This window comes from Cnephaeus nilssonii (genome assembly GCF_951640355.1).
Source record: "Cnephaeus nilssonii genome assembly, chromosome: 4".
In the NCBI taxonomy this organism is placed as follows: domain Eukaryota; kingdom Metazoa; phylum Chordata; class Mammalia; order Chiroptera; family Vespertilionidae; genus Cnephaeus; species Cnephaeus nilssonii.
This window is the reverse complement of record NC_137075.1, coordinates 3,032,280-3,174,994: the sequence shown is the minus strand read 5'-3', so window position 1 is coordinate 3,174,994 and position 142,715 is coordinate 3,032,280. Positions and strand designations below refer to the sequence as shown.

The 142,715-nt window shown below is 51.4% G+C and overlaps 2 protein-coding genes across 3 annotated transcripts; one reads left to right on the top strand and one right to left on the bottom strand.

The window, feature by feature from the left end:
• Positions 1-24,566: 24,566 nt before the first annotated feature.
• On the top strand, positions 24,567-38,327 carry CYP11A1 (cytochrome P450 family 11 subfamily A member 1). Of its 2 annotated transcripts, none has more exons than XM_079768570.1 (9): positions 24,567-24,887; positions 29,581-29,736; positions 31,268-31,467; positions 32,568-32,639; positions 33,411-33,568; positions 36,449-36,615; positions 36,879-36,957; positions 37,410-37,607; positions 38,014-38,327. In XM_079768570.1, exons 1-9 carry the CDS (start codon positions 24,619-24,621, stop codon positions 38,143-38,145), a joined length of 1,431 nt encoding a protein of 476 aa, XP_079624696.1. In that variant the 5' UTR covers positions 24,567-24,618; the 3' UTR covers positions 38,146-38,327. The 2 variants fall into 2 exon arrangements, with proteins under 2 accessions (XP_079624696.1, XP_079624695.1); XM_079768569.1 differs by having other exon boundaries at positions 32,436-32,639.
• Positions 38,328-39,899: 1,572 nt separating this feature from the next.
• On the bottom strand, positions 39,900-140,082 carry CCDC33 (coiled-coil domain containing 33; the record flags this gene model as incomplete). Its single annotated transcript, XM_079767689.1, has 19 exons — positions 39,900-40,022; positions 40,841-40,954; positions 41,322-41,408; positions 42,599-42,765; positions 43,703-43,793; positions 43,926-44,054; positions 44,247-44,335; positions 44,614-44,779; positions 81,883-82,077; positions 102,742-102,813; positions 103,726-103,859; positions 104,435-104,564; positions 110,755-110,875; positions 112,054-112,145; positions 114,760-114,876; positions 116,638-116,747; positions 121,539-121,672; positions 133,988-134,151; positions 140,062-140,082. 19 exons carry the CDS (start codon positions 140,080-140,082, stop codon positions 39,900-39,902), a joined length of 2,256 nt encoding a protein of 751 aa, XP_079623815.1.
• Positions 140,083-142,715: the final 2,633 nt, after the last annotated feature.

Sequence of the window (142,715 nt, the reverse complement as noted above, 5' to 3'; positions counted from 1 at the left end):
CTATGCCTCTGGTTCTATTTTATTCATCAGTTTATTTTGTTCATTAGATTTCTTATTCATTTATTTTGATTTTTAGAGTCAATTGTTGATAGATATGTATTTATTGCCATTTTATTGTTCATATTTTCTTCTTCTTCTTCTTCTCCTTCTTCTTCTCCTTCTTCTTCTTCTTCTTCTTCTTCTTCTTCTTCTTCTTCTTCTTCTTCTTCTTCTTCTTCTTCTTCTTCTTCTTCAAAAAGACTCTTTAACATGTCATATAATACTGGTTTGGTGGTGATGAACTCCTTTAACTTTTTCTTGTCTGTGAAGCTCTTTATCTTTATCTGACCTTCAATTCTAAATGAGAGCTTTGCTGGATAGAGTAATCTTGGTTGTAGGTCCTTACTATTCATTACTTTGAATATTTCTTACCACTCCCTTCTGGCTTGCAAAGTTTCTGTTGAGAAATCAGCTGATAGTCATATGGGTGCTCCCTTGTAGGTAATTAACTGCTTTTCTCTTGCTGCTTTAAAGATTCTTTCTTTGTCTTTAACTTTTGGCATTTTAATTATGATGTATTTTTCTGTGGGCTTCTTTGGGTTCCTCTTGTTTGGGACTATGTGCTTCCTGGACTTGTATGTCTATTTCTTTTACCAGGTAAGGGACATTTTCTATCATTATTTCTTCAAATAGGTTTTCAATTTCTTGCTTTCTCTCTTCCCCTCTGGCACCCCTATAATGCGAATGTTGGTATGCTTGAAGTTGTCCCACAGGCTCCTTACACTATCTTCTTATTTTGGATTCTTTTTTCTTTTTGCTGTTCTGATTAGGTGTTTTTTTGCTTTCTTATATTCCAAATTCTTGGTTTGATTCTCAGTGTCCTCTACTCTAATATTAATCTCCTGTAAATTATTCTTTATTTCAGTTAGTGTGATAATGTAAGAAGCATTCAAGCCTGTGAAGAATTTTTGTGAGTGTAGTTGAGCCAAACTGTGGACAAATACTGGGAAGCAGAGTCTCAATTGATTGAGATAATGCTCTGGAGAATGGCAGTTTTGCACCTTGTTTTATACATTACAATCAAAAGAGGAGACGTAAGTGGGTTACATAAAATCTGTTGGTTACAGATTAGGGAGACAGGAGAAAGCCAAGTGGGGAAACCTCTGGGATTGGATAAAAAATAAAATGATAGCCCTAACCGGTTTGGCTCAGTGGATAGAGCGTCAGTCTGCGGACTGAAGGGTCTGGGGTTCAGTTCCAGTCAAGGGCATGTACCTTGGTTGCAGGCACATCCCCAGTGGGAGGTGTGCAGGAGGCAGCTGATCCGATGTTTCTCTCTCATCGATGTTTCTAATGCTCTATCCCTCTCCCTTACTCTCTGTAAAAAAAATCAATAAAATATATTAAAAAATGATAGACACATACTTCTTTTACTTAGGGATTTGTGACCTCTGCAGAGCAGTGCTTATGCTTTGAGGGATCTAGAAAAAAAGGAAAATTACTTTGACATTCCAGTGATATATTACTGTAGATGCTAAAAGACAATAGACCCACTCAGTTAAGGTAAAGATCGACCTTTGTCAGGGAAGATACCGGCCTAGGACATGACTAACTATCATAAACTACTTTTTAGTTTAAAAAAGTTTTTTTTCAAAAAAACTTTTATTGTTGAATTTATTACAGATGTCCTTCTTTTTTACCCCCATTGCTCCCCTAAAAAAGTTTTAATTTCAGACTGTCCTTTGTGGTTACTTTAGGTCTCTAAATTTACAAGGCCACCACATAGGCCTTCCCTGATCTAGTCAGGTTAGCATGTGGCCCCTTTTTGTCCACAGTGTAGCCTTCATTTCTGGCTGGTTCTTTTTTATGTTGTTGATGTTCTCACTAAGCTCCTGGAAGTCTCAGTAAGTTCCTTGCACATTCTTATAACCATTGTCTTAAACACTGTATCTGGTTGTTTTCTTGCTTCTTTTTCATTTAGTTCTTTTTTTGGAGATTTCTCCTGTTCTTTCATTTGAGACATTTTTCTTTGTCTCTGCATTTTGGCTGCTTCTCTGTGTTTGTTTCTATGTATTAGGTAGATCTGTTATGTCTCCTGGACTTTGTAGAGTGGCTTTCTGTAGTAGGTGTCCTGAGAGGCCCAGTGGCTCAGCCTCCCTAGTCACCTGAACTGGGCATGCCAGGTGTGCCTCTATGTGAGCTGTGTGCACTGTCCTATTGTAGTTGAGCCTTGATGTTTGTGTCACTAGGAGGATTGACCCCCGGCCAATAAGTCCAGAGGAGCCCCTGCACCCCAACTTGAGGGGTGTGGGGCCTCTCTGTGTCCCACCCTCACCCCACTGGTTCTGTAATTCCGCTCCGTGTATGGGAATAGGCTGCAACCACAGCAGAAGAGCTGTTGTACAGGAGCCGGCCCTATGGAATAGGACTTGCTTCAGTGGGGCTTTTGTGCTCACTGGGTCCACCCCTTGAGTGTGTCATTCCTAGAGTTGGTAAGGTTGTAGCTGACCGCCAGGTGCACTGGCTCTGGGGTCTCCTAGGAGCTGCAAAATCAGCCTCCGTCTATGCCTTGCCCAGGGCCACCCAACATGAGCTATAGAGCAATCTGCAGATGGCTGTTACTTGTGTGGGGCTTGGAGGTGCCCAGGGGAGGCAAAGCTGTGAACCTTGGCAGGCTGCTGCTAGTGCAGGCCTGGGGCCACTTGTTGAGAGGTATGGGGCATGCTGAAGCCAGCTCCTGTTTGTTTGAGAGATTTTAGAAAAGTCTGAAGCATGAGGCGAGAGAGACCGGTTGTATGAAAAAGTCACTGGAAATGGCTTGGATGAGCCCTACTAGAGAGGGGAAGGGCTTCAGGGCATCACCAGGGCCAGGTTAAAAGTGTGAGCCAGGTTGATTGAGATTCAGATATGGTGCAGCCTATCAGCTCTGTGGTGGAGAGGGCTCAGCAAAGGAACACTGGCCTCTGCCAGCACTTTTGACTGGGAGAAAGCTGCCCCTCCAACCCTTGCCCTGGTTCCAGGCAAATTAGTTCCTCCCTTAATGTCCCACGTTCCTTTCAAGCTGCTGCTCTAGCAATGGAGCTCAGAGGGCGTGAGTCTGAGTAAGTCTGTGCACAGGACTTTTTTTTTCTTCTGTTTTACTTCTGCCCCAAAAGTTCTGTTAACTGTGTCCCATATTCCCTTCATTTCACTGTCTCTGGCCTAGGATCCATGATAAGAAACAGTTTCCAGAGAGGAACCAAGATGGCGGCGTAGTTAAACAACTAAACTGCCGCCGCACACAACAATTTCAAAAATACAACTTAAAGACAAAACGTCTACCAACCAGAACCACGGGAAAGCTGTCTGAATGGTAGATTTACAACTAAGAAGGAAAAAGAAAGGAGAACAAACGCAGAAAAGCTGAGGTACGGAGGCTCGTGAAGCGGGCTGGTGGCAGATGATGGGGCGCGTGGCTTTTTTTCCAACCTGAAGGGAGATAAACTCCCGATCACTCTGAAACCCAGTTTCTGGGGATGCACGGGGGACCCAGACGCCTACGGGGAGAAGCTGGACTCTTGGCCATCAGGTCAGAAAGTGAGAGTGACTTTCTTGCAGAGGTGCGCCAAACAATCAGTGTTTACTGTGCTGGAGTGCGGGACGCGGGGACTGGGAAACGCAGAAAGGCAGAAACGGCTGACAGAAGCCATCGCCATTTGCTACGCCCTAGCCTAGTGATGCCCTGAGACCCCGCCCCACCCTGAGGCCCCGCCCATTCTACAAACCCGCTCAGGCTCCACACAGCGGCTTTTGCATATAAATGGCCTGTTCTGTGGAAGCTTAACCAAATAAACTACAGCTCCAGTCAGACTGCTCCAAAACCGCCAAACCCCAAGCAAAGAGGAGAAAACTAGTTCTTGCTGTAGCTCATGCTGGGTGGCCTCAGACAGTAGCTGACCTGCACTCCATTGGAGATCCAGAATCTAGGGTATCTAGTGGTCAGTGTGAAATGACACCAGATTTCAACCACTCTCATAAGGGACACATTCAAGAGGCAGACTCAGTGAGTGCCAAAGCCCTACTGGAACAAGTCCTGCCCCATAAACGTGTCTCCAGCACAGCAATTCTTTCGTTATAGACACAGCAGGTCCTCACAGCCAATTGGCCTGGAGGTCAATTCTTCCCAGTGACACCAACAACAATCAAGACTTAACTACAACAAGGCTGTACACACAGTCCACAAAGGGGTGCACCAAGAGTGTCCACCTCAGGTAACTGGGAGGCTGACCCGTTGAACCAATAGGACACCTAGTACACAAAGCTACCCTACCAACTCAGGGAAGCAGCGAAAATGAGGAGGCAAGGAAACAGATCCCAAACAAAAGAAATGGAGGACAACAAACGAATGGACATAGAGTTCAAAACCACGGTTATAAGGTTTTTCAAGAATTTCATGGAAAAGGCCGATAAATTTAATGAGACCCTCAAGGATATGAAAAAGGACCAACTAGAAATGAAATATACACTGACTGAAATAAAAAATATTATACAGAGACCCAACAGCAGACTAGAGGAACACAAGAATCAAATCAAAGATTTGGAATACAAAGAGGCAAAGGACACTACTCCAGAGAAGCAAGAAGAGAAGAGAATTCAGAAAGTTGAAGATAGTGTAAGAAGCCTCTGGGACAACTTCAAGTGTACCAACATCAGAATTATGGGGGTGCCAGAAGAAGAGAGAGCAAGACGCTGAAAACCTATTTGAGAAGTAATGACCAAAAACTTCCCCCACCTGGTGAAAGAAATAGACTTACAAGTCCAGGAAGCACACAGAACCCCAAACAAAAGGAATCCAAAGAGGACCACACCAAGACACATCATAATTAAAATGCCAAGGGCAAAAGACAAAGAGAGAATCTTAAAAGCAGCAAGAGAAAAACAATTAGTTACTTCCAAGGGAGCACCCATACGATTGTCAGCTGATTTCTCAACAGAAACTATGCAGGCCAGACGGGAGTGGCAAGGAATATTCAAAGTGATGAATAGTAAGAACCTACAACCAAGACTACTCTACCCAGCAAAGTTATCATTCAGAATTGAAGGGCAGATAAAGAGCTTCACAGATAAGAAAAAAACTAAAGGAATTCATCACCACCAAACCAGTATTATATGAAATGCTGAAAGGTATTATTTAAAAAGAGGAAAAAGAAGAAAAAAGTAAAGATAAAAATTATGAAGAACAAATACATTCCTATCAACAAGTGAATCTAAAAGTCAAGTGAATTAAAAATCTGAGGAACAGAATAAACTGGTGGACACAATAGAATCAGGGGCATAGAATTGGAGTGGATTGATAATTCTCAGGGGAAAGGGGTGTCTGTGTGGGGGGAACGGGAAGAGACTGGACAAAAATCATACACCTATGGATGAGGACAGCGGGGGGGAGGTAAGGGCAGAGGGTGGGGTGGGAACCGGGTGGAGGGGACCTATGGGGGGAAAAAAAGGAGAAACAATTGTAATAATCTGAACAATAAAGATTTATTAAAAATAAATAAATAAATAATAAACAAAGAAAGAGTTTTCAAAGCAGGGTCCCCTTTCCTCCAGGGCATGAGCACTCAGTCTTTAGAAACCCTGGGTATGGGCGGGGAGTAAGGTATCCCGACCCTCAAATGGCCACACAACCTCTCCCAGGTCCCTTCTCCCTTGGGGGTGGGGGGGGGGGGAAGAAAGCATAAAAAGGAACAGTGAACAGCTAAAGGAATTCAGTATTAATTTAGTAATTTAGTTTTCAGAGTCACATTCTGCTACTCAAGATGAGCAATGCCACAACCTTGAGGCCTGTCTCCAGGGTTGGTTTCTCTCTAACCATCTCTGGGGTCTTTCCCACCCCCAACCCAGACTCTTTAAACTATTAAGAGTCAGGTGGGATGAGAACATAGAAGAAACCCACGCTGAGGAAGGAACTGGGTAGGGGTGGGGGTGCAGTTTGACTTAGTGGCAATATGGCACAACCTGGAGTAATAGTATGACACAGCCAATAAAAAACCTCACATAGCCCTAGCCCGTTGCTCAGTGGTTAGAGCGTTGGCCTGTGGACCAAAGGGTTGCAGGTTCGATTCCTGGTCAAGGACAGGTACCTCGGTTACAGGTTTCCCAGCCCCAGTAGGGCACATGCGGGAGGCAACCAATCAATGTGTCTCTCTCACATCGATGTTTTTCTCCCCCCCCCCCCCCACACCTCCTCCCTCCCTCCCACTTTCTCTAGAAGTCAATAGAAAAATATCCTCGGATGAGGATTAAAAAAACAACCCACATAATCTATTATTATATTTTTATGGATGGTGTCCATACCCTAAGTTAAGTCACAAAAGGGTGGTAGGGTTACTTTGAGAACCTAGGAATTTTCCAAATGTTTTATTATTTCGCAATAATCTTGAAAAGCATGTGTGATTACCCCCATTTTAAAGATGAAAAATTAAGGATCAATTAGTTCCCCCAAGACCAGTGGTTGACTCAGAATTTGAACTCATGTGTATTTGGCTCTAAAGCCTTAGCTTGTTTCACAAGGCAAAAGTGTATTTTATGTCTGTGGTCTGCCCAGCACCTCTCTGCTTTTAGAGACTGTCTTTTCCTATCCTGTCTGGTTCCCATCAACCACAGCGGCTGCTGGTCCCTGGCTGACGGGCTGAGTGGTGACACAGGCCTACCTATTAAATGCCCTAGCATAGTGGCTCTGTACACCAAGCATGTCAGACTTGTGGCCTGCGGGCCGCATGCAGCCCACAACGCATATTTTTGTGCCCCAGCCAATATAACGGTATGCAAGAAACGTTTTAATAAAAATTTCATAACTTAATTTTTACAATATCCTGTTACACATAATTATTAATAATGAACTACAACGTTTGCTAATGACTGATGACTATAATCATGTTGCATTCATTTCCCTTATGCGCCTTATGTGCAGGCGCACCATTTCTCTCCACTAATTCTAGCAGCGAATATTTTAGCAGCCAATGGCCACGCCATTAGTCTTGTACTGACTTGTTTGGTGTGCACAACAGGAAATATTTCGCTTTCTGAGAACAAGAAAAATAGGTTTATTTGCATTATGCTTATTAATTTGTGCAGTTACTCCGTGTCTGGTAAGTTAATGTTCAAGAAAAAAATATCAATTTTTATTTAAAATGTTCTATTATTATATGTTAACGATGACTCATTTATTTCAGCCCTTTGTATTCAGCATGTCTCTATCGAAATAAACCTACATTTCTATGAAATTTGAAGGTTTTGTTTTTTTGCAGCCCACATAAACTTCAACCTTGTTTATTTGGGCCATGTCAGCCTTTGAGTTTGACATGCTTGCTGTACACTCTGAATGGACTGAAGGGTGGACATGTGACGCAGGGTAGCCAATCATAGATCTGTGGTCGTTGAAGAGGGGCTCCCTCTAGTTCTGGGAGTGTGAGCTGCCCTGGCATCTTTCCTGCCTCATGCAGGTGGCGCAGGAGGGCACAGCAACATGGGAGAAACAAGAATCCAGAGACGGGGAGAGTTGCAGAGAGAGCACGCGAGCCTGAAGCACCATTAAATCACCAGTTTCTGCCCTGACTTTTAGAATTTATGTCAATGGATTTATTTATAATAATAGTAATAATAATTGTAATTATTATTGTTTAATTCTCACCTGAGGACATGCTTAGAGAGGCAGGGAAAGAGAGAGAGCGAGAGAGAGAGAGAGAGAGCGCGCGCGAGAGAATTGAACTGGCAACCCTTCAGTGCACAGGACATCGCCCAACCAACGGAGCCACTCCAGCCTGCCTATGTATTTATTTTTGGTTAAGCCATTTTGAGCTGGATTTCTGCTACTTGCTACTGAAAGACTTCTGACAAATACTGTTCTCTAATTAAATGTGTTATAGACACAGAAGCTCTTCTCTATTGGAGAGAAACAGGTAACTGGAATAGTTACAGGTCTTTATGGCAAGTGACAGAAACCTAGCTGGAGTTGGGTGACGTAGATGGGAGGGGGTTTGATTTAGATGGGGGAGCAGGGGTACCAGAAGAACAGACTTGTAGCTGGGCCTCTTGGAACAGGAGCAAGGTCCTAGCCATGACCTTGTGCTCAGAGCTCTTCTCTTAAGGTTCTCTGGCTTCTTTCTCTCTGTTGCATCCTTCCCTCCAGGTGGACAGGACACAGCCTCACACCTTACCACTTGACCACCAGAGAAGGACTGGTGCTCTTTCCTCACATGAACACTAGAAGATCCTAGAAGGACTGCAAATGGCCCGGTCTGGATCAGTTGACCCTCAAGTAGAACTGCCATTTGTGTCCAGAGGGAGGATGACTCGGGACCCACCTCTGTGTTTTAGTCTTTCCCAGAGAAGAGGGGGTTATCGTGAGACAGAATTATTGCAGGAGGCGTCGTCCAGAAAAATGAAAGTTCTGGTTATTTGTTCTGTACCAGGCACTGTGTCAGATGCTGGGTGTTCTGAGGTTCCAGGCACAAGACTGTCCCCTGCAAATCCTGCAGTGATTTGAACAGTAGACCCAGATGTTAGACAGGGTGAGATTCTTAGCCTTATTCTTGGATGGAAGAACCACACTTCCTTCTCATTCTCTCCTTACTTGTCCTAACTTACTGTGACCAAGGCTGCTAGCTGGGCCTGTTGCCACCAAGTAGAAACTGTATTTGCAAGCCTCCTTATTGTTAGGTGCAATCATGCACTTCCGTTCTGGCCACTGAGATGTAGTTGGACTTGTGTGGGACCCAGAGGAAGGCTGCTTCATTGCAGTTGACTCAGCAAGAGGCCCCCTTGGCTTCCTTTAGCTCTTCCTCCTCCTTCTGGCCAGCAGCAGGGTGAGGGCTTTCACGGCATTTTGGGGACGTGGGCTGGGGTGTGTAAATCAAGTGCTAGCATGCATGGAGCAGGAACATGGAGCCCGGGTTTTCCACAGGACTGATTCAATAGCCCTAGGCTGCCTAGTTTTGGCTCCCTTTACATGAGAGAGAATAGGTTCTTATCTTGTGTAGGCTGTGATTTGCATTTTCTGTTTATCCAAATCAGATCCCAGTCAGTATCACCTTCTCAGTCATAGACAACATTTTAGATGGATCTCAGTGTGTACAAATTCTACCCTGAGAACTGCAGGATCGTTACAGAATGCAGGAGATGGGGTGGGGGAGTGAGCACAGGCTTTGTCAGCACTGACCAACCCTCCTGAGAGGGCCAAGAAGGGTTCAACATGCCTGCTCACTAGTACAGCCTCGCCCATCAGAGAATTTAGAGTCCCTTTCAGAACAGAAGAGCTTGGTGAGGGTGAAACCTAATTTCCTATCACTTTTAAGAGTGTGAAAGTTTCAGTTTGGGCACTGGTAGGACAGAGAGAAAGGGAGGAAAAATTGTAACATACATTTGTACATCATATATGATTTCATTACTTCCAGCAATAGTTTGGTGAGGTGGATACAAAACTTTCTGTGAGCAGATCTGAAAACTGAGCCCAGGGTCCCACAGCTGACAAGGAGTGAATATGAAACACAACCACATATTCTTCAGTCTCTTAATATTGTTTACTATTTTCCCACTACACACAGGGGTTTGACTGTCTGAGTTGGAGGTTGAAAGCATAGGGAGGCAAATCTGGAATGGCCTTTTGGAGTTTGGAGGGTGTAGGATCCAACAAGACCTGAGTGCACAGACCTGGTCCTGTTGCTGAGACCCAACTAATGTGTCTCCGGGGTTTGGTTTTGATCTAAAAGTCTAGTATATGGGCATTCTGTCTGGGAAACAAAATGAGAAATGTCAGATGTGTGACTATCCTGGAGTTTCTTTTAAACTGAGCCTCCTCATCAGATGGAGGGCACTCCTAGGCTGATTGCCACTCGGGTAAGAGCCCACTGGCCCCTCTGTGCAGAGCAGCCCAATGAGTGGGTGGGCAGTGCCCTGGACCCCCTCCGGAAATGGGTGGGATTGCCCTTGTGATATGCTGTGGTGATCTCACCATGTGACTCTATGCCGGCTTCTTCATTCCTATGAGGGCATCAGGAGACATTTGATTCCAAGCAGCGGAAATCCCAACACAAGCTGGCAGAAACTATGAAGAGGACTCATTGGCTCCTGTAACTGGAAAGTCTCAAAGGCCCAGTTTAGGACTGGTTTAATCCAGCATCTTTCCAGTAGCATCAAGGGCCTTGTTTCTTCACATCTTTCTAAAAACTGACTCCTCTTTATAATTGCTAAATGGCTGCCAGAAATCTCTGGGGCTGCAGGCTTCATCAGTGCAGATTAAAATATATCCATGAATTCCTGGACACTTCCTTTAAAAAGTGGAGCCTAATTGCCTTCTTCTTGAGTGTGGGAGGGACTTAGTGCCTAGCTTCCTGACAAACAGAAAACGAAAGTGGCAGCGAGTAGCTTCAGAGTCTCAGGGCACAAAATAGAATGCAGCTTCTTGCTTGCTCCCATCCAGATCCCGGGCTCTGGGGGAAGCCAGCTGCCATGTTGTGAGGACGCTCAAGCAGCCCAGGGAGATGCCCGTGAGATGGAAAACAGGTCTCCGACCAGTAACCAGGGAGACCTGAGTCCCCTGACAACATCAGCTGAAAGTAGGGCTGGTTTAGTCCAGTGAGAGTGGAAGCTGATTCTCAGCTCTGGGCAAACCTCAGGTGACAGCAGCCCCTCACAGAGAAAGCCTGAACTAGAGCCACCCCACAATGCTGTTCCTGGATTCCTGGCCCACAGAAATGGCAAGATAACATTTGTTGCTTTAAGCCACTAAGGTTTGGGGTGATTTGTTAGGCAGTAATAGACAACTACCACCTGCAGCCTCACCCAGAGAGAACAAGGTGCTTCTAGAAGCTCTTTCCGAAAAGCGGAGACGCTCCTTACTTGTCCCAGAGCCTTAGGCAAATCCTTCCTCACATCTCATTGGCACACACTAGTCCATCCTTCAGCCCGTGACCGGCCAGTGAGTGGGATGAGGCCAGCAACCTCCTACCTGGGCTACTCTTGGTGGTCAGTGCCCTGCACATGGCTGAGGAGGAGGGGTGGGGCTGCACCGAAGCTGGGGTGCTGCCAAGAAGAGGACCACAGGTCTTTCATGCCACACTAAGCAGGGCTCTTCCCAGCGAGAAATGTGGAGCCACTTAAAACAAAGGAATTGGCTTTAAGTCATGAATTTACAAATTTCACCTTGGTTCTGAGATTCTATGAAGAAAAACAAGTTGACCGTTTTTCTTTGTGGAAGCTCATTGCCTTGGTGCTGCCTGTGAGAAATGGCCTTCCCGGGCTGATGTCATTCCAGGCTCGAGGTCATCAGTGAGGCAAAACAGGCTCCCTCCAACCCTCTTTATCAGAAAGCCCATGCCTGGGAGGGGCAGTGGTCACTCTCCTAGGGAGAACAGCAACCACTCTTGATAAGTGCAAATAATTATTTTATTTTATTTTTTTGCTAAGAAACAGCTGCTTTAGCCGAAACCGGTTTGGCTCAGTGGATAGAGCGTCGGCCTGCGGACTGAAAGGTCCCAGGTTCGATTCTGGTCAAGGGCATGTACGTTGGTTGCGGGCACATCCCCAGTAGGGGGTGTGCAGGAGGCAGCTGGTCGATGTTTCTCTCTCATCGATGTTTCTAGCTCTCTATCCCTCTCCCTTCCTCTGTAAGAAATCAATAAAATATATTTAAAAAAAACAACAACAAAACAAACCAGCTGCTTTAAATTTGTGTTGGAAGTGGTTCAACACCATTGGAATCCTGGCTCAGTGGCTGTGTGTAGTGACAGCTTTCCCTGTCAGGGGTAATCTATTGGCTGATAACACCATGGAAGGGGCAGGAGGATGCCAGCTCCTCTGTGCACATGCATGTGTGCATGTGTGTGCGTGAGGGTGGGGTAGCAGCTTTATTGAGATACAATTCACATGCTACACAATTCACCCATTTAAAGTGTACAATTCGATGGTTTTCAGTATATTCACAGAGTTGTATAAATATCACTACAATTAATTTTTGAACATTTTCATGTTTATCACCCCAAAAAGAACCTCCATACCCTTTAGATATCATCCCTTCAACCCAAAGCTACTGCCACTCTACTTTCTGTCTATACCTTTATTTGCCAGCAGGTAAGATTTTGGGGAGAAAAAAAAGGAGTCATATTGTCCAATGTAAAACATAAGGTATAGTGTAGATTGTTGTCAAGAGATGTTCTACATGGCATGTGTGTGCTTTTTGACGTACACACTTTTATCAAGAGGGCCGTAGTTTTGTTGAAATTACATTATGATGGATCCTGTTTTCTGGGAAAGTGGTGGGTTCAAGGAGGGTTGTGTGTGGAGAATGATCTCAGCTGGCCTAGATCTGGGGGTGTATGGTGGGAGGGGTTGTAGAAGCAGATCAGAGAGCCAGTGTGTGGGCAGGGAGGAATTGAGATCCTTGGTTGGGTGGTGACCTGATTTGTCATGATCTTGGAGTGAGTCCAGAATAGTCTGACTGCAGACCTCAGCTCAAGGGACCCCGGGCTCCTTCTGAGTCAGCCATACTGAGCCATGACCCAGATCAGTGTCAGCTGGGAAGAGATGACGAAGATTGGGGTTCAAGGTAAAATTCCTTTGTTTCTTCAAGTTCTTCCAAGGCCTGGGGAATGAAGGTCTTGTCATCACCTTCACTTCCTCCTCTGGCTTTCCTCTGTCCTCAGCCAGGCTCCTGCTCTGTGGAAGTCACGCAGGCCAGGCTACAGGGAGGAACCAGCCACACTTCTCCAAATGGCCACTCTTCACTTGGACCCCTATGGGTCTTTGGGGGGTTGGGGCCTGGTTCAGGCCTGCCTCTGCTCCTACTTTGCTCTAGTGACTCAATGTAGGTCTCTGTTCCTTTCTTTTTTAAAAAAAATTTTTTTTTTTATTGATTTCAGAGAGGAAGAGAGAGGGAGAGAGAGATAGAAACTTCAATGATGAGAGAGAATCACTGATCGGCTGCCTCCTGCACACCTCCTACTAAGGATCAAGCCCGCAACTCAGGCATGTTACTGATCAGGAATCAAACCATGACCTCCTGGTTCATGGGGTGATGCTCAACCACTGAGCCACACTAGCCGGGCTTTGTACCTTTCTTTTTCTTTTTTTTTTTTTAAGTCTTTATTGTTGAAAGTATTACATATGCCCCCCCCCCGCCCCATTGACCTATTCTAGCCCCATTGACCTATTCTAGCGCACCCCTGCCTCCCGCCCCAGGCTCTCTCCTTTCCTGACTTTAGTCTGCCATCTGTTTAATGGGAGACCAAAGAAATGATACCTAAGGGCCTTTCTAGCTCTCTCAGCCTGTGTAACCTAGTTCAGTCATCACTTTACAGTTTGCAGGGCATGTCATAGCATTGTCAATGCCCTCACTTAGCGTTCTCGGGCCCACTTCTCAGCAGCATGGTGAGGGGTCAAGAGCCCAGCCCTGGGAGAAGGTCCACCTGGATTTGAATACCAACTCTGTCACTGGTTAGTACTGTGACTTCGGGCAAATGCCCCACTTGTCTACATCTTAGTTTCCTCTTCTGTAAAACAAGGGAAGTATATGAACTTACTTCACAAGGTGTGTGTGAAGTTAAGTAAAGTAATGCATGTAAAGTTCCCTGCAATGCGCCATTCAATGCAGACATGGAAATTTAGCGATCTTGCCAAGACACAGTGTGTTAAACAGTTGCTCTTTCTACCATACTGTGCCACCTCTCCCAGGTGCAGAAGTTAAGAAGCAGAATCTCCTTGATGTTCCCAAATCCAGATGCTTGGGAGGTGGTCCCAGGCTCTCCTACCTGGGCCTCTTACGACCACACCTTAGCCTGGGAGCACATCTCGACTACCACTGATCCCTGGTCTGGTTTGCTCCCAACTGGCAAAGGGGCTGTGGAGGATTCTGGAGCCTTGCGCCAGGAGGCCAGAATGATACAGGGATACACGTGGTCTGTGGGGTGAGCTTCAGGCAGCTGGACAAGGCTGTCTCCTACTCATTGGGGGCTGCATTCTTCACTCTTGGAGGGGTGCAATGAAGTGAGGGCAGGGACCCAGGTAGAGAGACGCTGCCTAGGGAATCATTTCCTGTCTTGCAGTCTGTTTCTCCCCTTCCTCATCCCAATCCCTGCTCATCATTCCCTGACATGGTGTTACCCAGGAGGAACTTTCTCTGGAGCCGGTCTCCTTCCTGTCCCCACTGGCCTTGCCCCCGCTCCTTCAGTCCCCTTCCACCTGGGCTCTGGCTTTGCCTCCTCCTGGCCCCTCCCCTTCCCTCTGCGGCTCTCTCTGCATACATTTCCTTATTTTCCCCCAAAGAAGGAAAGTAAAAGGCACCCTGACTCAACCTGTCTGCCCCATCCAGGTACTCCAGGCTCCTTCCCTGCATCACTGTACTCCTCCAAGGGAGAGTCCACACCTTGATTCATAGAGGGTGAGGCCTATGTGGAGGGTTCAGAGGACAGTGTTCTCCAACTCCCAGTGGCCCTGTCAGGTAACTCATTTGAAAGAGGTGGATATTCACTCTCAGAGAAGATGGGAACATTTCTCAAGGTCACCAGCTAGTATAAGGCAGAGCCACAGTCATACCCGATAGGGTGGATTCTGAGCTGTGATCAGTCTCCTTCAGGTTATTGCCTCCCACTCCTTTCTCACATGTTTTCTGGAACTGGTCCTTTACCTGTTGCCTTGGGGAGGCGGAAACCAGCAGGCTATGGAGGGTCATTCTTAACTTAGGCAAATCGTGCCCTGATCTAGCCCTCTGCAAAGCATCTCAATATTCAGGACACAAATGCACAGGAATGAAAAATGCCCACACTGACTGACCTGGACACTTGAATTGTCCTCGGTCGGTTTGACAACCTCACCTGCTCTCCCCTGAAACTCAGGCCTCTTGGCTCTCTCCTGGTTCTCTCCTGCCTTCTTCAAGTGCATTTTCTTTGTCCCTGAGCAGGATTCTCATCTCTCACTCCCACCGTGGGAGCCACCAAGCCTCAACCCTCGAGTACCGCTACCTCCCTGTCTGTGGAGTCTGGAATCCTACCAGCCTCCCCTGATTGATGGCTTTCTTGCCACCTCCCCACACTGTACCACCAAGGACAAGGCCAGTGTGTCCTGAGGACCTCCCCTCTCTCCCATCACCTAGCCCAGTGCCTGGAACAGAGATGTGGAATGCTGTAGGTGTGGGAATAAATATATACACCTGTCCCATGGTTGTTACCTCAATTGGGCTGGCCTCACCTACCCATCCAAATTGACCTCTGAACTTCAGAATTTTGAACTTGAAAGAATAAGGCACAGATAACCTCCCTCACGGAATGTGATGCAACTTTTCCAAGAGATACTTCAGGAACATTTACTAATAAATGAAAAATGCTTATGATAATTAAGGTAAAAAATTCAGCAGCACACAAAATTGTGTGAACATGATGACCATAGCTGTGGGTTCAGAACACCCGGAGGGCTTCTGGATCAACATGATGAGGTTTGCTCTCCAGATTCATTGAGCCAAGAAGGATCTGGGCCTGGGGACATCAGCCATAGTGAGACAAACGAGAGGCCCTGTACTGAAAATGTGGAAGAGTCTTCGTTAGGAAAATGATCCGCTTAACTGAAGTCACATAGCTATTGACACTGGTAATCTGTCAGAGTCTTACCTTATGGCCCTTCCCCAAAGCCACAGCTGGACAAACCCCACTGACATGCTCCAAACTGGCCAGGCTTTTGGGTTCTAACTTAAATTTGGAGTTCAGACAAGACTCCTAATGGACTGCCAAAAATCAGTAGATATCTGAGGAAACGTCTAATATAAAAGACAGAGACTAAAACAAACAGAAAATAAGATTCAGAGGAAACCGGGACAGAGGAACCAAGATGGCGGTGTAGGTAAATGCCAGTATTTGCCGCCTCCCACAACCACATCAAAATTACAACTAAAATGCAGAAAACCATCATTCAGAACCACCTGAAAGCTGGCTGAATGGAAGTCCTACAACCAGAGAAGTATAGAAGAAAGCACATTGAGACTGGTAGGAGGGGCAGAGGCGTGGGCCAGGCTGGTCCAGCACCCATGTGTGCAGTTTTTTTTTTTTTTTCAATCCTCATTGGATGTTAATTTTCCATTGATTTTTAGAGTGAGTGGAAGGGAGAGGGAGAGACAGAGAGAAACACTGATGCGAGAGAGACACATCGATTGGTTGCCTCCCACATGCCCCAACCAGGGCCAGGAGCCTACAACCGAGGTACGTGCCCTTGACCAGAATTGAACCCAGGACCCTTTAGTCTGCTGGCCAACACGCTACCCACTGAGCCAAACTGGGTAGGGCTATGCCACTTTTTTAATTGGGAAGGAGATTGTCCCTGCAAGGGCCACCTATGAGAATCAAGGGGTCCCAGCCTCACAGCAGACCCTCCAGCCCAGGGTTCCAGAGCTGGGAAGAGAAGTCCCTGTAACTACAGGCTGTAAAAATCAGCAGGGATTGTGGCTGAGTGACACGGAGGCTGCTGGAGACCCAGTTGTTCCTTTTAAAAGGCCAGGGCACAAACGTACTTGAATGTGATACCTCTGAGCTTCAGCACAATTGGCTCTGGGGGACTCAGACACAAAGGGGGAGGAAATGGACTGTCTGGTATTGGGACAGGAACCCAGGGGTGGCTTTCTCCCAGACAGAGTTGCTCTCAAGGGTCATTGTTTCTGTGCTGGGACCTCCCCTGTCACAGGGCTGACTGGCAGCCATAGCTGAGTCTCAATCAGCCTGGAGCACATTATTTGCTCCACCCTAGGGATTCTCTGAGACCTGCCCCATCCAGTTTGCAGCCCCGCCCAAACTGTTTGCAGCAGCTTTTCCATATGAATGGCCTGTCCTGGCTCAGGCTTCAGACTTTTCTAAAATCTCTCAAACAAGCTGCAGCTGGTAACAGTATGCCCCAAACCTAGCAATAAAAGGCCCAAGACCTGTGCCCCAATCCTATCAATAAAAGGCCCAAGACTCAGCACTAGCACCAGCCCACCTTGCTTTACAGCTGGGCCTCGTCTCCTGCATAGCAGCTCTCCTACTGTAGTTGCAGCTGGTCATCACAGCCAATTGGTCTGGAGGTCAACTCCTCCCAGAGATGCCAACAGCAATCAAGACTCAACTACAAGACTGTGCACATAGCCCACACAGGGGTGCACCTAGAGTGCTCATCTCAGGTGACTAGAGAGATTTAGCTACCGGGCCCTACAGGATACCTATTATACAAGGCCACTCTACCAATTCCAGGAGACATAGTAGCTCTACCTAATACATAGAAACAAACACAGGGAAGCAGCCAAAATGCAGAGACAAAGAAACACGTCACAAATGAAAGAATGGAAGCAAGCAAACTACTGGATACAGAAGTTCAAAGCCATGGTTGTAAGGTTACTCAAGGATCTTCATGAGAGCTTCAAGGGACTTAGTGAGACTTTCAAGGATCTTAGTGAGAATTTTAATGACATGAAAAAGAACCAGTTAGAAATTAAGCATACACTAACTGAAATAAAGCATAATTTACAGGGATTCAACAGTAGAGTAGAGGATTCTGAGAATCAAGTCAATGATTTGGAATATGAGGAAGCAAAAAACACCCAATCAGAAGAGCAACAAGAAAAAGAATCCAAAAATATGAAGATAGTGTAAGGAGCCTCTGGGACAACTTTAAGCGAACCAACATTCATATTATGGAAGTGCCAGAAGGCGAGGAGAGGAGAGAAAGAAAGAGCAAGAAATTGAAAACCTATTTGAAGAAATAATGACAGAAAACTTCCCCTACCTGGTAAAAGAAATAGACTTACAAGTCCAGGAAGTGCAGAGAGTCCCAAACAAGATGAACTCAATGAGGCCCACATCAACACACATCATAATTAAAATGCCAAGGGTTAAAGACAAAGAGAGCATCTTAAGAGCAGCAAGAGAAAAGCAATTAGTTACCTACAAGGCAGTGCCCATACAACTGTCAGCTGATTTCTCAACAGAAACTTTGAAGGCCAGAAGGGAGTGGCGAGAAATATTCAAAATGATGAATAGTAAGGACCTACAACCAAGATTACTCTACCCAGCAAACCTCTTATTTAGAATTGAGGGTTAGATAAAGACAAACAAGAAAAAGCTAAAGAAGTTCATCACCACCAAACCAGCATTATATGAAATGTTGAAGGGTATTATTTAGAAGAAGAAAAAGAGATAAAAAAATATGAACAATAATATGGCAACAAATACATATCTATTAACAATTAAATATAAAAATCAAAATAAATGTAATAAGAAATCTAATGAACAAAATAAACTGATGAATAGAACAGAATCAGAGGCATGGAAGCATGGAGCAGACTGACAAATCTCAGAGGGAAGAAGGGAGGGGGGCTGGAAGAGATGAACCAAAGGTCTTACCTATGGACACAAACAGTAGGGTGGTGAAGGCATGGGGTGGGGCAGGACCAGGTGGAGGGGGCAATGGGGGGGAAAGGAGGACATCTGTAATACCTCAACAATAAAGATTAAAAAAAGAAAGAGGAAACAGGGACAATACAGAGGGCAAAAGAAAACTGAAAAATAATCTCCTAACAAACAACTAGAAAACAACCCTATGATTTATATCTTCAGGGAGTTTTGAGAAGCTATTATGTCTATATTTTGTCTATACCCAGATACAGGAAAAGTCCCTAGGAAATTAAAAAAAAGATAGTGGACATAAAAATTGCAACAGAGGGGCTGGAAGCTGAAAAGACAAATGTAATATGGGAAAGAAAAGAAAGAGTAAATGAAAGATAAATCCAGGAGGTTCACATATAAATAATAGGAGTTCCAGAAATAGAGAAAAGATAAATGGAAGGGAGAAGTTATAAAGTAAGTTATACAAGAAAATGTTCAGGAATTTCCAGAAACTTGAGGACAGGAGTTTATAGGTTAAAAGGGCTAACCAAGTATCCAGCCCAAGGACTAATGTGGCAAGATGCATTGTGAAATTATTCGAAGCAGGCAAAATAAAGAGGAGATTCTAAGAGTGACTGGAGGGAATAAAAAGGACCAATGCAAGGTTTCAGGGATCAGAATGGCGTGGACTTCTCAACAGCAGCCCCAGGAAATGAGAGACAATGTAGCTATGCTTTCACACATTATTTTAAAAAATGGAAAATTATTTCCAACCTAGAATTCTATATACAGCTAACCTCTCAGTCAAGTGTGAAGGCAGAATAAAGACATTGTCAGGTAAGCAAGTTCTCAAAATTTCACTTTTCATGCACTCTTTCCGAGGAAAGCACTGATGGCAGGAGAGACATGGGACCCAGGAAACAGGACTGAGAAAAAGGAAATTCCCAAGATGAGGGTGAAGGGAGGTCGGTGAATGGCAGCTGTTCACCGGCTCAGAGACCAGCAGCAGGGAATGGGGAACGTGAACGGGCAGAAGTCCCCAGAAACAGGGAGGAATAGGAACCTGATTGTTTCGAGGAGATGTCTCATTCCCCTCTGGGAAGTGGCACCGAGTAGGGAGGGTTGGAGCAGACAGTTGATATTTTTCCTTATAAGCTCTGAAGTGCTGTGATGGTCGGTTTTATATGTCAATTTAGGTAGGCTATGGTCCTCAGTTATCCCAATACTTATCTGTGTGGCTGTGAAAGTACTTTTCAGATGTGATTAATGTGCATAATCAGTAGACTTTGAGTTAAGGAGATTATCCTAGACCATCTGGGTGGGCCTGATTCAATCAGCGGAAAGGCCTTAATTGCAGAACTGAGCTTTCCCTGAAGGAGAAGAAATTCCAGGTGTGGACTGCAGCTTCAGTGTGTGCCTGAGAGTCCCAGCCTGCCCTTCCTGACCGCCTGGCCTATGGGTTTCAGACTTGCCCAGCCAGCCCCATGATTGTATAAGCCAATTCCTTGAAACAGCTCATACTAGGACTGCTTCTCTGGTTGAACCTGGACTAATACAAGTGCTATTTGGATTAAAACATTTTTTTGAGAGTACGTTTATTGAAGCTGGGGATGGTGAAACAAAGAAGGGCCTAGGATAGAAAAAACAACAGGAGAGAGACTAGGCAGGCTGCTGTTAGCTCACCGGAGAGTCAGAGAAAGGGGGCCTTGGAGACAGGTTCAGGGGGTGAGCCCAGGACGAGTTGCCGCTGCTCAGTGCTCCCCATGTTGAAAGTCTCATAGGGACTCTTAGAGTCCAGGAGATACCTGTAGGGGAAGAAGAGGAGGAAGGGAAAGCCAGGGCATGTTCCCAGAAGGGAGAGAACTCAAGTACTATTTGGATTTTTAAAACGTTTATACAAAGTATTTGGATAAAACTGTGATAGGCAGTTAGACAGACATGAGCAGAGCAAGGACCATGCCAGGTACAGAGGGTCACCAGGGTGGAAAGCCCTGGGTGCCTAGCAAAGGACAATTGTAGGGTGGGACCTGGCCCCCAGGGTGACCTTTCCTCCCTAGCATATTGCTGGTCGTGTGTGGTTTGGACCCCCTGGCCTTTCCTCCCTAGAGAGAACATCGAGGCCTCAGTTGTATCTCAGCTCCGGATTCAGAAAAGCAGCAAAACCAGACAAGTGACCCCATGGCTGACCTCAGGACCAGCTGCATTGGATAATGACCCCCTGCACTGGCAATGACCAATCAATCTGGGGAGACCTAGACCCTGAAAGGACACCTGGAAAGCTGCTGAATATTCTATTGAGATTTTCCCCTGGGACCTCCCTAAACTCTCCACCCTTCAAACCCTTAGGACGGAGGACTCAGTGCCTTCTCCCTCTCGGGAGCACAACCCCTTCCCTTCCCCCTCCCTGACCGCCCCCCCCCGCAGGTGTTACTATTATCCTCCTCACTCCCCAGCTCCAGGGCCCTTCCTTTACCTCTATAACTTGTTTCCTAAGCCCATTTCTTCTAGAATTACTTCTTCCACCTCTGTGATTTTATAAATAAATGTCCTTTTATAGTTTGAGTCTTGGCTCTGAATTCCTTCTTAGCCAGAACTCAAGTACTGAGGTTGCTGAGCCCAGGTCCAGTCTGACCCCACCTAACACCTGGTGCCTTTCCTGCCACCTGCAACAAAACTACACATGGTACTGATAAATAAATAAATAAATAAATAAATAAATAAATAAAATCTCAATCAATCAGAAAAGGAAAGAAGAGAACAGAAAAGAATAGTCTGGCCAGCATGGCTCAGTGGTTGAGCATCAACCTATGAACCAGGAAGTCATGGTTCGATTCCTGGTCAGGGCACATGCCTGGGTTTTGGCCTCCATCCCCAGTGGGGGGAGTCATGGAGGCAGTAGATCAATGATTCTTATCATTAATGATTCTCATCATTAATGTTTCTATCTCTCCCTCTCTGAAAAAAACAACACAAAAATCAAAACAACCAGAAAAGAATAAATTAGAAAAGGACTGAAAGAAAATATACCAGAATATTTTTAACAGGGTTAATATTTATCTCAGGGTGGTGGGGCCACAGGTATGACAATGGCAATTTCCATAACAAACCATTTTGCCCCACTGTTTCCACCAAATACTACCTTATCATGAGATTTTCTCTCTGGTTCCTGGAATGTACCTTTAATGAGTTAAAGCTTATGGGGTATAATTTAAAAATAGACTGATATAAAATGATCCAACTTAGCTACATTAATTTAGGTGCAAACAATATGTGAAGTGTAAGAGTGTGATGGGCTTTTAACAAATATAATTGGCCGTTTACTGTAAACAACAATGTAAGTGCAGCCATGGAACCAGAGCTGCCGGCCCAGAGGAACTGCTTTGCACATCTTACATGTCAACCTTGGAATGTGAAAACGGCCAAATAACCTTTGGACTGGGCCCAGGGTGACGTTGTGTCCCAAAGGACTGTTTGCAAAGATAAGAGAGCAGTTGACCACTGGACTGATGACTACTGGACTGAAAATTAACAATGTTGTTTAGAATTAACATCACTATGTTAGCTGCACCAATACAAATGCCTTCCTTCTGTTGATGTAATTGTTCCCCTCCCTTTCTCAAAAATAGCCATCGCCTGTCTCCTAATCAGAACACTGTTTGGCCTTAGCTATTCTTATGGATCTCAAATGCTTGTTGCCTCTTACTCTGAAAAGTCTTTTATTTTTAGATTAACATTACTTTTGTATCATTCAGAGTTCTTAGTTATCAAGAACAGAATTCATTTCAGCTAATATTTTCAGGGAATGGATTTATCAGGGAATATTATGCAGTTCCACAAAATCTCTAGGAGGGTAAGATAATCAGGCTTATGGGGCATAATGTAAAAATAGATTATTTTAAAGTTATGTATATCAGGCCCAGGCCAGTGTGGCTCAGTTGGTTGGTAGGTGGTCCTGAACACTAAAAGTTAGTGAGTTTGATTCCCAGTCAGGGCATATACATAGGTTGTTGGTTCAGTTCCTGGTTGGGGCACACACAAGAGGCAAACAATCAGTTTCTCTCTCTCTCTCTCTCTCTCTCTCTCTCTCTCTCTCTCCTCTCCCTCTTTCCCCGCCCCCCTCTCTCTCGTCTTTCCCTTTCTCTCTCTAAAAATAAATCAGCCCAGCTTGCGTGACTCACTGGTCACTGGTTGAGTGTCAGCCTATAAACCAGGAGATCATGGTCGATTCCAGGTCAGGACACATGCCCGGGTTTTGGGCTCGATCCCAGTGTGGGGTGTGCAGGAGGCAGCCGGTCAATGATTCTCTCTCATCATTGATGTTTGTATCCCTCTCTACCTCTCCCTTCCTCTCTGAAACCAATAAAAATATATTTTAAAAAATCATGTGTCAGGAATATTATTTAGATTATAGCCAGGGTTGCTCTGGTGGCCAATTATTGGCCCCACAGGCCTTATATGCTGCAGCTGGCCCAGGCTACAGGCCTTTTGCCGCCACATGTTCCAGGCAGGGTTTCACGTGGGGCCTGCCCTCATCGCAACCAAAATGTCACGGAGGGTGTCTGACTGGGGGCGTCCAAGCCATCTGCCTCATTTCCATTTGCAAGGGATTCTGGGGAAGTGAGTTTGAAAAAGTATTGGTTAGAAAAAGATGTTTTTCTTTTTTGTATTTTTACTGCAGTAACTTGTATTTCATAAAATGCAAATATCACATTTATATTCAGGTGGATGTTTACATACGTAAACGTACAGATCACGAGAAAACATTTCTAGCACTCCAGAAAGTTCTCTCCTGTCCTCCCCCAGGCACCGCCCAGGAGAGAACCTCTTCTAACAGCATACATTCATGTGGCCGATGCTTGAACTCTGTCAGAATGGAATCGAACATATCAACATAGGAAACATCCAAACCTGTAGAGAATTTTATAAACATTTATTTGAGCCAAACAGAGGATACACTTGGAAGCAAGATCTCGACAGACAGAAAAATGTTTCTCAAAATGACAGTTTACAGCTTCTTTTGTGCATTTGGAATTAAGGAGGGAATGTAAGGAAGATTCCATGGAGGTGGGAGAAAGCCAGGCAGAATTGGATTATTGGATATACATGGGCTGTCCTCTGAATAGAGGTAATTCAAAGGTGTGCTAACCTAGATGCACAAAAACAAAGGACAGGGCTTGTGTAAGGCAAAGCTAGAACTTTTTAAAGAAGTTATAGGCTTGGGATGAGATTAGCCATCATTATACCCGGTTAAGAACTTAAGATCAGATCACCCTGTGAGGTTACTTCCATAGAACCCTTTTTTTCATTCACAACCAGTATTTACTCTTTTGTGTCTGGCTTCTTTCACTCAGCATTCAAGACTCAGGAGATGGTAATTTGTCTTGTTTGTCCTTTTCCTCAATGTTCTGAAATGAACAAATAAGGCTAATTTACTTTACTTTTATAGTTATTAGTATCTTTAAAAATAATAATAGCAATACCTGCCAATTACAACATTTTCAGAAAATAGTATTTTTTTTTCTTTTTGCAAGCAGAGAAAGTAGAACTTTAAAAATCAGGGAACTATCTATAATCATAAAAGTGTAATATGTAAATTGACCGAATGGCTGAACAGTGGACCGATAATTCGGACAACCTTCCAGACGACCTTCTGTGAAGCCGGGGCTGCAGCCACTGTGGCTGCGACGGATCGAGGCAGCCAGCAGGCGCAGGGGCTGCGAAGGCCTACTCTTGTCCAAATTTCGTGCATCAGGCCTCTAATAGAAAAAGAATTTAAATAAAGCAAAATCAGGGAACTATACAAAACAGTTTATAATCATATATGGTGTATATATATATATATAGTGGGGGTCACAATAAGATGTATGCTGCCCCAAAGCTACAAGGTGCCTCCAGCCTCCTCCCAGGCCCTCATTCCTGTCCCCAAGCCCCAGCTGTGGGCAGGTCCGGTGGATGTCTGCAGGGGTCAGCAGGAGGCCCCACGGAGGCAAAGCGCACACCTGTGCCATCCCCAGGGCCTGCTGTGGCTGGCACTGCGGACAGGGACGGAGGGTCTTCTGGTGTTCGGAGAGCCTCTCTGGCTGCAGGAACCCAGGCTGAGCCTTGGTACCCCACTCTGGGAGGGGCCGAGCAGAGGAGGAGGGCAGTCCACTGCTTTGTCAGCTGCTCCCTTAACCTTGAGCTGGCGGATATAAGCTGGGCCCCAGGGCCAGAGTCTCTCGTCAGGCCCTGCTGCCGCAGGAGGAGGGGCAGGGGCAGTCGTGGGGACAGCATGCTGGTCCGGGGGCTTCCTTTGCGCTCCGTCCTGGTCAGAGGCTGCCAGCCCCTTCTGAGTGCCCCCCCGGAGGGGCCGGGGAAGCCCAGGGTGCCCACTGGAGAGGGAGCCAGAATCTCCACTCGCATGCCTCGTCCTTTCAGTGAGATCCCCTCCCCTGGTGACAACGGCTGGCTAAACCTGTACCATTTCTGGAGGGAGAAGGGCTCACAGAATTTCCACTATCACCAAGTCCAGAACTTCCAGAAGTATGGCCCCATCTACAGGTAAGCCTGGCAGAGGGCGGGCTGGAGGGACAGGCAGGGCGGGGGCCTGCACAGCCTTGCCGTGTCCCCCTTCCCAAATTGCTTGCCCATTGCCCTGTCACCTTCTGCCTTCGCTTCTTCGTGCCTGGGGACGGTGGTGGGAGAATGGATGAGGCTCCCAGACAGGGGGTTCCACTCCCAGACTCAACCCTTCCCAGGCCCTACCCTTCGGAACTCTGTGGGGTGGGGGGTGGTAGGAGAACAGCCTCGGTTAACTGGTTAACTGCCCCCTACATCCATTGTCCTCAGGACCCCTTGGAAGGTAAGTTTTCCACCCCATTGTCGAAGGGACTAACGCTCAGAGAGGTTAGGGTGTTTAGTCCCCCAGCTGGGTCCCTGTCCTGCTGGGCGCTGGCCTCGCCCCGCAGCCCTGTGCGTCTCTGGAGCCGCTGGTTTTGTCCCTTCCCCTTGGCCGGGCCAGGCCCCCTCCCCAAGCACCTGTCTTGCTTTCTACCTGGAGGAAGGGACTTTGGTCTTTTGGCCTCGGTACTGCCACTCCCAGGGGGTGGGGTGGGGGGAGCAGGTATCTGAGGGCTCCCCTGTGGCAGGCCTTGCTTGTTCTGGTTTAGCAGTTTCTAAGGCGGGTCACCTTTAGGCCAGCCCGGGTTCTTTTCTGGGAGCATCGCTGAGGAGGATGGAGGTGGTGGAGGTGATTGTTGGGGAGGGAGGGAACATCAGGGGGGACAATGCCTTTTATTTTGAGTGACAGGGAAAGAGCATCCGAGGGCATGTTGCTGGCTGGCTGGCTGGGGGTGGGAGGGCAGGCTTGTTTGTGCAGGGGTCCAGCTGCCCACGCCGCTGGGTCACTTCCCCCGCTCCCACACCCCATTCTGAAGTCTGCAGCGCCTTCCTCACAGCGGGCTGGAGGCCGGAAGGCCTAGGCTGAGTGCCAGGCTTGGGAGAAAGTTATTCCTGAGCCTCTCTCTCTCCTCGGCCCGGCAGTGCCTCCCCGAAACTCCCTTCAGGGAGATCCCTCTCTATCCCCTGCTTCCTGTGCCACAGAAGAACCCTTTACCAAGCCCCTTTCTGTTTTCTGAGTCACTTTTACCTGCGCCTTGAAGCATGTCCTTTAAATGGGCGTTACAATCCCCATTTCACTGTTGGGAAAACTGAGGCCCAGGGAGCAGAGTCTTGCCAAGGTCACAGAGCTCACCAGGGCAAAGCCAGAGCGGGAGCTGCCGCTGCCTGATGCCAGGCACTGTGCCACCTTGCTGTTCACACATACAGCTTAGGCACGGTGAACTTCTGAATAAACGTGAGGAATTTAAAATACAACTTTGGTAGATTCCTTCTTTTTGTTATTTTTAAAATTGAATTTATTGGGGTGACATTGCTTAATAAAATTATATAAGTTTCAGGGGTACAATTGTATTGTGTATTCACCACCCCAAGTCAAGTCTCCTTCCATCACCATTTATGCCCCCTTTACCCTCTCCTACCTCCCACCCCCCCATAGGTTTTTTCTTAATACAAAGGCTGTGCTAGTTCATATTTATAGAACAATTTGGAAAATATAAACAAGCACAAATGAAAAATTGAAATCAGATACAATCTCAATTTTGATAATATGTATGAACCATTAGAAATGTGAATGTTATATACACTGCTTGGTGTTGTCCCACAAAAATATGTCAAAGACTTCGCTCCTCTTTTCTCTTTTTAATGTAGTTTAGAAAGACAGCATTATAGTCCACAGTATGAATAAGCCATACTTTTTTAGTCAGTTCTTCGAGGTGGACTCTGGGAGTTTTGCTATTACACAGATGCCGTGATGAACCTCCTCATCCATTAGGCATCACTGTCCCCTGTCGGGTCATTGCCTTGGGCTAGATTCCCAGAAGCAGAATTGATAATAATACTAGCAGTTCAAGGACTTGGCTGAGCCAGGGTGGGACTATGGAGCTAGTGGTGTGAGGACAAACGGTAGTTGGAAAAACACTGAGGGGATTTTCTGGGAGACTTGGGAAGGTAGGCCCAGGGTATATAGGTCAGCAGTTAAAGCTGAATTCCTGAACCCCCCCTTCCCCGCCCCCCGCCCCGCCCGTCCTCCTCCCACTATTTTCATCACTGCAGGGAGGAAGCGGGGGAGGGAGGAGGTGGAAGGGAGGGAGAGAGAACTCAGCTTGTACCTGTACTAGTATGTATTTCTAATATTTTGCCTTAAATATATCTTGAATTAACTTTCTTATGCAAAAGGCAGATACCCCGCCCCCCCCCCCCCCACACACACAAAAGGCAGATGCACACACACCACACACACAAAAGACAGATGCAAGTGACAAGTGGAATTTTCTGTGGTTTTGAGAGAAGTTAACTTTAAAAGCAGGCAGGCAGGCAGGGCAGGGGTTCAGTGGGACACCAAGGCAGGTGGAACATAGGCAGGGCAGACACGCGGTTTGAGCAGCCTAATCACAGGAACCAACCAACCAGAAATAATAAAATGTTTCTGGACTCAAAGCGGGAGGCATGGGAATCCAGGCAGAGCCTGCAGCAACCAAGTTCAGGTCTGTTGCTGGCAAGAACAGTGAGGGAATCAATCAGGTGGTGACACAGGTGGGCATAGAGCAGGCTTGTAACACACACACACACACACACACACACACACACACACACGCACACACACACACACCTGGACTACAAGGCTACACGGGCAGCCCATTTTGGGCCCCCTTTCCCATGAGGGGAGTCAGAATCTGCTTGTAATAAATTGTCCACACTTCAGTTTAAATCTTCTGGTCCACGGAGCTCATTCATCTGCGTCGCAAGGCATGACCCCAGGGGAAAAAACCTCCGCTCACAGTTCTGGTTATTAATTTCCCCAAGCCCTTGTATTTTCTCTCTCTCCCTCCCTCCCTCCCTCCCTCCCTCCCTCCCTCCCTCCCTCCCTCCCTCCCTCCCTTCCTCCCTCCTTTCCTTCCTTCCTTCCTTCCTTCCTTCCTTCCTTCCTTCCTTCCTTCCTTCCTTCCTTCCTTCCTTCCTATTTTTTAATCCTTACTGAGGTTATATTTTTATTGATTTTAGAGAAGAAGGGAGAGAGAGAGAGAGACATTGATGTGAGAGAAACAACAGTTGTATTTTAAAAGAGACTGCTGGCAAAGTTCTTTGTGAGGTACATCTTGAGGATAAAAAAGGATTCTAGGGAAAGTAACCTCATTGATCATAGATTCCTAACTGGGCAGGTGTGGGTGGGTAGTCACATCCCAGACATTTTACTTCTTTAGTAAAAGGTTTATCTCTGCCTTAGCACGCCCTGCCCATTGTTCCTGTGCACCTAGGTTAGCACAGCTTCGAAATGCCTCTTTCCGACCCCTCCTCTAAAGCTGACCACTCTAGAGAGAACACATCAATCTTGTTAACTATCCTGTTATCCAATCCCTGCCTTGTCTTCTCCCACTTTCATATAATCTTCCTATGTTCCCTCCTTAATTTCAAATGCATAAAAGATACTGCAAAACTGTAGATCTCTGGGGCATTTCAGATCTTGCTTCCCTGTAAGTGTCCTCAGTTTGGGCCCACATAAAATCTTCTAAAATTCCCCACAGGTTTAGACATTTCTTATGTCAACAATCTGTACTTGGGTCAGTGTTTACTTTTATTTTATTTTTTAAATCCTCACCTGAGGATATTTTCCCATTGGTTTTAGAGAGAGTGGAAGAGAGAGGGAAAGACAGAAATATCGATGTGAGAGAAACACATTGATTGGTTGCTTCCTGCACGCACCCTGACCAGGGCCCAGGCCAGGGAGGAGCCTGCAACTAAGGTACGTGCCCTTGGCAGGAATTGAATCCAGGATCCTTCGGTTTGCAGGCCAGCGCTCTATTCACTGAGCCAAACCAGCTAGGGCTGTTTGTGTGTGTGTGTGTGTTTTTAAAATTTATATTGATTGTAGAGAGAGAGGAAGAGTGAGGAAGGGAGATGGAGAGAAACATCAATTTGTTCCACTTATTTATGCATTCATTGGTTGATTCTTGTATGTGCCCTGATGGGGAATCAAACCTGTAACCTTGGTGTGTTAGGATGATGTTCTAACCAACTGAGCTACCTGGCCAGGGCCAGTGTTGTTTTAATAGAGACAAAGTGCTTTGTCCGGCCTATGATTGACTAGCCCATGTGTGACCTATCTAGTAAGCTACGTGGAGTCATTCCAGTACAGGGTCACTTCAGTGGTGACACGAGGGTCCCATGTTTCTGAGCGATGCAGTGGGTGAGGGAGTGGGGAGGGTCTGAACACTCAGGAAGAATAAGCAGGGGATGGACTTGGGATGAGGACTTGCTGGTCCGTGGAAGGTGGGTGGGGGCGAGGCTGGTCCTGAGGACAGGCTGTGGCAGGACAGCAGCCGATGGATACTATGAGGAGCATAAACTGCCACTTAGAGAATGCCTAACAGGAGTCATATTCACAGACTTCATCTTATTCTTTAGCAGCCCTGTGAGAAAGGTACGTATTCATCTCCATTTTATAACAGAGGAAACTGAGACTCAGAGCGGGTGAGAGACAGCAAGAACCCCGTGGAAAGGGGACCCACTTCCAGCGCCCTCTGCTCTGCTCTCAGCCATGATGTGGTTACAGACGAGCCGAGTCCTGTCCTGGTTGCACGGGGTCTCCGAGGCTCTCCTCGATTCCTTACGCCACAGCCCTTCTCTTTCCCTCCAGGGAGAAGCTTGGCAACATGGAGTCCGTCTTTATCATTGACCCTGAAGATGTGGCCCTTCTCTTTAAATTTGAGGGTGCCACCCCAGAACGGTATTGCATCCCGCCCTGGGTTGCCTATCACCAGCATTACCAGAGACCCGTCGGGGTCCTGTTCAAGTGAGTCTGGGGACAGAAGCTGGGGAGAGGGGCTGGGGCCATGCTTGCTCTGTGCTGTCTGGCTGGGAACTCTAGGCACCTCCCTGTCGTCTTCCTGCCTCCATGAAACAGACGGTAATGACACTGAACTGCTGTGCCCGCCAGCAGGGAAATGGTCAGGCTGAAGAACTGAATGGGCAATTAAAGACCTTGCAAAGTTCTCATTTATTAGTTCATTCATTAAGTCCCATCTTATTGAGAACCTACTATGCGCCAGACTTTGCGCCAGGCTCTGGGCTTTTAGCAACATGTAAGGCAGGGTCCTGCCACTGTGAGTCCCTCACGGTCTAAGAGGGCAGTGAAACAGGACAAACCGGTGTATTTAGTGTAGTGGGTACCATTTCCCACCAAATTCCTCATCACAAACTTAAAATGTGACCCTATCAAACGTTGGTGAGGATATGGAGCAACTAGAACTCTCCCAGATTGCTAGTGGGATGAAACTGGTGCCAGCACTTTGAGATGATTGGCCATGACCTGCAACTGATACACACAACCCTGTGAGGCAGCAGTCCTGCTCTCAGGGACATGCTCTAAAGAACAGCCCTGAGGGGAAGGGAGCAGAATGTTGGCAACAGTGTCCTTCAGAAGCACAAAACCAGGAAACCACCTGAATGCCAAACGGGAGTATCAATTAGTGAGTGGTGGCATATGCCACTCATTATGAACAAACTCAGTGACCCCCAACAGTACAGATGATATTGAGACAGATAGAATTGCATCAAAAAAGCAAATCCCCCAAGGCATGACAAGAAAGCATGTTGTAGAATTATATGTAGAGCGGGTAAAACTACACACAAAAGCAAGAGAGTCAGGTTGGTGGTCCCCTTAGTTGGACACATAGACGTTACTGTGATGTCCCTTGTTTCCCTATTGGGTGGTGAGCTTATAAATCGTTCTTGTAAACAAACAAAGCCTCCGAGCTAGAAAGAGGGCTTTGCATGGATCTGCTTTCAAGAGTGGGCCATAAGCTGAGGCTTATCACTGACCCTATTCTGGGCATGTGACAGTCCCCACCAACGTGAATAAAGGGACACGCTAGGGTGCAGCGGAGAGGCTGATCAATTATGTCTGTGCGGGGGTCAGAGAGGATGACGTACAGGAGCCCTTAAATGGCCGGAGGTGAGCAACAGCCAGGGGGAAGGGGAAGTGACGGGAAAGGCATACTATAGCGGAGGCAAAGACGAGGCAAAGACGAGGGCACTGAAAGAGACATAAAAGCCTCCAAGACGCCCAGTTCCTAGCTCGCAGCAGCAGCAGCAGGGCCGGGGCTCAGGTTTTGTTTTCCTTCATTCACTTTCTTCCTGTCTCTTCCTTAAGGCCCAACAGAAACAGGGAGCTGAGGGTGTTGGGAGGAGTGAGGGCTGGCGGACAAGAGCGCTGGACTCTGAGCTGTGACTTGGCCTCCTGGGAGAGCCCAGGTAGGCCCCCCTGTGTGTGCCAAGCCTGGGGTTTGTGGCCATGAGGGCCCAAAGGGCCTGTGTTTCCGCAGGAAGTCAGGAGCCTGGAAGAAAGACCGACTGGCCCTGAACCAGGAGGTGATGACTCCAGATGCCATGAAAAACTTCATCCCCCTGCTGGACACGGTGTCCCAGGACTTCATCGGCATCCTGCACAGGCGCATCAAGCAGCAGGGCTCCGGAAAGTTCTCAGGGGACATCAGTGATGACCTGTTTCGCTTTGCTTTTGAGTGTAAGGGGGTGGGAGAACCCAGCATCCCACCTTGAGACCCAGCCAGCATAGACCCTGAAGAAGTGGTGGAATTGGTTTTTGGGATGGGCTACTGAACACATTTTCTGCCATTTTACCCAGGGGGTGCTGAACACTCTTATCTAGCATTCATACTATGAGGGCAAGGGTCTCCACAACGTAGGTCCCCATTGTCACTACCCTCTAAAAGACAGAGTATGGCTCAGCCCTGCATTCTGCAAATCTCTCTCTCTTGGGCCATAGACCTTTGAGGTCTGGGAGGGGAAGGGAGGATTGGGTGGTTAATCTGAATTGCGTATTCAAGAAGGTGTAGCAGCTATTCAGATGGGGTAAGGAGGTTGGGCAGTCTGGGCAGAGGGAACAGCCCATACAAAGGCCCTGTGGCATGATAGGAGTCATGTGATCACTGCAGGAGATCTGGGATGCCCAGACTTTGGTATAAAATCGGCATTCACATTCCTGACCCCACAGGTGGGAAAAACTCGGGGTTGTTGTGACTTCTTAAGTCTAGCCAGGGTGGGTCCTGTATGGCCGATTACTAGGGCTTTATGTCTTCTAGTCTTCCATCTGGCCTGTTTCAGGAAGTATTTCGCCAATTTGGTCAATTACAGCTAAGGAGTCTCTTCCCGGAGAAAAGCCCAGCGGTTGCTTGGGGTGCTGGTGGAAGGGTGGATGGAACTGTTTCATCCCAGCCTGGGCCCACTCCCAGCTCTGCTGAGACTGCTTCCCACTCAAGTGATCCCTTTTCAGGGTCTTCTGCTTGCTCCCCTGAGTGGTTGTCAGAAGGGCAGTTTTCCTCAGTCCTGAAATTTCAGCCCCAATCGCCTTAGGTTTCTGTTTCTTTACTGAAGGAGACTGAGTTTGGGTCAGGAGGTCCTATGTGTTGGCAGGAGTGGGCTGGTGGGGGTTCCTGGGAGCGGAGTCTCCTCAGCTTGTGCCTATCCCTGCAGCCATCACCAACGTCATATTTGGGGAACGTTTGGGGATGTTGGAGGAGATTGTGGACCCCGAGGCTCAGCGGTTCATTGATGCCGTTTACCAGATGTTCCAAACCAGTGTCCCCATGCTCATGCTTCCTCCAGGCCTGTTTCGTCTGTTCAGGACCAAGACATGGCGTGACCATGTGGCTGCATGGGATGTGATTTTCAGTAAAGGTGAGGATTCCTCTGGCTATGCCCTGGGCAACTCAGTCTGGGAGCCAGGAGAGCCTTGTCTACCTCAGGGGGTGGGAAACCCAGGCTTGGGTGGACACACACACACACACACACACACACACACACACAGCTGGAAGCCCCAAGTCTCGGCCTGCTTCTTTGCCCCAGTTATGTCAATGGACACTGACTTGCTATGTGGGCAGGGATGGGTATCAGGGAGGTTCTATAAGCCCTGGGATTGGTGAGTTGGAGGCCAGCTGTTGGGAATGATCAGATCTTTATGGAGAAAGAAGATCTAAGATGTCCATCATGTCCTTCTAAGGAGCCCATGATCACCAAGATAGGTTAAGGCTAGTGTTTTAGACCCGGCTACACTTGGGGACAGACTGGGACTTGGGTGAGAGAGATTAGTAAAGTAGGGAGGAGAAGGCTGATTGGAGTATGGTGATGACGCGAGACCTGGAGTCAAATCCCTTCTCTGTTCCTGACACCCATCTAACCCTGGGCAAGTCACTACCCTCTGTGGGCTTCTGTTTTCTTACCTGTAAAATGGTGATAATATCACTTACTCCATAGGACTATGGTCAAGAATTAAACAAAGAAACAGATAGGAAGGGCTTAGCAGATAGTATGTGCTCAGTAAAATGCAGCTAGAAAGTGCAGCACTTCAGAATCTCCAAGCCCTTGGCCCACCCCTCTCACCAAGGGTCCATCCCTTCACTTCTGCCTGTAGAGAGCCTCATTCTTTTCCCCCCTCCTGCCCACCCACAGCTGAAAAATACACCCAGAACTTCTACTTGGACTTGAGACAGAAAAGAGACTTCAGTAATTACCCGGGTGTCCTCTACCGCCTCCTGGGAAATAACAAGCTGCTCTTCGAGGACGTCAAGGCCAACGTTACAGAGATGTTGGCAGGGGGCGTGGACACGGTGAGGTGATCATAGGGGCATACCCTGTCCCTTCCTGTGCCCCTGTATCCCTTCTCCACCAGTTTGCATCATTCAAACCCCTACCCATGTGGGGTAGATCTCCTTCTCTTGACTTTATTTTCTAAATAATCATCTCCTAGGAGGCTGAGGTCAAGTCATCCCTTGAGGCTGATCCAACATTTTTTTTTAACCTATGAGAAGGCAGTAACTAGGCATAGGTGGTGAGCCCTTCAGTCACAGGTGGGGGACACAGCTCACTGGATTCAGAAAGGCAGGCAGGACCTCAGAAAAACTGGGAGCCAGTGGAATTAGCCCTGGGCTCTGCCTTCTAGGGTCCTTTTGTTGTCTTCCGTTCTCCCCCACATATTAGTTTGCTAGGGCTGCCACACAAAGACCACACACAGGACGGCTTAAACAACAGACTGGTACTGTTCTCACGGTTCCAGAACTACAAGTCCAAGATCAGTGCCAGCAGGGGTGGCTTCTTCTGAGGCTCCTCTTCTCCCTTATGTCTTCGCACAGTCATCCCTCTGTGTGTGTCAGTGTCCCGATCTCTTCTTATAAGGACACCGGTCCTATTAGATTAGGGTCCACCCCAGTGATCTCATTTTACCTTATTACCTCTTTAAACACCTTGCCTCCAAATATAGTCACGTTGTGAGGTATTGGGGGTTAGGGCTTCAACATATGAATTTGGGGGAACACAATTCATCCCATGACAAGGATGGCCACCATACCATAGTCATAAGGCTGGATGAGTAGGCCTGGATCGGGTACTGACAATGCTGAGAAGAGACCCTGCAGGATGGGGAGAGGGCCCCTTAGAGGAACTAAAATTCAACTTGTGTCTTGAAGGCTGTTGCCAGGAGGAGAGGGGGAAAATAACATTTTGGGACAAGAGAGAAGAAATATGTGTCAAGTCCCCTGGGTGAATACCTTTATTTCCTAGGTATCTTATTTACATCGTGCTCTAATGGAAGACTTTCAGTCCCTGTGACAGGCTGCAGATGGAGCCTTTGAGTTTATTTTATTTTTAAAAACACATCTATTTATTGATTTCAGAGAAGAAGGGAGAGGGAGAAATAGAAACATCAATGATGAGAAAGAGAACATTGATGAGCTGCCTCCTGCACACCTCCTACTGGGGATCAAGCCCGCAACCTGGGCATGTGCCCTTGACTAGAATCAAACCCGTGACCCTTTAGTCTGCAGGCTGACGCTCTATCCACTGAGCCAAACCGGCTAGGGCTGAGTTTATTTTAAATCTAGTTCTTGTAAGTTATGTAGAAGGGATCTCCAAAAAGTGCTTACCTGAACCAAAGCAGCTATTATTGTTAGGTAATGTTTATTGGGCATGCACTATATGGTAGGCAGAGCCTAAGCTTTTCATATGTATTAATTCATTTAGTGCTCACAAACTAAATTATGTGGTATATTACTATTATCCCCCTTTTCAGATGGGGAAACTGGGGCACAGAGAGGTTATCTTAGTTGACTACCTTAACAAACAAGTATTTCCTGAGTAGCCACCCTGTCCGGCTTTGGAAATAGTGAGACAAATACACAGATTTGATTTGAGCCTTAAAGGCCTACAGACTGACTTCCATGGTTGGGAAGGGAATTCTAGGAAGAGGAAACAGCCAGAGGAAGATTTCTGGGCTGCAGGAGCTGCGTGTAGCTCAGTGCAGCTAGAGTATTAGGTGCATGTTGGGGAGAGGTGATGGCGAGGCTGGGAGCAGCAGGCAGGTGTTGGGGGCTCTGAACTTGATCTGGGGATCTGGGCTTGATCTGGGGATCTGGGCTTGATCTGGGGGATCTGGGCTTGATCTGGGGGATCTGGGCTTGATCTGGGGATCTGGGCTTGATCTGGGGATCTGGGCTTGATCTGGGGGATCTGGGCTTGATCTGGGGGATCTGGGCTTGATCTGGGGATCTGGGCTTGATCTGGGGGATCTGGGCTTGATCTGGGGGATCTGGGCTTGATCTGGGGATCTGGGCTTGATCTGGGGGATCTGGGCTTGATCTGGGGATCTGGGCTTGATCTGGGGGATCTGGGCTTGATCTGGGGGATCTGGGCTTGATCTGGGGAGTCAGACAAGGATTTCCAACTGGGAAGTGACTGGATGGCATGCTTTCATGATTGCTCCTGCTGGAAGGAAGGAGAGTGTTCTGACTTTTTGGACAAAAATATGATTCTTGGTAAGATATGTGCAACAACCCACACCCTAACCACAGGGGGGAGGGCGGCACCAGCCTGGGGTCCCTGGGCCTGTGGGGCTTGATGAGGGTCACTCATACCTCCAGGGATGGGCTAACGGTCATGACGCTGACTAACAATGAGATTAGCAGGTTCATCTTAGTATAACCGTATGCTAATTGCAACACAGATAGGAACCAGGGTGTTGGTTCTGGCTTCATTATCTGAGCCTTCTTTCCCACTTCACTGCTATAGGCAAATGCTCAAGTTTGTGAAGTTCTACTGAGGAGACGGCTGCTTGTTTAACAGGCATTTCAACAGGAATGGCAGTTAGTCAGGGAGAACTGTTACAGAAGGGGCTGTGGCCTCTGAAGGGCTCCAGAGTCCTTTGGAAGAAGGCATTGGTTGTGTGGGTGCCTTCTACTGGCTGGGGAGCTGGTAGGCTCTGGTGACATGAGGGATGAGGGTAGGGACAAGTGGTACCCCAAACATTCCTGCCTGCGCTGGAGAAAGCCTCTGGCACATTTGCCTTTTGAATTGGACTTTGCTTTTGTAGGTGATGGTCTCTGGATACTGGGACAAGGGTGGGAAGACGTTCTTGGAAATAAAAATTTAGCACGAGCCCAGGTGCCTCAGGAGTGACAGGCCCTCCTGGTCTTCTGCACCCTGACCCTCCCTCCTAGACGTCCATGACATTACAGTGGCACTTGTACGAGATGGCACGCAGCCTGAGAGTGCAGGAGATGCTGCGGGAGGAGGTTCTGGCTGCCCGGCGCCAGGCTGGGGAAGACATGAGCAGGATGCTGCAGTTGGTCCCGCTTCTAAAAGCTAGCATCAAGGAGACACTGAGGCAAGCCCACACCCACCCATGCCTGCCTCCACCCCAATCCTGGCCAGGTTCAGCATGGTGCCTGGGGACTGGTGGAGATTGGTAGCAGGAAGTGAGAAGTCTGGGGAGACAGCTGGGAATGGGGAGGAGGGAAGAGAGTCCTGGTCTTGCCTCCAGATTCCCCAAGGGTGGTGCCACTGGGCCCGAGATGCATGCTGGGTGTGGGGCCTTGGGGCTTTGTCCTGGCCTCGGGGCGTTAGCTTCTGAATGCCTTCCTCTGGCAGACTCCACCCCATCTCTGTGACTCTGCAGAGATACCTCGCAAACGACTTGGTTCTTCAAGATTACATGATTCCTGCCAAGGTAGGTACAGCAGGGCTGCAGGACCTGCCCGTCAGACAGGAGGTTGGGGCTGACTGCATTGCCTACAGATGGGGGCTGCTGCCTGTGTTCCTGGAGCTGCTGGAGGGTCCTTGGCAGCAGCAAAGTTTGAAGGGCAAAGTGGTAGGCATAGTGGGTGATCCCTGGAAAGTTGCTGGAGCCCAGAGTTAGGGGGGCAACCCCATGGGGGCCTTCTGGTGCTGAGGAAAGGGCAGGACAATCCCTTGGGCCATCCCTAGCCTACTGGCTTCAGTCACACTCCTTTGATGGGTGAAGCTCAGGGAGAAGTGGGGTCTTGTTCAAGGTCACCCAGTGGCCAGTGTCTTCTGGACAGCCGGGCAGCTGGTCTGGGGAGCGGGAGTGGGGAAGCTGGGTTATGCTCCTGGCTGTGAGGAGGCGAGGCCTACTTAGGCCTCTGCTCACCTTGTCCCCAGACATTGGTGCAGGTGGCCGTCTATGCCATGGGTCAAGACGCCACCTTCTTCCTCAATCCGGGCAAATTTGACCCCACCCGATGGCTGGGTAAAAACAAGGACCTCATCCACTTCCGGAACCTGGGCTTTGGCTGGGGTATTCGACAGTGTGTGGGTCGCCGGATCGCCGAGCTTGAGATGACCCTCTTCCTTATCCATGTGAGTCTAGTCTGGGGACCTCTGGGCACCCTGGGCGGGCTTTGGCCTTAAGGAAAGCACCAACCCTCCTACTCCCATCTCTGTTCAGAGCCCTCCCCCACAATTCCCTGCTGCCTCCTCTTTCGGGCTAATATACTTGTCACCCATTGGTACCCCTGGCCACCTGTCCCCCTGGTGGTGATGGGATGGGGGCGGGGTGGGATAAGGTTCTTTAGAAACTAAAGCGAAAGCCTAAATCAAGGGGACACACCAGTGGTGTGTTCTCAGGTTCCGTAGGAGCTGGTGTGGACCCCTTAGAGCTCCCCAAATCCCGCTCAACAGGCACTGCCTACAGGTGAATGAGTCTGGCCCAGGGGAGATGGATCCTCCCCACTTGTCCACTGAGTCCATCACCCCTCTTTCTCAGATTCTGGAGAATTTCAGAGTTGAAATTCAGCATCTCAACGACGTGGGCACAACATTCAACCTCATCCTGATGCCCGACCAGCCCATCTTCTTCACATTCCGGCCCTTCACCCAGGACCTGCCCAAGGCTTGACTGAGGGAGTGGTGTGAAAGGAAGGCCCGAGGGGTGGGGCGGGGGCCCATGGAGGTGTCTGCATCCTCAGCTCCTGGTTCCCCACCCCTGCTCCTTTCTGCCCCAACTCAGTGGAGGCACTTCTCTTTCACCCACCGCTTCCCCTCTTCCCCCACCCCATGAAGGCAATAAAGGGCTGAACTGCGTGAAGTGTTTTCATTTCCATCTGGCCCCTAAGGTATCACTCCTGTGGAGATGCTCTCTGATGGATCAACAGTTGGATCTGAGCACAAATGGGCAGCTACACCTGAAGCCATTTCTGCTGGGATCCACCTACCTACAGCTCAGGAGCCAGCAGGATCAAGCCTCCTGCTTCCTGGGGCTGAGAGCAGATGGAGGGCTATTGCTACTGTGCCCAGGCCAGCAGGCAGAGGGACAGAGGACCTGATGGAGCTCTGCTGAGAGAACAGGGCATCCGGGGCAGGCCCACCTCTCAGAGGCGAGGCCCGTGCAGTGCTCTGCTTGGCTGGACTTTGGGTAGGAGTTCCAGGTGGGTCATGGAGACTTCCTGCCAAGGTCCAGCCAGAGTCTTGGGCATGACCAGGGCTGAGGCCTGTGGGTGAGGGGCTGGTATGAGGTGGCTGACCCTGGGGATGGAAGGCCAGTATGCTTCCTCTGCCCCACCTGACCCTTCACTGGGCTTCCCTAGGCCTCAAATTCCTGCTCTGGGGGTCATGCCCACCTTTCTCAGCGCTGGGCTGTAGGCAGGGAGACTGCAGCAGAATCTTTGGTCCATTATTTGAACTGATCCCAATTTTAGCCCCCCTCACCCCTTCTGAGTTCCATAACTTCGGATCTGAACCAGGTGCCTGATACTTCCTGGCCCTTGGCTACCCAAGTCTAAGTTTTGCCGGTAGACGGGGGAGCTAGTCCTGTTTGGGACGGCAGCCTAGTTAGCCTGAAGCTTTTTACCGGGATCTGTAGGTTCTGAGTCCGCTGTTGGAGTCTTTCTGCTTTTCCCCATCACAATACTCTTTCTTGTCTCTCTCCTTCCTTTCTCTTCTCCGGGCTTGAGTCATCTTTGACTCAGAAATGTTAGAGCTGGAAAGGGTCTTACCATCCGAGAGGTCAAGCTCTGCATGGGATAGATGGGGCAACTGAAGCCTAGAGTGGTTGCTTGAGTCACCCAGGTCACATTGCATGCTTTCAGCTAGAACCCAGGGCTCCTTTCTGTGGAGGACTCCTTCCTTTATCCCATCTGCTTTCCTGTCCCTGGCTACATTGATGGGGTGTTTCACACTATTATAACTGATGGCCACAGGCAGACTTCAAGTGTCTTCCTTCCCAAGAAACAGGTAAACTAGTCTTGAAGGAATTTTAGTTATGGTAGATGTTTGGGGGCAGGTGGAAATCCCACCCTCCCTCACATCACCTAACAGAGTTGGTCTCTGGTGGTCTCACTTCTTCCAAAAGCCTGGAAGGAGCTTGTTTCCTTGGCTCCACTGTTGGAGCCTTTCTGCTTTGGAAGGACTTTTCTCCCCACCCTCCTGGGTCCACTATGGCCTTCGGCTCTCCAGAGATGGGAGGCAGGAGACTATTTCACCTCAGCAGAGGGCCCAGGCCCAGAATGAGGTCTGGGAGAAGGAATCTGGGCACCTCCAGCCTGCCCTGCTCCAGGAAAGAGGCAAATGCTCATTGACTTACAGCATTGAATGAAGTCATTTTGAGGATGTGGTCAAAACCCCCAGCACACAGCGAGGGAGCTGCTCCAGTTCTCAGGTCTGTAGGGACTCAGTCTGCTGGGAGTTTGAGGGCTTGATGAACTTCATCTCTGAGCTGGGCATCAAGGGGTCCCCTTTTGAGGGTTGCCTATCGTCCTTGGCATGGGTTGAGGAGTTCTGCATTGTGCAAAGCAAGATGAAGTGAGTTTGCCCTTGCCTCGAGGAGCATGGGGCCCATTCAAATGCAGCTTGCCTGGCAAGCCATGTCTTAGAGGGCCATGACTTCCCAAAGATTTTCAAACTCATTTAACCATAGAGGTTGTATCCAATTTCTCCGGGGCCCAGCAGGTGAATTTGCACAGGAATCCCTATGTTCCCTGTCAGTTCCCCATCTTCTTCAGACATGGCCAAGAGCCTGGAATTGAGCTGAGTACTAATGGCTCAAGAGCAGGAGCAATCAGGGGTTTTGCTCTGGGGGCTGGGTGGCCCAGGCTGAGCTTGAGGCACAGTTGTGAGCAGGTCTATTTGTTTTTAAGAAACCGCAATGTTTCTGGCAACATGCTCCTATCCCTGGCAGGTCTGTAGCATTGCAGTTGCCCAAGAAGGGTGTGCTCACAGGACAATCTTAGGCACTATGGCGTTGGGTGGTGGCCATGTGTACTTGGCTCATGAGCCAATCAGTCCTAAAGTACAGCCAGTCCCAGAGCCTCGTGTGGACACTTCATCCCCAGCTCTCTCCCTTTTGGTTCTCACCAGCACTATGGGGGAGGGGTAGTTCTGACAAAGTTTTCTATTCCCCTTAGACAGGTGAGGAATTGAGACAAGGCCAGGGCTTCTTCTGTTGGTAACAGAGTAGAAGCTGAGCCCAGGTCCTCTGAATTCCAGCTAAGGAGCTGGCTCCCCTGGACAGTTTTTTCAAGGCCCAGTGACTCCGGATAGAAGTTGCCAGCTCTACCGCCTGGACCCCAGGGAGCTCTTCCAGAGGGATCACTCACAGGCAGGTCTTCGGAGACGGAGTTTGGAGGGTGACCCAAGCCGTTCTCTTGCTCCTGCAGCTGTGTGGCCAACTCCTGCTTCTCCCGTCCCCAGCGTCGAGCTGAGTCCTCTAACTGCCACCATGGAAAGGACAGATGGGGAACCTCTCGGTAGCAGGGCCCCTCCCTGAGATCTGAGACAACCAGAGCTTGAGCCTATTCTCTGGGCAGAAAGCAAAACCCTGGCAACTTGAGCTCGCTGCTTCCCCAAGAGACCTCGGGTGGCAGGGCTGCTAGAGAGGGTCAGGTCAGTCTGACTAAGACACAGATGGGTCTTCTGAGTTCCAACATCTTACTGAACCCTGAGTCTGAGTGCACACTGGTCCTTGACTCTGGTCATAGATTGAGCCTGACCCTGCTCACACACTGATCCTCAACCCTGGTCATGGGCCAAGTGGTGAGCCTGCCCCGTCTGACCAACTAACTCCTTTGCCTCACATACCTGGTTTTCCAGGGACAGGATCCGGTTCTGAGCTTGTTCCAGTTTGGCCAGGAGGTTAATCTTGTCTGAAGTGTTGGTAAGAAGATCCTGTGGGCAAAGCAGAAACTCACACATGGCTCCAGCTGAGGCCAAACTCAGCTCTCTGATGCAGAGCCTCAGACAAGGGCTAAAGCCTCTTCTTGAAGTTCAGACCTGATATGGCAGGTGCTTTTTTCACAGCTGTTCTTCCCACAGATTTTGGAGATATGGTTTTTGCACATCAATTTTATTATTATTATTTTTAATCCTCACCTGAGGATATATTTTTTTTATCGATTTTAGAAAGAGGAAGGGAGGGAGGGAGGGAGGGAGAGAGAGAGAGAGAGAGAGAGAGAGAGAGAGAGAGAGAGAGAGAGAGAGAGACTGGTTGCTTCCATTACACACCCCGACTGGAGATCGAACTCACAACCTAGGCATGTGCTCTGACTAGGAATCAGTGCACAGGATGATGCTCCAACCAACTGAGCCACATTGGCCAGGGTTGCACATCAGTCTTTAAATGTAAAATGCATGAGGGAGTGCCCATTGATGCATAGACAGGAATGTCGAACTGGGAGTTTTTGTGAAGAGAAGAATCTGTGAAACAGGGCCCCACTGTCCCAGCACTTCACCGGGATGTCCATGCATCAGGAATGCTTTCCAACAGAACTCACCTCCTGTACTTCAAATGGCCTGTCGTTGGGTTTGCATCAAGCAGGGCCTATAGCAGCCTCAAATGTGGAGTGGGGCCAGGGCATGTCTGGAGCCTGGGCACCCACCTGTGCAGGCAGGGTTTCTGTGCACGTGGGGGGGCTGGGCCATCTGTCTCTCAGCCTCTTTGCCAGGTCTCCTGCTCCTAACTCCCCAGGGTCCCTCTGGGGTAGGGGAAAAGGACTCTCCAAGGCTGTACCAGTCCCAGGAAGTGCTTCAGACTGGAGTTTCTGAGAGGTCTGTGTGGAGTTCACGAGCAGGCCAGCCAGGTGGCAAAAGGAGTCAGAGATCAAGGGCCACTTAGGGGCTTGCTTTCTCCCAGGATGCTAGGTAAGGGTCAAGGTGAAGCTTTCAGACCCACGTGTGTCCCCCCAGGAGAAAGAGCAAGGCCTGAGGGCTGGCACTCCAAGAGACACCAGGCACATTAGAGACACTGGGAAGCCTAGCTCCTGGTCTTAGTCTTTGACTTAGATGGCACTGGGTGATGGCTGGGCACCTGCTGACCTGCACGGGCAGACCCAGGCCAAGCCTGTGCTGCTGGCTCTTACCGGCAGGGCCTGCTGCTGCAGAATGATGGGGGCTGACTGGTGGCGGCTCTTATCCAGCTCTGCCCGCAGCCTCGAGTTTTCTGCCAGCAGCACTGAGTAAAGGTCAGCAGGCAGGTTCTCTCCCGTAGGATCCTGGGGAAGTCCTGAGGCTGAGAGCGTGGGGAAGACTGAAATGGCCACAGATGTTCATGAGGTGGGCTTTCCTGTCTCCACGTCCCTGGCCTGATCTGCTCCAGCATTTTGCCCCATTCTGCCCCTCCTCTGCTCCCAAGCCTTCAATGGCTCCCCACTACCAGTGGGATCGGGTCCACACTCCTCAGACCGTTATTCTCAACTCTTTAGAATCTGTTCCCATCATTCTCCCTAACCACTCCCCTGCCATTTGTCCAGGTCTATTGTAGCTCTTCATCCTTCTAGCTTTCCTCCCTTCTCTGCTCTTGCTATGGTCATTTCCTTGGTCCTGAAGTTGCCTTCTTGTTTCTCATCTTACTCCTGGGTGACCTCAGGGCCTGAAAGGGGAGCCCTACTTTCATTGTATTCTAAAGGCCTTCAGAAGCGCGCCCCCTACTTCCCGTCCCTCGCAGTAAAGGCTGAATGCTGGCTGGGCACACAGGGGTTTCTGGTGAGGCGGCCCAGACCGGCGCAGGGAAATCTGCTTGGGCTCGCCTGCGCGGGTGTGACCTGATTCTCTCTTGCTCACCAGACCTACCTCTAAATGGCAGTTCTAGGTGGCTTTGTTTAATATCAATGGAAAAAACAAATCATTGATTTAACCAAAGCATTTTGTTTGTTTTGTATAGAAGCAGATTCTGCAAATAGGGGAGATGAGGACATAATTTGAAAAATCCTGGAGTTAAGAAATGGGAAACTTTCCGATAGCCCCTCTCTGCTGCTCTGGTCTGCAGCGTTCTCCCCTACCTCCTTCCAGTCCGGCTCGTACACTGTGTCCCGATGTGTCCTGTGGGTTTCCTGGGAGGAGAGAGTGCAAGGGCCTATGAATAGGGGAGTACCACCATCTGCCACAATTGGGAGCAGCTCCTGGAACGGGGAAGCTCTGGGAAGGGAGGAACTCCAGGGCCTGGATGACTCCGGGGAGCGGCTCACCCCTGCGGGGCTTTCCCTGCAGCCTGTTGGGCAGGGGCTCGCTCCTCTCCTGAAGCTTGCTCCTCAGCACGCCCTCCATCTTCTCAATCACCTGGGGAGTAGAGTGCAGAGGCTGGGCTGGGCTGGGCTGGGCAGGGCAGGGCTGGGCTGGGCTGGGCTGGGCTGGGGGCTCCACACATTCCCTCCGTGGCTGGCCCCGCAGCCCCCCGCCCCCCGCACCTGCCTTTTCCTGGTGCCGCACGGTGTCCTCCAGCGCCTTCACCTTCTGCAGCTTGTCTTGGTGCCGCTGCAGCAGCGTGTCCTGTGGCTGCTGAGTCTGGTTCAGAAGCAGCTCTTTCTCTCGGTCGTTCTTCTGATGGTGGGGACAGGGGCAAGAGGGAAGAAGGAGTGCCTGGGTGTACCCTTGGCCTAGAGGGCTCACCCCAGCCCCTCTGCTGAGGTCTCCACTGTGCTGGCTCCGCTCCCTCTAGGCCTTCTCCCTTCTGCTCCCAGACACTTCTCCACAGATTCCCGCCCTCGCTCCCCATACTCTGCCCCAGCTCACTCGAATCAGCTCATTCTGCAGATGCTGCACCTTGTCCCTCAGTTTCTTTATGTCCAGCTCCCTCAGCAGCAGTTTCTGCTTCATGGACACTGGTGCTGGGGGCATGGGGAGAGAAGGCTCAGGCAGGAAGCATCTTCCAGCTCAAATCAGCACAGTTTGATGGTGCGGGCAGGTGTCTCTCAGCCCTGAGGCTTGGGACAGGACTGGATTCCCTGTTTCCCACTATGGAGAGGGCCCAGCTGGCTCCTATCAGCCCGTGTCCAGTAACATGAACCCCTGGGAAAGGTTCCCCACCGCCCTGTCCCACAATTCAGAGCCGAGGCTCAGGCGGGCACCCAGACCCTCTTGGTGGCCTTTATGCCCTCACTCAGCTTCTGGGTCTTGTCAGCATTGTCCTGCTCCTCCTCCATTTCCTCCGGGGTCAGGTGGCTCCTCAGCATGCGATTCTCTGCCTCCAGGACCCTGGCCTGTTTCCGCAGCGACAGGATGTCCTCAGCCATCGTCTGTATGGCCTGTCGGTAGCTGTTTATCTCCTGTGGATCCCAGTGCTCAGAGTTGAGCATCCGGCCCACATCTGTACCCACACTTAGGAGTTGGTGGGTCAACCCCAAGGCCGACGGACAGCATGCCCTCAACTCTTAGCAACTCCTCTGAGGGGTGGTCATAATTTGGTCTGCACCATGTGACTAGTCGCACTCGGGTTCTTTCCCAGGGTCATGCCTCTTCCTGTGATGCCAGCTGGGGGGACCCAGGGCTCAGACACCAGGTGAGGAAGATGGTGAGTGATGGAGACTCGACGGGACCTGGAGCCAGGTTTCCAGGGCTACTTCTCTGGCTTCTCCCTGCTCCTGCTCTTCTTTTTCTAATTCCTCTCCTTCCTCATGTCACTGAGAACCCAGGGAACTCAGAAACTCCACTGACTGCCACTTGGGAACTGACTGCAGGCACCAGCACCCCGGCCAGCTTAGGGGTCAGGAAAGGAGGCCTGGGAGATCCGGCTCCAAGATCTGGGGCCAGGGTGCCAGGCTCTGCTGTTAGGTTAAGAGTAACAAAAATCTTGATATCTGGCATTCATTGAGCTTCACTGTGTTCCAGGTTAGGAGGGGGGCTCCCTGCAGTTGTCCTCACAACAAGCCTGAGGGGGTCGGCACTCTTATCCTCCTCATTTTATCGGCAAGGACACCAAGGCCCAGGTGGGCAACTAGCTTGGTCAGTTACAAAACTGAGCAGCGGAGCCAAGGTCCGAAACCTGCACTCCGGCTCACAGACTCCGTGGCAGGAGTCTGTGTTCTAAGTGCTGTGCAATCCTACCATGAGGCTCCAACATGGAGACATCACAGTATGTTGAGAAGTGATGCAACAGGCTACTAAAAAGAATTATCAGTGTGATCTCAATCTGGGGAAATGACTTATGTCTGACCTTCTGTGTGCATAGGACAATTACTAAGCTATATTTACATGCATTAATTTCATAATTAGAAAGTCCCTCTTGTTACTTAGAAAAAGTTTTATAAAGGGAGTTTCTTAAATCTAAACAGCACAAGATATAACAGGGACCCAAAACATGAGGCCAGAAAGGTCCATAGAAGGGGAGGAGGTGGGTGCTCGGCTGGGGGAGGAGCGGGTGAAGTCAGGAATTGAAGCCCCGGTGGCTTGGCCTCCCAGTGACTGCGGAGGACTTGCACATGGAGGTGGGGCTCCTAAAACGGCCAAGGCCCCAAGTCTCCCAGAAGCAGAATTCTGTACCCCGTTTCCACCTACGCCTCAGCTGACTGGGCACGAGGCCCGGCTCCCAGCCACTGCCAACCACCAGCTGCAGGCTGGGCCACTGGCTTCTTGGTGAGGGGCTCCTGGACAGCAGGGGTTCATCAGACACCACTTGTCACCTGCTGCTGTCTAGTCTTTTGGCTGGATTCCCTCTAACCAGTGCCAGGGCCGGGCCCATTTCTCCAGCACCTGCTCCAGTCGAGTTCCAGGTCTCGGCTCCCCCAGATCTGCCCACATGGTGCCCTCAGACAGTCCGTTAATTAGGAGCCAGCCCAGAGCCCACACAGGGCTTTATGGTCGGGCCCTGGTCACAGCCCAGCTTGGCCACTGACTCACTGAGTGAACTGAGACAGGCCCCTTCCTTATGAGCCTCAGATTCCTCAGCCAGGATAAACACAGGTGCTGTAGGGCTCAGAGTCAGAGTGTGTGGGGCGGCTGGCATAGGGCCTTGCCAGGGCAGGTAGGACCTGGAGGTATCCATTCCCATCCAACCCTATTTCTGTTCAGTGGCCGCTTTATCAGCAGGTCAGACCCCTTCCTCTTTTTCCTGGCTGCCTTACTCATCACTTTGGAGAATTGCTTGGATACTGGATACTATTTAATGTTGAACACATGCAAACCTATGATCTAGCAGTTGTATTCCCAAGTATATACCCAATAAACATGCAAGTGTGAATGCATCTAGAAGCAGAGGTAAGAACATTGCCACCAGCCTTATTTGTAACTAGAGGCCCAGTGCACGAAATTCGTGCACGGGAGGAGGGTGTCCCACAGCCCAGCCTGCACCCTCTCCCATCTGGGACCCCTTGAGGGATGTCCGACTGCCCTTTTAGGCCCGATCATCCCTCTTACAATCCAGGACCGCTGGCTCCTAACTGCTCGCCTGCCTGCCTTCCTGATTGCCCCTAACCACTTCTGCCTGCCAGCCTGATCACCCCCTAACCACTCCGCTGCCAGCCTGACTGCTCCCCTACCAGCCTGTTTGCCCCTAACTGCCCTTCCCTGCAGGCCTGGTCACCCCTAACTGCCCTCCCCTGCAGGTCTGGTCACCCCTAACTGCCCTCCCCTGCAGGTCTGGTCCTCCCCAACTGCTCTCCCCTGAAGGCCTGGGTCCCCCCCAACTTTCCTTCCCTGCAGGCCCGGTCGCCCCCAACTTCCCTCCTCTGCCGGCCTGGTCACCCCTAACTGCCCTCCCCTGCAGGCTTGATTGCCCCCAACTGCCCTCCCTTGCAGGCCTGGTCCCTCCCAACTGCCCTCCCCTGCTGGCCATATTGTGGCAGCTATCTTTGACCACATGGGGGCAGCCATCTTGTGTGTTGGAGTGACAGTCAATTTGCATATTACTCTTTTATTAGATAGAATAGAGGCCTGGTGCATGGGTGGGGGCTGGCTGGTTTGCCCTGAAGGGTGTCCTGGATCAGGGTGGGGGTTCCCTTGGGATGTGGGGCTGCCTGGGTGAGGGGCCTGTGGTGGTTTGCAGGCCGGCCACGCCCCCGGCGACCCAAGCGGAGGCCCTGGTATCTGGGATTTATTTATCTTCTATAATTGAAACTTTGTAGCCTTAAGCAGAGGCCAAGGCAGGCCAGGGCTGCGGAAACTTGGCTTCCTCCATCGCCGGGGGCAACTCAAGCCTCCTGCTCTCTCCAGCTCTGTGGCTGCTGCCATTTTTGTTGGGATTAATTTATCTTCTATAATTGAAACTTTGTAGCCTTAAGCAGGCCAGGGCAGGCGGAAAGCTTGGCTTCCTCCATTGCCAGGGAAACCCAAGCCTCCTGCTCTCTCCGTGGCCACAGCCATCTTGGTTGGGTTAATTTGCATACTTGCTCCTGATTGGCTGGTGGGTGTGGCTTGTTGTAGAGGAGGTATGGCCAATTTGCATATTACTCTTTTATTAGATAGGATAACCCTCAACTGGACACGACACAAATGCCCCTCACAGTAGAATGGTGACATAGTCATACAGTGGAATACCAGACAGCAATAAAAATGAGCCAACATCAGCTACATGCAACCACATGGAGAAATCTCTCAAATATAGCACACAAAAGAAGTCAAACACAAAATACCTACTCTATGATTCCATGTAGATTTGGTTAAAAAATAGACAAACTCAAGCATAAAGTTAGAAGTCAGGGTATGAGATCCATTTGAGGAGGTGATTGGGAGGCACTAGGGAGCTTTGAGGGTGCCTCTTGACCTTCATTGAGCATTTACTATGCACTTTGTAATAATTCAACACAGCGAATACACCTATGTTTTTTGTGCATTTGTCTGAATGTGTGCTGTACTTCACATAAACAAATTAAAAACATTTAACGAATTAAAAAATAAATGAAATCCTGGCTCAAGTTTGGTTGAGTACATGAAGCCTCCACACAGCAGCCCTCCTCTGGGGACCCTCTCAACTCACCACAACAATGGGCTCTTCTCAGCTCTGAGCTGTGAATGCTTCTTTGGGTCCTGCTCCTGGGCCCTCACTGCAGCCTCTGTACCCTGAGAGGCCTCCTCGCAGTTTGATTCTGGGAGGCTGGACGGATTCAGCGATGCCTCCTGGCAGGCCCTTCTGAAAATGAGCAGGTGTGCACACTGATAGTTGTCGAGGGCTGGCACGATGCCTCAGAACATCCTGAGACTCCACTGGTTCAGTGACATAAGGTCACACTGCCACAAATGTGGAGCTAACACTGGAACTCAGACTTACTCCAACACCTGTGCTCTTTGCATCTGCTTGATTGAGGAAGGCTGGGGCCTCACCCAGAGGGAAGAAGAATGACTGACTGAATCTGTCTACAGAAATTAAGGGGCACTGATGGAGGAGGTGGCCAGTCTAGGTACCAATGTCCATCTGATGTTCTGAGGCCCCATTCTGCCTTGTCCCTGAGGCCAAGATTGCCTTGGGGCAAAGGTGGAAGAAGGAGTTCCCCTGTCTGCTCTTCAAGGAGCCAAATGTGTGCAGGCCTCTGTGTCAGAAGAGGTGGGTGTAGCTCATCTCACTGTCCCCACCTGCACCTAGCCCAGCACAGTGTGAAAACAGCAGATTTGAATAAGCCAGCCTGATCCCATTGCTGCCTCACCAGCTTCTTCTTCAGGTGAAGCCTGCCCAAAGTAGGGGAGGGGGCAGAGGGGCCCCAGGCAAGGAAGAATCCTGCTGGATGCTGCAGTCCGAGCACTTAGTCTATGTGTGTGCTGGCGGAGGGCTGAGATTTCTACGGCTGTGGTTCAGAGTGAGCTCCTGAGGTTTGGATCAGATGCAAAGCCTGGCATATAAAAACTCTTACAAGCTTCCCCTCATGCACACTAATCAGCCCTTCCCCTCCCACACTCTTATTTCTCCCTTCATACCTCCACTCCTGCATTCCTACAACCTAACTTGTCCTTTTATATTCCATCCAGAAAAAATTTAAAAAAATATATCTTTTTATTGATTTCAGATGGATAGGGAGAGGGAGAGAGAGACAGAAACATCACTGATGAAAGAATCATTGGTCGGCTGTCTCCTGCACGCCCCACACTGGTGATTGAGCTGCGATTCAGGCCTGTGCCCTGACTGGGAATCAAACTGTGACTCCTGGTTCATAGGTTGATGCTCCACCCCTGAGCCACGCCAGCTGGGCCAGAAACTTTTAACCACATGAGACCGATAGTGTGTGAGTGTGTGTGCACGGAGGGCGTCCCAGGGGAAGGGGTTGCCAGGCCCTCAGTCTACTCCGTGAATCTGATCACCCCCTTCCCATTCAGGGCTCATCTTTTTCTAGGATCCCTTGTTCTTCATCCCAGCAGTCCCAGGGTGAGCAAAGCTCTTTTCTGAACACCCCCCTTGGCAGATGAAGAAAGCTGAGACCCAGATAAAGTGGGTGTCCTCTCCTCAGCCAGATGGGCCCTGCTGGAGGAGGGAGCATGGCTTCTTCAGGACTCCACTCCTTGGAGAGCAGCTCTATAGACCTTCCCAGGCCCCTGTGCCACCCCAGCCTGGCTGCTCTCTGAGCATGAGGTCTTCCCAGGAAGATGGAGAGGGACCTGGTCCTTGCTTATCCTCCTCAGTCTCTACCCTGGCCAGTGTTCTCTGTCCATGGGCCCCAGAGAGGTAGCCTGGCAGGCCTGTCCTCCTTCCCCAGTTTGCCCACCCTCATAGCAGAGTGGAAACCTTGGGCAGCACAGCTGAGCTGAGGAGCTGCAGCCTGACTTATCCAAGCAGCCTGGCTGGGCTTCCCGCTCAGGGCCACATTCTGCGTCACAGTCCGGCCTTGAGAACACACAGGACACCATGTCTCAGATTTCATGTCATGGTCTTGCCCCTCTGCCTGCTTCCTCTTTCCCCCAGTTCCCAGCCTGCTTGGTCTGGCACTGACTACTTATGCCTGACCCTGAGTGCCCACTGCATCCCCTCACTCCCTGATACCCCACAAGGACCCAGCTCTCAGCAGTGAGCCCAAGGTCACGAAGACTAGTTAGAAAGCCTAGGCCAGAAGCAGATCAGTGAGTGCCTGATCACACTTGCGGAGCACCACTGTGTGCCAGGTCTGTGCCACGCTGGGGCCATGAAGCACAAAGGAGCCCATATAGTCTCTGCCTGTAGTGGTCTCCCCTCTACACTGAGAAGATGGCAAGAAGTACCTGTAAAAGAGGAAAGTTCAGAGAAGGCTCTTAACTCATCCTGGTGTCCAGGAAGGCTTCCTGGAGGAGGTGATAATCTGAGCTGACTCTTTGAAGATGAGTAGGTGTTACCTGGGGTAGGGAGAAGGCCCTCTGGGCAGAGAAGACACTGTGGCAAAGGCAGAGAGGTGAGAGAATGTGTGATGAGGAACAAAGCAGGCAAATTTCTGGAGAGCAGGATGCAGGGAAGAGGGGTAGGAGTATGGCTGGAGAGGTGTCAGGGAAGACAGAAGAGGGCCTTGAAGGTCAGTCTCAGGAGCTTGGACTGACTATTGAAGGGTCTAAGCTGGGGATAGGGGGTGCATGTGACACCTCTCTGGTTGTTTAACACAAAGAATAAATGGGGGAATGGAGGCCAAGAGCAGCGGGCAAGGTGACACATGGGACCTGCTCAGGTAAAGGCAGTGGGCATGAAGATGAGGGCAGGAGCTGCAGGAGGGAGAAGAGCAAGGAGAAGGAGGAGAAAGCGGGGAGGAGGAGGAGGAGAATCTTGGGTCTTATGAGGGAGGACGTACATGCAGGAAGTGACGGGGAGAAGGTGCTGGCTTGGGGAGGGGAGGGGCATGTTGAGTGTGAGGTGCTTATGCGGCCTCCAGGTGGAGGTGACCACAGGCAGTTGATGGCGGTCAAGCTTGAAGAGAATCTCGGGCTGGAGATGTGAGATGGAGGGGTGGGAGGCAGCCCTCAGAGGTGTGAGTGAAGCCTTGGAATGGAGGAGAGTTTCCATAGTTAGGGGAAGTGTAGAGTAGCGTGGAGGATGGGCTGAAGAACAAAGGGAGGGTGGTTGTGGGAGAGGAGTCTTCAAGATCAGGGCAATTGTCAGAGACATGGGAGGAAAAGGGCGAAATCAGGCTGGAAAGCAGAGCTTCAAAATGAAGGGACAATGGCCTTCCTTGTTGGGGAATGGCACATCATATAACATAGAACTCTCAACCTCAAAACCTGGATACAAAAATAAAACTACACAATTAAAAATATTAAAGAGCTGGCAAGACAGTGAGGAATTATTGGACAGAGATAAGGGACGGATGGGGACCCGTACAGTGGAATACTACACAATAATAAAAAGGAGGAACCACAGCACCAAATAACCACACAGATGAGGTGAGCAAAAGAACCATACACAAAATAATGCACATGGCAGGATGTCCTTTAAAGTTAACAACAGGGACTATTAGCCACAGTGATTAGGGAAGCACACTTAGGTGATGACAGTATAAAGCAGCAAAGCAATACAGTAAGCTGGCACAGTGATCTTGTCTAGGAAAGGAGGGGTGTGAGGGGCTTCCAGGCACTGGGGATGTTTTATTTCTTGACCTAGGTAGTGGTTTCATGGACATCCTATAATAATAAAAGCTAATATGGCCCTGGCCAATTTGGCCCAGTGGATAGAGCACCGTCCTGTGGACTGAAGGGTCCCAGGTTTGATTCTGGCCAAGGGCACATGCCCGGGTTGCGGGCTCGATCCCCTGTGGGGGGCATTGCAGGAGGCAGCCAATCAATGATTCTCTCTCATCATTGATGTTTTTATCTCTCTCTACCTTTTCCTTCCTCTCTGAAATCAATAAAGAAATATATTTAAAAAAATAAATATAAGCTAATATGCTAAATGTCCGGTCGTCCAGTTGTCCGTTCAATCAATCAAAGCATAATATGCTAAGGCCACTCAACTGCTCGCTATGACATGCACTGACCACCAGGGGGCAGATGCTCTGACCGGTAGGTTAGCTTGCTGCTGGGGTCCAGCCAATCAGGACTGAGTGAGAAGGGCTGGACATGCCCTGGAGCCCTCCCACAGTCCCTCCCCGGCCCTGATTGTGCACCAGTGGGGTACCTTGGCCTGGCCTGCACCCTCTCACAATCCGGAACCCCTCAGGGGATGTTGGAGAGCTGTTTTTGGCCTGATCCTACAGGCCAGGCTGAGGAACCCCACAGGTGCATGAATTCATGCACCAGGCCTCTAGTTTGTTTTATAATAACTTGGTTGTGTTGTATTTTATTTTTATATTCAATGCAATTTTTCCATGTGGGTTACATTTTATAATTTAAAAGGTTTTTAAAAATATGTTTTTATTATTTTATTATTTAATTTTTTTGTTAATTCTCACCTGAGGATATTTTTCCATTGATTTTTAGAAAGTGCAAGGGAGGAGGAGAGACAGAGAGAGAGAAACATTGATGTGAGACAAACACATCAATTGGTTGCCTCCCGCATGCACCCTGACCAGGGCCGGGGATCAAGCTGTAATGGATACATGCCCTTGTCTGGAATTGAACCCTGATAGAGCATCAGTCCATGGGCTGATGCTCTATCTACTGAGCAAAAGTGGCTAGGGCTGTTTTTATTGATTTCAGAGAGAGGATGAGAGAGGGAGAGATAGATAGAAACATCAATGATGAGAGAGAATCATCGATCAGATGCCTCCTGCATGCCCTATTGATGATTGAGCCCGAAACCCAGGTATGTGCCCTGACTGGGAATTAAATTGTGACCTCCTGATGCTCAACCATTGAGCCACACTGGTCTGGCAAAAAATGTTTTTTTGTTTGTTTGGTTTTTAAAAATATATATTTTTATTGATTTTAGAGAGGAAGGGAGAGGGAGAGAGAGAGATAGAAACATCAATGATGAGAATCATTGATTGGCTGCCTCCTGCACATCCCCTACTGGGGATTGAGCCTGCAACCCAGGCATGTGCCCTTGGCCGGAATCAAACCTGGGACCCTTCAGTCTGCATGCCGACGCTCTATCCACTGAGCCAAACCAGCTAGGATGGGCAAAAAAGGTTTTTGAAAAAAGGAGAGAAGGATTTACTTCCAGCCGAGATGGCAAAGTAGGTCAATGTTTTGCTTGCATCCTCTTATGACTACACCAAAATTAGAGAACAACTACTCTTGAGAACCACCTCATGCCTAGCTAAATAAAACTTCTCTAACTAAGGATATAATGAAGAAGCCACTGGAGACTGATAGGAGGGGAGAAGATGTGGAACAGGAAGGTTTCACACCCATGGTGTGGTAATTAAGAATCAGGAGGTATATCTTGGATGCAGAGGTCCCCCCTGAGGAGAGACGGGTCCCAGCCCACACCGGGCTCCCCAGCCTGAAGCACCAGTGCCAGGAAGAGGATTCCCCACAACACCTGGCTGTGAAAACCAGCAGGGTTAGCAGCTAAGTGAGACAGAAAGCTATTGGAGCTCCAGGTGTTCCTCTTGAGGGGCTTGTTCATGGACTCTCTGGCTCACAAACTCATTCATTTGAAGTTTGCAGGAAAAACAACTCGAAAAATGCTAGGGACCTATGGGGAGGAACTGAATTGACTAGCTTCAGGGTGAGGGATGGAGGGGCAGGGGTCAGGGGAGCTGTCTCCAGGGATGGAAGTGCTAGCAGTCACCATTGCTCCTTTGTTGAACTCTTACACCTAAAGGAACAAGGAAAAGAACAAACAGCCAAAAGTGAGGAGAAGAAAGGACATAATAAAGGTCAGAGCATAAATAAATAAATAAATAAATAAATAAATAAATAAATAAAATTGAGTCTAGCCCTGGCTGGGTGGCTCAGTTGGTTAGAATGTTGTCCCATACACTAAAAGGTTATGGGTTTGATTCCTGGTCGGGGCACATGCTTAGGTTGTGGGTTTCATCCTTGGTCGGGGCACGTACAGGAGACAACTGATCAATGTTTCTCTCTCAGATTGATGTTTCTCTCTTTCCCCTTTCCTTTCTCTCTAAAACAAACAAACAAACAAACAAACAAACAAACATATCCTTGGGTGAGGAAATATAATACAGGAAAAAAATGAGTCTAAGATATGTTAGAAAAAAAATCAATGAAACCAAGAGATGGTTCTTTGAAAAGATTAACAAAATTGATAAACCGCTAGCCAGACTCATCAAGAAACAAAGAGAGAAGACCCAAATAAATAAAATCAGAAACAAAAGTGGAGAAATGACAACCAACACCACAGAAATACAAAGGATTATAAGGACATACTATGAACTATCATATGCCAACAAATTGGACAACCTTGAAAAAATGGATAAATTTCTAGAAACATACAATTTTCCAAGGCTAAATCAGGAAGAAACAAAAATGTGAACAGAGTGATAACTGTTAATAAAATTGAACAGTAATAAAATATTCCCAACAAGCAAAAGCCCTGGGCTAAATGGCTTTACAGGTGAATTTTATCAAACTTTCAAAGAATTAATAATTCTAAAAAAAATTGAAGAGGAAGAAAAGGTCCGAAACTCATTTTATGAGGCCAAAATTACTCTAATACCCAAACCAGACAGACACTACAAGACAGAAAATTATAGGCCAATATCCTTGATGAAAGTAGATGCAAAAAATCTTCAATAAAATATTAGCAAACAGAATTCAGTGACACATTATAAAGGTTATTCTCTATGATCAAATGGGAGTTAGTTCCAGGATGCAAGGTTAGTCCAATGTCCACAAATCAGTCAATGTGATACCCCATATAAACAAAACAAAAGTTAAAATTTATAATATTATTAGATGCAGAAAAAGCATTTGAGAAATCCAATATCCATTTATGATAAAAACTCTCAGCACAGTGGGAATAGAGGGAACATACCTCAACATAATAAAGGCCACATATAAGAAACCCACAGCCGCTGAAACCGGTTTGTCGGCCTGCGGACTCAAGGGTCCCAGGTTCAATTCTGGTCAAGGGCATGTACCTTGGTTGTGGGCACATCCCCAGTAGGGGGTGTGCAAAAGGCAGCTGATCGATGTTTCTCTCTCATCGATGTTTCTAACTCTCTATCCCTCTCTCTTCCTCTCTGTAAAAAATCAATAAAATATATTAAAAAAAAAAAAAGAAACCCACAGCCAACATTATACACCACAGTGAAAAGCTGAAAGCCTTTTCTTTAAGATCAGGAACAATGCAAGGATGTTCACTTGTATAACTTTTATTCAACACAGTATTGGAAGTAATAGCCATAGTGATTAGACAAGAAATAGAAGGCAGAAGGCATTCAGATGGAAAAGAAGAAGTAAAACTGGCATTTTTTTTTTGCAGATGACATGATACTATATATAGAGAACCCTAAAGATTCCACAAAAAACCATTAGAACTAATAAGTGAATTCAGTAAAGTAGCAGGATACAAAATAAATATTTAAAAATTGGTTGCATTTTTATATATCAATAACAAACTATTAGAAAGAGAAGTTTAACCTTTTGCACTTGGATGTCGAGTGTGACTTGACACGGTTAGCATTAGAATAAAGGAATCGAGAAAAAAGCAAGCGAGTGCAAAGGGTTAAAAAATCCCATTTACAATTGCATAAAAAAGAATAAAATACTTAGAAATATATTTAGTCAAAGAGATAAAAGACTTGTGCTTGAAAAATTATAAGACATTGAAGAAAGAAATTGAAAAAGATACAAATAAATGGAAGCATATACTGTGTTCATGGATAAGAAGAGTTAATTAACATCAGTAAAATGTCCATAATACCCAAAGCAATTTAAAGATTCAGTGAAATCCTATCAAAATACCAATGGCATTTTTTTCACAGAACTAGAATAAATAATCCTAAAATTTAAATGAAACCACAGCCCTAGCCAGTTTGGCTCAGTGGCTGGAGTGCCGACCTGCGGACCGAAGGGTCCTGGGTTCAGTTCCAGTCAAGGGCATGTACCTTGGTTTAGGCTCTTCCCCAGCCCGGGTCCTGCTTGGGGCATGTGCAGGAGGCAGCCAATCGATGTGTTTCTGTCACATCAATATTTCTCTTTATCTTTCCCTCTCTTTTCCACTCTCTCTAAAAATCAATGGAAAAATATCCTCAGGTAAGAATAAAAAATAAAATAATAAATAAATGGAACCTCAGACCCCAAATAGCCAAAGCAATCTTGAGAAAGAAGGTTGGAGGTATCACACTACCTGATATTCAACTATATACTATAAGGCTATAGAAATCAAAACAGCATGGTACTGTTATAAAAACAGACACACAGATCAGTGGAACAGAACGAGAGCCCAGAAATAAACACATGCCTACATGGTCAATTAATGTCTGATGAAGGAGGCAATGGGGTAAAGACAGTCTATGCAATAAATGGTGTTAGAGAAACTGGACAGATATGTGCAAAAATGGAAACTTTCTTATACCATATACAAAAAATAAACTCGAAATGGATCAAATACTTAAATGTAAGACCTGAAACCATAAAACTTCCAGAAAAACCATAGCATAGGCAGTAAATTCTTTGACATTGCTCCCTCTTGGATATGTCTCCTTGGACAAGGGAAATAAAAGAAAAATAAGCAAATGGAACGACATCAAACTAAAAAATTCTTTTTTCCCATCACCATTTATCCCTCTTCCACCTCTACACAGCCCCTTTCCCCCTGCAATCACCACACTGTTGTCCATGTCCATGAGGTATTTCTCTTTTTTGCTCAATCCCTTCATCAAACTAAAAAGTTTGTGCACAGTAAAGGGAACTATCAACAAAATGAAAAACAGTCTACTGAATAAAAAAAGATATGCACCAATGACACACCTGTTATAAAGGGGTTAATATCCAAAATATATAAGGAACTCATACCACCTAACACCACCCCACTAATCCAATTAAAAGGGGCAGAGGGCCTGAGGAGACATTTCTTCAAAGAAGACATACAGATGGCCAGTAGACATGAAAAGGTGTTCAACATCACTATCATCAGGGAAATGTAAATTAAAACCACAATGAGCCCTAGCCGGTTTGGCTCAGTGGATAGAGTGTCAGCCTTTGGACTGAAGGGTCCCAGGTTCGATTCTGGCCAAGGGCACATGCCCGGGTTGTGGACTCGATCTCCAGTAGGGGGCATGCAGGAGGCAGTCAATCAATCAAAATTCTCTCTCATTGATGTTTCTATCTCTCATTCTCCCTTCCTCTCTGAAGTCAATAAAGAAATATATTAAAAAACAAACAAACAAACAAACAAACAAATCACAATGAGATACCAGCTCACACCTGTCAGAATGACTATCACCAATAAATCAACAAGCAACAAGTGTTGTGAGGATGTGGAGAAAAGGGAACCCTTGTGCACTGCTAGTGGGAATGCAAATTACTGCAGCCACTATGGAAAATAGTATGGAGGTTCTTCAAAAAATTAAAAATGGAACTGCCAAGCCCTGGCTGGGTAGCTCAGTTGGTTGGAGCATCGTCACAATGCACTAAGGTTGTGAGTTGGATCCCCGGTCAGGGCACATGCAAAAGCAACCAATGAATGCATAAAATCAGTAGAACAACAAATCAATGTGTCTCTCTCTCCTCCCCCCCCCCCCCGCTCAAATCAATCAATAAAAAAATAAAAATAGAACTACCTTATCACCCAGCAATTCCATCTCTGGATATATATCCAAAGAAATCCAAAACACTAATTTAAAAAGATATACGCACCTCCCTATATTTATTGCAGTATTATTTATAACTAGTAGCCCTGCGCACAAATCCGTGTGCCAGTAGCTCTCTGCTGCCTGCTTATAGTTCGCTGCCCCACCCTCCTGCAGATACGTGATCTGGTTGTTATGCGTTCGGTTGTTATGCTTCATGGCGTAACAGATAATTAGCTTATTTTTCTCTAATTATATAGAATAGCCAAGACATGGAAGCACAGAAGTGTCCACTGATAGACAAATAGATAAAGAGGATTTGGTACAGATACATAAAAAAAGAATGAAATCTTATCATTTGTGATAACTGGATGCACCTAGAGGATATTATGCTAAGTGAAGTAAGTCAGACAAAGACAAATGCCATATGACTTCACTTATATGTGGAGTTTAAAAATAAATGAACAAACAAAACAGAAATAATCTCATAGATACAGAGAATAAATTGATGGTTGCCAGATTTTAGAGGGGGGGGGGGTGTTTGGAGGCTGGGTGAAAAGGTGAAAGTATTAAGAAGTACAAATTGCCAGTTATAAAAATAGTTATGGGGATGTAAAGTACAGTATAGGGAATATAGTCAATAATATTGTAATAACTCTGTACGGTGTCAGATGGGGACTAGATTTATCAGGGGGATCACTTTGTAAGTTATATAAATGTCTAGTCAATTTGTTGTACACCTGTACAACATAATATAATATTGTATGTCAACTGTAATTGAAAACATAATTTTTAAGAAAATAAAAAGAGCCCTGGTGGGTGTGCTAAGTGGTTAGAGTGTTGGTGCACGACCAAAGGGTTGTGGGTTCAATTCCTGGTCAAGGGCACCTACATGGGTTGCCGGTGCAGGAAGCAACCAATTGATGTGTCTTTCACATCAATGTTCCTCCCTCCCTCCCTTTCTTCCACTCTCTCTGAAAAGCAATGGGGAAAAATATCCTTAGGTGAGGATGAAGAGGAGGGGATAAAAAGAAAAAAGGAGAGAACATTTAATAGCCTACGAATCTGGAGGAAGCCTCCGGGTGTTGTCTCCAGAAGGTGGCCTCTGGTGACTTTGGCCAGTGCTCTGGATGCCAGGGTGCCGGAGAGAGAGGACTGAGGGGGACAGTGAGACTGTGAGGGGACAGAGACAGCTGGGGACACAGGGCGGGCGGTGGGCGGTGGGGAGGTGGAGAGAGGGTTTTCTGGAGAATGAGGAGACCAGCAGGGAGGGGTGTGTCGGGAGGGCGGGCTGAAATGGGAGAGGGGCATTCTCCTCGGGGAGGGAAAGAGGCCTGAGCCCCGCAGGTGTAGGCAGGTGTCTGGATCAGAAGCAGGGTGGGTGTCAGGGCCCTACAGGGGTGGAGTGGATGCAGCGGGTGGGTGCCGAGGCTGAGCCAGGGCAGAGGGTTTGCTAGGTCCGGCGTACGTTCTTCCCTCTTTGCCCTGCGCAGTGCAACCATCCAACCTCTGGGTTCCCAGGCTGGCAGGCTCAGGCTACCTGTCCTGCAGTTTGCCTTTACAGCCGACAGAGGGCAGCCACCTTCCACAAATGCTTCGGCTTCAACCTGTAGCAGGAACGAGGCCAGCTTTAGGGGCCCCACAGCTCATGATGGGGGCACGCATGGGGGACTGTCTTGCTGACCAGCCCCAGGAAAATATGTCCTCCCTCCAGATGATCCAGCCTGCCTTCCCACTCCTCCTGAACCCAAACTCCCAGCTCTGAGGTTCTGCTGGGTGCTCTGCTGAGAATCACTATGGAGTCCAGAGAGGGGTAGTGACTTGTCCGGAGTCACAAAGCAAATCCTGAACCTCAGCTGGGTCCTCTGTCATGAGCCAGCACCAGGGAAAATGATAGGCTGAGTGGGGAGGGGAGAGGGTTGGGACAAGACCATCTCAAAGCACTGAAGTGGCCTCATCTGAAAGACCCTGCCCTGAAGCAGACATGTAAGGCTCACCGCTGTGCACAAAGACTTGGGTGCAGCTCAGAAAGTGTGATCAACACATGCACACTAACCACAGCCTAAGTCTTTGCAAATCAGACAAAGACTGACCCACAATCCACTGCAATCCACTTAGGAAGACACAGTACGGACACTGGGCCCAATGGCAGCAGCTCCCTTTGTTGAATGCCCACGACTGGCCAGCCCAGTACACTTTGTCTCTAATCCAAGCAATGAGACCACAAGGGAGGCCTTTTAATTCATTCCTCATTTTCTGAGGAGGAGGCTGAGGCTCAGAGCAGGAAGGGCTGGGTCGCTCGTTCAAGGCCACCCCTCTGCTAGGGGCAGAGCGGCGGTTCCGCTTGGGCCTCCGGCTGTAGGTGAGGGCGTGTGCTCTAGAGAGCCCACACAGACAAGCTGGGGTGGGGCCGGAGCTACGTCTCCCAGGGGACTGAGTAAGGTGCTATCCTGCTCTTGACCTTCTCCTTGCACCAGGGACGGGGCAAGGTGTCTGCTGGGGGCGGGGAGGATGCCCAGGCCCAGCCCATACCCTGCCAGCTGTGATGTGCCCGTAGGGCCGAGGGGCTGTCTTTCTGAGTCAGGGGTAGAAAGATGCCTGTCCCCTGGGCCTGGCCAGGCTTGTTTCTTGTGCCTCTGGAACCCTACCCAAGGCCAGTTCAGGTCCACCCAGAACACAGCTCTGCCCCCGAGATACCAACTGAGAATGTGACCCTCTCTCCCCCAGGAGCTTCCTCTGCCCAGGGCGCATCTCTTGGGTGAAGGAAGAGCCCAGCCCCTCCCACTGCCCCTGGTTGACTGGTCTGGTCTCTGTAGCGTTCTCCTTTAAGCAGGGCTCCCAGTTCTCTGCTTCCCATGTGGCTGGGCTTTCTTTGTGCTGCTTCAAAACACAGCGGGAAGATGGCTGAAATGCTGTGTTACTCCTCGTACCAAGGGGTGGTATCCCCCCCCCCCACCCCCGCCCTCCCCGCCGCCCTGGCCTTAGCGGCCTGCAGAATGCAGTGTTGTGATGTTCCGGAATTTCTGAGGCCGGCCCCCAGCAGCTATGCCTTTCCTCCTGGAATATTTGCTGTTTCCCCGGGAAAGAAGTCTCCCTCCCCGGAGCTGCCATGCGTGAGGAAGGCAGTGACAGTGTGGGAGACAGCCATGGCCGCCTAGCCCCAGCTCTCCAGCCCCTGCCCTGCACGTCTGCTCAGCTGAGGCCACACCAGATCTCCCAGCTGTGCCTTGGCTGAGCTCACACAACTGTGAGCTAGGGTAATAAATGTAAAATGATGGCCTGAGGCACATAGTTTTGGGGTGGTTTGTTACACTGCAGTAGGTAACCGGAACATTCTCCCTGGCCTCTCAGAGCCATGAAGTGGCTCCCACATGCCCTCAGGATAAACTTCCAACTCTCACTTTCAAGGCAGTCTGTCCCAGCGCCAGATCTCCTTTCAGAAATTAGTTCCTGATCACTCTGCTCAGGAGCCAGCCTGAACGTCCTTCTATCCTCAAAGCCTCACCTACTTCTGCCAAGAAGCCATTACTGACCATTCCAGCCTGGCATTCCCCATTCCACCAGGGACCCCTACACATTCTCCCCCTTGTTCCCAGGAGATCCTGACAGCGAGGAGGGGCCTCGCCTTCTCTCTGCGGCCTCTGGTTGTCCTGGGCTGGGGGATGGGGCTAAGCAGGCGCCCAGGACTGGGAGCGGAGAACCTGCTCCTGCGAGATTTGCTTTCATCTGGCTCATCTCCTGCAGGTCCTTCAGGGCATCCCAGAGGCCCCTCTCGGCTAATCTAAGGTATCTAATAATGTCAAGGGGAATTAACCACATTTCTTTAAAATGGAAACATTCAGCTTGTGCAAATTGGAGCTGGCCTCCAGCTCTGAGTTCCAGTGGGGGGCTGTCTCAGGGAGGCGTGGGAGAGGATGGAGGCTGTGTCTAAGATGTGCTGGAGGAGAACAGTACTTTGGGGGGCAAGGTTACCATGGCTAAGTGGCCTCTTGCTCCTAGGTACACCCAGGCCGCCGCCTCTGTATCTGTGGCCCCTGCCCTTAGCCACAGGCCACCCCGCCTGGTTCTGTCTGGGTTCTGTCTGGCCCAGGACACTGACAACAGAACCCACAGTCATGAGAACAAACCATTTTCTTTTTGCCATTCATTCTCATATTCATTCTCTCTCTCTCTCTCTCTCTCTCTCTCTCTCTCTCTCTCTCTCTCTCTCTCTCTCCCTCCCCCCCCTCCCCCATAAGGCAGGCCAGGGAGGCCTGTGAGCACCATTGCAGTGGGGATGTGAGGCCCAAGGCCGGCCAGCTCGAGGTGGAGCAGGAGAGGTTCCAGGGCAGACCACAGAGGGCAGGGTAGGGCAGTGGGTGGGCAGGGGGTAGGCGGTCTCCGCGGCGGGCCTTGGTCCGGGGGTGGGAGCCTGGTCCGGGGGTGGGAGCCCGGAGGAAGTGGGGGTGGGAGCCCGGAGGAAGTGTGCCCTGGAGGACCAGTTCTCCATCTGCCGCTGCTCTCAGGCCAAGCCCGGGAGCCCTGCCTCTGCTTTGAGGCAGTCCTGGAGTCAGCACCTGCTCACCCCAGATCCCTGCTCCAGGGTCCCCTTGACTGTCAACTGAGACCCCAGCCACAAGCAAATCTGTGCAAATTGCTGTTTAAAACAGACTCCCTGAGGGGAGGCGGTTGTTTCTTTGTTCAGCCCAAGGTTAGAGAAACAAAAAGAGTGAATTTTCCTTTTTTCTGTTCTTTCTTTTCTTTCCTGTTGCAGCAGAGATGGTGCCTAGAAAGCTTTTGTGCTTAGCATGGTGCATGTGAAGTTCAGAGGGGTGGTGAGACCTTGGCCACTGACCCCAGCGCCTGCCTAATTGGCCCCTGCAGGAGCTGGACTGCTAATTGGTCTGTGCCTGGACAATGGGGCTGGGTTGGGGGAGGGCTTCCTGAAAGATGCTCTTTCCAGTTCCCCTCCCAGGCCTTCCGGAACCCTGCTCCACCTTCAGGTCTCCACTCTGTGCCCTCCTCCTCCAGGAAGACCGCCTGGGCTACCCCCAGCCCAGCCATCAGTCCTTCCACTTCAGGTTTGTGGGTCAGGGTCCTGCCTCTCCCAGCGACTTAGGGTATTGGTGAGGGGACAGATCCTAGCCCTGGCCCCACAGGCCCTGCTTACTCCCCCATAAAGAACCCCCCCCACACACACACACAAAAAGGGGGGGGAATCTTTTCTGGTCACCTCCTGCCAGAAGCCCCTGGTTAGAGCGTTGCTGCTCTGAATGCCCAATGTGGGGTGCAGGGAGAGCTCTGTCCAATGTGCTGTTTCACCCTAAGCAAGGCTCTGCCCCCCCCCCCTGTGCCTCTCCATCTGCAAGCTGGGAGACGCCCGCTGTGGCAGGTACTCTGGGGTTCTTGCACAATGAAAAAGCAAACACTTCGGCGACTGTGGCTCGAATGAGAAGGTTGTTGTCACTGAGCCAGGCACGCCAGCCCCGCTGGCCTGGGTTAGGTGCACCGCCCCTTGGAGTCCCCGTCTGCCTCCGCCTCTCCCTCAGCTCCACCCGGCCTGAAGCCCCCCGCGCTCTGCCTGCCAGGCTAGCCCGGGCACAGACGCTTTCTAGGATGAAGGGCTGAACCCCCAAGAGATCAGAGCCGGGTCTGAATTAGCAGGAGACAATGGCCATATTAAGGGATTTACCCAGAAGCCCTTCCCTTTTCCTCCCGGTTTTCTGGGTTCAGGGGGCCAGGGCATAGGCTAGAGGATCCAGAGGAAGTTCCTGTGACCCTGGGCATTTGGGGTGAAAGTCTGCAGGCCGGATCTTCTCTCCGGACCTTGCTCTGGGAACGCCTCTCCTGGCTGCCAGGCAGCACACCCCAACGAACTGGTCTGCTAGGCCAGCCAACCCGCCCTTCCGGAACTGGGGAGTGTGGGGCAGACTTACCGAGTGGCTGGCAAGGGGGTCTGGGGCAGCTTTGGGGGCTGGAAGGGATGAGGAGCCTGGCTCCCCCATCTTCCCCGCTAGCAGTCCTGCTCCCCAGGGACTGTTGCCACAACAAGTACCTGCCTGGCGACAGAGCCCAGCCCTGAACCGGAAGCAGGCAGGCCCCGGGGCCTTCCCCTCTGCTCCAGGGCGGGCTGGCTGCCCGCAGGAGAGACTCATTTCTGGGCTGGGGAAGTACAAGGAGATGAGGGCCGGGAGCGTTGTGCCCGGGAGAGGGGCTGTGGCCTTCCGCCCCTCAGCCCGTCAGCATCCTTGCCTGCCTTCCAGCGCCACTTCAGTCTCCCCACAGCGCCCCCTCTCGTTCCCCTTTCCCTCTGTTACCCCCATATCGGCCCCTGTCTCTGCTCCTCCATCACCCCTGCCCTCTCAGCAAAGCCCCCTCAGCAGCCTGGCTCCTCCTGTACTGTACAGCATGGCCTCGGGCCGCCTCTGCTTTCCTGATTGTCTGGACAAGTTCCTTTGCCTTCAGTTCAGTGGAGACACGGGTAGATGTTTTTTAAAGGAACTCACTGCGAAGCAAAGGGAAACAAACCCAAACAAGGCCGCCCACCACCTAGAGACTCTGGCCCCCGAGGCGGGGCCGCCTGCTTTCTCGTCCTGGGCCTGGGTTGCAGAGGCCCGCTCCTAGGGCATGGAAGCGTCTGTCTGCCTTTTTTCCAACTGAGTTGGGGTTAGCCTCTCTGTCCCAGGCAAGCTTGGCTCCAAAGCCTTTCCTGATAGGCATCCCTATCTGACTGAGCAAGGTGCCTGCACAGAGCTGGGGCTCCACAGAGAGTTGTTCACCTGTTTGATGAATGGATGGGTGAATACTGGAGGTCGCTAATGGCACAATAGTATCCCTGACTGCACAGGCCAGGACAGCTCAACCTGTTTCACAAGCTCCACCCCTAAGGCACCCCCACCCCTGGCTCAGGACTCTGCAGGGGAGGCTCTGACCTCTGTCAGTGTTGAATGGTGACCCTTACTCAACTCATTTCAGCCCTAATTTTTTGCTTAATTCACTTTGAGACCCTGGAGAGTTCGCCTTTTCTTACTGGGATGTCTTCCTTTGTGTAATAGGGACGGGGCGGGGGCTGGACAGGACAAGCCCCGCACTGCTCTGGTGGCTCATGTCTAGCTGCGGGAGCAGAGGACGGACAGTGGGCTTTGAGCTTGCTCGGAGCTGAGTTTGAGTCCCTGCTCGCCTGCTAATTGTCTGTGTGACTTTGGACAGGCAGTCACTGGCCTGAGCCTCGGACTCCTGCTCTGTAACATGGAGAGCCTGGCCGTGCCCATCTCCTAGAGCTGTTGGGGGTTTAGTGAGGTTGTGGGTGTGAAGCTCCAAGCAGACTGCCTGGCCCATGGGCGGCTCTGACAATGTTACTCCCTCCTCTGCGAGGACCCTGGAGGGACTAATATTCCTCTAGGAAATGGAAAGTAGGCTTATGCTAGAGATGGTCATCCTCTTTGGACAGCACCAGCTACCCAGACGGCATCCCAGATGTGGGCCGAGGCCTGCCCCATCCTGCCCCTCCGCCCCCTTCCCACGGGGAAACGGGCTCTGCCTTCTGCCATGTGTGCCCCGCCTGTCCCCAGTTCCTGGGCTAGCAGCCTAGGATAAAGGCAAAGTCAGACGGGTGCTCCCTCCCGGCCCCGCCTTCAGCCACCCGCACAGAGAGGCCCAGGGCTCCCGCGCCCGCTGGGCTGCCCATCGATTGAATGTGCTCCCATTCTCGGGCGTGCCATGAATTTTTCATCAAAGGCCTGTAGACTTTGGGAAACACACAATTAGAAGCCCATCAATAATGCACCGCGCGGAGCATTGGCTGTGCTCAGCCAGGCCCCAGACATGGCTGTCTTCCGGCCCTGCCCTGGCAGAAGGCTGGAGGAGCACCGAGGGACTCCCATAGGGTCCTCATGGAACACAGGTCAAGTGTGGGGTGTTGAGAGGCAGGAGAAGCCTATCGGAAGAGTTGAACCTGCCTCTTGAAGCCCCAGTGGGGCCCTTTACAGAAGTTTCAGGGACGGAGCCCCTGACCCTTAAAGTGTGATAAGACACAGCAGAGAGTTGCTATGTGAATACTAGGGTTCTTTGTAGGGCTGGGGGGCGTCTTTCTTCCATGGGGTCCCAGGAAGCAGGGTGGGCACTAGGCTGGTGGAAAGGAAGAGGAGAGGAGCACAGAGATGCCTGGTGACCCCAGGGGTCTTTGTCGGTCAAGGTCCCCTGGGATCCAGCCCCACCACCTTCCAGCCTTGTAGCCCAGCTCCCTTGCACAAGCATCCATCCACTTGCTGCAGCTGCAGAACCCTCCTGGAAGGAACAGTTCTGTTCTGTCCGGTATCTGCCTTCACAGTTCCTCCACCGACAGGACAGAGGCGCCCTTGCCCTGTCTCTGTTGATCTGTTCTTCAGAGCTCGCCTCCAGGCAAAAGCTTTTCCCTGTCTCCTTGGCCAGAGGGATGTCCTTTTCTGAGTTTCCAGAGTCTGAACCAGGCAGGTAGTAAACAGAGCTCACCTTGGCAGGAAATGTTCTAAATACTTTACATGGACCCATCTAACTTCATCCCCAAGTTTACTCTGAGCCGCCTCCTCAGACCCTGGGGCTGGCTCTCCTGTCCGCAACTGAGTCCACAGGGCCGGGCTCCTGCTCCCGCTTCCTCACTCACTGGGGCTAGGATCGAGGACTGAGGCTCTCCCGCCCCCCGCTCAGGGGAGCTCAGGGTGGGGCACACAGGCTGTTAACGGCCACTGGCTCTCCGCTCACCCACCCTCACAGGCTCCGGCTCCGGCTGCTGCGTGCCCCTTGAAATAGGCCATCACACGGTGCGGGGCGAAGGGGGAGAGGAGGCTGGGGCTGCGGCAGTTTGTACCGTTGATTCTGGCCGTGTCGCCCGATCTCTTTGGGTCCTGTCTAGCTGTTGGCCTCTCTGTTCCAGCCTCTGTGGGGGCTCATAGGTACCCAGGGTTCTGTGTCTGTGTACATGGCTGTCATGGAGGATTACCTGAAGGCCTACATTTCTAAAGCCCTCTCCTGGAGGAAATGCCACCAGTGGGCCTGAAACATAAAGGAGGCCATGCCACACCCTCCCCACGTCCACCACCTGGCCAAGTCCCAGCCCTGGCACCCATGCAGGACGCATGCTGGGACTCTCTACAGCAGAGGACTCACTATGATTCTAACAACAAGGCTCACACAGGTACCCTGGGAGGGACTCTGGGGGTGGGAGTGGTTGGGGGAGGGTGGGAAGGGACCTGGGTGCCTCCCCAGTTGTGCGCTGTCTTTGGCCTTAATGCCTGCCCTGAAGACCTCCATGACTCTTTAGTGGGCAGCCAGGGTGGCGGGAGGAGCACCACCTTCCATCCGTGGAGGATGGTGACCACTGCCTCTCCCCAACCCAGGCTGAGGACACTAGGCCATCCATTTTTCTCCCCAGCAGCCCCTGGCCCAGGCCCGGTACTGGTCACTGGGAACACAGATGTGAACAAGGTTTAGTCTCTGTCCCCGGAGCTTTTATTCTGACGGATGTGGTAGCAGGCACAATATAGCCCTCAGCCAGGCCCCTCGCCACCCCGGGGTACAGGCAGAGGTGTAAGGAAGGGCATTTTAGAGCTGGAATGGGTTTTGAAGGGTGAGTAGGAGTTTGCCAGGTGATAAAGAAGTGATGAAGGGGTGCATTCTCAGGAGAGGGAACAGCAGGAGCACAGGTGTGAGGTGAGAAGCAGCCTGGCACAGTGAGGAGGAGTGGTGGGAGACGAGGTTGGCATGGCTGCAGTCATAAGGTCTTGAATGCTGGGCCAACATCCAATGAGGAGCCTACTACAGTCAGGTGAAATGGCTTGGCTGAGCTAGATGCTGGCATCAAGATGACTATAAAGACCCTCCTAGGATAAGGCCTGGTCACCTTACAAACATGCCCGGTCTGGCAGCACAGACTATCAGAGCTGGAAAGAGCGGCCTCCAAAGGAGTAGGAACCTTGGTTGGGGAGGTAGCCACAGGCAGGTGACCTTAGGATTCTGCCCTTTCTCAGTTCTTGGATAGGCTACCTGCTTTGGCATCCCAGAGTCACCAGGCCATGCCCACCCTGCGCCCGAGGGCTGTCTGAGTCTTGATCCCTGTGCCACCCTTCACCCTTGCTTGTGAGAGAAACAGACTTGGCAGTAGCTTCTCAGTCCCCTCTGACCTGTAAATCAGTGAGGTCACTGTTCTTGGGGCAGGAGCCAGAGCTGGGACCAAAAGGGAGACCTGCTTCTCAGCCCCAAGGGCAGCAGCCTTCTGGGGGATTGAGGGGCTTCTTCTGGGGCACAAGGCCCTACCTGGTGGGGTCAGGCTCTGCGGTGGCCTGTGTGGCTCCCCAGGGTGAGGGGCCAGGGGTGAGGGGGGAGATGAAGGAAGTAGGCTTGGCCCCACCTTCAGAAGTCCTGGATGGAGGGGGAAACAGTGCCCCCCTTGAGGAGCCCCAGTCTGAGGTGGGACGCATGGCTCTGCTCTGGGAGTCCCAGTTTGAGGGAGGTGCCATGTCCCTGGTCTGGAGCACCTCTGAGGATGAGGCAGGGCCCCACACACCCTCGAGAAGGACGCATGAAAAGAACAGATGGTCCCAATAAGTGCAAATTAATTGAGCGAAACCTGTGTACAGAGGCGCTGTGAACAGGCGGCTGACAGGAAGGGGGGGGGGCGGGGGAGGAGCTGTAACAAGCACTTATCAATGTTTTGCGGATCTGCAGCTGGGAGCACAATTATTGACCAAACCTGTCTATAAATCTCCCAGCCACGTCTCCAGAAACCCTAATGATGGGGCCTCATTATCCCTCACACCTCCAGGCACAGGGAACCAGGCTGAGCTGGAGTGGCCGGCGACACGGCGGCTGGCCCATGACAGCTTGGCAGAGCCCTGCAGCACGAGGCGCCCAGCTGGGTGTGGGAAACACAATCCAGAGCCCCGTTTCCCACGAGTGGGAGTGGACGGAAGCTCAGCTTCCAGGCCAACAAGGGCTCAGGGGGAGGGGACTTTGGAGGTAGGGAGTCCAGGGTTTACATTCCAGTTTTGCCAGTTACTCATGACTCCCATGAGCACGTGGCCTCTCTGAGCCTCAGTTCCATCATCGTACAGCGGGGAGAGCTGTGGTAAGGATTAAGTGGGCAGAGTCTGTCGAGGGCTGAGCACACACCTGGCACTGGTCCGTGTGTAACACATGCCCCTTCTCTATCCTGTCACTACGCCCGAAGCTGTTGAGAAAGAAAGCAGCCGCCCCTGGTGGCCCGGAGCGGGTGCGGGCCGCTCTGACATCGGGTCTGAACACAGTTGACATGAACATGGTCCAAACCACAAAATGACCAGACAGCAGCCTGGATAACGTGAGTGTCCGCTGCAGTTTTACCAAGGACAGTTTCAGCCTCATTTCAGCCCCCTGCCCTTGGGATAAGAATTACAATTCTTACGGTCCTTTCTGTCCTTTCTAGCACCCTCTTCCTGGTCCATGGCCCCTGGGCTGCAGTGAGTTAATAAGCCCAGCGTGCTCAGTGGCAGGAGTGCTCCTGGTCATCTTTGGCCGGAGAGAATCTCGATTCTACTGTTAGAGCATCATCTCTTCAGTGTGCTTTCCAGGCCTGAATTCCAGACTCTCTTTTCACCCTCCCCCAGTTTATTATTTCTGTGAAGGTGTGGGATGCTGCTTCCTATTTATTGTGCCTCCCCAGGCAAGGAGAAAAGACCCCTGGCGCAGGGCTGTGTGTTGTGGGGGAGGTCCTGGGGCCACCTGCCAAATCTCTGGTGACGGGGAAGGAGCCCAGGCCAGACTTCTGGGCCTCTTGAGGGACCCAGGGAGGCACAGCGGATGGGGGTGGGACTGGGCTAAAAGGGGAGCCACAGGTGAGGCCTCCCTTCTCTGTGTTTCAGGCTCATCTTAGCTCCCGAAAGGCAGCCCTGGGAGGGCCGGTGGAGAGGGTGGGGTCCCCTGCTCCAAATGCCAGGCCTGTGGGCTGGAAGAGCAGACCCCCGGGCTTTCTTTCTGTGGGGAGGCCAGCATGGCCGCATACCTTAGGGAACTTGGGACAAGGCCTGTGTATGTAGGTCTCATCCCTCGGCACTCACCTACCTGTCTCTGCCTCTCTGGCCCCATCTAGATTCTTCCTTAGGGGCCATGTCCTCTGCCCCTTCCTCAGCGGCAGACTCTTCCTGGCTGGTTCACCCCGCCTGCCTCCAGCCCAGGCCGGCGCACTCTCCTTGCCACGGAGTCCTCCATTTCTGCAGGGCTCCAGCCTCAACCCAGGGCTGTGCAGTGTCTACTCAGATTCCGGGGCAGTGCTTCTGGAATCTATGTGGCCTACTTTGTCTTTGGAGGACAGAGCCACAAAGGAGCTGGTCCCTTCTGAGCCCCTTCTCACCTGGCTTGTCAGCTGGCCTTTGGGGCCATTTTCCCTCCATGACTAGCTCTCCCCTATCAATCCTTTTGGGCCCAGGCCCTCACCAATCCGAATGAGGGGAGGGGTTTCCTGGGGGTGCTCTGTTGTCTGGGGCACCCTCCCCACTCAGTTTCTCAGGATGCCTGTGCCCTGCCCACCTCAACTCCGTCTCAGAATGCAAATCCTGGTTACCAAGACCTTTTGAGCCAAGCCCATCTCCAGTCCTGCCTGAAACTCTTCTGAGGCTTCTGAGCTCCCCTCCCGCTTTAAGGTCCAGGCCCCAGGCCCTCCTGCGGAGATGCCTGTGAAGTCCTGGCTGGTAGAGGACTTGGGGATTGGGGATGGGTAGGGCAGAGACCCATATATAGCGGGGGAATGGACTCCCCAAGGGAGTGGCTGATGGTGGTCTGATATGCCCACCACAGGAGAAGGTGGGCGGGAGGGGTCTTCACCTTGGCCTCCACAAGACTCCCAGCTGCTGGAGCAGGGCTCTGAGGGGCTCCCATGCAGCCAGAGGAGGGAGGGTCCAGAAGATGCCTCCAGTTGCCCACACTCAGAGTGGGCCTAGCTGCCAGGCCCTTGCACCGGCCCTTCCAAATCCCCAGCCACTGTTCAGCCTCCCCAGAGTCCACCATGCCGCAAGGTATTTGCATATCTGACAGGAAAAACAATTCCTCACAGAAGCTTAGCACCAGCAGGGCCGCACAGCCCCTTTGTCTGTCTGGTAAGAGCTGGCTGAGGCTGAAGGATAATCAGTCCCCCAAGGGCAGCTGCTGCCCACCTCCTTGAAGATTTAGAAGCACAGCCCACCTAGTCAATCGTCTGCTAGCTTCTCAGCCCCCATGGTTCCCTCCGTTCTCTAGCCCCTCTCCTGCAGCCCCCTCCCCCATCCTCTGTCCTGGCTTCTCTGAGGAGGGGACGTCAGCCTATGGCAGGAGCCGATGAATGGGCATTTTATCTGATTAAACTGGGAATGAACTGGCCTTTCTCTATTATCTTTGGACCTGATTGGATATTTAACACCAAATGTAGTGTGTGTGTGTGTGTGTGTGTGTGTGTGTGTGGGTGGGCGGGTTTTTCTAGTTCATGTCAGCGGAAATTGGATTGTACTGAAAGCATTTAATCTGAGCTCAGGAGTCCGCTCTAATAGAGTTACTAAGTTGGGGGTGGGGCAATTCTCCCCGGCCCTGTGTGTGAGTGCCCTGCTCTGGCCTCCGAGGGCTACAAGTCTCCCCATGGGATGAGGAACTGGAGGGCCGGGGGAGTGCGCAGCAGAGCTTGAGCACCCTTCTGAACCACAGCCCGCTGCCTGGGACCGAGTTCCCTTCGACTTCCTGGGCCTGTCCCCCTGAAGGTGACGGTGTAGCCTGACGCACCTCCTGCGAAAGGTCTCACATGGTCCTTGGGTCATTAGTGTGTGCAACTGAATCTGAGCCGGGTGAGAAGGGCACAGAGGGGGCTAGGGGCAGGGGACTCTGGAGGTGTTAACAAGGAGATGGTGTTAAGGTGGAAGAATAGACCATATGTAAGATTGTTAGCTACAGCTTGGTTCATCACTTTCCCTTGTTTGGAGTTAGACATATGGTGTGCAGGCCTCTCAAAGGTTTGGGCGTGCCTGGCAGGGAGCCCAGTACAGAACTCTGTTTTGGTGTTTACTCGAAAACTGAGGCGGACTGCCCACCAGACCAACGGGGAAGAGGGCGAGCCAGGCTCTTGGCTTCTGAGTCAGGAGGTGTGGCCAGGGCTGCGGCCGGAGCGGGCGCTGGGCGGTGAGCCCAGACCTGTGCTGACCAGTGCTCTCCTGTGGTATTGCCCCGAGTGGCCAGCAGTTTCTCTACCTGCGAATGGGGACCAATGTGTGTTCTCCATCCGATTGGTGTGGGGATGAAATAAGATTCTGATGAAAGCTCTGGGGGCAGAGTAAGAGCTCAGTAAAGATTGGTGGATGAAATCAGTGTTATTAAAAGGAGGGCTAAGTTTGCAGAAGAGGTGGGTCTTATTTCCCAGGTTAGCAGATCTCTCCCGGTCACCCCTGGTTCTGTCGTCCCTCCTGCCCTCACCAATGGATGGTTCCAGCCCTCAGCAATTCACGGCCTCATCGTCTTGGCTGTATTTACTGAAAGAGCTGCACTCCTGCTCACCCTCCCACCGCTTAATCGAGGAACGGAGATGGACAGTGCTGGGCGGCAGCAGACATCTTACTAAGGAGCAGAGCCAGGAGGCCGTCCCACTCCACCTGCCTTGGATGCCAGGATAAAAGAAGGAAAAATCAAGACGGAGCCCCTCACTGCAGAGGCCCGGGGAGGCTGGCGGGGGCCCCTCCCATACCAGGCTTTCTGAGCTCTTTTCTTTCCTTGCCCCAGTGACCTGCTCATCCATAGCTCCTTGGATCCTTTGGGTGCCTGGAGCTAGGCCCTGTCACTGTCACAATCCACTGTCACTCTTACCTCCTCACTTCTCGCTTCCACACACCTAAGACTTCCTCATCCCTCCCTGGAGGGAGGCGTTCCCCCCATTTTACCGATAAAGAAACTGAGGGCCAGAGAGGGACGGGTTAGCCTGAGGGCTCCACAACGCCTCTGGGTGGGAAAGAGATATGGAAACACACAGCTGCACTCCCTGACTTCTCTTACAGAAACAAGTTCACTGCTACCAGCAGACCAAAGACCTGCCGTGGTTTTATACCAACACCATTGATGACAGTGACGTCCGGGGACCACCCCCTGGCATTCTGTATAAAGCGTGCCCTGCCTGGTGGGGTAGGTGAGGCTTAGGGTCTGTGCTTCCGTAAGCCCCCCAGCAGACTGCACCCCAGTCCTGGACACACCCTTCTCCACTGATTCCCAGAGTCTTTCTGCTGAACGCCTCCTCCTGAGGACAGGGCCTTTTGCAGGAGGTTATCTTTAAGTCTCTGTGACTCAGCTTGAGAGGAACTTCTGGAGGGGGGTCAGGAGGGAAGGCTGGTGAACTGTCTGCTTCCCCGCTCCCCCCCCCGTCTGGAAGGGCCCCATGAATACAGACTATTTATAAGCTTCCTGCAAAGTGGACAGTCCTTTGCAGTTTCCAAGGCGCTACCATCCACTCTCTTTAATCCTCTCTAAAGATTCAGGTAGGAGAGCGTATTCCCTCCCCTTAACAGGTGAGCTAGGCCCACACAGGTGGGGTAATTTATCCAAGGTCACACAGCTCTTGAGTGGTGGAGATGGGACTCAAACCTGCTACAGCTACACAGATGAGTAGAGGCGTCTATGCGGGATATCACAGGACTGGGCACATAGCAGATGCTGTGAAAGCTGCTCAAATGAATGAGTGAGTGCACGCGGCAGGCTGTGGACTCACTAAGAACGAAAGAGGCAGCCCAGGGTCCGTGGGGTGGGGACACTTGACCGTTTTTTTCCCAGGCCCCCCTTCGTGGCTCCTCAAGCGCTGCTCATACGGGGGCAGAGCTCTCTTGCCTTCTCAGCCCCGGGCGGGAGCCCCTTGCTCCCCAACCTCCCAGGCTGCTCACTGCCCTTGGCCTTTGCAGACTCCTCCCCAGTGAGGCTGGGCTTTCTCCATGGAAGCTTACCTCCTCCTCTCCGGGTCCACCCCTAATGTCTTTGGGCCCAGGACCAGAGCATAAATGGAGGCTCCCAACAGCCATCCCCCGGGCCTAGGGGCACAATCCCCCAAAACTATTCGACCCTTGGGAGAATGGACTTCAGGAGGAGGTTTGCATAGTCCTCACAAGCGGACTCAGGTCCATTTGGACCCCAGAATCTTGGATACCCAGATATGGCCTAGAATTGTGGAGTTGGGGCTCTGGGCCACCTGTACCTGGCCCTGTGTACCCTTTGCTCTGTGGGGAGCGATGAGGCTGGAGGAGGCCCAGAAGGGCCCTCTCAACATCTAAGGAGGGCCTCCCTCCCATCCCGCCTAATACCTGGCCCCATGGGTCCTGGGGCTCTTTCCTGGGCCACTGCGCCTCTGGGCAAGTTGGTCAGGAAGACAAGCCCACTCCAGTGGCCAGTGACTCTCCGCTAGGCTCCTGGAACCAGGTGGGGGTGGGGATGGTGTGGGGGTGGTGAGCCCACCAGATAGAGTGTGTTAAGGTGGGGGTCGGGGGGGAAGGAGGCTGGCCTGCAGGGGGCCTTGCCCAACCACTCACAAACACACCAAGAGACAATAAATCCATAAACACTTAATCTCTCTGCAAATTGAAAAGGAGCTGTACATAGCTGCTGCACCCCAGCAGCTGAGTTATGAGTCTTGCTTATTAATTTCTTTAGTCCCAGGTGATGGATGGAGGAGAACGGCCCACCAGGGAGACGCTGGGTCGGAGGGAAGGAGGGAGGTGGCAGTGGGTCAGGGCTCTGGGAAGAGCCCTTCTGGAGAAGTGGTGAGAGGGGGAGGCCCAGGCATTCGTGCTTCTCCCCTTTATTCTGTCTAGAAGGGCCCCATGAATATAGTGACTATTAGTGAGCCTCCTGCAAAGCGGACAGCTCTTCGCAGTTTCCAAGGTGCTGCCAGCCACTCTCTTGTTAATCCCCGCCTCCCCGCCCCCCTCCCCAGTCTCAGAAGGGAGGTATTCCTACCACTTCACAGTGAGAAGACAGGTCCAGAGAGGTGGAGTGATCTATCTAAGATCACACAGCTCTTGAGTGTTAGATATGGGCTCAAACCTGCTAGAGCCACACGGGTGAGAGGAGGGGGCAGGGGGGTCTGCAGGAGGAGGCAGGTACACAGGCAGGATGAATCTTATTTCTTTACTAGTAGCCCGTTTGCACGAAGATTCGTGCAATAGACCTTCATTCACCTGGCTGCCTGCACCAGTTTTCTGCCGGCACCGGGGACCCAGGCCTTGGCTGTGGCCACCGCCTTCTGCCTTCTTTCAGGGTCGGGGCTTGGCCCCAGGCGGTGGCCTTGGGCTCGGCCGCACCCAACATCCCTGCTAAGGATCGCAGGAGCCGACCCCCAGTGGTTTCCTGCGATCAGTGCAGGCTCCCTGCTGGTGCCCAAGGCCGGGAAAGCCTCCGCCCCGAGGCTTTCCCGGCCTTGGGCTCCGCCACACCCCAATGTCCCTGCAACGGTTTCCTGGTGGGCGTGGTTGATGGGCGTGGCTTGGTTGATGGGCCTGGCTTGGGCGTAGCGAAGGTGCGGTCAATTTGCATATTTGTCTATTATAAGGTAAGATCTTTCTCCCTCCCTCCCTCCCTCCCTCCCTCCCTCCCTCCCTCCCTCCTTCCCTCCCTGCCTCCTTCCCTCCCTCCCTCCTTCCCTCCCTTTCTTTCTCAAATGCTAAGTGTCCCCCCACCCCAGGAACTGGAGGAGGAAGAGGAGAAGGAAGTCGGAAGAGGTAGCAGTGCCCAGGAGCTATGACTGTTGTGACCTCACAGACTGATTTTCAGACTCCCCAGGGGCACGGCCTGGTGTTCCTGCGTGAGGAACACACGCCTCACTATAGGCGCAGCCCATGGACAGAGCAGGGATCAGAGGTGACCGGGACGGAAGACTGACCTGGCAAAGTGGGACCACGAGCCCTGGGCAGTGGAGTCAGGGGGACAGAAACTGAGGTGTGGGGGTGGGGTGGGGTGACCGGGCTGTTTTGGGAATGTATCTGGTGGTTGTGCGGGTAACCTGGAGGGGGCACTGAGTCAGGGGTCTGATTGGAGGCTGTGGACACCAGATGACTGTGCTTTCTTTGTCTCTGTCTCACTCTCCGTTTCTGTTGTATTTTCTCTGCCTCTCAAGAGGCCTTGGACTCTCAGGAGCCAGGTGAGCTGCCTCCCAGGCTGGGCTTTGTGTCTCCGTGGCTGGTGGGAGCCAGCCCCGGGCTCCGGGCCTTTTGATGCCGTTACCCTGGGCTGATGTTCCTGCTCCTAGTGGCCACCGCGGTGGGTGTGTCCGGTGTTAATGACCGCTGCTGGTGCCGTAGGAGGCTCCTGCTCAGACTCAGCACCTGCCACCAGGTGGTGCCATGGGAACCGAGACTGGGTCTGAGCCAGCCTCACCCGCCTGCAGACCTCATCTGGGCAGGGGGCTGGGCCAGGACCAAGGCTCCAGTCATGGTGCAGGAGCCCCTGGGGAACATCGGCTCAACCTCTGCTGATAGAGGAACTGGGACCCAGAAAGGGGAAGAGAGTTCAAGGTCACTTCAAAGAGCTGATGAGTACAAGGGACAGTGTGGAGCTGGGCTGGACTGTGAGCAGAGAGTGTGTATCCTGTGGCTGTGGGTGCTGAGGGGGCCGAGAGTCCAGCAACCTCAAATGGAGCAGGGCTGGGGCAGGGGAGAGCCCATGCTATGGAGGGTGAGCTGTGTTCTGACCTACCTGGGCCTGTGTTGGTTTTAGCACTGCTCAACCCCTCAGTGCTGAGCAAACAATGATGGCTGGTCACCCCGGAGCCATGCCAGGCAGACATGCAGGACCAGACTCTGAGGTGTCCCTGCCACACTGTAGCCCTTCCTGAAGGCCCCACCATTTGGCCCTGAGAGGCAGGCAGGGAGGAAACTTCCTGTGCTACAGATGGAAAACCAAGGCTCCCAGACACGAAGTGCTGCAAGCCACCCTGGCAGGTGTGGCAGGGCCGGCACCTCTGCCCGCGGCGGGGAGCTGCGGTCCCTGGGCTGGAGGCTGCCCTCCGGTGGCCCAGCCCCCACCTCCTGGCTGTGTGACTTGGGAGGAGCCACAGCCTCTGGCTTTCCTTCCTCTCTTCACACAGGCAACGAGGTCCTCTTTCTTGGGGAAATGGTGTCCCCAGGAGCTGAAATCAACTCACTGAGGAGCAGGTTAAATGGGGTGGGGCAGCTGGAGAAGTGACATGAAACCGAGGGGTCAGGGATCATTCTGGAGTCTAGCAGACTCAAGAAAGGAGGAGAAACAAAAGCGTTATACTCAGAGGGGGTGGCGTGTGGGGAGTGGATGGGAGAGATGAAGGGAGGGGTGGGGAAGGCTTTCAAAGAAAGAATGAAAGAAATGAGTCATTTCAGTGTGGTGTGGTTGCAGAAATTCCACTGAATCTTTAAACAACCCTTGTCAATTTTTCATCTGCTGGTATGAGGACCCTCTGGTCTGCCACAAATCTCTGAGTAGTGGGGGAAAAGAGGGAGGGAAAATATGGGGTCAGAGAGGGGGAGAGAAAATAAGAAAATCAGAAAGAAATAGAGATAATTAGAGAAATACAGTGCAGGGCAGGGAGAGACGGAAATAGAGAGGGGGTGGGGAAGAAAGGAGGGAGCCAGAGAGAGGCGGGAAAGACCCTGTGCTGGGATTTCCACCCTGGCAGCAACACTGAACACACACTTCCTGAATAGCACCGAGCCCTTCTGCCTCTGTTTATCCAAAGCATAGCCCACCTCCTCTAGGATATCCTGCTTGTTCCTCTCTCTCTTTGCTGAGGGCTCACCAGGTGTGCCAACAACACCGGGAAGGGGTGACCCTTAGAGGATACATGGTCTCAGTCATGCCTCTCTGTCATTCACCCCCTCACCAAATATTTACTGGTCGCCTGCTCTGGGCCACTGTCTTGCCTCCCGTCTCCCAGGACATGGCTCAACTCCTGCTGGCTGGAGAATGTCCAGGGTTCAGGGCCTCGGCCTCTTCTTTGTCTCTGCCTTCCCCTGGACACAGCTGGGCACTGGCAGGGGGTGGGAGTTTTCTGGCTGGTTGGAGGCTTGCTGAGGACTGGGGAATCAGGCACAGGGCAGGTGTTTTTAAGCCCTGTGTGAACAGAACCAGGCCTGTGCACACAGCATGGAGTCCCTCGTCTTACCTGCTCTCCCCTAATGTCTGGTTGGCTGGGGGGCTCTAGGGGTGAAGGAGGATGCTTGCAAATGGTTACTGTGTGGAGCGCTGTCATGTTCAGGACAACTCTGACTCTTCATTCCACTGGAAGCCCGCCTCTTTCAAAAGACTTCCTGGGCTCTCAGAAGGGTGGTGAAGGCTTCCTCTAGCTCTGCCCGGGCCCTGCACTTGACTCAAGATGACAACCATGGGACCCTGACCCCAGTGGTCTAGTCAGGACAGGAGCTTTGCACCACATTGACAAAATGGTACATGAAAAGACCTGTTTTAAAACCAAGTGTCCTGGATGAAGGGAGCTCGAGATGGAAGAATTGCCTGGATGGCAGTCCTGGAAGGAAGATGATCCAAGGGCATACTAGGGGGAGGGCGCCCCAGTAGGGCTTGGTGGGGCTGTAGGGTTGGGACTGGCAGGCCTGGGGCAGCATAGAGCATCCACAGCCTCCTCCCTAAAGAGAGAGTCCAGCCTGCGTCTCCTCCACTCCCTCTCCACCCCCAAGGTGCTTCTTTCTCCAGAAAATGTTCAATTTCCTATTTAGCCACAGTAGGCTCTGGAGGGAATCAGAGGTGAAATTATTTCTTGTGCTCCGGGGAGTGTGCTATAAGACTAGACATAGACCAATGCACTCTGGGAGTCAGGTGATGCTGGGAGGCTCACAGCCCGGATAAAGTGGCCGAGAGCCCAGGGAGGCACTTCAGTCCTTTGCTCCCGACACTGCCATGTCACTGGGGCCCAATGCACATCCTGAGGCTCTGCTGCTGGTGACTACTTCCTGACCACACATCCAGGAGTCACATACCTTGTGGCCATGCCATTGCCACCAGATGTGTTTGGGTGCTAATCAGATGTCTTCTACTGCCCTGTGACTCTGTCTATGGCTTACATGCCATGTTCTTTGCTCATTGCTATGTCCTATGGTTGTGTCTTCCTGTAACACAGTGCTGTGTGAAAGCACTGGGCAGCTTGGGTTCATTGCTATGCAGCTGCACTCCGCTGCTCCCTGATTGCAGTTCTCTTGCTTGTCACTGTTTCTTGGTTGTATGAGCGCATTCACTGTTATGTAACTTTGTTTTGTTGCTATGAAACAGTGACCCATTACTACATCATCATTCATAGACCTGAACGCCATTGCTACCCACCCAAGTTCTATTGCTTGTACTGTGCTGTACCGGCCTTGTGAATGTTAGGGTGCTGCCGTGGTCCTCCCAGCTTCTGGCTAGTTATTAAGAGCTGGAGCTGGGGGCTGGGTCTTCAGGACCCAATGAGAACAAAGGTCAGAAAGAGAGAGAGAGAGAGAGAGAGAGAGAGAGAGAGAGAGAGAGAGAGGAAGAAGGAGAAGGAGAAGGAGGGAAAAGGGAGAAGGGAGAAGGGAGAAAGGAGAAGGGAGAGGGGAAAGGGGAGAGGGGAGAGGGGAAAGGGGAGAGGGGAGAGGAGAGAGGGGCGAGAGGCGAGGGGCGAGGGGTAAATGAAATGGAGCTGAGTCAGGAACAGGAGGGAACAAGATGGGGCCTGGGATAGGCTGGGATGGGCAAGGGAGAGGGGCAGGTCCAGTGGTGCCAAGTGGCTTGAAGGGTCCAGGGCTGGGTGTCCGGGCCTCCACAGCCATCTGGTATTCACTTGGCTACATGCAAGGCAACACAGAGTCAGGAGCCTTGGCAGGGTTGTCCCACCTCATCCTCATTGCCATCCTTCGTAAAACAGGAGCTCAGCCTAGACGCTCTCTAAGGTTCTTTCTGATGTACTTCCTGTCCAGCCAGGGGTTCTAGCACATGGCCCAATAAGCATTTACCTACATTTGTGTGGACCCAGGCCTGGACTGGGTCCTGGAGTCAGTATGCTCTTAGTTCGAAGGCTGAATGGTGATGGCTGAGTGGACCTAACCCCACAGCAAGCCAGGGAGTGCAGCCAGTGCCTGTGGCCTTGCCAGGTGCCCAGCAAGGGGAGACCAACGCACTGATGGGTGTGCTAGGGTGGTGTTCAGAGAAGACATGCTTTAGTTCTCCATCTAGACCCACTCACCACATCTCTGACAGCCTGTGGATATGGGGCAACCCTGAGCCCCTTGTTTGCACTCAGAGCCTCACAGAATCCATTTTGGTGCCCTTGGGTCACTTATTTCTCCTCTGGCCCTCCATCACTCACAATGGTTACTCAACCTCTTGCTTAAAAATGGTTCTTCCTCATGGCTAACCTTGACTTCTCAATATGCAATCTCATCCCATCTCTTATAGTTTAATTCTTAAGAGAAAATCAAGACTAACTTGCAGGCACTGATTTATTAATACTGTCTAAAGCAGCAGTCGCCAACCCGTGGTCCACTGGTGGTCCGTGAGGTCCGAAAGGTTGGCGACTGCTGGTCTAAAGTCTCCAAAGACAAGGTTTGAATCTTTATTTGCAACCCAACTAATGCCTAAACTGAAAGGTCAGGTTAGATGACTGCTTTCCCGAGGGGCAGAGGTGAGAAGAAGGAGCGTAGAAGGTAGCCGGAGTGCTCTGGCATCCAGGGAGGGTCCTGTGCCCCCTGGGGTGGGCAGGGGCACTTCATGTGGGAGCACCCTGGACACACCCAGCAGACAGCAACCCTCCCTGCTCATTCAATGGGACATGTTTCAGAAAGGTGCAGAGTGCCCAGGGAAGATGTGGAGGCTGTTAGTGAGAGGGGAGATCCCTCGAGGAGAAAACCCAGGCCTTCCCTATTGGCCAGTGGCCTTGGCTCGGGCCTTTTGTCAGGATCTTCTGGAGCAACGTTCACCATGGGACCCATTGTGGAAGAAGGGAGGAAGCCACACTTGAATTCATCCATGGTCATTGGCTTGGTACCTCAGTTAGGAACTGTGGACTGTCTTTTTGGTAGCCTTCACTTCAACTCTCTGTAGCAAGGGGCTAGCACCCAGCACTGACCCCTCAACAAATTAAGACACCAGCTTGGTCACCTTTACCAACCCTTTCCCAGCATCTGGCCAACTGGCAACAGGAAGCCATGCCAGCTCTCACGATCAAAGATGGTGTCCTCCTTTCTTTGAGGTTCCTCCAATATACTCCTCCTCCAATATACTCTCTCTTCACATTATACCATTCTACTGTGCTCATAGTACTTTACCAGAAAATTAAATTTCAAAAAATGCGTTTAGTTGTTTACTGTCTCCACACTAGAATGTAAGTTATATGTAAGCAGGGACCTTGTTTATCCCTCATGTCTGCCTCATTTAGATGCTCAATGAACACTTTTAAAAGAATAAACGATGCCATCTATGAATTCCATACTCAGTGTAGTAACAACAGCTTCTAAAATCTCCACACTCCTGTGACACCCTTTGCTGTGTAGACTTATGTTCCATCCCATCTCCTCTGTCATTATTTTAGAAGCTAAAACGAATCTCTCAGGGCTTCCCATTACCCAGTGACATGCTCCTGAGGATGCTCTGAGTTGATGACTAGTTGAGTAAATGGAACCAGCTCATACAGTGTTGCAAGGTTTGTTTTAAAAGAAATCATATGGGTATTTGATTCAAAAGATAAAGAAACTCTGTAAAATGAAGAATGCACACCTTCCACAGTTTAGATTTGGGGTAACTCATTATGAGTGCTCCCAAGGGGAGGTCTACTTGTCACCTGAGGCGTGAACCAGGCCCACAAGGGCAGTCAAGCCTCTTCCCAATCCCCCCTATCACGGCTCCAGCCCCCCCCCCCTGGCCTGGGGGCGCGGGGAGACACTCACCATTTCATGGGACATTTGGGGCATCTGAGGCTTCTCCTCTGCTTCCTGGAAGGTGGATGTGCTGGAGTTCATTGTGGAGCTCACTGAGGCCTTGGACCAGGACTCATGGATGGAACCCAGCTTCTCATCTAAGATCTGAGGGTCCAGCATGGGCAGAACCTTGCTGTTGTTTGGTGTTAAGAAGTTTTCTGGCCTCTGGGAAGAGAAAGTGCAAAGAAATTCCTCTGTGCCTCCCTACCATAAATGCACTTTCCACACCCCAAGCCTCTCCTCCTCATGGCTCAGGAGGCCCTGCTTGTCTGGCCCCTGTCTACCTCCTGCCCCCTTGCTCATTGGGCCCTAATCACACTGTCCTTGATGTTTCTCTAACAAGCCAAGCTCTTTCCTGCCCCTAGGCCTTGGTCTCTGCTGTTTTCTCTACCTGGAAAGCCTCAGGGGTCTTTACATGGCTGTTCCCTTCTCTTCACTTAGGTCTCAGCCCAAATGTGATTTTCTTAGAGAGTTCTGCTCTTTGAGGTGAAGGACCATCCTATTAAAAGTAACTCCTCCTCCAATATACTCTCTCTTCACATTATACCATTTTACTGTGTTCATAGTACTTTACCAGAAAATTAAATTTCAAAAAATGTGCTTAGTTGTTTACTGCCTTGTCTTTATTCAAAGACAAGGTTTGAATCTTTATTTGCAACCCAACTAATGCCTAAACTGAAAGGTCAGGTTAGATGACTGCTTTCCCGAGGGGCAGAGGTGAGAGGAAGGAGAGTAGAAGGTAGCCTGAGTGCTCTGGCATCCAGGGAGGGTCCTGTACTGGGGTGGGCCCTTCAATCTCCATGCTAGAATTCTATCTTCTCCAATCTCCATGCTAGAATTCTATCTTCTCCAATCTCCATGCTAGAATTCTATCTTCTCCAATCTCCATGCTAGAATTCTATCTTCTCCAATCTCCATGCTAGAATTCTATCTTCTCCAATCTCCATGCTAGAATTCTATCTTCTCCAATCTCCATGCTAGAATTCTATCTTCTCCAATCTCCATGCTAGAATTCTATCTTCTCCAATCTCCATGCTAGAATTCTATCTTCTCCAATCTCCATGCTAGAATTCTATCTTCTCCAATCTCCATGCTAGAATGTAAGTTATATGTAAGCAGGGACCTTGTTTATCCCTCGTCTGCCTCATTTAGATGCTCAATAAACACTTTTGAAAGAATAAATGATGCCATCTATGACTTCCATACTCAGTGTTGTAACAACAGCTTCTAAAATCTCCACACTCGAGCTCGAAGATGGCGACTGGCAGGAAGTTAGGGAGGGAGAGAGTGTGAGAGAGTGAGGAACCCATAGAGGAGAGTGTAGACGTGTGTGGTGTGTGCGTGTATGAGCTAGGGTCAGTTAGATTCTGCAGGTCCTCCAAGGGGCTGCCAAACCGGGCAATCTTAGATGGCGGAGCCCCGCGCACAAAGCGGACACTCCTGGGCGGCCAGTGCGGCACGGAGACCAGAGACCAGGCCATCTTGGGAAACAGAGCTGCCTGAGACTGGGATCCTGGCCTCAGACACAAACCAGGACCCTGCAGCCACTGGGGACAGAGAACTGCAACCACAGCTTCAGACCAACAAACAACAAGAATCCAGACTTCCTGGCAGCAGATTTCCATGAGTCAAAGAGCCCGTCCCCCTCCCCGCAGGCGCGCGGATAGCGCCATAGTACCCGATAGACCCGCCCCTCCCTGGAGCCGCAGCGCCCTCCGGGGAATCTGAGCTTGAGAGCGCACACGGGCTGCAGCGCTGCTACTGGAATTTGAGAGACTGGAATCTGCTCCCCACAACGCAATCGGGTGACCAAACCCGAAGCCCACGCAGGGCGGCAGTGCCACCTGACTTGGATTCAGGGCAAGCACACACGGAAGTCAGTTTTCCACAGCGCAGGCACGCCACAGAGATATTGTGCAACCCAGTCCATGGTGACCGGGACCCAAATTCTCCCGGCAAGAGGCAACACTGAGCACCACCATCTTGACTCTATTTCTTACCGTGTCTGCCTGGGATCCCTGACTCACAGCGCATTCACACTCAGAGCCAGTGACTCCAATTCTTGGTGCATGCGCACACGGGGACCCTGATTCTCAGCGAGAAGCCACACGAGGCAAGAGAGACTCTGACACTCAATTCTTGGTGCAGACACAGGGAAACTCTGACTCCTGGCACACGCTAGGGAACTCATTTTCAGCACACACCAACAGCGCGGTGCAGGCGGGGTCCCTGATTCTAGGTGTGCACACGAGACCACACTGAACACTGGTAACACTGACCCTGGGCAAGTCTGGTTTCCACCAACCCACGGCAGCCACACGTCCTAGTGTCGGAGCACTTCAGTGACACTCGGGTGGTGCGAAGTTCCCACGGCACATGGCCCGGGTCCACACAACTCAAAGTTTGAACCTTCTGGTGATAGTCAGAATGGGGAGATGACACAATACCCAGAGGAAATAAAATGAGGAGTTGCCAAGAAAGGAAATTAGTGAAATTGAAGCATGCAACATGACCGAAAAAGAATTCAGAGTAGTGGTCGTGGAATTTATACATCGGATGGATGAGAAAATCAACAACCTATGCAAGAATCAGGAAGAAATGAAAAGTGATATAGCTACAATCAAAAACACCATGGAGACATGCATAGAAAAAAAAAAAAAGATGGCAGCTGGCAGGACGAAGCTGAGAGAGAGGAAGTGAATGAGTGAGGGTATGAAAGGAGAGTGTGTGGTTGTGGTGGGGTGTGTGTGAGTGAGTGAGGGAAAGTTAAATCTCGCAGGAGCAGCAGGGGCTGGCAGAAAGCCTCACCTTGACAAGGAGAGACTACCACCACTGCGGGCACTCCCCGGACGGCGGCACTCCAGCACGGAGCCCACGCCATCTTGAGCGGAGAACAGCCTTTTTTAGAAACTCATTAACACCACCAACAAGACAGGCCTTGGAACTTCCCCCGTGACCCAGCACCCACTCCAGCCAATATCCTGCTACCCCAGCTGCAGACCCGTGGACCCTGGGACCTCCACCTCCAAAGATACACCTTTCGGCAGCTAAAACAACTCCAAGACCATGTGGATTCCTGCATCAGAGAGGAATTGACAGGACTGCTCCAGCCATGAAGACAGAAGAGAAACAGTCCAGAGATGGAAGACGCTGACAATGCCTTGCCATACTAGCAGACAGCAGCTGTGCATCGCTGAAGGATGCCCAGGACCAAACCAGAGTCGGTCGGACCTGCATCACCACCATTTGTCCACCATCCAGAACTGAAATATCATTGCTGACATGTACACATAAGGAACTGTTTGACATTGAAATTGGGACTCAAAAGAACTGTTGGCGCAGAAAGAAACTCACTACAGACTGATTCATTTGCCTCTCAGCATAACCATTATGGCTTGTCTCATTTTCGGTTCTTATAAGTGTATTTCTTGTATCACATGATCACATGCATCTAGGGGAAATAATGAATAACATAAACTGATGAACAAAAACAGACCCGGAGACAGGGAAGCATCGATCAGACTGTCAAACCTCAGAGGGAAGGTAGGGGTGGGTGCGGGAAAGGGGGAGAGATCAACCAAAGGACTTGTATGCATGCATATAAGCCTAACCAGTGGTCACAGACAACAGAGGGGTGGGGGCATACGTGGGGAGGGGTTTGGGATGGGAATGGGGGGATGAGGACAATTATGTGATACCATAATCAATCAATCAATCAATCAATCAATAAAAACACCATGGAAAGTTTCAACAGTAGACTAGAAGAAGCAGAGGACTGAATTAGTGAATTAGAAGATCAGGTACAGAAACAAGCTCAATCTGAACAGCAATTGGAGAAAAAAATTAAAAAGCAGGAGGAAAGCCTAAGGGAGCTCTGGGACAACATGAAACGAAGTAACATGCGTATAATAGGGCTGCCAGAAGGACAAGAAGAGCAGCAGGGATTAGAAAATCTATTTGAAGAAATAATAACAGAAAATTTCCCAGATATTGGGAAGAAAAAAGTTACACAAGTACAGAGAGTCCCAAGCAGGATCAACCACAAAAGACCCACACCAAGACATGTCATAATTTCAATGGCAAATATCAACGACAAAGAGAGAATCTTAAAGGTGTCAAGAGAGAGACAGAGAGTTACCTACAAAGGAACCCCCATCAGATTATCAAATGATTTCTCAACAGAAACACATCAAGCTAGAAGGGAATGGAAGGAGGTATACAAAGTGTTGCAAAGCGAAGGACTGAATCCAAGAATACTCTATCCAGCAAGACTATCAATCAAAATTGAAGGGGAAATCAGCGGAGACGACACAATACCCAGAGGAATGAAAATGAGGAGTTGCCAAGAAAGGAAATTAGTGAAATTGAAGCATGCAACATGACCAAAAAAGACAAAAAAAGGCTAAGGGAGTTTATCACCACCAAACCCGCAATGCAAGAAATGCTAAAGGGAATACTGTAAAAAGAAGAAATAAACAGGTAAGAAGGAACACAAACACAAAAATAGATATGACTACAAACAAATACCTTTCAGTAATAACTTTAAACATAAATGGACTAAATGCTCCAATCAAAAGATATCGAGTGGCTGAATGGATGAAAAAACACAACCCATATATATGCTGTCTACAAGAGACCCACCTCAGAACAAGAGACTCACACAGATTGAAAGTGAAGGGATGGAAAAATATCTTTCAGGCAAATGGAAATGAAAAAAAAAAGCTGGGGTAGCAATACTTATATCTGACAAAATAGGCCTCAAAGTAAATGCCATAACAAGAGATAAGGAAGGCCACTTCATAATACTAAAGGGATCAATACAACAAGAGGATATAACCCTGATAAACATATATGCACCCAAGGCAGGAGCACCAAAATACATAACAAAACTCCTGGAAGATATCAAGAGAGAGATCGACAACAATACAATCATAGTAGGGGACTTTAATACACCACTGACATCACTGGATAAATCCTCTAGACAAAAAATCAGCAAAGACACAGCAATCCTAAATGACTCACTAGATCAGATCGACTTAACTGACATCTTCAGAACATTTCACCCCAAAGCCACGGAATATACATTCCTCTCAAGTGCACATGGGACATTTTCAAAAATAGACCACATATTGGGTCATAAGCGAAGTCTCCCCAAATTCAAGAAGATTGAAATCACACCAAGCATCTTCTCAGACCACAATGCCATAAAATTAGAAATAAACTACAATAAAAACAATCCAAAAATCTCAAACACTTGGAAGCTGAATAGCATGCTATTAAATAATGACTGGGTTACCAAATAGATCAAAGAAGAAATTAAAAGCATCCTGGAAACTAATGACAACAAAAACACAACAATCCAAAATCTATGGGACACAATGAAAACAGTCCTGAGAGGGAAGTTTATAGCTCTACAAGCCTACCTCAAAAAACAAGAAAAAAAAATGGTAGTAAATCATCTAACTCTACAACTCTCAGAATTAGAAAGAGAGCAACAAGAAAAACCCAGAGTGAGCAGAAGGAAGGAGATAATAAAGATCAGAGCAGAAATAAATGACATAGAGACCAAAAAACAAAACAAAACAAAACAAAACAAAACAATACGAACGATCAATGAAACCAAGTGCTGGTTCTTTGAAAGGATAAACAAGATTGATGAACCTCTAGCCAGGCTCACCAAGAAGCAAAGACAGAGGACTCAAATAAAATCAGAAATGAGAGAGGCGAAATAACAACAGACCCCACAGAAATACAAAGGATTGTTAAAAAATACTATGAACAACTCTACTCCAACAAACTAGACAACCTAGAGGAAATGGACATATTCCTAGAAAAATACAATCTTCCAAAACTCAATCAGGAAGATTCTAAAAATCTCAATAGGCTAATAACTATGGAAGAAATTGAAGCAGTCATCAAAAAGCTCACAACAAACAAAAGCCCGGGGCCAGATGGCTTCATAGGGGAGTTTTACCAAACATTCAATGAAGAACTAAATCCTATCCTCCTCAGACTATTCTAAAAAATTCAAGAGGAAGGAACACTTCCAGGATCCTTCTATGAAGCCAGCATCACCCTAATACCAAAACCAGATAAAGACAACACAATGAAAGAGAATCACAGGCCAATATCCCTCATGAACATAGATGTCAAAATCCTCAACAAAATTCTAGCAAATCGGATCCAGCAATACATCAGATTATACACCATGACCAAGTAGGATTTATCCCAGGGATGCAAGGATGGTACAATATCTGCAAATCAATAAACATGATACATCACATAAACAAATTGAGAGATAAAAATCACATAATCATATCAATTGACGCAGAAAAAGCATTTGACAAAATCCAACACCCCTTCTTGATCAAAACACTCAGCAAGGTGGGAATAGAAGGATCATACCTCAACATAATAAAAGCCATATGTGAAAAACCCACAGCCAACATCATACTCAATGGACAAAAACTAAAACCATTTTCCCTAAGAACAGGAACAAGACAGGGATGCCCACTCTCACCACTCCTGTTCAACATAGTACTGGGAGTACTAGCCATTGCGATCAGACAAGAAGAAGAAATAAAAGGCATCCAAATTGGAAAAGAAGAAGTAAAACTGTCCTTATTTACAGATGACATGATATTGTACATAGAAAACCCTAGAGACTCCATAAAAAAATTATTAGACTTAATAAATGAATTCGGCAATGTAGCAGGATACAAAATTAATGCCAAGAAATCTATGGCATTTCTTTACATCAATAATGAACTTATAGAAAGAGAGACTAAAAAAGCAATCCCATTTACCATCGCACCAAAAAAATTAAGATACCTAGGAATAAACTTAACTAAGGAGGTAAAAGACCTATATGCGAAAGACTACAGGACACTGAAAAAAGAGATAGAGGAAGACGTAAACAGATGGAAGATCACACCATGTTCATGGATTGGTAGAATCAACATCATCAAAATGTCCATACTACCCAAAGCAATCTATAGATTCAATGCAATCCCCATTAAAATACCAACGGCATATTTCACAGACCTACAACAAACTTTCCAAAAAATCATCTGGAATAAAAAAAGACCCTGAATAGCTGCAGCAATCCTGAGAAAGAAAAACAAAGTAGGTGGGATCTCAATACCAGATATCAAGCTGTATTACAAAGCCACTGTTCTTTTTTTTTTAAAAAAAATATATATTTTATTGATTTTTTACAGAGAGGAAGAGAGAGGGATAGAGAGTTAGAAACATCGATGAGAGAGAAACATCGATCAGCTGCCTCTTGCACACCCCCTACTGGGGATGTGCCCGCAACCAAGGTACATGCCCTTGACCGGAATCAAGCCTGGGACCCTTGAGTCCGCAGGCCGACGCTCTATCCACTGAGCCAAACCGGTTTCGGCAAAGCCACTGTTCTTAAAACCGCCTGGTACTGGCACAAGAACAGACATATAGACCAATGGAATAGAATAGAGAACCCAGAAATCGACCCAAACCACTATGCCCAATTAATATTTGACAAAGGAGGCATGAACATAAAATGGAGTCAAGATAGTCTCTTCAACAAATGGTGTTGGGAAAATTGGACAGATACATGCAAAAAAATGAAACTAGACCACCAACTTACACCATACACAAAAATAAACTCAATATGGATAAAGGACTTAAACATCAGATGGGAAACCATAAAAATACTAGAGGAATCCACAGACAGAGAAACCTCAGAAATATGCCGAAGGAACTTCTTCACTGATACTGCCCCTAGGGCAATGGAAGCTAAAGAGAAAATAAACAAATCGGACTACATCAAAATAAAAAGCTTTTGCACAGCAAAAGAAACCATCAACAAAACAATAAGAAAGCCCACTGCATGGGAGAACATATTTGCCAATGTTATAGCCGATAAAGGTTTAATCTCCAACATTTACAGGGAACTCAGACAACTTAACAAAAGAAAGATAAACAATCCAATAAAAAAGTGGGCAACGGACCTAAATAGACACTTTTCAAAGGAGGACAGAAGGAAGGCTAAGAGACATATGAAAACATGCTCAAAGTCACTAGTTAGCCGAGAGATGCAAATCAAAACAACAATGAGATACCATCTCACACCTGTCAGAATGGCTATCATCAACAAATCAATAAACGACAAGTGTTGGCGAGGATGCGGAGAAAAAGGAACCCTCGTGCACTGCTGGTGGGAATGCAGATTGGTGCAGCCACCGTGGAGAACAGTATGGAGTTTCCTCAAAAAACTAAAAATGGAACTCCCATTTGACCCAGTGATCCCACTTCTAGGAATATATCCCAAGAAACTAGAAACACGAATCAGAAAGGATTTATGCACCCCTATGTTCATAGCAGCACAATTCACCATAGCTAAGATTTGGAAACAGCCTAAATGCCTGTCAGCAGATGAGTGGATTAGAAAACTGTGGTACATCTACACAATGGAATACTATGCTGCAGTAAAAAAGAAGGAGTTCTTACCATTTGCAACAGCATGGATGGAACTGGAGAGCATTATGCTAAGTGAAATAAGCCAGGCAGAGAAAGACAAATACCACATGATCTCACTCATTTATGGAATATAATGAACAACATAAACTGATGAACAGGGACAGATCCAGAGGCAGAGAAGCATTGATCAGACTGCCAGACCTCAGAGGGAAAGAAGGAGAGATCAATCAAAGGACTTGTATGGGTGGGGGAAAGAAGGAGAGATCAATCAAAGGACTTGTATGCATGAATATAAGCCTAACCAATGGACACGAACACCAGGGGGGTGAGAGCATGAGTGTGGGGGGTGGGTGTTAATGGCGGGATGAGGACACATATGTAATACCTTAATAAAGAAATTTTAAAAAATAAAAATATAAAATCTCCACACTCCTGTGACACCCTTTGCTTGCTGTGCAGACTTATTTTCCATTCCATCTCTGTCATTCTTCCCTCTTATCACCCCTTAAACAGTCTCTCTCTCTCTCTCTCTCTCTCTCTCTCTCTCTCTCTCTCTCTCCTTTCTCCTTTAATGTCTTGTTTCCTATTCTCCTCCTCCTCTCTTGGTATGATTTTCACTCTCATCTCTGCTTGTCTAGAATTTGACCCACTCAAATACCAGCCCCTCTAGGAAGCCTAATGGCCTCTGCCCACACTTGCTCAAAGCTTTTCTGGGTTCTTCCAGCCCAACCGCTGGCTCTCTCTGCTCACATTGGTCTCTAACTCCAGGCTTGTTTGCCATTTTATTTTTCTAACTAGAGGCCTGGTGCATGAAACTCGTGCACGGGGTGGGGGGTGTCCCTCAGCCCAGCCTGCACCCTCTCGAATCTGGGACCCCTTGGGATCAGGCCTAAACAGGTGGTCAGACATCCCTCTCACAATCCAGGACTGCTGGCTCCCAACTGCTCACCTGCCTCTGCCTGATTGCCCCTAACCGCTTCTGCCTGCCAGCCTGATCACCCCCTAACCACTCCCCTGCCATCCTGGTCGATGCCTAACTGCTCCCCAGACAGCCCGATTGCCCCTAACTCCCTCCCCTGCCGGCCTGGTCACCCCTAACTGCCCTCCTCTGCTGGCCTGGTCACCCCTAACTGCCCTCCCTGCTGGCCTGATCACCCACAACTGCCCTCCCCTGAAAGCCTGGTCTCCCCCAATTGCCCTACCCTTCAGGCCTGGGTCCCCCTCAACTGCCCTCCTCTGCTGGCATGGTCACCCCTAACTGCCCACAACTGCCCTCCCCTGCTGGCCATCTTGTGGTGGCCATCTTGTGGCGGCCATCTTGTGTCCACGTGGGAGCAGCCATCTTTGACCACTGGGGGTGGCCATCTTGTGTCTTGGAGTGATGGTCAATTTGCATATTACTCTTTTAATATATAGGCTAAAACTTTAAGTTCCTTGGATTTGGGGACATGTCTTATGCTCTCTCTGGTGAGAGGTTACTTTGAAGCTCTGTTGAAAATCCGTAGTTAGCCATAACTGCATTGTTCAAAGAATTATGCAGTACCAAGTTTGTAGGGACCTCAAAGGTGATCCACTTCCACCGTACATCAGCTGATGGACTTCTGTCTTGGCCAAAAGCAGACAAATATGGCACTGTCTATAGCAGCGTTTGCCAACCTTTCAGATCTCATGGACCACCAGCGGTCTGTGGACCACCGGTTGATGACCTCTGGTCTAGAGTGTTGTTCTAGAAGTAAATAGAAGAATGGGCATAGTGCCAACCAGGACAGATGTGTTGAGGGTTAGAAGTGCTTGAGTGTCTGACCCTGAACAGTGAGAACTTGGTACTCTATATGAAAGCCCACTCATGAATCAGGTGAATTAGGACAAGGATCCTTCACTTTACCACTGGGATCCTTTGTGTCCTTTAAAAATAAAATTGTGTGTGCAGAAATTCATTAACACGAAGCCTTTTCAGGCTTGTGTCAGTAGAGTAAGGGATAGTCACACAAGTACAGAGGTATATCCTGTTCAATTTGGCCTCACCCTCACCCTCACCCCCACCCTCCACCTCCATCCCTGGATATAAGGATAAATACTTCCAAAGAGAAAACAGCTAAACAAAGACTCTTGGGATGGGAAGAATGAAGCTTGGGTGACCCTGGGGCTGACTATGGCACCTACTGCTTGTTAAAATCAAGATTTCTGGGACTGTTTTGTCCCTGAGCATTAGGCCTGACTGTCTCTCTCACCTGCTCCTCTCAGTAGCTATGGTACAGGGAGGGTGAAATTCACTCAGGGGCTCCTCATTGAACATGCCCAGGGCCTCAGTGCAGCATCTGAGTCAGATGGTTTTGGCATTTTGAGTTGTCTGTTTTATATAGGAAAAAGTACCATGTCTCTCTCCTGTTCAGAACGGCTGAACACCAGAATGGCTGCAGAGAACAACAGAATGCATATTGGATGGATGGATGGATGGATGGATGGATGGATGGATGGATGGATGCAAGAGAGAATGAAGGAAAGAGTAACTACCCAGGGTAAAGACTAACTCCCCATTGACAAAGTGGCCCCTGGGGCTGGGGTGAGATGCTGATTCAGGACCCATAATGACATTTCTCCTCATTTCCAGGCAGCAAGCCAATTCTGATGCCCTGGATTTCATAGACTGCCATCTAATCCAGTTAGAAGAGGAAGTAGAAGTAATGAAATCAAGGGAGAGGTCTCCAGAGGTGCCCCATCAGTTCTGAAAGCAGGGACACATGCTGAAAAAGTCCCCTCCCCCACAGCCTTCTCCCTGACATCCACCCTGTGTGGCCCCAGCACCAGAGGGTCAACTCAGTGACTCAAAAGCTGACATTTACAGAACTGGGCATTCACCGGATACTTTTATGTGTATTCTGATGTTTGTCATGGATAATTCATCTAATTTCATTATAAGGATAAAATAAAAACGAGACTGACCCCAGTCCAGTCCCGTGCCTTTACCCCATCAGTTTCTGGTGGGTGGGTGTGTTCTGAAAAGCACAGCATCTATGGATTCTAGTCTGTACTGCCCACTGCACTCCCTTCTGACCCTCAGCTGCTCTACCAGAGCCCCTGTCAGACTCAGAGTTTCTGCACTGCTCTGCCCTCTCCAAGGCTGGGCCTGGCCTCTATCTGCTCCCACAGCTGTGTCATGCCAGCACCTCCCCACCTCCCCACCTCTGCAGGTCTCCTGCCCACATTTTCATCAACTTTGTCAGGACCTATTGTGGCCTGGGGGTTGGGGGCAAGGTGGGTGGGTGGTTTTTGCAGAAAAGTCTTTAGACTTCCACACAGTATAGGCCCCGCAGGCAAGGCCAGAGGCAGTTGCTCTTGGCATGTGAGGTAACTGGCACCAGGAAGCCACAGTGCCTCACGGAGTGCCTGAATTCTCCCCAACGGTCCTTTACCTCTCCAGACTCCTCAGCTTTCACTGCCTTATTTGGGGAAGGGGATTGTGCCCTCCCTCCTTGTTTCTCATGGGAAAGGAGCTTGTTTAAGACTACAGGGAGGGGCCAGGCTGCTGGAAGTGGTGGGTCAGGGTAGAGGATGGGGGAAGGGGCGAGGCTAAAATGGCGGAGAGGGCGAAGCCTGGGGGCTAATTCTTCCTTATGTAGTCCCAGCCTTTCTTGGCTCTCCCCCTTTCCTCCAGATGGGGGTTGGAGTGGGGGCTGCTGGCCCACCCCACAAGCCTGCTTACTTGTTTTTCTACTTGGCAGGTCATACCCTGCCTATTGAGGCAGCTTGGGGCTGACAAGTGGCCTCTCACTCGGTGGCTCCATGGCTGCAGCACGTCCAGCCTCATTAGGGTTGTAACTGGAGACTTACTTTGAAAGCTCAAAGCAATGCATCGCCATGCACGGGCTCAGACTCGGAGCCCAGCCCACCACTCCTTGTGCTGCCACAGCAGCTGCCCCACGTGACGCGCCATGGTGGGGAGAAGACACCCCTTCCCTAGGCCTCCCAGCCTCACTGATGCCTGCAGGCGGGTCTGTTGAGACAGACCAGGCCAAGAGCATCACAAGCTCAAGGCTTTGTGGGTCACCTGTTTTCCCCTCCTCCACTACATATTCTGCTTCTCTCCTACGCACTCCATCCCCCAGACCCCTGAACATGCAAAATGCAACAGTTCCAGCTCGCCCTGGCAATTACAGACTAGCCAGGTCGCAGCTGCTGTCCTTGCTGCTGAAAGTCCCCCTACTGGACTGGGGCCTCTCACCCCGCCCACAGCCTTCCGCTGGAGTGCACTGCTCTTAATTCAATTAGCTGGTCCTGGATCCTCCCCAGGGAGCCTGGAGCGGAAACTGACAAATTCTGTTTAACAAAGACATTTTCCCCCACCCTGCCAGCTTTGGGTTCTGCCCGCCTGCATCCCCTCACCTCCCCCTCATTAGGTATCTAACAAAGTGCGTCCCAAGAAATCTACTTCCAATCGCTAGTAATTCAGGGGGCCTGATGCAATTTTCTCCATGATAAGGGTGTCTCGCCTGCTGGCAAATGCCATAATGAGCCCTGTACAGCGGCTCCCCATCAGTCACTGCTTTGTCATTTCCTGTTGCTGAAGTTGTAGGTTCTTATCTCTTCAGCTGAAGGCGAGGCTCAGACAACAGCCCCCGCCAGGAGGGCTTGCTGCCTCCCCTGCATATGGCAAGCCTCATTTATGGCATCCTGCATGGCCTTGCAGCTGAGTCTGTCAGCCAACCAAGCCATGATTCATTCTTTAGTAAATGATGTCAGAGGGTTAATCTATAAGTCAGTTGTGGGATCAGGGGAGAGGAGTCAGTGATACGATTTAAACAAAATTCTGACAAGGATTCTAATCCTATATAATCCTATATAATAAAAGCATAATATGCAAATCGACCGAATGGCCAAACAGCCGAACAACCATCTGAACAACCATCCGGGACCACGCTATGACACCCACTGGTGGCAGGCCAGCCAAGGCGGGTGCGATGTGATTGGTTGGGGCCCAGCCATCCCCCATGATCACCCTGCAGAGGGAGGCACAGGCCACTTACTGGTGGGCTGCAGCGGGTGGTGGGGCCTCTCTCTGCCAGGGAAGCCCGGTCCGGGTGCCAGCAGGAAGCCGGTGCCGGCAGCCAAGGGGAGGAAGGCCTACTCTTGCACGAATTTTGTGCATTGTGCCTCTAGTCCTATATAATAAAAGGCCAGCCACCATGAGCGTAACGACCAGAACAACCAGAGACCAGAACCACCCAGGCCCCTCGCTGGGCTGGCCCCGCCCCCAAGCAATCAGTTAGGGGCGATCAGGCAGGAAGGCCAGTGGTTAGGGGCTATCAGGTAGGCAGATGGCCCCTCGCCAGGCTTGCCCCACCCCCCAGCAAGCAGTTAGGGGTGATCAGGTAGGCAGGTAAGCAGTTAGGGGTGATCAGGTAGGCAGGTAAGCGGTTAGGGGTGATCAGGTAGGCAGACAGCCTCTTGCAGGGCTAGTCTCACCCCCCAGCAAAGAAAGAGGGAGGCCCAGGCCACTGGCAGCGACCCTGTGGCAGGTGTGCGGTGGCCAGTGATCGCCCCGCAGAGGGAGGCCCAGGCCAGCCAAGCCATCGCACCCCAGCCTGTTGCCTGCAGAGGGAGGCCACTGGTGGCAGGGGAGGGGGGTGCAGCACTGAACAGATGGCAAGCAGTGGCAGCGGTGGGGGTGGGGCCAGCTGCCTGCAGCCGGGGGAAGGAAAGCCCTGATAGGCCCTGATCTCAGGCCAGGCCTAGGGACCCTACCCAAAGGGTCCCGGATTGTGAGAGGGTGCAGGCCAGGCTGAGGGACACCCCCCCTTCCCCGCAAGTGCACGAATTTTCATGCACTGGGCCTCTAGTTTCCTTAGCCATCCTTGCATCCTGACTCAATATACTTCATCTGTGGGCTGGGAGTCACAGGCTCACATTCTTAAAGCATCACAGGGCCTGTGGTTGGTGAGGCGTTTGGGATAAACCTGCAGTATGACTCGGTCCAGCCCTGCTCACCCTGGTGTGGGAGCTCAGGGCTCACACTGCTCTCAAGGCCAAAAAGCGGGTCTTTACTTTCTTCATCTCCTCCATAGCCCCCAGCTCAGGGCAGGGCACACTGGGAACTCCAGCAAGGCTGGTCTCTGGAGAGATGATTGTCTGTCTCTTTTCCATTTCTTCATTCCCTGAAAAATTGCTGTGAGACCAATGTGGTGCTGGTGACCTTTATCTTCAGCACTTGACAAGGCTTCCTGATGGCCTTATGGATGTGAATCTGGTGGGGTGGCTGTCAGAGGGGTGGGCAACAAGTGAGGGTTAGCAGGGCTCACTGTTCCCCTCCCTCAGGATCCCTGCCCTCATCCCTGAGGAGTTCAGGTGCTTGTCAGCAACCTGGGTGAACAATGAATGTTAAGCACGCCCCTCACCAAGTGTCTGTAAGACACTGTGCTGGGCACTCACACATGCTCCTCCTGTCAATTTTTACTACGTTCCTGGCTGGTAGGAGTCACAACCCCCTTCTTTAGATGAGGAAAGCAAAACTCTAAGATCAAGTGGAAGATCCAGGATTCAAACCCAGTTTGAAGGATGCACACTTTTTAGTACTCAAAGTGTCCTGACCACATCCACAGATGATACAAAGGTTGCGGTGGGGATGGAGGTGGGACTGTAAGTGTGATGCATGATAAAATCAGGGTCCAGAATGATCGCAAGCCCAGACAATGGCTGAGATGAAGAAGGTGAAATACCGCAGGGAAGAGAACCTGCCCAAGTTCAAAATAGAGCAGCAGGAGGTGAAGATGTGCTGTCTGACATTGGCTCACATGCCAGCCGGGACCCATAGGCTTCCAATGGGTCCCTGTAGTGTTGGTTAGTAATAAAGTTAATGACAGACTTTGGCTGTACCGAAGGGGAGAACGTGTTTGGAGAAAGGGGGTAATGGTCCTATTCTATCCTCCAATGCTGATCCAGCCCCACATTTTGGGGGGAGTTTTAAGAGGGGTCTTTGTCAAGAGGAGACAGCCAGGAGGATGAGAAGCAGAAACCAAGCGGGACAAAAATCAGTCAGAGCAGTGGTCGGCAAACTCATTAGTCAACAGAGCCAAATATCAACAGTACAACGATTGAAATTTCTTTTGAGAGCCAAATTTTTTAAACTTAAACTTCTTCTAACGCCACTTCTTCAAAATAGACTCGCCCAGGCTGTGGTATTTTGTGGAAGAGCCACACTCAAGGGGCCAAAGAGCCGCATGTGGCTCGCGAGCCGCAGTTTGCTGACCATGGGAGTCAGAGGAAGGAGAGCTGGCCAGGCTGGAGATGATATAACAAAGTTTGCAGGCAGCAGTAGAGCTGATGTGGGCCTGGGAGCTGACTTCTGTGGGGCTGGCCTCAGGAAAGAAAAGGTAGGGTCAGGGGGAGGAACTGGAAAGAGACAGAAGGAAGAGGTTTATAAGGGAGCTGACAGATGCTGGAAAGGGCTTCCTGGGAGGTAATGAACTTCCTGTCACAAGAAGTGAGCAAGTAGATTCTGTAGAACCCTGTGCTTTGGAAGGAGTGTCAAACTCCCTCCCTGAGGTGGAGAGCATCAGGTGAGGAGTTGTATGATAACCAAGAGACTGTGGGGGGACCAATATTTGTCCCCAAGGCATGGAGCACTACTGGGACGGGTTCGGGCATAGTGAACCCTGGAAAACCACAGGCTCTTGCCTCTTACCCACCATTCGCAGCTTCCTTTGAGATGACTTGGGCCTAGAATCTGAGCAGGTAGAAGAAAGAGGACCTGTGAGCTGGGGGAGAGCTGGGCCTGCTCCTGCTTTCTGCCCTCTGGCCTGGGAGTGTGGAGGATAGGGGCTGTAGCAGTCTGGGGCAGAAGGAGAGATAGGCAGGGATGCTGTGAGGTTGTGTGTGTGGGGGAGGGGCAGGGTCTCTTTCTCCGGATCCAGCATTGTCCTTATGGTAGTATTTTCAGAGTTGGCGTCTTGGGATGAGGACAGACCAGCCAAGGAGGCTGCTATGCTACCCCGGACACTGGGCCCTCCAGGCAGCTGTGCTTGTGAGGAAATGGAATGCAGCTTGTGTTGGGGCTTCTCAGAGAACCAGCCTATGGCTGTCACGTGTGCTTTTCAACGAAATTCATGAAAATTCACCAATCAAAACCAGCAGCCTATGTCCTGCCTATGCCCCCACTTTGGGCAGGTCTCCAGAGATAGTGTTGTAATCAGTGGTTTGAATTAAAACACCAGGGCAGCATGCATCAAAGCCCCACCTGCCCCTTTCTGTGAGGTGATCAGACAGGGGGAGGGCAGACTGACTGTGGGAGCCACCCTTTCCCCCAAGGGGTGGCAGCAGATTCCTCCTTTCCTCAAATGTATCCTCCCTGTGCCCAAATCCATGGAAGCCTGTGGGTTTCAAGTCCTGCCAGCATCTCTCAGGGCCATGGGCTACCTGTGCCTGGTGCCCTGGCTCCCGGCCTGGACAAGACTCTGGATCCCAAGCCCCAGCCCTAAGAGGGGACCCAAATGACTGCATGGACTTGTCCTACCTCACGGGAGGCTGAAACCCCCACTACGAGCACCTGATGTGTGCATCCAGGCCCCAGTGCACATGGCCCAGTGCACACGGCTGGGCCTAGAACCCTGGTCAGGGTGGGCCTCACTTAAAAGAGGGTGTCTGTGAGCTGGAGGGCACCCAGGACACTGTGGGAATTTGAAGCCAGTTCATTAGAAGAGGAGGCTGCTCAGCCTGGAGAAGCACAGACTCTCAGAGCAGCAGATCATACTCTTCAAAGAGAAGAGGCCAACATCAGAGGGAGTGGAGGAGACCAAAGGCTTATTCATGTACGTACATGTGGAGTAGCCATGGGCTCAGGGGCTCTTAGAGCACAGTGGGCACCCAAGGCCACCCCCCCAGAATGTGCAATAAGGGAAGTTTCCTTTGTATCTATGCGTAGCTATACACCTACTCCTGTATATACACAGCTCTGGCTTGAGGCAGATCACTCGAAGCAGCAGGTCCCATAGAGAAGCCCCACTAGAGGGAAAAGCTTAATCAATCACCAGCACAACCAGCTTCAGGCACAATATCCCAAACCAGGAGGCCACCCGTTCTTGCCGTTCACGGAAATGGCTGGCTTTGTTGGCTAGTCTGCCCACCAGCATGCTGGATGGCTGACCACGTCCCAGCGTCTCTCGAACCAGTGCACGAGGCTTGCTGGCATTGCACTGCAGCCCCAGAGGGCAATCAGTAGCCTGGTGCAGAGGGAGGGCCCTCGGAGGCAGGGCGGGCTCACGAGGGGGGGGGGGGGGGAGGTGAGTGTTTCTATCAGTTGTAGCTACTGAGCCATGGCATGGGGTGCTTCTAGAGGTAGTGAGCTCCTGGCTGAGGCGGAGCAAGAGGAGAGACTGGGCTGACCACCCATAGTAGATGTTGTCAAGGAGATTCCTGCCCAGGGTGGGCTGTTGAGATTCCTCTGTGCCTAATTTGGAATAGACCACAGTGCTCTTGTTCCTAGAGCTCTGAGAATGGGAGCAGTGGGTGGGGGGAGACTGTGTTCACCAAAGTGTCAATTAACCAGGATGGTCTGTGCTATCCTGTGGAGGCTCCCAGGAAAATTGGCTATGTCCTCAAGCAGGAAGGCATGCATATTTTTTTTCCTGAGTTATTTCCTCTCTACAGCACATCTGACCAGGAGCAAGGAGCTGCACCTAAGACAGCGTTGTTAGCCACTTGGACGCGGGGCTCTGAGGAGCCATTATCACAAGCCCCCACTTCTCCCCCCGCCCCCGCCCCCCCCCCGCCCCCCCCCCCCGCGCAGCTGGAGCGTCACATTTACTCCAGGACTGCCAGGCTGCAGGGATGGCTTTGGACAGTGTTTGATTTAAATGGTGGAAGAGTCAATGGTTCTGGTCCCACAGGCTGGAACGCAGAGATGAAGGCCTGCAGTCCTATGTGTGAAAATATCTGTGTGTCAGTTTGCATGTGTGTATGAGCATGCATATATGATTTAAATGTGTGTACCCTGGCAAAGGTGTGCATGTGCATTTGTGCACATATGACTGTGTGGTTATTTGAATGCTATTGTGTGAGTGTATATGTGTGGAACTGCGTGAGTGAATTCTTGGCTGTAGAATCTGAATTTCCTCTGGTATTATTTTCCTGGTACACACCGGATCTCCACCCTCTTTCTTTTTCTTTCTTCTCAGAAATCCATTACTGAAAGATTTTTACCCACCTTCAGGGGGAGGGGGAGCGGGGGAAGGGAAAGCTAAAATCACAAGGCCCAGATCAAAACACTCAGCAGCTCAATGAATTCACAGCGTTTTCCCGCATGACTTGGAGGGATAATTTAGTGAGGTCGCCAGCTGGAAGGAAAGGGATTAATTCTGCACTTAGCACAGCTCCGGTGAATAATTCATCACCAAGATCTTTGTGCCCAGCCCCTGGGCAGCTGGGAAAGTGTCCTGCACACCTGCCTGTTGCCTGCCTGGATCCCCCAGTGCCTTGATCGCTTGAAGCTCCTTTGGGTCCTCAGAGCACACTTGCCCCAGTGAAAGGGTAGGAGGTAGGGGGAGGTGAGGAAAGGGCTGGCAGGGGCCCCTGGCAGACTCTAGACCCTGAGAAGAAGGTGTGGAGCATTGAGCTCTAATTTGGGTAAATCTGTGACATTTTTCTCCAAGGACTGTCCTTCCCCTTTCTTGGTGTCTTTCGCTGCCTCTGTGTTCTCCCCTCTCAGTACCTTCTGGCTCCGGGTTTGGGAGGGGGTATGTCAGCTACCTAACAAACTCTCTCACCAGGAACTAGAGGATGCTCTAGAAGGCAATGTAGAACGTTGCACAGCAGGGAGTGCTGATAGGAGGTCTCAGACACTCACCAGAGGCCCTGCGGGGAGACACCTGCAGGCTGGTACGTTCCTGGATATGCCCTAGAAGGGACAGTGGACAGATTCCAGCAGGTGACTGCAAGGTGCACTGGGGCCGAATGACGGATCCAATCGGGACTCAGAGCCCAGGTATAACTGGCTAGAGAAAGAGACTCACCCGTCAGGCAGGGCTCAGCCCCTGGTATTTTCCACTTGGACCAACCCAGCTGTGGAGGGCAGCATTCCTACAATGGGCCCTCAAGAGTCCACACACTGATTCCCAGAACCTGTGAGCATGCCGAGCTGTCACTCTTGTGCTTATGTTATATGGCACCGTGCACCATAAGATGGGAATGTTATCAGAGTGGGCATAACCTTTTCACATGACCCCTCGAAAAGCAGAACATTTTCTCTATCTGCTGACAGAAGAGGAATCCAGAGTTTGGAAGTTTAGGGGGATTTAGCATGCCGCTGTGTAGAGAGCGCCTGGGAAGGCACACGGGCATTTCTGTAATTATTGTCAGCTGAATCCAATGGCATTGGCAAAGCCACGTCCTGGAAACACGCTTTGCCAAAAGGCAGCAGTGTTCTCAGCTTGACCTTCATTTCTGCCCAGGTGCCGGAGTGGGTTTTATTATGTAAGTCCAGCCAAGCACCAGGAATGAATAGGACTCAGGCCCACCCAAGAATGCGAATAATCTCCTTTGTCTTTACTTTTAGTAAAACTTCCTGGTATTTGGGGCATAAAATAAACACGCTGTATCGGCTCTGGGTCCCTGTCCCTGTCCCTGTCAGAGGACAGTGGTCCCACCGGCCCCAGCTTTTCCCTTCTATCTCTGTGTCTGTCTCTTTCTTTCATTTTCTCAATCCCCAGCTGCCTCTACTCACGAACCAGACCACTCTCCAGCCGCGCTGGACGCGGAAAAGAGAGAACCCTCCATACTCCTGGCTTGAAGATGGAGGAGGCCATTGTGAGAAAGAACGTGGGCAGCCTTCAGGAGTTGAGAGAGGCCCCTGGCTGACAGCCAGCGAGGAAACCGGGACCTCATTCCTACAACTGCCAGGAACTGGGTTCTGATGAGGCTAGGAGCTCAGGCTTCCCATAGCCTCCAGAAAGGAGCTCGACCCTGCCGGCATTCAGATCTCAGCCATGTTGGGTAGGTCTGCCTACTGCAGAGTCTGAGCTCATCCGTGGGTGTTTTTTAAACTGCTGAGTTTGTTACAAGCTACAGAAGCTGATGTTCTAGTTCACCCTGTGGAACCTCAAGCCCAGTGAGCCAGGCTTGGCTTAGACCAGGTTAGAGGCTGACTCCAGGCTTTCTCCTCCAACTCTCCTCTTTCTAACTAAGCGTTCTCTCTGGTTTTCTGGAGCCTCAAGTCACCCTCACACGTTTCCATCCAAGCAGCAGTTCCCTCCTCCCTGAAGCCCTGACCCAGCCCTGAACAAGGCCAGCAATTGTGAAGGAGGCTGGGACGCACCGAGGGGCTACTGGAGGAGGCACAGGGCTTCCAGCCCCCGACTTTCCCCTGACCTTCAGCCTCACCTCAGAGGAAAGCAGCTGAAAGGAGAGATCCACCGTGGGGGCCTCGCCACTCACGGTTTTCAGCTTGGTGTCCTGGAGAGAAGAAGGGAGCAGTCAGACCATGATGTCCAGGCAGCTCTGCTCTGCTGAGCCCACTCCTCTGGTTACTCAGGAAGGTGGCTGCTGAGGGCGAGGCCGTCTTCCTTACTCACCCTCACCACCCTGTACACCCTTCCCCGCTCACTGGAGACCTGACTGGCACCTTCAGACTTGCCTCCTGGTGAGTAGGGAAGGTCTATTGTGACCGCATGGCCAGAAGTATTTTAGTGAAAAAGGTGGCATAGAAGTAGACAATGATGATAATAATGTATTAATTCTTATTGAGAACTTATTCTGTTCTAAGTGCTTTATGGGCATTTCCCCCCAAATCTCACAGCAAACCTATGAAAAAAGTATTATTACTATGAACCCATTTTACAGACAAGCAAACTGAGGCGCTGAGACTTTAAGTAATTTTCCCACAGTCATATAAGCTGGTAAGTGGTAGGGCCGGAATTTGAACCCAGTTAGTCTGGCTCTTGAGTTTGAGCTCTCGATTCTTATTAAACAGAGAGACTGTATACAAACATGCTCCCACTTTAGAGTTGGGCACCCTGAGATTTAGAGAGGTCAAGTAACTTGGCCCAGCTTCTACCGTGAGGACTAGGGCAAGTCAGGATTTGAACTCAGGTCTCGCTGGATAGAGGCCTGAGCTCTTGTTGCTATCCCATGGAGCATCCCTGTACTTCTCCCCAAGTTGCTCTGGGGCAATTTCATCACAAGCCCAAGGGCAAGATGGACTTCCAGTGTTTGTGGATACTCCTCACACCTGACAGCGATCAGCTTCAAGGGTGGGGGCCCTGCCGGAAGCTGCTGGAGAAGCCAGATTCGCCTGTGTTGGTGAGGCATGGAGGAGCAAGGCGGGGTAGGGTGGGACCGGGTGGACTTGCCAGGTGGCAAACTCACGGTGATGGGGAGCCTCTCTATTCGCAAACCATTCAGGCCTTTCCCTCCCGGCATCTTGGGGTACAAATGGCTCTTCAATGGCAGCACGGAGACTCCCAGGGGCTTGCTGAAGGTCCACGGCTCACCGCCTTTCACTGTGGGGGGGGGGGGGAGGACAAGCTGAGGCTCCCAACAAAGGCCCCCCCCAGGCTTTTCAGTGCCAGCCCCACCTGGGCCCCATCCTTTGGTGCCCAACCCTCCCATCCCTCACCACCCACCTCCTGGCACTTGCCCACAAATATCCTCCTCCTTCTCTGCTCTTCAGGGCTTACTGAGTTCAAGGCCAGCTCTAAGCATATTCCTGCCTCTCGGTATTGATATGTATCTCTCTTGTCCCTGATTCTGGGGGCTTCAGTCTTAGAGTGTGGACTGAAGATGGTGGATCGGCTATTCTGGGAATCGGTCTCCTCCCTTCTCCCAGGATGTGAGTCCTGAGGGCCCCACCTCCACCCACCTCACTGATAAGTGCATGGGGAGGGGTGGTGGTGCAATAAAACCACAGGGACCCAGTATGGGAATAGGGCCCGTACCCCAGAGCTGCAATTCAGACAAGGAAGGCAGCCTGGCGCTCCGCTGCCTGTCTGTGTGCACTGGGAGGTGGCCCCGGGACCACCCCTGCAGGAGGCAGAGGCAGGATGGTCTGCAAACCCTGTCACACGTGCGCCCTTACTTGAAGTCGAGGTGTAGTACTCCAGCACCAAGGCGGTGTCTTCTGAGAAGTTGGTGGCTCCGTCTCGGCCTTGGAAGAGGAAGGACTGATTCCACAGGGGCAGCTCCGGGGGTCCCCCGGGCTTAGACAGCTGAAAGGAGAAGGTGGGAGCAGATGATGGGCCATAGCTTCTCCCCAAGCAAGGGATGTCCGAATATTGGGTCTGTGCATGTCTATATATGCCACAAACCTTTGTCTCCATTATAAAAGCAACACACACTTAGTGAATAAACTTGGGAAAATATAGAAAAGTAGAAAGATTAAAAACCCCTAAGTTCCTATACTAAAGACAACTGTTCACAAGACAGTACATTTTTCTAGTCTTTTCCTATGCCTCTTTCGTATATGATTGCTCTTCTAACATCCCATTTTGTAAATTTACCGTGAAAACCTAAACATGTCCACAATCAGAAGTAACATTTGTCACCCAGAGTTGGCTATTCTGTCATGTCCAAGTGGCCTGGTCTCTCCCTTCCTATTTTTCTGTAATAACATGCATCTCTCCGTATCTCCAATGGTGTCCTTAGTACCGACAACAGAAATCTGAGTTAAAGAAATTCCTTATGGGTAGGCTGTTTCCCTAAAGAGTTGCACCAACGTTCACCCCCATGGCCTCTGGTATCAGAAATGCCACGTCAGACGTGACCCCTGTCCCAGCCCCTCTCTGTCCCACACGGGCTTCCCAGCTCCTCGCAGAGGCCACGCCCGTTCTTCAACGGACTTTCGGGGGATGTGATGACACATTAATGCAGCAGCTCGTGGACCATTGAAACACTGAAACAAGACAGCATTGACTATGGCCCCAAATAAGGGTCTGCGGCGTCTGGGGTGGTCCGAAAAGCCACTGGTAGGAAGGGGGACCGTGGAAGGCTCTGAAGGAGGACGGACAGGGCAGGGAGAAAGGAAGGTCTGTGGGCGGGAACACAGCCCAGCAAAACCGTGCAGGCGGCTGGGGGGGAGGGTGCCCGGAACAGTAGGGGAGTCCAGGTGGAGGAGGCCCAGAATGGGGGGAGTGGGGACGGAGACATGGGGGGGGGTCACCCTATAACCCCAGCAGGCTGTCCCGCCCACCCCGGCACAGGGAGGCCATGGGTGCGCTCCCTCCTGGTGGCTGTCTGGCCTCTGGCCCCACCTCCCACTCCCCGCGGGATCAGTCATCACTGCAAAGGTCAACGCAAATGCCCCGCTGGCTTCAGGGGCTATTGATGGAGGATCGCAAAGCATCAGCCGGTCTGCTCCCCCGCGGTGGCAGGACGCTGATGCCTGTCACAGTCACGTGCCTGCTCCAGCTCTGAGGCTCAGCTGGGGGTTCAGCGGTGTCTGCCCTGTGCCCCCCCCCCGGGGAGGGGGGCTGTAGGCACTCCCGGGGCCTGAACACAGGCAGTGGCTGAGGGATGGCAGTGCTCCTGCGGCAGGCGGTGGGACAGCGCCCAGAAGCCGCCTGGCCGTGAGGCCAGGTAGAGAAGCTGCTTCTAGGTTCACTGGCACTTGGAAGTGAGTGACCTTTCAGGTTTGATTGCCAAACCATGCCATCCCAAAGCCCCCCCCCTCCCTTCTCCTGGGTGCCAGAGGGCACCCACACAGCCTGGACCACCTGCCAGGCTCTGGGCGCTCACGGACCTGTGACTCAGGCCCCCGCTGCCCTATCCCTTGCTTCCACCGGGGAGAGGGGTATTGAATGGCTGCTGGCTGCCCTCTCTGGTCTACAAAGCCAGGAGTGGTGTCTGCCGGCCCAGTACGGACAGCTCCTTCCCTGAATGGTTTCACACAGTGAGTCCCCAGAAAAGATCCCTTCAGACTGAGAATGGGGGGGGGGGGGGGGGTCAGCCTCTCCTGTGTGTGTGGTGGGCAGGGGATGGGGTGGGGAGCAAGGAATCAAGGTTAGACACCTTCAGAGTCTAATGCCAGGACCCCGGTGAAGGTGCTGGTGGCATGTGTGCTGGGTAGGGGAGGCAGGAGGATGGGGTGGGGGTGGGGGGGCGGGTGCAGGTGGGGGAGGGGAAAGGGGAAGCCAATTCCTGCAGTTGCTAACAGGAAAGACCATGGGGCTATGGAATTAAGGAATGTGATTAATCTTCAGTTGTGATCTCCAGCAAAGCCTTTAACCTCCAGCCTCTGAGGCAGACTTGCCTTCCTTGGAGACAGAGTCTTCATTACGTGGCCCGTGGTCGCTCCTTCCATTTCCCAGGGCACACCACACCCACACCCACACCCACACCCACACCCACACCCACACCCACACCCACACCACACCCACACCACACCCACACCACACCCACACCCACACCCACACCCACACCCACACCCACACCACACCCACACCCACACCCACACCCACACCCACACACACACACACACCCACACCACACCCACACCCACACCCACACCACACCACACCCACACCCACACCCACACCCACACTTACACCCACACCACACCCACACCACACACACACCCACACCCACACCACACCCACACCCACACCCACACACACACACACACCCACACCCATACCCACACCCACACCCACCCACACACACCCATACCCACACCCCCCCCCCCACACACACACCCACACACACACACACACACACACCCACACCCACACCCACACCACACCCACACCACACCCACACCACACCCATACTCACACCACACCCACACCCACACCCATACTCACACCACACCCACACCACACCCACACCCATACTCACACCACACCCACACCCACACCCATACTCACACCACACCCACACCCACACCCATACTCACACCACACCCACACCCACACCCATACTCACACCACACCCACACACACACCCACACACACACACACACCCACACCCACTGCTGCCAGTTGTGCTCAAGCATGTGACAGCCATGCTGGGAAGATCAGCTGCCAACAGCTGGCACAGTGTGGGGCCTCAAGGGAGCGAAGATGCCAAGAGACCCGGGTCCATCTCAACATTGCTGTGTGACCTTTGGCAAGTCCCTTTCCCTCTCTGTAAGTTGATTTGTCACCGTCCAATGTCTTCTGCTCCATGTTTTGATGAGCTGTTGTGAGGACTGAAGGAGACAATAGATATTTTGCTGTGAAGGTGAAGTTCAATTCAATTGTGCTCAGTAAACGTTGACTGGGGCTTCCCCATGCTAGATGCCTCTGGGGTGCTAAAGGGCATATGAGGGAGCTAGAGCCAGAGCCTGCCCCCTCTGGAGTTCATCACCTTCCAAGGGGATAGCCCCCTCCCCACCCATGATTCCTGCAGAGGCCTAAGCAAATTGCAGGTTGTGGAAGCTAGGGTGTCCGAGGAAAAGCAATGATTTCTGACCGGGGGAAGTGAGGACCTAAGGTCACGTCGTTGGCAATGAGGAGGAAGACCATTCAGGCTCAGAGTACAGTAGAGGTGGAGACTGGGAGGTGAGAGGGGACAGTTCAGGTGTGGAGAACAGCCAGTTACCCAGGGGGACTAGAGAATGCCTGTGAGGATTGGAGCGGTGAGCCAGGAGGCGGGAGGAAATGAGGCCTGTGTCCTATGGCAGTGAGGGCTTTGTCCTGTGGGTGATAGGGACAAGAGGTCCAGAGGAAGGGACTAGCTCTGGGCAGGAGGTCATTGTGGCTGCTTCTGACAAGATGGACGGGAGAGGCCTGAGTGGAGGCAAGGCCAGCACTAGGGCAGGATCTGTGGGATGACAAGGGGCCCCATGAGAGGTTGGGTACAGACCGGCTGCGGAGGCTGAGACAGGAGATGATGCTGGGCGCAGACAGCTTCTCTCACCACTGCTTTTGTTTCATTAGCCAGGAGCTCTGCCTCGGCTCTGTAGCAAGCCAGGCCGATAGGAGCAGCCTGTTGGGCAATGTCCCCCCTCAAAGGTTCTGGGAGGAGGGTAGGAGTCAGTCCTAAGTCTCAGACTTGTGCGGGGTGCAGCAGACTCATCAGAGCTCAGATTTTGCCATTGTTCCCAGGCTCTGAGAGGGGCGAACAGACACTGAGGGCCACCTACCTCTCCACCATTCCCCTCCTCCCTCCTCGCCAACAGAACCCACTTTGGGCCAGTAGGCCCCCTTCTCCTGCATTAGCTACTGCAAGGCGATGCCATACTCCTCCTCAGGATTGGCTGAGAGAAATGCATGTGACCTAGTTCTGGCCAATGAGATGAGAGGGGTGGTCTGCCAGGGGTTGCAGGGCAAGTTTCAAGTTCCTCATTAAGACTCTTTCCTCTGGTCTTGGTCATGTCTAGATGGGTTGGTGAGACATTTTGGCTCCATGAGTTGTCCAGCTGAGGATGGCATTTCAGGGGTGCTGGAAAGATCCTGAGTCCTTGAGGACACCGCTGAGTCAGTAGATCAGCCAATTCTAGCAGCATCCCACATGGGGGACCCTTTTGATGTATGACAATAAATCTCCTTAGAATTTAAGTCCATGTGAGTTGGGGTTCCTGTTACTTGTAGCCAAACATGACCAGGGCAATGTCCAGGCGGGCCTCAAAGGGGGCATTTGGCATCAAGGGGGGGCATCTATGAAAAGGATGGAGCCCATTTAGCCTCTACCCCAGGCTTGGGTACTTTGCACAGGTTAGCCCCCTACATTTTCCTAACAGTCCAATAAGGTAGTAACAGTAGGTCTAGAGAAATTGGGCAGCTTGCCAAAGGTCACTCAGTAAGTCACAGAGGTGGGGTCCAGCCCCGAACCCCGCCCATGGTGCTTTGGCATGGCGGGCAACTGGGAAATCACAGCACTCCAACATGGCAGAGAGGAAGGTCCTGGGGTGTCCCCACCCCCGCCCAACTGAGAGAAGAGGAAACTGAAGTCAGAGTGGGGACAGGCAGGTCTGTGTGAGTTCTGAGCCCAGGATTGCTGATTGGTGTCCCTTCCAGGTGGGGCTCTGCCCACTAACCCCCTCTTCTCACTTGTACCACAGAAGCTCGCCTCTCACTGCTGGCGCCTGGGCACCTCTGTGCTGGCTGTCAGTGAGCTCTGAACCTGGCCCAACTGCCATAGTACGGGGTGACCTTCCACAAGTGTTCTGCCATCGCTGGACCTCTGGCCTTGAGTCCCACACATGCAGGAGGCACTGCGGCAGGCTTCTGTATTAAGGGGCACCTCTGCCACCCAGACTAGCCAGGCAGCAAAGCAGCCAGAGAAGGGCTGGGGGTGGGGAGAGTTTCACTCATTAAAGCAGCCAGTGCGTCCTGCCCCCTGGGACTGCCTGCTGATTGGTTTATAATTTTCTGGGCAAATGCAGGTCCATGTGTGAGATGACTCTGGGGAAATCAGGCCAAGGATTGGCTTGGGTTTGAAGGCTTTGTCCCCACGGTCCCCCTTTGTTCCACCCCTCCCTACCACCATCACTCTTGTCCATGTCCGTCCGAACCTTCTTCAAATGTCTTTGCCTTTAAAGGAAGATTGTGGCTCTGAAAGAGTGCCTCATTTTATATTTGCCGTGTCAGGCATGAACATTGGTGGACAGACAACAGGAAGAACTTCCCAAGCACCCTGTCTTCTTTAAGGCCCCTAGGAATGTTGGGAACATCATGTGGCGCAAGCTCCTGCTGAATGCAGACCATGGGAAAAGATGACCATTTGCCTGGACTCAGACACTCTCTGCACACCCCTCCCCAATATACTCAGACACACTGGCCTCCTCTCCAACCCCGACATGCACCCCCACCTGCACACCTGTGCTCTTGTTCCCACTTGCCCTGCTAAACACTCCCTGCTAAAAACTCAAGTCCTGCAGCTGGATGCCCAGGCTTCACATCCCTCTCACCTCTAATTAAAGCAAATTTTTATTGTGGTGAAATATACAAAACAAAAATTTACCACTTTAGCCACTACCTACTTTTAGAACTTTTCCAACCTTCCAAACAGAAACTCTATACCATTAAAAACTAACTTCCCCATTCTCCCTGGCCCCAGTCCCTGGCAACTACCATTCTACTTTCTGTCTCTGAATTTGCCTCTCTAGGTACCACATTTAAGTGGAGTCACAATATTTGTCTTTTTTCTGTCTTCTCTCCTCTGATTTTTATAGCTCTGGCAGCCCTCTGGCTTTGTTATTAGGTTATCCATTATCTGGTGTTGATGTTTACCCTTTTCACCAGAGCTCCCCATGGGCCGCTTCTCTGCAGCACGGACGGCACAGCCCTAGGCACACGGCAGATTCGGTGAGCTCCATAGTCAGGTGAACAGCTGACTGACTGAGTGAGGGACTGGATGAATGTGTGGGTGAGTTGCTAGAGGTCTGGACCAGTGAGATGTGAAGTAGGGAAGGAGCCATACCTGAGGGCACCCGTTCTGGCTGACTTGAGGAACATTGAAGTTCATCACAGATGGAATAGAGAAGGAGAGTGGGGTGAAGGGCAACCCCAGGGAGGCTGGATCCTGGTTCATCTGACTGACCCTGGGGAGGCAAGGAGACAGGGGTCAAGCACTGCTCAAGGCTGCCGTCCTTCAGGCCCTGCGTCCAGCACTCCTGACGCTGTGCCCAAGTATGGCAGCCAAGGGCCCCCAAGTGGACTCAGGATTGGTGTGAGAGGGAAGTGCAGTGGCCCACCTAGGACAGGTAATGGGTCCTGGTCCTTCCGATCACTAGTAAGGACCTTGGGAAGCTCATCTTGGTCAGGGGATGGGATGCAGCTCCCAGGTCTCCTTCCCCATGACTCACCGTGGCCTTGGCCACATCTGAATGCCCCAGCTGCCCATCTTTAAAATGGGTCTTGCATCCCTGCCTCACCTTTGGAAGACCTTGTGAGAATGGCCCACCTCATGGTGGAATTCTGGTTTAGGCTTGGGTGGCATGGAGGCTGCAGGGGTGGGGTTCAGGGTGTGAATCACACACGCGCGCACACACACACACACACACACACACACACACTCGCTGAGCTCATAGGAGGGCTGGGAGTGAGGGCATCAGTTATCTTCATTTCTCCAAACCACAAGGAGGGCGCATGGTTTGTCAGAATTCAACAGGTGGAGCAGGTGAGTGAGGGACCCCTCCCAGACATCAGTCAGTAGAAGCGCAGAGGCGGACGGCTCCAGAGAGGGTGCTGTCACAGAGGGCACACGTTCCCTGGGGAACTCTCCACACTGCGTGTCTCCAGTGGCCAGTCTGGACTGAATCCCCTCCTGAGGACCGTGACGCTCATACCCAAAAACAGGTCTGGCGGGAGGGGGATGAGCTCGGGCTGCGGCCAGGGAGACCTCATGGAGGGCAAGGAAGGGGACCTTTGGGCAAGGCTAAAGGTCATGAAGTTCTGGATGACCCTTAGGCTGCCTCCTTTCGGAACAACCACCAGACAGTGAACCACCTTGGCCGTGAACTCGAGTGGTCGGTGTGAGGTGGAGAGGTAGGCTGAAAGGGCTGAGGACCCCTTTCTTCACAGTATGCTGACCCCCCTCAGCCTGCTCTCAGGAGGGGTCTGAGCTGCCCCTCTCCACGGGCTGTGGGTAGCTTCCCGGGTCCTCAGTCCCAGTGGGGAGGCTTGAAGGGCCTCGTGGGGGAGGGCAGGATTCTAGCCATCCCTCTCCTCTGTATTCTGCCCCCTCCCTCCTTGCTCACACCACTTGGGCCTTACTCACTTAAACTCCGTGTAGTTGGGGACCACCCGGGCAATGACCACCATGGGACTGGGGTTGTTGAGTAGGGGTTCATTTATTCCCCGAAGAAAGACCTGGGGAAGAGAGGAGGCAGGTGAGCCCCAGGTGGCCTTTAGCTCTCTCCGGAGCATGGTTAGCTAGCCTGCCTGCCATCTTCCTTTCCAAAGACGGGCTCGTTTCTGCCGCCATACCCTGCACTGCTCCTGCCTCTCTAGGGTCTTTCTCTGCTCAAGGCCGTGTCCTTCAGGCCCCGCGCTGGGCACTGGGTGGGCAGCAAGAGAAGACACGGATTCTGTCCCACATGCCTCCACTGCCGTCCCAGGCAGCTCCTGATCTGGATCTGGGCCCTCAATCCTTGTCCCCCCAGCTGAGATTCCTGTGGCTCCTTTTACTTCTCTGACCCCTCACTGGCCTCTGCTCTTGTCCCTAACCCATCCCCTTTCCCAGGCAATTTGATACATGGTGGCAAAATTGCTGTCTTAAAAAGAAATTAGATTATGTAATTCCTCTGCTTGAGATTCAGCCGTGACCGCCCTTCCCCCCAATACCCTTAGAATAAATGCCATAATTTTTACCATGATAGTCAAGGCCTGCACAAATTGGCCTGTCTGCCCCTTGGCCCACATCTCCTGCTAGCCCCCCAGGCTCCACAGGGGCAGGGACTTATCTACCTCATTCACTGCTGTATTTCCAGCTTTTAGCCAAAGCACCTGGCCCAAAGCCCCATGTGTGTTTGTGGGATAAATGAATGAGGAGAAAGGGGGCAAGGGTCGGAAGAAGCTGGCTGTGTTTAGGAGGGTGAGAGAAACAACCATAGAGACTTGGGAGGGGAAGGAGGAGGAGGGTAGCAGTGGCCTCAGGGAGAGGGCTGGGGTTGAGCTAGTCTTGGAGGCTGGGTGGGATCCTTGCTATAGGTCTACTCTAGCTCAGCCACTTACTAAGTCTGGGTCATTAAGTCACTGTGGCCAGTCCCTGCTCCACTCTGGGCCTTAATGTCCTAACTTGTACACTGAGGGGTTGACCATAATTTCCCTGGTCCTTTTAGTTCTGATCTTCAAAGGGAGGAGAGTGCCTAGGAGTAGGGACTTATTCTGGACACATGCTGGCATCATGAGGTGGCTCCCTTTTCTCCCCTCCACCCTCAGCTCTCTCACCTAAGCCCCTTGGTTGGGACCCATTCCTGACCCATTCAGCTGGCTGCCAGCTGTGAGCTGATAAGGATTTAAAATAGTGCTTCGAGGCTGTCAGCTGTGGGGGCCTCTGAAGACTGGATCCCTTCTCCAAACTCAAATGATGAAATCTCTGATGATGGCATTTCAAACTTGGGATGGGGGGGTGGGGGGAGTCTGGGCCTGAGGGATTTTACTGGAACGCTGTCAGGCTCTGTTGCTTACAGGGACTCCAACAGGTGTAAGGGCTAAGGGGGGGGGGGCGGTCTGAAAGGTGAGGGGTGGGGACTAATTTATCACTGTTCTGGGCTGAATGGTCAGGTTTGGATGAGACAGCTGCCCAAGCACACCTGCTCATGACAGCCCTGTGAGGAATGGGAGCAATTTCTCCTCCCACTGTCCTCGCTGGTCTGCCCTCGGGAGCCTATGGGAGGACAGCTATGCTGGGGCAGGGAGGGTGCTGGAGGGCAGAGGAGCCCGACTCTACAGGGGGTGGTGGATCCACAGTGAGCCCCTGCAGGTCAAGGTGTTCTTTGTGCAGGAAAGGGCGTGATTGACGAGGGGGGTGAGGGGAGCAGAGGGTGCCTACAGGTCTGGCAAATGCTGGCATCCATGAGGTGGCTATGGGGAAGCAGATGTGTGGGCCAGGAGATCTGCGCTCCCATATCAGACTGCTCTTGAGGCTCCATGGCCCAGCTGTGAAATGGGACTGAAGAACACTTCTTGCTCTGTCATGGGGTGGATCAGAGGCAGGGGCAGGGGCAGGGGAAGCCTGAAGCTTGGGCCTCCCTGCCTTCATCCTGATCAGATTCAGGTCATGGCTGGATTTGAATCTGTCACCTGGGCAGTTTGGAGACTGGGAGGGAAAGGAGAGGGGTTTAGGTATCTGGACTATATCCTCCTGGAGCATTGCTAATCCTCCTGAAGCCGTGAAAGGCTTAGTATAGAAAACAATGGTGGTGGGTATGTGTGGAAATAGGGCCTGCGCCTGCCTGGCTAATGGAAGGCTCTAGAAATAGTTATTGAATGAATGAATACCTAATTAGAAGACCAGCCAAAGCTCTTCAGAAAGAGGATTCAAGGAAATATAGGGTGGCCCTAAAACTGTCACCTGAGGGATGTAGGCCCTACGTCAGGGGTCACTACTTTGGGAGGGCCAGGACAGTAGAGAAATAATCAGGAGACATGAGCCGAGGTGGGGGCTTTTCCTGCCCCATGGGATTCAGACAGACATTGTGCTTTGGAAGCCTCTGTCTGCCCTGTAGCACTCCCTGCATGGTGTGGAGGAGCAGAGGGAGGGGAGACAAGGTTAGGTCGGGGCTGTGTGCCTGGAAAGTGCTGGATAATGTTAGGCATCATTTATCTTCATCTCCATCTCCATCATCTCTGCCATCCCAAGGCTATTCTTCACAAACCACTTCTGCTCTTTTGAAAGTCCCAGTCTTCCCCAGACACCTCTGCCTCACACCATCAAAATTTGACCCCTTTCTGCCCCGCCCCCAAGGGCCCAGGCTGGCACCTCCAGAGCTCTGTGGTTACAGTCAGCTTGGCGGGGGATGAAGCTGCCCTTCCGGACAACAGTTGCGTACAGTTGGGTCTTGGCAGTGGCTTCATTAGCTTTCCCAGTCTCGGTGGGCTGGGAATAGAGTCAGGGAGGAAGACACGCGAGAAGAAGCTTGACTAAGAAGCAGACCCTGGTCATAAATCCAGCCCTCCGCAGACAAGCATTGGCATTGCTCCACCGGGGCGCCGAGCTGATAATTAAAGGCTCCCTGTGAGCCCTTCCAAGGAGATCAATAGAATAAATCTTCCCTTGTCTATTTGAATATTTCATTGCCCTCACAAGGACCATGCCTGCCAGCTGTCTTTGTAAAGATGTGATAACTAGGCTTGGACAGAGAGCCAGGAGGCCTGGGTGATGCTCCCAGAACTACAGCTGAAGTACTGAGTCTCCCACGTGAGTCACTAATCTCTCTGGGCTTTGCTTCCTTGCCTCATTCTGAGGTCCTGAGTGTGGGGTTCTCCTTGAGGCATAGGGAATGTGCAGTCCCCCGAGATCATGGTTGAGGAGTCATTTGAAAAGGAAGTCAGTACCAGGGCCTGGGGAAGGGAGGCAGGAAGGGAACTAGCCTGAACTGAGCACATACTATGTGCTGAGCATAGTAGGTGCTTTATGCACATCATTGTATTTGATCCTCCAAAAGGCCATGTTAGGAGGCATATTATCTTAATTTTGTTGATGAGGAATGGAGACCCAGGGGGTTAAACAGCTTCCTATGGATATATAGCTAGCAAGCAGAAGACCTGAGAGAGGAACCCAACAATTCAACTTCACATTGTTCTTTACTCTGAACCACTGTAGGGAACTGGAGTGCACAGTGGAGGAGAGAGAAATGATGCTTCTGCTTTTCTTTGGCCCAGTGCCTGGCACACAGTAGGTGCTTAATAAGTACTTGAGCAACGAGAGAGTAAATTCTCCTTTCCACCAATCAGCTCTGGGGAGAGGGGGTAGGCAGGGGAGCTGGCCTAGGATGCTCAGACCATCAAATGAGTGGCCCGAGGCCCACTAGATGGGTGCATTCCAGGGAACACCTTATCTCCCATATACCCCAACTCTCTTCAGGCTTCCTCCTGCCGAGGTAGCATGTGGAGGCAGCACTGAGTGAACTGGTTGGGAGACGGTGTCACCTGGATTCACACTTGACTCTGCACCTCACTTGCTCTGTGATCCAGGATGAGAGGGTTCTTCTCTCCTGAGTATCAGTCCTATGTATGCAAAGTAGAATTCATTTTGAGAATTAGAGATGGTGTGTATACCATATAGCCCAGGACTTGGAACATAGCAGGTACTTTGCAAATACTGTATGAAATTGATTTTTAAAACTTTTTTTAATTGATTTTTTACAGAGAGGAAGGGAGAGGGATAGAGAGCTAGAAACATCGATGAGAGAGAAACATCGACCAGCTGCCTCCTGCACACCCCCTACTGGGGATGTGCCCACAACCAACGTAAATGCCCCTGACCGGAATCGAACCCGGGACCCTTGAGTCCGCAGACCGAGGCTCTATCCACTGAGTCAAACCGGTTTCGGCTGAAATTGATTTTTAGATATACTCTTACTCTTTCAACATATATGAAATCAGAATGCATTTTCAGTTGGTGTATTCATTTAATGTGGTAGATATTCTATGCCATTTTGACTGTTTTATGAAGATCAATTTGGAGAATTCCAAATTTTTATGGGTATCATTCCTGTTTTTTTAGCCCTACAAGGTCCTAGACTGGCCATACTGCAGGGTGGGCATGGATGCCCAGAGCCACTCTGAGGGAATAGCTGGGGGCTCCCCACTACCTGTCCCAAGCCCATGTGGGCCAGAGCACAGGGCTCTGACTCACCTTCACCAGCTCAAAGTGGTAGGGGTGGAAGACACGCAAGTACTTGATGGGGATTTGATAGAACAGCAGCTCCTCTTTTTTGTTGTTGTCTACCACCTTAAGGACCACATCTGGAGAGAGAAAAATGGAGCACAGAGTTAGGATCAGGCTTAGCTGACCACTATCCCTCCCTCTGAGTTGAAAGACATTGCTGAGAGTAGGGGAGCAGGGGCCACACTGAGGAATCCACACACAGGCACACATGTGGAACACACAGGCACACATGTGGACACACAGGCACACATGTGGACACACAGGCACACATGTGGAACACACAGGCACACATGTGGACACACACAGGCACACATGTGGAACACACAGGCACACATGTGGAACACACAGGCACACATGTGGAACACACACAGGCACACATGTGGAACACACACAGGCACACATGTGGAACACACACAGGCACACATGTGGAATACACACAGGCACACATGTGGAACACACACAGGCACACATGTGGAACACACAGGCACACATGTGGAACACACAGGCACACATGTGGAACACACACAGGCACACATGTGGAACACACAGGCACACATGTGGAACACACACAGGCACACATGTGGAACACACACAGGCACACATGTGGAACACACAGGCACACATGTGGAACACACACAGGCACACATGTGGAACACACACAGGCACACATGTGGAACACACACAGGCACACATGTGGAACACACAGGCACACATGTGGAACACACACAGGCACACATGTGGAACACACACAGGCACACATGTGGAACACACAGGCACACATGTGGAACACACAGGCACACATGTGGAACACACAGGCACACATGTGGAACACACACAGGCACACATGTGGAACACACAGGCACACATGTGGAACACACACAGGCACACATGTGGAACACACACAGGCACACATGTGGAACACACACAGGCACACATGTGGAACACACACAGGCACACATGTGGAACACACAGGCACACATGTGGAACACACACAGGCACACATGTGGAACACACACAGGCACACATGTGGAACACACACAGACACACATGTGGAACACACACAGGCACACATGTGGAACACACAGGCACACATGTGGAACACACACAGGCACACATGTGGAACACACAGACACACATGTGGAACACACACAGGCACACATGTGGAACACACACAGGCACACATGTGGAACACACACAGGCACACATGTGGAACACACACAGGCACACATGTGGAACACACAGGCACACATGTGGAACACACAGGCACACATGTGGAACACACACAGGCACACATGTGGAACACACACAGGCACACATGTGGAACACACAGGCACACATGTGGAACACACACAGGCACACATGTGGAACACACACAGGCACACATGTGGAACACACAGGCACACATGTGGAACACACACAGGCACACATGTGGAACACACACAGGCACACTTCACAAGCACTGCCCGAGCCCCTGCACAGGATAAGGCTCTATGCGAAGCACTGCTAGAACCCAAAGATGCCATTCTCATCTAGTTGGTCTAGAAACTCCCAGCTCAGGGATGGACACATGCAGAAAGGAGCCCAGCCCCCATGGCAGAGATATACCTGTGCATGCTCAGAGACACACAGCAAGTAAGGATAGCACCCCTTCCCAGGAATAAGGCTTTCTCCTCCCCTTGGTCACAAGCACTCTCACCTTTCCTCAGGCAGGGATTATCTCTCACATTTTGCAAATGGGGAAAAGAGATCTGCTCAAGAAATCTTCAATACAACTGTCAGTAAAAGTCTACTCCACTACATGAAAACTAAACACTAAGAATGATGCACCATTTAGAAAACTCCCTCTAAAGACACTATATTTTGCCATAAAAATGCATAAACTTTGGATGAAATTCAAGGAGAACACCAATGACCTGGAAATAGTCATAGCAGTACTTCTTAGTGAGCACCTACTGTGTGCCAGGCATGGGGGTGGGTGCTCCTGAGCCTATTCCAACAAATCCTCACCCTGAAGTAGGAAGGAATCACTATCTCTGTTTTTTTAAACATGGTCACTGGATCTCAGAGAGGTTGTATAACTTGATCAACATCACACAGCTAGTAAAAGGCTGATGGAAGAGGCTGAATTTGGTGAGACATTTTCTACTCTGGAAGTCTATGATTTGAAGAGAAAGAGGAGCTGTGGAGAGAGGAAAGGAGTAGAATGGTGGATGAAGGAGTGAGAAGGATTGAGGGAGATGGAGGAGGAGAGGAGGTAAAAGAGAGATCTAGAGAATAATGGGAGAGAGGATTGAAGTGGACAAGTGTACTCTTGTGTAGCCCTCTTGGCCTCTGCCTCTCTTCCCTGAGATAATGACATTTCAGAACCAGGAACAGCTACCTGTTCTGTGGGCTGGGCAGGCTGGAAGCTCAGTGCTGCGGGGCGCTTGGAGCTGGGTGAGTCCTTTGGGTTAGGGAGTGGAGGTGGAAGCTGAAAGCTTTACTGGTTACTTTTACTCTCTTTCTTCTCCCCAAAGCTGCCCTGGACACAGAGAGAGGGAAAGACACTTGCCACATTCCCTCAAAGCTAGCCATATGGGATCCCACTCAAAGGGAAGGGGGAAACTGTGCACCAAAAGGATTTGAGGTTGCCTTGAAGAAACTAGAATAAAACAAGGGAGTTGAAGTAAGCAAATCTGGGTCTTAGTACCAACATACAAACTTGCTCTGTGATATTTAGCCAGTCACTTAACCTCTCTGAGCTTCATGCTCCTGCTCTGCAAAATGTTAAAACTTTAAAAAGAAAAATGCTGTCCCTCTCCTAATCTTGTTATAGGGAGGGGAATGTGTTTTTCAAGCTATAAAATTCTAAGCAAGTGCTCCTCGTAGCTGTCATTACTTTCCTCCTCGTTAACCACCTGCAGCGCTCCATACACTCACCCAGCCCTGAGCAGACTGAGAAGAATCAGCTGGGGGATTCCAGCGTTCCAAACCAAAGCTACAGCAGTAGCTGTGGAGGCTGCAGCCCCGCATGGCCATTACCCATGGGCTCTGAGCCCCCATGTCCAGTTGGAATTTGCTGAGGTCAAACAAGGGGTGAGTGCCCTACTTTTTCCTCCCCACCCCAATCTCTGTGTGGGCAGCCAGCAGATGAGTGGAATTGGGGTGAGTGGACAGCCATACCTCCCTGTTCCTGTCCCTATGCTACAAATATGCTTCAACAGCTCTCAACAGCTCTGGGCACCGTGCCCCTCAGCCTCCCACTGTCCTTTGTGAGGCCAGCGAGCTCTTTCTACTGCCAGCCTGCTTTGGCCCTGACACAGGTCTGAAACTGCCCCCCCGCTTTGCTTTTCATTAATACATCACTGAGTTACCGCCTGCCCTTCCTCCACCTCTTGGCTGGTCCTCCATCTCCCCAACCCTCCCACTGTACACATCACCACAGCAACCATTTCCAACCAGCATCCAGCTACTTCAATATGAAAAGAGGTGTCTGCCAATCTTCCCTGCCTGTGGGGGCAGGGTCCCCACCTCCTGTCCCCCCTACAGTGAACCCTGCTTCCCTCTCTGCTGCATAGATAGGCTTGAGGCACTCATCACACCCTTTCTTGTGTTACCCCAGCTGTGCAGAGCCCAGGGTGGAATCCCAGTCCAGACTCATTTCCCACAGTCACATAGATGCAGGCACACACACACACACACACACACACACACACACACTACACACACGCTCTGCACACACAGACATGTGTGCCTACAGGCACAGCCACAAGCACATTTTTGAACACACATGATGTTCACACATGCACATGAACCAGCATGCAGACATTCACAAAGACAGGTACACACCTGCATTTGTACGAAGTCCTAGGTCAATTTTTTCCTCCTCTTTCACATTTTTTCGTATCATCCCAACAGCCCCGCCTATCCCTTTATGGTGGAAAACAGTCCCCTGGCTTGACCCAAGACTAGCCTCTTTCCCTTTTATTTATGTCCCTCTTCAATCCTTTTCTCTCTCCTCATTCATTGTCTTCACAACTGGTTTTCTGCTCTTTGTGGGGTGCGGTGAGGTTTCAAGGAGGAAGGAAAGCCTGTCACCTGAGAGAAGGACCCCCTATGAGATGGGAGCCTGAAGTTCTTCTGACTAAATACTAGATAAGACCAGAGACCAGAGCTCTCACCTGCTCAGGCTCCCAATGGAGAAAGCAGAAGTATGCACACGCATGCGTGCACACCGGTACCTTAAATTGCCTGCAGTGTTCGAATCTGTCAGGACATGGGGACTGGAAAGGCTTCTGGGGTGGAGGAGTGAGGGTTATCAGGCAGTTTCTGAGAGCAGATTCCGACCCTCGGAAGCACAGGAACACTGCTGGGGACAGCGCTGGGCAGGACCGGGCAGGATAGGAAGCGTGTAGGAAAACAGCTAACACGCTGGACCTACAGTGAGCGCATGGATGCTGAGTCCCTCCGTTCTCCACTTACTGGTTCCTTGAGCTTGAGCCAGTTACTTAAGTTCCCTGAACCTCAGTGTTCCCATCTAAGCAGTGGGAGCAGCACTGTTCCTGTGCGGTGCGACTCCTCTGAGAGATACTTGGGTGTGCCAGGAAGCTGTGATGTGCTGTGTCAGTGGGAAATGCAGCAATAACTACCGTGGAAATAACAACAGTGGTCATAAAGAAGATAAGCTTTCATCGTCTGGAAAATTCGTTTATGTAGGATAACTCATTTTTCCAGCAGGCTAGGTAGATGAGGAATGACAGTATTATAATTTTCTTCTTTAAAGTGCTTTTAACTGAGCCCAAGGAGGCATTCAGGTGGCTTCCGGCTGAGTTGAGAGGGAGCTACTACCCCTCCCACACACACCGGGCCCGCCCAGCCCCCTGTCTTACCTTCTTGCCTCACATCCTCAGCTTGGATCTCCACTGTGACTGTGTCACCCCAGATGGGGTCTTTGGTAGGCTCTGAGGTCACAGATGTGACTGCCTTGGAGTCCTGGTTCTTTGCTTCCTCAGACGTGGTTTTCCTGGGGAGGGGTGGGCAGGCTGAGCCAGAGGGAGGGCGTCCTGCCTGCTCCTCCCCCCTCCTGACTCCACAGTCCATAAATCTGAGCAAGGAGTGGACACGGCAGGAAGATGTCTTTCCCAGGCAGACACTCCTGTCAGCTCAGGCCCAGGGGAGCCAGGTTCGTCTTCCGCTGCCCTGCCTGCTCCGGTGACCACACTGTCTCGCTGGCCACCTTGAGGCCTTCACATGGACGCGGCACCAGAGCTCAGAATGGGGTGGGAGTGGGGGACACCTTGCCTGTCTGTCTCCCTGCCTCTGCCCGTGCAGGGCTCCCCAGCAGGCGCTTGTGTCCACAGACGCTCCATTGTCGTCTTGACCATCTTCTCCAGGTTCTGTTCGGTGGGAGGAAGCCTCTGGGCAGGGTGGCTGGGGGTACTGCCTGGCTCCCTTCACTTCCCTAAGCTTCTGGTCCAGCCCCTCCAGCTCTGAACCCTTCCAATGGAGCACACACATGCCTTCTGCAGCACCCACTGTGTGCTGGGCCCTGGCATGGGGCAGGGTGGGGGGAAGAGTTTCTGGCCCTCAAGCACTCACAGGCGGTGCAGGGCCGTGCTGTCCAAGGCAGCTGGAGCTTGGGCCCCTGCATCCCGGTGCATCTCACAGTCTCTGGGACGAGAATCCCTGAGATCAGAGCCATCACACAGCTCAGTGAGAGAGGTAATACGTGTTCTGCTGAGGAGGTTTTTATGTCGGAGCTGTAATGGTGCGGCGGTCCCGGGTAAGGGGTCGTTGGAGAGTCTGTGGCAGGGGGCGCCTTACCGCACACTTGGGCCGGAGAGCAGAGATGGTGTCCTCACCAGTCTTGGCCCCACTCCCGGAAGTCCCCAAAGGGAGTGTGGGGCAGGGGGGTCTATCTGCCCCAGGTGTTAGCAGCGCCAGCCTGCGGTCCTTCCCAGCCCAGCTTGCTCCTTTCCTCCAGAAAGCACGCTGGCCCCTGGCCCTCACTGCTCCCTCCCTCCTCTGGGCTTGAGTGACACAGGAGCCTGACTCCTTGTTCGCTCCTTGTCACAACCCTGCTCCTGTGGATGATCAATCTTGTGGGAGCCCCATCTCCGAGCTCCCCTTCTGCTTTGACTGAGGGGCTGTATGGGTCCAAAACAGGGTCCCTGATTCAGACCATCTGGGTTCCAAATCCCAGCTCTATACCCTACTAGTTGGGTGACTTTGGGCAAGGTATGTAATCTTGCTGTGTCTTCCTTCTTTCATGTGAATGGGGGTGATAAATGCAGGGTTGTTGTGGGCATGAAGTGAAATATTATGTGTAAGGTGCCTGCCACATTGTTAAATACCATAAAGTGTTAATAATAATAATTTTAATTGTCTCTGGGCTGGTGTCTCCCCATTGTCTACAAGTGAGGGTCTTTGGCTGAAGTCCTAGAAAGGGTACAGGCTTTTAGCCACACAGAGTTGGGTTTTGAGCCCACAGTTATCTCCTAGCCAGGTCACCCACCCTCTCTGAGTTGTGTTGCCCTCATGGGTACTTGGAAGGGCTGGGGAGAAAGTGGGAAGCTCCTGCACACAGAAGGCCCAGGCCTGATAGTCCCTCATTTGCGGTATAAACAACCTGGGTGTTTCTCAACGGGACCTGACTGAGGGCCACATGGAGGGGAGTGAGGGGAGCTCTGATGGAGGGCTGAGGGGAGCAGGGCTGGGTCTCCCAGAGAGCTGGAGCCCTGCCAAGGGGGCTGTCAGGCTTGAGAGGAGAAGGCATCACTGCTGGAGGGCCTGGAGCTCAGCCTGCCCCACCCCCAGTCCCTCCCTCAGGCTCTATGACCTCTGCTGACTGAAGGGTGCAATCATGACCCTTCTGCTTCTGCTCTGTGCTCTGCGTCTCTCCCCTGACAGCTGCCCTCAAAGTCAGAGGCCTCAAACTCAAAGCAGCCTCCTACCCACTCTTGTCCGCCTGCTCGGTGCATTGCCTGCAGGGTGCTTGCCTCCACTCCTCCGTGGAAGAGCTTAGGGAGGGGAGATTCCAGGAAGCTGTGGAAGGAGGAAGTCAGCCCTTCTACACCCTACACCAGTGATGGCGAACCTATGACACGCGTGTCAGCACTGACACGCGTAGCCATTTCTGATGACACGCGGCCGCTGAGGCGGCCGCATGCCGAGGATGAAACATTTGCGAAATAATGTTTTTTCCTCAAAGTGACACACTACCCGAGTTATGCTCAGTTTTTTGGCGACGTTTGACACACCAAGCTCAAAAGGCTGCCCATCACTGGCCTAAACACTACTCAAAGCCTCAAAGCTCCTGCACCATGCACAGGTTGTTGTTTTTTGTATCCCCTGGGGGCCTCCCAGTGCACTAAGAAGACAGAACCAAGGGTGAGTGAAGGCCTTAAGTCACAAGCAGTGCAGTGACAGAATTCAGGTTGGAACTCATGACCACATTGTCAGCCTGTCTTTCATCCTCCTGTTAGCTTTGGCCTCTTGTCCCCTTCCCTTCTCTAGATAAGCTCCTGGGAGTCTGGCAGGAGGAACACCAGGTGGGAAGAGACAGGGAGGACGGTGAGCAAAGCCAAAGGAGCTGACTTCACTCAGGCATGGAAAGAGTTAAGCAAGCACCTCTCCTTCCTTCCCTCAGACACACACCAGAGAGGTGGGTCAGGGCTAGGTGAATGGAGATGAAATAAGTCTGGAGGGGTGAGGCCCCAGGGGAAGGGGAGAGCTTTTAGCAAGTGGAGGGAGGCTGTCAGGATAATGGCTTTTCCTGGCACAGCTGCCTCCTCCAGGTCTTGATGCTATTCTAGAAACTGAAGAGCTAGAGGGGCCTCTGATTCCACACAGAAGGAGAGAAGGGGACCAGCTCATGCCCTGCACCCAGCCCCTATTCTGTGCCTACAGCTGGGCACATGGAAGGCCAAGTTCTAGGACCCTCAGGCCCCTGAGGGAACCAGGTCTCCAGTTCAGTCTCAGAGCCCAGGGGCCTCTCCAGGACCTGCTTCCACACAGCATCTGCAAGACGATGCCCTCCCTCTCTGCCCCTAGAGCTCTGGCCTGGCCTCTAGCTGGGCCTGGGGGAGCTGCTGTTGGCCATGCAGCTGTCCTGGGGCTCAGACTTAACCCAGCCATGGTGGGGAGGGTTCAGAGGCACAGTGCAGCAGTCCCAGGTCCAAAGCTGCTGGGAAATGTAACCCTCCACACCTGGCTGGGTGCTGGAGGGGTATGTATGTGTCTGACAAACTCTAGCCAGGTGGCCCTGTGGGGGCCAGGCCCAAGCCCAGCTGTCAGTGTAGGGAAGACAAAGGACTTTGCTGTCCTTCTGTGAGGTCATAACTAAGGCAAATGTGTGGTCTGGCTCCCAGGAGCTGCTGCTGTGAGCAGAGGTCAGCGGTGGAAAAGCACAGGACATTGATGGATGGTGCATAGGCTCCGGAGCCACCCTCACCCTCCACTGACCTCTGACCACCCGACAAGGCACACACCTCAGGGACGGAACCTGTGTGCCACTGTACCTGCACACACACACACACACACACACACACACACACACGCACGCGCGCGCGTTGCCCCAGAGGGGTTTGTGTGCCGCAGTGTACCAGATCTCTGACCCTATCCCCATCTGCCAGCCCTCAAGCTGCCTCCCAGGTCTCTAAGGCTACTCCCAGCACCTGCCCAGCCTGTCCTCTTGGTCTTCCACGCTCCTCAAAGCCTCAGGGCATGAACAACTATCAAGGTCCGGCCTCCTCCAGGGCAGGGCCTTGGAAACCCAGGATGCTGGCCACCTGGCTTTTCCTAAATGCCAATCCCAGACACCAAGTTTGGGTCTGTTCTGGCTGCTGGGTTCCTGGCTGGGCAGACCCCTGAATCTTGAAAGACCAGAAGGATGCTCCCAGCGAAGGAGGTAGTTAGGCAGCCTGAGAAGGATGCATGCCAGGCAGAGCCTTTAGATGGACGGTGGTAAAATGAGACGTTTTATGACCTTTTGACCTAGTGCACCATAGCCCTTAGAGGAGGAGGAATGTGGGTAGACATAGAGGTGAACTTCCCAATCTCACAAGAATCACTTGAATCACCTGAATCACTCTGATTCTGGTTCTTGGCCTAACATGCATGGAGTTCAGTTCAAGTTCTGAGGTCTGGGGCATCTCAGATATAAAGCCCTGCTTCCTACCCCTTTCCACAAACAACAGCCTCCCCGACAGGCCCTATTACCCAAGGCAGGGGCCTGGAGCCAGTAGCTGCCTTCTGTTTGGGAGACTGTGGGCAAAAGATGAGTGCGTTAGATTTACCTGTGTATTCGCCACCTCCCAACCAGGCCGTGACCCCTTGAGGACGGGGACCCGCCTGACACTACCGGAACGTTCCCAGCTCCCAGCCTGGGCACGGGGAGGCCAGCGCGCGTCTGTGAACGGAGGAAGGCCCGGGAAACTCCCGTGGACACAGAGGCAGCCCCTCCTCTCTGCTCCGCTCGGCCAGCCCCGGCCCAGACTGCGGGACCCTGCTCTAACTGTTCCAGAAGCTCCGGGGCTGGGAGGAGGGCTCTGATCCTCCCAAAGGAAAAGAGGGTGCCTCTCACACACACAGAGGACACATGGCTATGGAGCAGTCACAGGCCCCTGGGAGGAGAGGACAGCAGCGAAGCTGGACGTGGGCGTTGCGTCTGAGCGGGAGGAGGAGGCGATGAGGAGCGGCCTAGAGATCCTAACCAAGCTGAGGCAAGTGGTCTGCACGTAAAAAACTGGCCCGTTTTACATAGCCACCGGGGTTTCCGGTTTATCTTGAAAATGTGAGAGAGCTGCCTGCATTCTTCCAAGGCAGAAATCAGCGGGGGTGACTCGGGCTGCTTTTCAAAATAACCTGTGTGCTCTCCAGTTTGCCACAGTCGCCTCCACTCTCTATTGCCTCACACACCTGGCTGACTGGAGCGCTGAAGGCCCTGACTTTGCCTTCCCAGGTACCATTCCTATGACAGAAGCTCACTGTGTGTGTAAGGACCACTGATGACCGAAATGGGAAGGGCACAAGCAGGAGGAACTATATTGGAACCCAAACACCAGCTTCCTGCCCAGTGGCCTTCCTCACTTTTCAATAGATGCTCAACCATCTAGCATCTGACCTTGAAGCCTATGGGGCCAGACAAGGGCAGAGGGACGCCAGACCAAGCCTGGAAGGAGGATCAAGCCTCCTGGCTACTCATGGTGTCCTGGGAGGCAGGAGGAGCCCGCCAGAAGCTATGCCCATGCTCAGAAACAGCCTGGGCAGAATGCCACGAGGACACCAGGAAGGCCCCTGGCCTGCCTCACTGCCTGAGCTCTCACCACAAGTACTTCTCCTGGTAAGCTCTGCCCTCCTGGACCGCTCCTTCAGGGTCCTGGCACTGCTCAGGGAGAGCTCATGCCTTTTGGTTGTGAGTGAGTGTTTCTGGCATGAGAAGATCTCAGGGGCCTGAGCAGTGGTGAGAGGGGGAGATCTGAAAAGAATTCTTATGGCTTCAGTCTGGCTGGGGGCGTCGCAGGCCAACCCTTCCTTAACCACTGATGTCAGCTGTGTTTATAGTTCTGGGACACAGGGATGTTCTCAATGAACAAAAATTCTGAAGCTCTGAGCGTAGAGGGACTGACATTATGGGAAAGTCAGACCACACTGTAAGCTCGGGAACCTGAAGGGGAAATAAGACCCCAGATTCCCAGGTCCTGCTCCTTCACCATGTGCCTCTTCCGACAGGCATCCTGCTGGCAGAGGGAAAGAGCCTGGGCTCTGCCAGACAAGCGGCCAGTGGCTAGATGGTCATCTTCCTGTGCTCCACTCCCACTGGCAGCCATGTGACCTAAGTCCCTTCATTGCCTGGGCCTTGGCCTCCTTGGCTATCACATGGAGCCAAGGCAACCTGCCTCCCAGGGCTACCGCATCAGAGCCAGCGTGCGGAGAACCAGGCTCTGAGTGAGCACAGCCATGGTCACTGCCACTGCACGGTGAATAATGATTAATTTCTTTTGCTGAGCCCAACCCTCTGGCTGCTGAGATGAGCCTGTGAGTCATGCCAGGCCTCCGTCTACTCCACCCAAATCCCTGCCCTCTGAGGCCCCTTGGCCAAGGCCCATGGCCAGACAGGGGATGGTGTGAGCAATCCAGATCCTAGCCCGGGGGGGGGGGGGGGTACAGGGGTGGGGGAGGCGGGGCGGTGTCCTCAGACTTCTCTGGAAGTCTGGCTTAGGGCCCTGATGCAACAGTCCCCTTCCAAGTGGGCAACTGCTGCATAAGGATCAAGGCCGGGACGAGGTGGAAAGAACCTTTGGATTCTGGAATCCTGGATCCTGGCTTCGTTACCTACTAGCTCTGTGACTTTGGGAAAGTCACAGAAATGCTCTGAGTCTTGGTAACCTCATCTGTAAAGGAGATAACATTTCACCTAGCTCACAGGACTAAGCAATAATTAAATGATGCAAAACACACACAGACACACTGAGCACATTTGCCAGGTATATGGTAGGCACTAGATAAATATAACCTTTCTCCTTCCTCTTTACCAGGACCTTAGACAATTGTCCTACACCTTCTTCAGTCAGTCACCAGGGGGTGATCAAGGTCAGCCTCAGTCTGGGACCAGGGTCAGGACTCTCAGGCTCATCCAAGAAAACCAACGATCCTTTGAGTATGACTAACTGACCCCGATCTGTGCCCTGCCCTCCCTCTCGGGCTGGGCCAAGCATGCCCCCGGTGCACAGGGGAGCAGCCCCTCCCCCCTCAGTGCTGGCTCTGTCCCTGCTCATTTGCTCTGGGCAGGAGGCAGTCAGAGAAGTAGCTGCCAACTGTCAACTCAGCCATCCACCCTTTGGCCGGCGGTCAGAATCCCACAGGCTGTCTCCTGGCTGGCCCTTCCCACACCCTGACCTCTTGGGCACCCCCACCTCTCAAGGTCACTGCCTTCCTGGTCCCTGCTGTGCTCTGACTGACAGGTCTCTCTGTGCCAGGATGGGAGGCAGGTTCTAGGCAATGCTCAGGGACCAGGAGCTTGAGCCCGGTCCAGACCAGTTAGGGGAGACCTCAGGCCTGAGCACTGACCCAGCAGATCTGGGTGTTGAATCTGTCTTGGGTAGTAAAGCTGGGACTCCTGTTCCCAAGAACTAAGGCTGTTTCCCAGGCCAGAGCACAGCCTGGAGCAGCATGGAGGCCAGCCCTCACATCCTGACCACGGCAAGATTGAAGCTCAGAGAGGAGCAGGGACTGGCCGGGGTTCACACAGGGAGTCAGGGGCAGCGGGCCAGACTCTGGGTTTTCCTGATCCCATTCTGGCTTTTCCTCTTTGCCCGAGGCTTTCTTCTGACAGGTCTTACGGTGAGTGCTGCTAAGGATACCCCTCACCTCCAGGACATCCCTCACCTCCGTGTCACTCTACCAGCCAGCATCTCCCCCATTTGGCTCTGCCATCTCCACAGTCCTTTGAGGTGGGTTCCTGGGTGAGGTATTCAGGCACTGATAGGTGACATAACTTTCCCAAAGTCACAGAGAAAGCTAGAAATGGGGCCAGATTCACTCATTCACTTGTTTATTCATTCATTCATTCAACATTTGTTGACAGCTTCCTATGTTCCAGATACTGTGTAGGGATGGGATGGTAAGCAAAACAGACCTGGTGGTTGCTTATGGAACTAGTGGGGCACAATGGGGGAGGCACTGAGGAAGAGTAAGCCAATCTATATAATAAAGAGCCAGGGTCCTAACGACAGTTACTACTGAAGGCTTGACCAGAGGGGAAGTCAGTGCTGGGTTGCTGTGGCGACCCAGCACTGACTGCCTCAGGGGCTGCGGATCAGGCCCGGAGAGAGGCCTGCAGAGAGAGAGGTAGGGTCTGTCCATAGTCTCTGAGGCAGCAGTTGATCAGAACTTGCCTCTCTTTCTATCCTGGCCTGACCAACAACCGGGCCTCCATTTCTCTCCAGGCCTCCACCAGGGCTGCTGATCAGCCCCACCTTTCTGATCAGGCCCCGTTGATAGGCCCAGAGATGCTGACTGGCATAGAAACTGACCAATCAGAACCAAATCTGGGTGAATGTAAGGAGCCAATGGCTGCCTAAGAGGCGGAGCTTTTGATGCTGACTGGCATAGAAACTGGCCAATCAGAACCAAATTGGCCAGCAGAGGAGGGCAGTTGGGGGCGAGATCATGCCCACAGGGGAGGGCAGTTAGGGGCAATCAGGCAGGCAGGCAGAGGCAGTTAGGGAAGATCAGGCAGGCAGGCAGAGAGGTTAGGGGTGATCAGGCAGGCAGGCAGAGGGGTTATGGGCAATCAGGCAGGCAGGCAGGTAAGTGGTTAGGAGCCAGTGGTCCCAGATTGTGAGAGGGGTGTCTGACTGCCGGTTTAGGCCCATAGGGATTGGGCCTAAACCGGCAGTCGGATATCCCCCAAGGGGTCCCCGATTGGAGTGGGTGCAGGTTGGGCTGAGGGAACCCCCTCTCCGTGCACGAATTTCATGCACTGGGCCTCTAGTAATCACAAAAAAGCACACAAAACATGAAACTATAATAAGGGGGGAGGATTTAGCCTGGCCTGGGAAGTTTGGGAGGGCTTTCTTGAGGAGGTGATGACTAAGCTGAGATCCAATGAGGGGAGGAGGGGAAGGAAGAATGTTCTGGGGGAGGGAGTGTGCAAAGCCCTGGAGTGGGAGGGAACAGGGTCTGCTCAGAGAACAAAGAGATGTCTGGAGTGGCTGGAGCAGAGAGAGTGAGTGTTTGGGGGCGGGGGGGGGGGTCGTATTAAGGGGCCAGCAAAGACTCACCCATGCTGGGTCGGGAATCCTCTTTATTCTGGGAGCAATGAGAAGCCATTGGAGGGTTCAAAGAATGAGTTCCTTTGGTAGTATGGTACCATGGTATCAAATAGTAACCTGCCTTTGAAGGGGGTTTGAAGAGGGGCCAGTACCAAGAGCAGAAGAATAATGTAGTAGCCTAAGGTGGTGGAGCTGATGGAGAGAAGCAGCAAATTCAAGGTACGAGAGAAATGACACAGCTTGGTGATGGACTGGATGGGGTGAGAGAATGTAATTTGATACCAGGATGGGGAAGAGATCATGTGGAGAGTATAGAGAAAGAAGAGCAAGTGAGGGCTGAACCCTGGGGCAGGTCAACATTTAGTGCCAGGAAGAAGAGGTAAAGGGGTGGTGCCCAGAGAGGAAAATAAGAGAGGGGGCATTTTGGAAACCAGGAAAAGAAAGGGCTTCAAGTAGAATGAGTGGTCATGAGGGGTTAATGCCCCGGAGAGATCACAAAGGGTGAGATGACTGTTGGATGTAGGATCAGGCATGACGGTCACTGGTGACTTTAGAGAAAGCTGTTTCAGTGGAGAAGTGGGATCAGATTGGAGCAAGCCAAGGGCTCAGATGGGAAGAGGCAGAACCTCAAGACGAGCCAAGTGGACTTGTTGGCCTGGAGGATGCATCTTATTACTAAACTAGAGGCCCAGTGCACACATTCGTGCAGGGGTGGGCCGCTCGGGGTGGTCTGTGGGGATCAGGCCCCAGCTTGTGCCCCCAGGCTTGCAGCCCCACAGCCCTGCCTGGCACCCTGCTGTGGCCTGGCACCGCCCCCTGAGCTGCTCTACCATCCCGCCTGTGGGGCAATGGATCGGGGCGGGGGTGGGGGGGCTTCCACCTGGCTCCCTCAGTGCCTGGGAGTTTAGTGGTGCCCCCCACTGGTTGCTGTCTGTGGGGCGATCGGGGCCCCCACTCGCACCCACCTTGTCCTGATGCTGCCCGCTCACCTGCTCCACCATCCCACTGCAGTCCTGCTCTTGTTGGGGGTCCATCGGGGCCAGCAGCACCTCCACTGCCGCCTGCTGCCAGTGCCGCATTGCCGACACCCGCCATGTTCCGCACTGCCCCCTGGTGGTCAGCGCATGTCATAGCGAGTGGCCGAACTCCAAAGGGGACAATTTGCATATTAGGCTTTTATAATATAGGATGGCTCAAGGCTGGAGCCTGCATAGTGGTAAAGCGGCCACATGCCAAACTAGGGATGTTCCTTCTTAGGACCGGAGCCCTCTCCGACTCTCCTCCAGCGGGCTAATGAATGCGTAGCTTGGGCCCTTGTGCTTCAACCCCAACTCCACCTCCTGTCACCGTGGGTCTGCCTGCTGGGGATGCAGCAAACCCAGAGAGGAGGGCAGAACTGGCAGACAGGAATCCCGTGTCCCACCTCCCATCTGAGATGAGACAAGGTGGAATGGCAGAGAGCAGGACACTAAGCCAGGAGACCAAGCTGAAGGCAGCAGGAAACACAGGCAACAGAAAGATAAGAAAAAATATTTCGAAAGAATATGAAATTATATGTTTAATATGTGTTAATATACTATTTACTATTAGTCAATATATAAGATATATGTAATATATATCTTAAGCATCAAAATACTCATCGTGAGAAAAACAAAAACGCAAGTGGACTAAGTAATGCTCATTGCGGGTGTGCATTGTATTGTTTGGAATCAGACACACGGGGATACCACGTTCTCCCCAGGGCTTAGGGCTTCTGAGGGCGTGGTCCTCCCTCTGGGGTTCCTGCCTGGAGCTGGGGGCTCGAACGGAAGCCCTTTTCAGGTCCCACCAGCTGGGCCTTCCTTCTCGAAGCCCTCCCTTTGATTCATTTGCATCCCATTAGCGCCCGCCGCCAGGAGGCCTGGGACGCAGCTCCCTGCCCCCTCCCTGGGTGGAGAAGGGTGCTGGCGAGGCGCTCCTCCCGCCCCCACACCCCACACCCCACACCCCACACCCGAGCTCCAGCCCAGCACAGCGCCAACTGAGCGTTCCCATGGCAACCGGGTGAAGGCGCAGGTCGTGACGCCTGTGGAGGAGCAGCGGGCCGCCGAGCTCCCCCGCCTCCCACCTCACACTCCACCCCCCCCCCCCCCCGCCGCCCCCCGCGCTTCGCCCTGTCGCCGGGCTGGATTGGTGAGAGGCAGGGCCTCAATCTCCCTAGATGATGGGCGATAATTGGTTTATGGAAATAGCTGAGCAGAGACCCAAGCTCCCCGCCAGGCCCTCTCTCTGCCACCTGTCCTTCCTCTCCGCAGAAATGGAGCTGGGGGAGGAGAGGGGGGAGAGGGGAGGGGGGGGGAGGGCCTGGGAGCTGGGCAGGTGGGGATGGGGCTTTTGAGACAAGCAAGTGTTTCACCTGTTGGTCTCCAGCCCACTTTCTGTCCTTCTTTCACTCTGTGGGGGGCAATAGTTGTTACAGTACCTGGTGTTGGCTTCAGTGGCTCTTTGGCCTCTAAGTCTGTGCTCAGGCTTATGCTGGGTGCTTTGTCAGAGAATGTTCCCTGTCCTGGGGACCCTACTGTGGGGAGCAGAGCAGCAGCACTTTTTTACATGAAGTGCGTCTGGCCAGTTTGATACTGCCCTGGGCCTCCCAGGAGGGAGAGCTCAACTTCGGCGGCTGCCAGAGTCAAGGAGGCATGAGCAAGGCTTTGAAGGTGGGGTTTCAGCAGGTGTTGGGGAGAAGGCTGGGCAGGCACTCTCCAAACGAAAATGTGCAGAAAAGCCAATAGGCAGGCACTGAACGATGCTGTTATTGGTGGAGGCGGGGAGGTGGAGGGAGGTGGAGCGGAAGGCCCTGGTGGCTCCCAGTTTCTACAGAAGGGGCTAAGGGATGGCAAACATGGCGGGGGAGGGGGCACTGCATAGTGCTTTATAATCAAGATTGAGCAGATGCCCAACATCCATATGGAAGGATGGCTGGCTGGAGACTCTGTAGCCCTTTGATGCCATTCTGAGAGAAGAGAGGTCCATGAGATTGGCAGCAGGCATGGCATGGCAGGCCTCGCTCGGATACCAAGCTATGAGGAGTGTGTACCCTGACTGCAGCTGGCTGGAGGGGATATGGCAGTGCATTAAATGACAAGAACTAGAGAAGTCCCTGTGATAGAAATGACCAGAGCGTAGTGGGGGCCAAGGAGGAGGATGGTAGGATGGGGCACCCAGAATCTGGAAGAGGTAAGACCCAGAACTTCTCCTTCCTTTGACCACCCTCACCCCTCACTGAGCGTAGCCCAGGTCTCTGCATCCAGGGGCCCTGTCCCTAAGGTCAGGCTGTGTCCAAGCCCAGCCCAGTGGATTGTGAGATCAAGGAGTGGCCTGCCCTTTGCCCGCCAGCCCTGGTGAGCAGCTTCCACGCAGCAGGAAGATGCCGGGCCTCACATTTGCCGAGTCACCCAGCCCCTTGGCATTCTCTCTGGCTATCACAGTCCCAGCCCCAAACCTTTGGGTGCCCATACTCTAAATAACCATACTGGTTTCTGCTCCAGTGGACACCAGGCCCTGACCCACTCTCAGCAGCTACTTACACTACTACGTATGGCCACGGCTCAGAGCCATCTTTGCAGGCAGGGAGGTTGGTGGCCCCATGGAGTGTGACTGTGATAATCTCCTTATTAGAAGGAGACAGGTGGCTGATGACAGATTCCACAGTCTGGGTGGTGTTTGGGGAGTCCTCTGGGCCCTTGGCGACCTGTGGAGAGAGCCAGGGCTGAGTGGCCTCTTTTTACTGCCTCCTGGTAACTCTTGTCCTCTCATATCTCCTCTCCAAGTAACCGTTTCCCTCTGTCACTCCCCTGCCCAGTCTGGAACTACGGTTCCCAAAGGGGCAGTTGTCTTTGACCCCATTTTCTCCCCACCTCTGCCCCACAGCCCACTCCTCTCCCAGAGTCCCTCCTGCCTCTCCCCAGGTCCTGGGTCCATCATTTCTTGCAGAATGAGAGAGGCCACCTCACCTTTCAAGTCCAGTCCCACCTCTAAGCCCTTACTTTTCCAGGTACCCTGCCTGTAATTCCCAAATCCCTCCTGCTTTTGAGCTCCTAGCGGTTGACCTTCTTCTGTCTCTCCTGTAACCCCACCCCAGTCCACCTCAGGTTCCCCTGTGCACGGCACTTTACAGTGTACAAAGCTTATCCATGGAGCCACCCAATGCCTCAATGAAGATGAATGATTTGTCTGTCCCAGATGCCTGGTCTGTCTCCAACCCAGAGCACCCCGTGGACCCGGAAGGAGGAGAGAGGTGCCCGCCCACATGTGGCCTCCTGGGCTGGTTGCCCCAAGCAAACTCATATGCAAGGGCTCAATAACTCAATAGCTTGTGGATTCATGGCCCAAAGGGCCATGGTGATGAGAGCTGCTGAGAGGAGACAAAAGCTACAGCTTGGGGCAGTCAGGGAAGGCAGCTGGGAGGAAGAGGCCTTAAAGGGTTGGGAGAACGCATGGGTGAAGCAGGGAGGACCAGCGGGAGAGCAGACAGATCCGAGGCAGCTGCGTGGGAGGGGCGGAGCATTCCGAGGCCCAGGGCAGGCTCCGAGTGTCTCCGGAGGCTCCAGGGAGTCACGGGATTTGGCGGAGCCGGGCATTTATGGGTGAATAAACAAGAAAGCCATTAAGAACCAAGTAAAACACAGGGGTGGGGAGAATGTGGACATGGGGCTGCTGTGACTTGGGGTATCTGGGTCCTCTCTCTGCACTGAACCACTGACTCTCTCCAGGGCCTGGAACTGACGTTGACACAGTTGACCCAGATTAACCTGGCAGGAGGCCACCCCCACCCTCCTCTAGCTTGCTTATTAATTGGCCCCAGCTGATGTGAGGGGCCTTCTGTCTGGGAGAGAGGAGCAGTGGACCTCTTCAGGTTGGAGATGGGGTGCTAGGGGCCACTGGGAGCTGACCCCATTATCTGGAAAACTCAGCTTAGCAAAGCCTGCATTGCAGGGCAGCCTGGTAAGGCGGGGGAGTCCTCAGAAAGGGAAGGGTCTGTGGAGACCATGGAGAACAGTGGCCTGTTACACAGAGGGGAGGCTGAGGGTCTGGTCCTGGGCGGGCTTTGTGCTGTAGCAGCCCCGGCAGGGTGGTACGCTGGCTCTGTCCTGATCAGTGTCAGGAGAGCTGGGTTTAAATCCCAAATCAGTCATTTTCTGAGAGCCATTTTCTCCAACTGGACAATGAGGGCTTGAACCAGCCTGCCTGGAACCCACCGGCTTCCTATGTGATGGCCCAGGTTTCCCACACACTGTTTCCATTTTGAGCCTGGGGTCCTAGGCACTGTGGCTCCTGGTTTCTGGAAGCCTCGGGGCAGAGAGAACAGGAAGAGCTGTTATTGCATTCAGTTCTCACAACAGTGGTGTGGTGTGACCACAAATATGAGCCCTGCGTTACTCCAATCTGTCAGCATGTCCTGCCGGCCCTGCCTTCAAACCATGTCTAGAATCTGACCCCGTCTCACGGTCTGCACTTCCAGCACTGAGGTCCAAAACAATGGATTTCTGTATTTGATTCTTAATAGCTTTCTTGTTTCCCTCTGCCTCCCTTCTCCCCTGCCCCGCCTCACAGAGCGGCCAGAATAAATCTTTAGATTTCAAGCCGACTTCATCACTCCTCCGCTCAAACCCTGCAGCAGCCCCTCACTTCTCTCAGGGCCTCACAGGACGGTAAGGACCTGGGGCTCTGGCAGGGGAAACTGACCTCACCTCACCCCGAGGCCCTCGGCCACTCACTCAGGCCGCCCTAGCCTCCCAGAGGTTTCTCGAACACACCAAGATGACCCCTGCCTCATCGCCTTTTCCCTGGCTGTCCCCTCCTGGCCTGCTCCTCCCTACATGCCCATCCCTGTGGCTTATTATCCCAAAGGCCTTCCTGTACAGGCTGGGTCCTGGCCTGACGCGATGACTAATTAGAGGTGAGGATCCCTCCCGGCTCCAGAAGTGCCAGCCTACAAAGAGATCCCTCCCCTTCTTCTGACTGAGGCCGCCCCACCTCCGCCCCCAACAGGCCCTGTCACTGTCTGAAGGGTTGTTGAGTTGCCTCTCCCCCTCCCCCCTATTCCTCTTCCAGGCCAGGATAGGATGAGGGGGAGGGAGGTCAGCAGAAGGAACCCCTGCCCCGTGGAGGGGGGAGGGGAGGGAACAGCCACAGAGCCACCTCCCATCATAGTCTGAGATGCTGCCTTTCCAAGGTTCCACCCTCACTGCTACCCCATAGCCCCTCCCCCCTCCCCCCACACACACTCCCCAGTAGGTTTGCTGTTCTGGTTTGGTGGTGTAGAAGCAATATACTAGCTTGGAGGACCTAAGTGTTAGCCCGGCTCTGCCCCCAGCTCTCTGCATGACCTCTCTGAGCCTTAATTTTCCCACCTGGTCAATGGGTAAATCTGGAATGGCTTGCAATGCAGTCTTCCCAGTAATTAGCCTAAGGTTCCTGCAATGAGGTCAGGAGAGTCAACTAATATCTCTTCCACCCCCAGATTCCTAGGAGCAGCCTACGACGGTGGCCCCAGCACTCTTGTTGCTGTGGGGGTACAGGGCCTGTCAAAAGCTCCCTATGGCCCCAGAAATGAGGGCCCAGCTGAATGGCAGTTGCCTAAGAGCTCTCGCTGACTACCTGGCAACCCGAGCCCAGCCAGGCATTTTGCAGACCAGACCACAAGTTGTGCCTCCTCCCTGTCATCTCCATCCTCTGCCTCTGCTGTGCCTCGCCTTGGGAAGTAAAGCTTGCAGGGGTTTGGGAGGGAACGGCTGTGCTTCACTCTGGGCATGAGGCCAACTACCAGGTTGAGCCCAGGGCCAGGGAGGCCACGAGGGGTGGCGGTGGGCCAACCTTTCTGCCTTCCCTGCTTCAGGACCAATGTCCTCTCTCTACCCCATCCTCCCTGGCCTACATTGGAGAAGTTATCAGGGAAAAGAAAATGCATGTGCTGAGTTACATGTCAGGGGCAAAGTAAACTGTGGGTGATGATGAAATCTCCCTCAGTCTCAGGTCCCATAGACCCATCATGGGGTGAGATGAATGAACCCTGGGGAGGGAGTTCACTTTCCTGAATATCCTTCCTGTAGGCTGACGGCACTTACTATTAGCTTACTCTCCACTGGTTAACCCTCCAACACTGCTGGGGTGCAGACAGGGTCTTGGTCAGCATACAAAGCAGCCCTCTCGGCTCCTCTACCATGGCCTGGCACACAGCTAGCTCAGAAGGTTCTAATTCCAATACCTTACCCTCCAGACTGTTGGCCTTGCCCTCAATAAGCCAGGATTAGCCTGCAAATGTCCCAAGGGACCCTGGGCTGCCCATTTTGGGATGAACATGCTGTGGGGAGGAGACTAGGGTGGGAGTGGGAAGACTGCACCAACAGAAGGAATTAATGGCTGGTTGCTTCAGCTTCTAGGGCTGGGGCTTAAATTGGCCCAGGTGGGGAGACAGATCCCTCTGTTCCTCCAGATCCTGCCCCTGCTCCCCCTCTGCCCCAGCAATCTGGGCAGCAGGAAGCTCGGGTCCACCTCCAGAAGGGCCCTGCATCTGGAAGCCAGGGGCCAGAGGAGGGATCGCCGGACTGGGAGACATGGGATCTGGCTGCCTCTGATCAGTAACTTGGACAGTTATTAGACTCCAGGGGCCTCAGTTTCCCCAGTTGTATCACAAGGGCTTTGAGTTAAAAATGGTTCCTCATGTTCCTTCTAGTTTCAGCTTCTAAACGTGCCTGGGAGTCACAGTGGCCATGAAGGCTCTTTCGTAGCTGAGGGAGCCGGCACTGGGACTTGGGACAGAAAGCTCTGGCACCTGCACCAAGGCGCACAGCGAGCTCGCGGGCAGAGCCGGACATGGGAACGGGGTCTGGCTGCCTCCACTCTGCTGTCCCTGCTCTGAGCTCACCAGCCTCCTTCGGATGTGACCTGCTTTCTCTGGGCCACAATTATCCATACACCCTCAGGCTCATAACCCGAGTAGCCAGTACTCATTGGTACTAGCAAGAAGTGGTAGTGTTTGGAGCAGGAGAGGCTTTTTAAAAGATCACACAAAAGTCAGAAATAAAGGACTGATAGATTCGGTAACTAAAAAAATCTATACCAACTTCTACAATGGTCCAAATTTCACCACAATATAAAGAAAAGACAAACAGGAGAAAATACCTGCAATTTATATTAATGTATGAATATCCCTGATACACAAATAACTCTGAAATCTATAAGCATCTCCACAATAAAGAGGCATGAGTGGAGGATTCACCAAAAAAGAAATATGAATATGTAATACTATATATACATTATGAACATCCTTACAGGGGATTCTGTCTCCTAAAGCTGTGAGTCAAATAAATCCAGCTCCTCCTCAGGGCACTCTTTCTCCCACCCACATGTCCTGAATCTCCCCTTCCTCCCCCATTCAGCTCAGGTGGGCAGGTGGCAATGAGCTTCAGGAACCAGTTGGCAGCTCAGGGCCCCCAGATCAGGCCAGCCTGGTGCCTGGTGCCCAGTGTGTGACTTACCAGAAGGAGGCTTAAAGGGGGAGGGTGTGATCAAAGAGAGGAGCCAGCTGTGGGTAGAGGGCACCAGGAACCACAGACACCAAAGTCAAGGGTAATCTATATATATAAAAGCCTAATATGCGAATTGTCCCTGCAGGAGTTTGACTGGGAGACCAATTGCTTGCTATGACGTGTGCTGACTACCAGGGGCGGTGCAGAACAAAGGAAGGCCCTGATCGGCCTTGATTGCCGGCCAGGCCTAGGGATCCTACCCGTGCATGAATTTTGTGCACCGGGCCTCTAGTAGAGTATAAACCACATTGGGGCATGGGCACTCCTAGCTATTTGGTTCATTTGACCTAAGAGGATGTTCCCAAGTTAGCAAATACCTGTGTCTTGGTCTTAGTTCTTTCTGTCATCCCTGTTGGTAAGTGACACAGTCGAGGGCATGGGCTCAACCTTGCCAGTTAGCAGAAGGTAGGGGAGCCCTGACTTGGAACTATTTGCCTTTCTTCGCACTGAGATTCTAGTCCAGGCAGGGTTGTGTTGCTCTCTCACAGCTATTTATTAAGCACCTACTATGTGTCAGGCACTATTCTGAGTACTGGGGATACAGCAGTGACAGAAAAATTCCTTCTTCCCAGGCATTGGAGTCCCTGTGACCTGGAGCGGGGCTGGGCCAGGGCTGGGAGGGTGTGGTAGTGGGGCATGGACACTGCAAGGGTAGCAGCCTGGGAAACCCCTGGGAGATCTTGGAGGGTGATGGTGAGCCATCTCCTTGGGCTCCCTGAGCCTCTGTGACCCCAGCAACGAAAAGGCAGAAACTCCTTTTCAGGTTGTGGAGGGTGAGACAGCCAACTCCAGCTACATGTCACTCTGGGTCCTGGGGAGACAGGCAGAAGTCACCAGGTAAGTGTAGTAGGGCTTGATAACACTGAGCATGCCACCTTTCAGATCCCACCTGGCCCGAGTATAGGACACCTAACCTGAAAGAGCCACCGAGATCACCTCAGTCCCCATTTCACAGCTGTGAAGACTGGGACAGAGAAGGGAAGTATCTGTTCTAATTTAGGGACACACCCCAGGGACTCGGAAGAAGAGACGAATTCATGTGGTGCACGGCCCACGCCCCCAGGCCTCACCTTTTCCTTTTCCCGGCCCATCCTCTGGGGGGCAGCAGTGAGTGGCTTTAACAATCTCAGAAACCAGGACCTGGTGTTGGTGGGGGATCAGGCATCAATCCTGTCTGGGCACCTTAGAGTCTTTTGGGTGGTGAACAGTATAGAGCATCAGTGTGGCCTTAGGGGTGCTATACACTGGTCCTGAGACCTCAATGGGGAAAGGAAAGAGGGAGTCGGGGTGGTGGGGCAGGAGTATGGAGCTTCCTCAGCAGCCAGACATACTGTGAGTGCAGATGCCGTGGGGAGTCGGGGCATGGCCAGCTGGCCAGGGGTCAACAGTTGGGTAACTGGCTCCTGGCACCCCCAGGAAGATAAAGCCAGGGGTGGCCCTCTGTCTACTCAGAGCTGGGAAAGCAGAAAGCCTTTCCACACAGCTGGGTCACCTGGGCAACGCTGTGTGATGTCATAGGGCAAGGCAGAAGTCACACCGAAGTCCAGGTACAGTGGTGGAATCAAGAGCCCTTTTCCCTATTCCTGGAGCTGTGTCCTGCCTGCTCTCTGGATCCAGTATTCATCCTTCCTGGTCTGGGTACCCCAAGCAGACCCTCAGTCAATATTCACCAACCACCCTGAGTGCCCAGCCCCTGCTGGTCACACTGCAGGAGAGGAGGAGAAGCTGCTCCCAAGGAACTTGCAACTTGGTTGGTAAAACAGCTATTTCTTTTAAGAAATCTGCAGCCATCCTGCCTCTTTGGGTGTCCATAGCTTTTCGCTTGTTTACTAGTAATAATAAAAAACACAGCGTTCTTGCCAAAACCGGTTTGGCTCAGTGGATAGAGCATCGGCCTGCGGACTCAAGGGTCCCAGGTTCGATTCCGGTCAAGGGCATGTACCTTGGTTGCGGGCACATCCCCAGTAGGGGGTGTGCAAGAGGCAGCTGATCGATGTTTCTCTCTCATCGATGTTTCTAACTCTCTATCCCTCTCTCTTCCTCTCTGTAAAAAATCAATAAAAAATATATTAAAAAAAACACAAAAAACACAGCGTTCAAGAGAATGGTTTCCACTTGGAGTGTGGGTGGGAAGGTAGGGGAAAGAATTGGGAATAAGTAGATCTGTTATTGTAATGTCTCTTAGATTGGGTGGTCAGTTAATGGGTGTTCATTATATTATTGAAAATCCTATATAATAAAAGGCTAATATGCAAATAGACTGAACGGCAGAACAACTGAACAACTGGTTGCTATGATGTGTGCTGACCACCAGGGAGCGCGCACAGAACATGGTGGGCGTCGGCCACGGCCAGATGGTGGAGCAAGTGAGGGGGGGAGGATGGGGGGGGGGGTGCCAGACCAAGGTGGGCCACCAGTCGCTGTCATTGGGGCGAGCCTCTGGTGGTTACTGAAAATTCTTTGCTCCCATGTGCCCCGCACTCGCACCTGCTGCCAGGCCTGGCCCCAATTGCTCAGTGCCATCAGTGGGTGCAAGCGGCGGCTGTGGGCCCAGATCGCCCCTGAGGGCTTATCCACCTCCCCCGACTCCTGTGGGGCGCTCAGGGCTGTCAGTGGGAGCGGTGGTGGCAGGAGCAGGGCTGCCGACAGAGAGGGGAGGGGGAGGGGGAGCACGGGGGGAGGGTCTGGGAAGGGGCGCAGAGGATGGACTGAGACCCACCCCTGTGCCCACTGCAACCCCGTGGCCCACAATTCCTTTCAAGGTGCACAAATTCGTGCCCTGGGCCCTTAGTAAATTATACAGAGGACCACGTATGGGTCAGCAGTGGATCTAGGATATGGACCAAGGTTTATGACTAATCCACAAGCCAGGTATGGTTCTAAGTGCTTTTCTGTGTGGTGGGATGGGAGAATGATGACTGGCCCTTGGCCTGCAGTGGGTGGGGTCTGTTCCAGGGGCGTGAGGTCTGAACTGGACCTCAAAAGATGATCCAGAATCCTGGGCTAGCAACAGTGAGATTTGTGCGTACTGGGTGAGGTTGAGAGGTATCTGGGAGACCCCTCTTGCCTGCCTCATTCTTCCGTCAGCTGTTTTACACTTATGTTGAACGTTCTTCCTATCTTCTTTGGTTTGGGGACCAAGAGTAGGCCCACCCTGGCAGCCAGAGGGAGGAGGCCTCCAGCTTCTGGCTCCACCCCTCGACTCCAGTGAGGGAGGCAGGGAGGAAGTGGTTCTTCCCAATTTAGAGACAGAAAAACTGAGGCCTCACCTTTGTTAGAACAGAAGGACCTGCTGAGTCACCCAGACATTTGGGGATGGAAGCTGGGAGGCCCACTCCCAGTTTTCCTCCCTCCCAGGCCTGCCAAGGGTGATGCCCCTGGCTCCTGGGCAACACTGTCACAATCCAGCCAGGATTATCCAAAAGGCCTTCCTGGTACAGTCTCCCTAGAGTGCCCCCCTTCCTTTCAGTGCTGAAGGCTGCAGCAGCAGGTTGGGACCAGTGCTGCCCAGCGCCTGCAGGAGCCATTCATGCCCAGCTCAGGGCCAGGGCAGCAGCGCTGGGAGAGGCCAGCAGGGAGCACACTTTAAGAAGGCACTGGCTCTCAGGGCTATGCTTCCACACCTTAAATTCTGTTCCCTAGCCATCTTTCCTGCTTCACTGTGGCTCCTGCCATGCCCTGCAGCTCTCCCAGCACCTAAGCAGCCTCCCTAGGGTAAGGTGAC

Coding starts and splice junctions, on each gene's coding strand:
- CYP11A1 (XM_079768569.1), top strand. CDS start 24,619: ATGCTGGTCCGGGGGCTTCCTTTGCGCTCCGTCCTGGTCAGAGGCTGC. Junction 24,888..29,580: donor AAGTATGGCCCCATCTACAG/GTAAGCCTGGCA, acceptor CTTTCCCTCCAG/GGAGAAGCTTGGCAACATGG. Junction 32,640..33,410: donor GGATGTGATTTTCAGTAAAG/GTGAGGATTCCT, acceptor GCCCACCCACAG/CTGAAAAATACACCCAGAAC.